We start from the raw sequence: 144,179 nt of genomic DNA on the forward strand, positions 1-144,179 counted from the left end.
AGTTTCAAAAGACACTGAAAAACCACAAAACCCTGGGTATTTTATTTTTTAATTTAAACTCCCAGCAAAGCCTGAGAAGACATTAAAGCTCCTGACAAAATGTAAGCAGACTGTTTCTCCACATTCAAGAGACATACCAGTAGCACACTGAATTTCTTTTTCACTTGGGTCAAGTAAATTATATTGGCTCCAGTTCTCTATTAAATAGGATCCTAGCCTGAACACACTGAAGCTTGAATACTACAGGGTTGAAAGTCAATAGATCCTACCACATGGCTTGATGGTCCTGGTGTAAGTTTTGTGTAACTTATGCCCTGGCTGAGATGGTAACATGGTGCTGTACCCCTGTGGAAGACCAGATCTAGCAAAGTTGAGATCTCCCTTTTCTTCCCACCTCTCTTCAAAAGGCCCCCTCACCTCCCCGAAGCACAGAAGGTGAGCAATCAGCAAACCTCACTGCCAGCCACAGTCCCTGTTTCAGGGAAGCAGCTAGAAATCCTCCTCACTGTCATCAATCTTCTACATTGCTCCATGCAGGGCAACCTCACTGGACAATATCTACAGCTGTCTATTTTCCCATTTCATCTTGCTGAACTCTGGTGGTGAGAATACTTAAATATCCAGACAGAGAATACTTCTGTTTGCCTGCCTCTTAGCACTATTCTTTTATGCCTGCCTCCAAAACTGGAAACATGGGAATCGAACATCTGTTGTGCTTTCAGCAGGGCGAGGGATCAGAGTGAGGTACAACTACTATAATTTTGTTTCTGGCTTGGATTTTTTCATAATTGCCAAGAGTTTTAACACAATGATCTTACACACAATATAAAAGAACTTATATTTAAATAGGCTTACAATTGTTTTCACTATATATTAATAATTTGGATGACACATGCCTTACTCTTTCATGAGCTGCCAAGGCAAAAAAAATCCCATCTAGCTCAGCATACTTTTCTCTGCATGGCTTCACACCAGTGAACAAGAAAAGAACGGTCCCCAAATATCCAAGCTTCACCTAAAGCCACCTAGTGACTTTGCCATGTCTACAAGTGGTCCCATGTATCAGGGTTTAAGACAGATGTTTGCTGCGCTGCAGCTGTTAGGAGAATTCATGTTCAAACTTGTAAAGGAGTCAGGCCACTGCATCTGAAATATACATGCACCCAGTCAACTGAGTTCATGTGTGGCTGAAAGCATGCCAAGTATTTAGGAGAAAATACCTATGGGGATTATTGTTCTTACAAAAACTAAAGGTATGTAAATGGATTTGTTCATTTCAGGCAGAATTCTCTTTATCAGTTGTGTTTGCTTTTAGAGTGATTTGATTTTTAGACAGATTTCTGGTGTGCTGTAAACTGGATCACACTTATGGGAAATTTAGATAAATAGTTGTTTCTGTCTCCTCATCAATATCTTCTAATATTGCTAAAGCTATCAAGCTTTCTTATGAAAACATCATAAAAACTTTTCTTTATAATTAAGTACTAGGATATGTATAAGGAAAAGGATACGTATATGCATGACATTAACTGTCCTTTTTAACTTGCCCTGATTAAGATGTGGTACCCAGCACTTTGCTGTATGTCATCATGCAGCTCTGCCTTAGAGAAAACATGTCATTCTGTATCACTGTATAACTTTAAAAAAATGAGAAAAATAAATTAATCTCTTTGTATGCTTGGAACTCACTGCCTGTGCTCCTGACAAACTTTACAGGATACAAATTTCCTTCCAGTGATGTAAGGGGGATCCTTCTGATCTTTCTGCATGGTCCAGCCAGTCTTCAACAGTTTACTTTTGGGAAAGAGCTTCTGCAAACCTGCCAGAAGTTTTGCCCACTGACTCCAACTGCTGAATTGCTATAAAGTATGGGAAAATCTCAAAGATGAGATGAACCCTTTTCTACCCTCAGCAGCATCTTTCTGTGGTCTAAGCATCTCTCCACCTTGCACTACCATCATCTGATAGAAGATCTAGAGAGAATAAAAATACTGGTAAATAAAAATAGGTTTATGTGGCAACAGAAAATAGCCTCAGAAGAACATTAGTGTTCTGAGGCTGTCATTGCAAGATGGCATAGAACAATGTATGTAGCACAGTGCAGAGCAATAATAAGAAGGAAGTGTTGGGCAAGAAGGAACCTCTGTTGACAGTATATGTATACATTAATACTTGATGGAGGAGGTGAAGGAGAGGAGGATTCAGAGAAGATTTCCTTCAGCTGGTGTTATACTTCTGATGAAACAAGACCCCCGCAAACTCAGTAGGAAAGCAGGATGTCAGAAAACTTAAGTGATCAAATAGGTGTTAACAAATTTAATATTCTCAGAAGATTCCCCCCCTTGGGTCATATATTACAAAGGATACCGCACTCCAACCCTGCCATAGAATTTTTTTTTATGTAAAATTATCTTGGATTTGTGGCTGACAATCAAACTTGGAAGCTAACCCTGTATACACACAAAAGAGGACTGTACACTTTCCCATTAATGTGTCCTACAACAGAAAAGCCATGCTGAGGGGTGAATAAGTGATTCAGTCCTCCTTCGATTTTCCTCTTTTGAACATCAATGCAGGTTCCACCTGAATGGCAGATTCTTGTTCTGTGGGAAGTAGATGGCATTATTTCACTTTATACTCAGGTTATCAGACAGACGCTGACTGCATTTTAATGAATATATACTTTATGTACTAAAATAAGCTGTTTGCCACTTAGGAAAATGCAATTTCTAAAAAAAAAAACAACAGTGACAGAACATTTCTACTTTCTGATCTACTTTGCAATTATTCAACAGTTTGCTTCCATGTCTCTCAGTTTTCAGCAAAACCTGTGCTAGAAAACGTAAGTTTACAGATTGGAAATAAAGACTGTATTCCTTCTTCTTATTTCTATTTTTATTTAACCTACTGGCACTGATGGTTCAGTCTTTCAGTCCTGATTTTTCCTTCCATTTTTCTTGTTAGTGGCAGACATAGGACAAACAGACTGACTCAGCAGTCATGTCAGTGGATGCATCTTTTTCTTCTTTGTTGCTTCTTTCTCTTTTGTTCCCTTAGAAATACTTTGCTTGACCCAGCTCTTCATTTGTTGACTAGCTTGTCTCCAACAAGCTCCCATTCCTTCAGGTACAGTGCCCTGGCCTTCTTCTGTCCCTTGTTCTCTGACTCTGAGAACAGTTCAAGAGATGAAGAGTCCAAGTCTCCACATGAGAAGAGGATCTCCTTTCTGTTGCCAATTCTGGCAACAATGTCCTGGCAGTGGAGTAAAAATTCTCAAGCAGCTGACTTAAGCTTCTTTTAATTATCCACATCTAATGTGATGTTTATTTGTTACAACCTCCACCTTTCTTTTATTTCTAAGGCGATTTTTGATAAATACTGAAGGTTTCCAGAGGTTTTCATAACCCGTTCATTGCTCCATCATACCTATACAAGGTACCACACAACACTGCTGTGTCAGTCAAAGGGCTCTTTATTGCAAGATTCAGATCTTATTAATTCCTGCACAGCACAAGAAGCCATGAGTATCTCTTTTCAGTGGAGATATAGTTAAAAGATACATAATTACTGCCAGAAAATATTTCAAGGAAACATTACTGTTTCGGCATGTGACGCTTGTTTACAGGTAATATTCTGAGCAGTCTTCTAGGCTCCCCTAAGATTAATATCAAAACAGTTCACCAGTGCAATGATGCCTCTATTTTTCAGCAGAGCATCTGATAACTTTGCACTTTAACACAGCATTGAAAACTTTTTCACTAATGCTTTAAACCTAATCACAGGTTTGAATATAAATAATTTCTATGCATTGAGGTCAGTACAAATCTGATAAAATCCTCACTAAAGGGAAGAACATCTGATTAAATCATATTGAACCTGCTTATTGTGGGCATTGCAAAGCGTTCACTCAGCAAAAAAACTTTCTATTTCTGTAAGTTTTCTAATGGAAAGGTTTTTGCTCTTACAGCCTTATCAATAAACCTCTCTGGATACACTAGAACAGCTCTTTGAGAGGACAAACTTAGACTGGAACGAGACACTTTTCTTATTTATTCTGACAGAAAGAATTTTTGTCCCCAGAACATAAGGATTGTCATGACCAGCAATAGCTGCCAAAATTCATGCCTAGTGTAACAATGGTATTATTGCAAATGGAGAAATATTAAGTTTCTATGCTAATGCAGTTCTTTTGTAATGCATTGGAGAGATAGTTGATGAAGTATAAAGGACAACCCAGCCTATGACTGTGTGGTACCTTTTGCAGGAATACATCCACTAGCCCCAGCATCACAGCCATACCACTTGCATAACAACATTCTGACTATCCAAATTCATACTTCTATGACAATTATATAAGAGGGATTCTTAGTATTATTTTTTTTCTTCTGCTAAACAGCCACCACATTTCAGTGTTGAACTATTTGTTCTACATATCATTCTCTTTCTTTTTTTTTTTTTAAATGAAAGTGCTTTGGTATCTCTCTTGCTGAAAAATGGCATAGAAGTGCAAATTATCCTTAGCTATGTAATTCAGAATTACCTTTGCATTTTATTCTTGATCTTTATATAAAGCAATCCTGAAAAACAGAGGCATTAACTTTGCACATATAACTGACATGTTTTTGGGGAAAATGAACAGATAGAACTGCCAACTGCTACATGAATGTGATCCCATGAATGCTCATGCTGAACTCCTGATTCTCCTTTTTTTAACAAAACAGTTTAATTACAATTATAAATTTAGAAAACAAAACCCAGCAAATTCCTACCCTGAAGTTTGAGTGAATGTATTTCTTTCAATTTTCTTCCCTTCCCCCCCCCCCCCCCCCCCCAGTTTTTTTAACACAGACATTTACGGCACTGTTAGCAGTTTGCTCCCCATCCCCATTCATGTGGCTGCTACCATTAGGAAACTTTCAAACAGCAATCAGACAAGATCTGAACAAAACCAAAACTCTGAATTGAAATGGCAAGAATAAAGGTCTTACCATGCTTTTGTTATTTAGCCATGACCAGCAATACTGTCACCAATACTTACAGATCCCCCATCTTGCGGTCACTACTCAAATGTCAGAAAGGATTTTGATAAATACTCTCTCATTTACACACTGCTTAGCACTATGGCAAAACCACTGCTAAGACTGGTTGCCTGCTACTAGAACTATGATACTGGTCAGCACAACTAGGTCACCACCTTTCCTGTGGCAGCAAACACTTGATCAGATGTAGATGTTTAAATGGACAGATATTTTGATAAAGATTTAAAAGTAATGCCCTTAACTATAGTATAGCTAAGGATCTCACAGTTTCTGCTTGTGCTTCTCATTGAAAAGGAACTCAGGAGGGACTGCAGGGCAGAGGCACCAGCAAACCAAACCACTTTAGGGTTTGCCCACCTGAAAATGGAGAGAGGATGTAGATGGGTGGAATGTATAAGTACAATTCAAATGTAAATACTAGTTTAAATACCTCTCATCTTGCAATAAATGTATCATGACATCCCCAGTACCCACAGTTGCTCAAGCCTCTCGTCTCAGCACTAAAGATAGCTCTGCTGTTAACATGAGACAAAATACTGGTGGAATTGTTTTACTCCAGAAGAGGCTGGGTACTGAAGAACAAGCTTTACGTCCTCCCACCATCAGCTCCTTTGGGAAGATCCTTTACCATGAGCATTATCTCATATTCTTACTATGAGATTCAATGGGACCTCAGCATCTCTGTGGCAGTTCTGTAAATACAGCACTGCCTCTGGGGTATGACCACTATGGCCTGTACTCTGTGTGCTGCTAATGCAAGTCAAGCAAGCCTAGGTTTATGTATTTAGAAACAGCAGACTTCTATTTTAATGACAAAAGTTGAAAGATTCAAATATCTGAAGTCTCTTTACAGCTTTACAGCTGAGCAAATAAGCTTTTTAGCATTGTAAAGACTTGCTCAGTTTTCTGTCAGGCCAGACCTGACTGATGCTCACCTCCCTTCCACCCCACTCTCCTTTGAACCAGGATTGCTATTGCTTTGTCAAGAGACAACAGTATTTCTGCTGAATTTCTAACCCTTAAGATCATTTGTGTTGCTTATAGTATGCAAATGAGCTTCATGGGACTGTGATGTCTTCATAGAATCATAGAATGGTTTGGGCTGGAAGGGATCTTAAAGATCATCCAGTTCCAACCCCCTGCCATGGGCAGGGACACCTTCCACTAGGTTGCTCCAAGCCCCGTTCAGCCTGGCCTTGAAATCTTGCCAGTGTTCCAGGCATTGACAGAATCCCAAGGTATGCTGCACAGGATCTGAAAGAAATCATAATTCTGCTCCTAATGCAAAGAAAAAAAAATTAGGAAAAAGCCCGAAATAAGTGTCTGCTCTTGATATGAACACTAGCAGGCAAAGATTCACACCTTTCCACTGTTTCTAGAAAAGCTCTTTTATGCAGCTACACAGTGCAAAAGGGCTGGATATGCATCCTTGTCAAAGACCATGCAGTTTAGTGACAGTCTCAGCTGATGAGACACTTCAAGACCTGATCTAGTGCATTGGAGAAACATGGAAAAGGATGCAGAAGCAGCAGGTAGTTACCTAACACTACCAAGTCTCAATAAAAAAAATGACAAGCTGAGACATTTTGGCAGGCTTTCTGAATACCTAATAGGCAATGCTTGTGTAAACCGACCTGTAAGCGAGGTTAGTAAACCCACAGCAGAAAAAAAGGCACCCACCAAACTTTAGAAGCAGCAATCTTAGCTCAAAGCCCCTCAGACCACATCTGACTATAGGGTGCCATAATTAGTCCTACTGATTGTGTCCATTCACGTCCAGTATTTTATATATAGCAACTAAACAGAAGTGCTCGTGCCTGAGCCAGAATAACTAAATATTTAACTTATTGGAAGAGTGACTGCGTGAGAGTGTTTGTACCTATGGAGTTGCTATGACACTTAAATAAACACGTACTGCTTCCTCACAGCTGCAGAAACTAGAGGGAGCAAAACCCCAGGAAGGTCTGGCTGGCCCGCTTTACCACGGGATCACATTCTCGTATGTTTCCTCAAATCACTAGACCACGCTGACTGCAAAGGCAAATGCGGGAGCGTTTTCACACACCAGACAGACGCGTTTGTGCTCAAGGGCTACAGGCAGCAGCACCATCGGCGACTGTGGGAGAAGCGGTGCGCTGTCCTCCTCCCTCTCCCTGCGGAACGCACCGCTCCGGCCTCCCCCGGGATTGTTACTTCTCCATCCCCGCTTGTCGTTATTTCGCTATTAACCTCCCCCGTCCCCTCTCCCGCCCGTCCGAAGGGGCGGAAGCGGCAGACGGAGGGAGGGAACGCAGGGCGGGCGCAAAGCAGAGAGCGCGGCGCGAAGGACGGGCCGCCCCCGGCCCCCGTGTGCGCGGCCGGGCGGCAGGTCCCGGCGTGCCGCCCGCCGGAGCGGAGTCAGCACCAGGAGCCGGGGGTGATCGGGCCGGGGGCGGCGGTGAGGGGCAGCCACCGCCCCAACGGCCAGCGAGACCGTTCCGACCACCGCAGCGCCGGGGCAGTTACTGGAGGCGCCTTTCGGCAGTGTCCTCTCTGCGCTGCGCTGCTGCGGCCGGCGGAGAGCGGGGCTAAGGCGCCGGGACCCGGCGGGCCAAGGGCGAGCGCCCCAGCCTCGCCGCCACCGCCACCGCCACCACCACTACAGGTGGGCTCCCGGCTGCCGCCTCAGTAGCTCCCCCTGCCCGCCGCTCTGGTTCCCCACCTCAGCGGCGGCAGGAGGGGCCGCAGCACGTCCCGCCCTGCCGTGCCGGTGGCGGGCGGCGCTGCAGAGGGCGGGGCGGCCGGCGGGCGGCGCGGGCTGGCTCCCGGCGGGCGGCGCTGCTGCGTTGCCCTGGGAGGCGCCGCGGGCCGGGCGCGGAGCTGCGGGCTCGGGGGTGTGAGCGGCCGGGCAGGGCGCCCCCAGGATGCTGCGGTTCCTGCGCAGGACCTTTGGCCGGCGGTCGATGCAGCGCTACGGGCGAGGAGCCGGGCGCGGAGGGCTCGGCGGAGAGGGGGACGAGCGGGACGGAGGGCTCCGGGGAGCAGCCGCCGTCGGCTCGGGAGGCTTCCCCTCCTCGCCGCACCCCGGAGGGGTCACGCACAGCGCCGGAGCCCCCGTCCACATCCCAGCGGCCGGCGGCAGTAAGCCGGTGCTGCAGTGCCGCGTCCTTCTCCTGGACGGGACCGAAGTCAGCGTGGAGCTGCCGGTGAGTAACGTGCGCTCTCCTCCCCTGCCTGCGGAACGGCGCTTGCATCTCCCCTCTCCCCACCTCCGCATCGTCACCCCCTTCCTGGTGACAGGCACCTGCGAGTGCCCCCCGCCGGCTGCACAACATGCGCCGTTCTCCGAGCAAGCCCCTCCAGTTTCTTCTTCCCCTCCGCGGGCGTCCTCGCCCGCCCGCCTGCTTGCACCTGCTGCCAGGTGCTCGCCGTGCCTCCCGCCATGACCGCCGCTCCGCTCGCCCCCCGCTTCCTGCCGGCTACAGCTGCCTGCCTCCCTCTTCCTTTTCCCCAGAGCGAGCGTGGAGGTGGGCACCTGCTCTCCTCCCCCTCCGCAGCCAGTAAACAGCCCCCTGCGGCGATGCCTTCGGCGGCGCCGCTTCGGGGGGGCTCTTGTGGTGCGGGCACTACCTGTGTGTGTCCCTGACGGGGGGGAGAGGGGATTGCCCGCATATCCCGCTCGGCGGCACCGCCGGCCTTGAGGGGTACGGGAGTGGGGAACGGGAACTGGAGCGCTCTGAGAAGGAGCGGTGCCTTCAGCCTCCGCAGCCGGACCCAGCCCCACAGCACTTGTGGCGCCGGCGGGGAGAGCGCAGCGGGGCGAGGCCGGCTGTGAGGCGAGACCGCTGTGCGCCCACCGCGGCGGGGGGCGGCCGGGGCGCCGCCTCCTCGTCTCTTGTTTCTCTCCAGCTCCTCTGCCGGCGGCAGGAGAGCGGGGCTGGCCGGGGGGGCTGCGGCGAAGACCCGCATTGCCTGCGGGGTGTCCGGGGTGCTGCCCCTGTCCCGGGCAGGTGTCCGCTCCGTGAGGGGAGGGTCCCCCGTGTGCAGCGCCGCGGTCCCGGGTAACCCCTGCTACTCCGGGGCGGCCGGACCGTCAGCGCCTCAGGCGGCAGGGGGACGGGTGCGCGAATGGTGCCGGTGCTGAACTTTTCCCCCTCCTGCTGCCCTGCTGGAGGAATGAGGAAGGGCCGGTGTCGGCCTGCTTGGTGAACTTGGGCCGCATTTGTAGGTGTGTTGGCATCCCCGGAGCCCGTTGTGTATCCTTCTGTCTCTCTTAAAGGAAGTTGCGCGGTGTATATTACTAATATGCAAGAGTTTGCGTTGTGCCAGACATTCATTCCCCACAGCTGCTAAATACTTGATACGCGTCCTTTCTTGCCGACTTTTGCTCTCCCTCTTGAAAACCAAGCTTCCCGTGAAATAGGATGGAAGTTTATCATAATTGAAAAACGTGTAATCTTCTTTCTATTCCAGCCCAAATAATCACCAGCCATTAAGGCTGGTCTACAAAAACAGGTGGAGAAACTTACTAATAATGAGCGTCACAGTCTAATAAATTCCAAGTTAATTTATTCTCCAGTAGTGTAAAGGAGATAGTTGGGTTTTTTTTCATAGCACTTTTTGAATCTTGTTAGGTGCCTTTTATATTAATAATTATCTGTGTATATTGGCATAATTTCACTAAAACGTGGGGTTTGGCAACCCTGTGATTTCTGTTTAAAAGAAACTGAAAAGATGGAATAAGACTCTTACAAGTGAATGTAGAAGTATGTGAATAGAGCCATCTAGAGATGCTTGCTGTAGAATTGTCTGGCCTCCCTTACCTTACAGACTAAATTGTGCATCTCCAGATATTGGAGATGCTAGTATGTTTCCTCTCATCACATCTCCTTCATAACTTGCTGCAGTCCTACTAGCATCCTGTCATAAATCTTTTCTTAAAATGACATGATGATGTTATCAGCATGCTAAGGATTTACTTATAGAGGTCTTTGTAGGTAAGTTCAGTAAATATTTTGCTTGAGATTATACTCCTTCTGATTTATCAAGAGTTCAGCTTTTGTTGTAGAGCATGTTTAAGATGATCTGTGGGTTTGAAGAACCAGAAAATGAGGTGATGGCAGTCTTTGTAGTCCTTGAGGGTTGAAAGTAGGTGGGAGCATCTGCATGGTCTTGCTTGAATTTGACCTCCAAACGAAGCCTAAGCTGCCAGTGTTTGCAGAATGTGAGCTGCACATGTGCTGGCTGTAGTTCATTTGTCTGAAGATGGGGTAAGAAGTTGGTATTTTTTTTTCCACTGAAATATCTAGACTGGTGGAAGGCTCTGGAGCACGTAATAGCTGTTAATATTTTCAGGATTAAATACTGTTCTGTTGAATTACATATCTGTTCTTCATGCTTTTTCCCTTTCTTTCACAGAAAGTAACACCCACACTGAGAGTTAGAAAAACTGAAAGAGGCGTTGCACCATTTATAGCAGTTCATCAGTAAAGTTTCTCTGAGCTTTGCAGCTCTAGATTTTATGGCCTGGAACAGAACGTGCTTCAAATGCTCTGAAGTGGTGTTACAGGACCAGTTAAGCTGAATGAATCAAGTAGTATCTTTTCCATAAAAAAGTAAATAGTGTATGATGGTTTCTCTCAATTTCAGCTCAAATCTTATGGAAAGGGAGGGAATGTGAGCTTCATCAGCAGTGAGCAGCTTATGCATAAAGTCAAGTATGGAGATAATTGCAGAGGACTTTACTGTGCTGCTGATTGTGTCTGCAAGCACTTTTCAGGAGATAACTGGCATCTGTAAAATGTGCTCTTTTTACTACCGACTAACATTACACCCAGGTTGTCTTACCAGTGGAAAAAGGAACTTGTTGATACTAGGACATGATACTCTTGAAACTGCAACTTTTTAGGCTGCTATCTAGGGCTTCATTTAGTAGTCATTGAAAGGTTTATTAGATTTTAAAGACTACAGGGTCTGTTTGTTTGGAAGAGTGACAGAAAAGATGAGACTGATGGAAAAACATGTAAAAAAATGGTTTAGGCATTTTTGTTATCCTTTTCTTTTTAAAAAAATATTCAAGTAAAGCTAAATCCTTGAAATTTTTGCCCAGGTTAAATGTAGCTTGCCCAGCCACAGTGTTTTCTTATATGTGGGGGCTGATGGAGTTGGAAAAATAAATCCTACATCAGTAAGTTAGTAACTGTGTTTGGGGCTAACATTTTCATTTGTGAGATAGTGTCTGTGTTGGAAACTGCACATCTAGTATGCTCTTGTCTGCTCATGCTGATAACAGAAATAAAGATCTACCCTTCTATCTTCCCTTCTAAGGAATCCTTCCTTAGCTTGTTCTTCTTTAGGCTGCATAGCAATATTGTGACCACTGTCACTTTTCTTCTCTATTTGCCTTTCCATGCCCACTTCCTTCTGGGGCATGTGTACTTCATTCGTTTTACTGTACGTCCTCTGCCCCCAGACTACCTCATCTGCTAGCCTGCTGTCCTGCGAAGCTTTCACTTGTAGGTGTTCTCTGGTTTCCCTAAACTTGTTTTCCACCCAGCTGTCCCTTTACAAATGTCAGCATAAAATTACTCTGAGCACTGTAGATACCACTGGACAGTGGTTTCTATACTCAGCTTCTTGCATGAAATTTCAAGGATTGCTTAATGAAGGATGCTTTTTTTGTTCACTCGTAAGGCAAGAATTGTGTACTTTGAAAGTATCCTTTCTAAAAAGGATAATGCACTGGGTGGCTTTGTAAACCCATGAGCTCCTCAGGGCCCTGTTATTGAATGTGAGATGCTATTAAGGTTGGATCTGTTGTACAGGAGTGAGTGGCAGTTGACCAGTTCTGTTGCTGTGGGGTGATTTCCCATGGGAAGGGGAGCATAAATGGTGCCATTACTTCCTCTTGACCTGATGTCACATGTCTGCACATTTGAAATCTGATTATAAAAATTGATGCAAGGAGAAAAATACTTGCATTGCAAGCCATCCTTTCCTGCCTCTCACACAGATATCTGTGTATTTCTTTTTACCATTGAGAACCTATTCAGTATCTTCTATGTTGCATCTTCACTCACATAGGAGACTGTTACTTGTTCAGGGTTTGTAACTCAGCTGTAGGTAGATGGAAGGCCACTTGCTCACTGCTGTCAAAGTGATTCTGCCTCTGTTTTCTGAAGGATTCATAACTTTAATGAAAGATAACCTGGTTATGGGCAATGTTGTATTCTTATATAAAGAATGGAGGGTAAGATCATTGACATTTACGAAGCAGTGATGATGCCTACTACTTAATACGTAAACAGAACAGACTGTAGATGGCTTTCAGATGAGACCCAAAAGTCGAATCTTTGTTGATTTTCAGGCATGGCTGTTGGCATTTCTAAATCTGGAGTCTCTGATTTTTAATTCAGTGCATCTTATGAAAGCTTAAAGGAAGGGTATGAAAGATGGCTATTCAGTGGGAGTGTCCAGAGGAGCAGGAATTAATGTCCCTTTTCTTAATGCCACTGAAAACAGTATTCTGTGCTAAGGTGGGGGAAGGCAGGAGGGGAATGAACACAGGTAAGGTGTTCCTGGGCTTGTGTAATGTAAGTGGGATAAAAAGGAGCAATGATAAGCTTACTCTATTTGGAAATCCTCATCCTGCAAAGCAGATACAGATTACCTTACATTTCCTGTGACATGAAGCTACAGCAGTCAATGTGTTGTTATAAATACTCCTTTCTAAAAATCTTGCTCTGATAAATTTCTGTGCTGTTATGAATGTCATTGCAAAGAACTGTGTGATGTATTCAAAGAGTGATGTTTAATGATTAAACTAATGAACAAGTAAACTATAACTGTTCAAATCTGTGAATTGTTTTCAGATGGATAGCTTTTGTGCTGTTTCTTTGCCTTCCTTTTGATGTATCTTTTTTTTTTTTTAATAATTGTTTCAGCTGCTATGGAAACACTTCAGGATAGTAAATATTCTTCCCTACTCTTTTCTCATCTCTGGTCTTCTATTTGTTGTATTTTTTTCTTGCTGGAGTAACATGACAATAAATCTGTTATCTGGCCTCTATGCTTACATCAAAGGTAAATGTAAAATTAACTCTTGAGTAGTCATCCCCATCTTGCAATTATTGGTTAGTCTATTTTATTTGATAAAATTATAAATACTGGGAGAGAAGTACAACTCATTTTTTTCTCTCTTTTGCATCACATGTGATTTCCTAATAGCATTTCAGGTATATTGACTCTAGAGAACTGCACTAGTACGCATGTAGACACTGGGATTCAGGTAATTCTCTGGAGCCTCCTAATTGAGGAGTTGCCTTCCACCCAGATAGATAAATTACATGAGATGGGGAACAGGACTTTTTATTAATTTTTAAAGCTTTTGTCACTTACAAAATTGATAATACACCTTCTTTATGCAGAAACTACCTTTCAACAACATAAAATTAGAGTTGTTGCTGGAAGGCATTAAAAGCATATTTGCAGCAATGGAAATGCCTCTTAAGCCGATGAAGTCCTGTGGGCACTAGCACCTGTAGTCCACTTCATAACAGATCAAGCCCCCTTTTTTAGAAGAGGTTGGGTATTTTGCTTCTGCAGCTCGTGTTGAAATGCTTTTTCATTACCTTGCAGCTCAGATCAAGTAACTGTAGCTGCAACTCAATGTATTATCTTCTGGCAGTAGCCTTTAATTATGTTATCTGTGTAGAGTATTCATAGTAGAATCACGTACAGAATCAGGGACATACACAGCCCCAGAGAAATAGGAGTGAGATAGGGTATGAACATGTGACCGCAGCTGTGCTTCAGAAATGCAGTGTTAGGTTCCGAAGACAGAAAAGGGAATTTTAGTCCCTTCATGTACTCACCAATCATCCCAAATAAATATACAGCAGATAAAAGACATTTCAACACTACATTGTAGAAGAGTGAGACAATGGACAGCGTTTTGTTTTGGCATGTTAGTTCCATTAGTTATTTATGGAAACCAAAACCATTTCTTAGTGCAATACAGATTGACAGGATAACAGGATTGCTGCTATAGAGAGTTGACAACCAGTGAGGGGGAGAAAGCCAATGATGGCAGTAGTATATAGCAAAACCAAAAGTATCAGCACCTGGTACTAATTCTCTGATGGAGAGCTTATGTGTCTGAAGAGATGAGAAGATAAGGTTGTTGGATGCATTCTTTCAGAAGCCTTTTCACAATGGACTAGAATGCAGCTATGCTTAGGAAAGTAATCATGTGCAACCTCAGTGTGGCTGGGCATCTTGTCAGCACAGAAATTCAGTTTGGTAGCAGCTGTTTGCAGTAGGTGTAACTATGTGATCATAAATGCCAGAGAAACCCTGAAGACCACCATGGATTTGAATGGAGATGCTCTATAAGCAGGAAACTTTCAGAATAGTTAGAAAATAACTATTTTATTTTTTTTTTTTATCAACAGTGAACACCTATTGTGTTGGGTTTTGTTTTGTTTTTTTCCCAGTGGTTGTGTTCTACAGCAAAACTGTAGTTTTGGGCTCATAATAGTGGTCCTGAAAAGGAAGAAGAATGGGTATGTAAAAAGATCCTACAAGATGGGAAATAGGAGCAAAGAGACTTTGGAAATGCAGCCCCTATAGAAGGGCAAACAGAGGACAAGTACTTTTGGATAGCAGGAGGTATATTGTCTATCCATTCTTTCTGAAATTATGAGGAGACACATGTCTCTTGCTTCTCTCTGCATGCTTTTCTTCATGTGCTTCCTTGTGCTTCTACTTGTGGTACCTCTTTAAATATCTTTTTGTCCTGTAACTTTCTCCAAGAATCTGGTTTCATTTAGTGTCTCTTCTTGTCCAAGCATAGGTCCATTTCCCAGTTCAGGGCTTCTGTTTTTTAAATACCCAACCATTTCCACTTACCCTTCTCCTTTGCAGTCTTCTCCCTAAGCAATTTTCTATACTTTTTCTGTGTGGGTATGGTCTGTATTATTACTAGCATGATACCTACTGATTTGGGTTTTTATTATTATATTTATTTTTATATGTAAATGAGAACAGATTTCGTTTAGTTTTGTGGGGTTCTTTTACCCTACTCTGTTTTTCCCAGTCTATAAAAGCAGTTTTCTTTGCCTGCCAGAAGCAGCTACATAAGCTGTGAAGCAGTTCACCATGAAGGATCTTTTCTGGGAAACACTTCAAAGAGCACTAGAGGTCTGCTTCCTTCTGGATTGGGCTTCAAGCATAGTTCTCTGTCCCATTCCCTCCTATCAGTTTAGGTAATTTCTGTGGTTCTCTGACGTCCTGTTCCTTCCCAGTTCAATTACATTTCCCAGATGTGGTCAGGGGTCTATGGCTAGTTCAGCAGCTCATTTAGTGAGCTCAACTAGCCAAGTGCCCTGTCTGTCAGGGCACAAATAGTGCAGGTGACCACTTGTCCTGACCATTCCCAGTTGCAGGGCAGATATTAGGGGAACATTGGTAGTGATTGGTGGAAAAGTTCATTCAAAGGTTAAACCTCCTTGCCTTAAAATTGGATGTTTTCATATGAGACAACAAAACTGGACCTGAAAACTCAGATGGTGTGGAAAGGAGGTTGAGTGAAGAAGGGAGAACATACTTGTATTTGAATTTGTAGACCCTGTGCAAAGTAAAATGTAAGGATAAGTACAAATAATTTATTTTTTGCTAGAAGGATGAAGTTGACAGCTGTTAACTGTACATACAGTGTTGCTGGGTCACTTAAGAAGCACATGGGTTTTTTTAAGTATTTGTTTTCTGATGTAGACTGTGGTTCTTCTATTCTTTTATTAGATGTTCTTTTCTTTCCGCATTAGAAATAAAAGGTTTGGAGTGTATCGAAGTGTTTAGAATGACCATCTGCTCTTCATTTGACTTGCTATTTCCATTTATTCCTATGCATCAATTTAAGTATGTCCCAGACCATTAGGTGTATAGCAGTGAGATTATTTTGAATAGTTGTTGAAGTTCCAAAGTCAGACTCCAGCTATGAAGCATGAAAAAATACTAAGGATTAATTTATATTATCTGTTTTTGATTTGTATAGATTCAGGTTATTTCCCTTCCTTGCTGTTATGGAACCACAGTTAGTTTATCCAAACAAAAGACCAGATGCTGTCTTTTTTTTAGTATACCGATAAGCACATTGAATTGAGATGCTACTGCATGTCATTATTTTAATAGATGTGGTACAGTTTATATGATAGACTGGAAATCCTAATAGATTCAATTAAATGTTTGTGAAGTACAACAAGTAACTCTACACAAATATGTACAGAGTATAGGTCTTTAGAAGAACTCATATGAACATACTAGTGTCAAATATATGATTAGAAAAACATGGTGCTATAACTTAAGAATTGTAACCTGTAATTAAATTATTGTAGACTGCAACATTATTTCACGGAATAGCTTATCCAAGGATGAATTGTGTTGTAGCTGATTGAAAATAATGCTTTTCACAGTAGTTATTTGTAGTACTAGTAATTGATCTTGCTTGTTGTTTTTGTTGGTGGTTTTTATATATATACATATTTTTATATACTTTTAAAATATACATATTTTTATATATACATATTTTATTTATATACATATATATGTGTATATATGTGTGTATATATATATTTATATAAATTAATGTAGACTTGAGAGGAATTTTGTAGTTTAGCAGTCCTGGTTGGGAAAACAATTTATTTTTCTGCCTAAATTGAGACTAAGCAAAAAAATCACTTCCCATTTTTATGTCCAGAGTTTCTTACTGTGTAGGTTTCACTATGTGAGGTCTTGTAGGTTAGATGATAAGGAATTTCAGTTGACTGTGTTAAGCTTTAGCATTATTCTAGGGTGTGAACAAATCCTCATTACTGATGGAGAAAATAAAACACTCTAACTGCATCACATCTTTTTTGTTGGTGTTGAATGAAATTGTTGAATGTTCTAATGTTACCTGCTTTAACTGTGCAAGTGAAGGCTTTCCTCATTTTTGGAAACAAGGAGCAGTTCTATTAAGTTTTTCCTTCTCCCTTGCTCTCACCCAGAATTGATTGAGACTGTCATTTAAATAAATCTCTTTCATACCTTGTTAGTGGTTCCCAGAGCTGTGATATGGTATGATTTTAAATTGAGGGCTTACATTTATTTAAAAAGACCAAACCCAAACACTTCAGTTTTTATAAGCAGATCTGAAAACACCAGTACTCTGTACAATCGTTGTGTTGCAACAAAGATCACTATTCAGCAGAGATGCAAATCCTCAGTATGTAGGTTTTATATTCAGGCTACTTACTGAGTAGAAATTCTTCCCGAATAATGAACCTTCCATGAGTGCTTTGCTTTGAGAGATGATGAATGATGAGTCTGTTATCTCTCTGAATTAAGCAAATAAGTGAAGAGTGGTGTTATTCTTCAAAATAGGTCATATCACAGGCAACACCCTGGAAGTGTAAAGACCAGTGGGCAGTATCCACTCATGTGTACAGCATCTCATGTTGCGATCTTTGGATGCAGATGTATACCTATGTGAATTAAAGCATCCTGCTATAGCTCTGTGGAGGAAAGAACTGGTTTAATAAAGCAGCAGTGAAAAGACTTTTTTTCTTCTCCTCCTTCTTCTTTTTAATTCATGTATTGGGCTTGATTTAGATATTTTCTTTTTCTTTCCCTGCTGTTCAACAATGACGAGAAGATGGCAGGATACTTTCTTCTTTGTTACCAAAATGCCCTTTCCCTGAGGAGTAGTGTTCCCAGGGCTGCTCCATGACAGCTCCTGAGCCTGAGTCTCATCTGACAAGGCCACATTGTGAGCTGTGGTTTGGAACCGTAGGTGTAAGGTTCACTCTGCGTGTGCTTAAGGTCAGTCTTACAAAATTCATTCTGTGCACAGCTCTCAGTGGCATGTTGGAGTTCTGCTCTTGACTTCTAGTTAATTAGAATATGTTAGTTTTGATGAGTTTTCTTTACTGCTTACTAAGACAGCTGGGATTGCTGATTCCTTTTACAGAGGCCAGTGAAGCCATTAAAAGTTAACTGTAGCACTTTTCTCCTTCCTCTAAGCTCATTGCTTAACCTATCGTCTGTCTGCTCTGTTTCCACTTCTCTCCTAAGGTGATATTTCACAGTTGGCATTTGTCTATTGAATCATAGAATAGTTAGGGTTGGAAAGGACCTTAAAATCATCTAGTTGAAAAACTTGTAAAATAGGGAATGAAACCCTTATTTTCAGGTGTGAAAATAGGGGAACCTTTGGACCATCAAAACACTTGCCACAGTACTCAGATTGTTGCAAACAGTAGGCACTTGGAGGGGAAACTTTTTTTTTAACTGATGGATTTTGGTAGTTCAGGAAAGGTACTTTAAATATTTTAGGAGGTCAGTCTATGAAGAAATAATCTGCACAGCAAATATTTGTGTAGTAATCTTAAATTTAGAATTGGAATCAAGGTTGCTCTCTGTCTTCACTTTTTCCCCTTGAATTCTCAGAGCCATCCCCTCTTTTTTTGGCATTGTTAACAGTTGCTTCATCCCCCCCCCCCCAGCATGTCGATGTGCAATTCGCATTATAAATTTATCTGATAGTAAAGCCTTTCTGATGCATCAGAAGTTTACAAAGTATGAGTTTGAGCATTTGTCTGTAAATTAGCAAAAAATGGACTGGAGTTGATGACTGTGTTTGCTTCAGGGAGTGGAAAATAGAAAAAGTCAGTGCTGAGAAACAAAACCAATTGGGTTTTGTTTGCTGCTATTGAAATTTGCTGGCAGATATTCTCTTTTTACAGTTTGCATGCTTGGATTTTGATGTATTTTCACATTAAACACCCAGCATATTTTTGTTTATAGTTTGAACACAAAGTGTATTTATTTATTTATTTAAAGTTCAGCTGTTTTGATAAAGATTTTGCTGTAAGACTGTGGTTATGGTGAGGAAATGGGATCTTGATTTCTTCCCCCCACATTATGGTATTAGCTAGTGATAGAAGTATTTATTCTAGAAGAATTTCATCTTTGACAGAAAGGGATTGTCTGATAACATTTCCAGCATGATCATAATCTGAAAAATTGTCAAAGCAAAAAGATGGGGTCTTTCATAAATACAAAATATTGTTAATCAGAAGTTTGTTTCAGAAAGCAGATTTTTCTGTTACAGCTGTCAGTTTCTTGCCATTTGTGTAACCACAGGAGTGGAGAACTTTCCCAGCTATTTCAGTAAGCTGAGTGCTGCAAGCTTTCTAGGAAGAGAAATTAATTTGAAGAACCTCTATGACTTCATTGTGACTTTCAGAGCTGTTGAAAGTGGGCAAACCGAAGTGCAATGCTGTCTTGAAGGATAACCCTCAAAATGAACTGTTTCATTTGCTTTCAGGATTTCCAAGGCATCTTACTGTTTACTGGAATTAAAAGTTATTTCTTAATTTAAGGCAGATACAGTTTTAAAGTAATACCAAAATCTTCAGCAGGGTGTTTAGAAAAGATGGTTTTGGCAAGCTACAGGGCAAATGAGCCGTTTGGTTGCAAAGAAGGTAGGGCAATATTTTAAGAGTACAAATTCCTCTTTATTGCATATGTACTAACCTCATTAACAGGATAAGGCTGTCAAGACTAGGGCAGTGCTAAATGACTTGTGGGAGCTACTAAATATAGATCCCATGAAAAGTCCCAGGCCTGGGAGCTCTCGCTGCATAGAGCAGCTCTCTGAGCAGTGCTGCCTGCTTTCCTGCAGGACTTTTGGGTCAGACTCCAAGTCCCAGTACATTTCTGTGAATAAAGCTTTTCTCCCAGTTTTCCTTTCGTGAGTCTTACAAAGTGATATAAAAAGTTTGCAGTTTCCTAGGGTGGTGCAGTAGTCTGTCTGCATTGCAGAGCTGGTACAGGTGAGATGGAGAATGAAGATGTTCTTTTGTTTCTGTGGTCTTGTACAATAAAGTGAAAGCACTCATTTGGAAGCAAACAGCCAGCTACTTGTCTGATCCAGTGCAATCCAGCAGCAGTTTGTGGTGCTGAAAAAATGTCCCTGAAGGCAAAATATGAGTTCAGTGCAGTTCGAGAGAGGCAAGATGTGACCACTTAGTCTACTTCCAAGACTGTCACCTGCTTTGTTTGAGAAGTATGTTCTGTGAAATTCCAGACTTGGGTAACCTCTGCACAGGTGGAGTACAAGTAAGCTCTTTGATAGACAAACCATGGAGTGAAAGGCTGGGTGGAGGGCTGATGAGGAAACATGTGCTCTGGAAAATTCTGTTTCTGTCCTTTATGGGGACATCACCTGCAGTGCTAATAAACTTGGAGTGGTTTCATCACTAAAGGATGGGTTATAAGTGCAGAAACAGGCACCATAGTTAGTGCTAGGAGGCAAGCATGCAGCTTTGGTTTCAGAGCTAAATGAATTTATAGTGTTCTTCAAAGTGACTTTTGTTTCTCAAAAGCTCTTGTGAGGCTGTTGGTTCCTATGGCAGAAAGCAGTAGAATTGATGTTTGAGGTAGCTAGGATTTATGATTTTCTTTGTGTACTTCTGTGCTGGAGTAGGGTGGGAGTGAGTTTCCCTGTCATCTCTATTCATACAGACTTATTCATGCTAACAGGACTTCCTGTTGTTTTTTTTTTTACATGCAATTATTTTTCAGAGAGTATTGTTAGAATGAAGGATTTGTGAAAATCTCTAATGTGCCTCGTTACCTCTTTGTATCTTCCCTTCCTAAAGTCCTGGGAGCTTCATCACCACTTCCAATGCATTTACTATATAAGAAAATTTGATTTGGATAAACAGCTAGCAGAGGTTCCAGCTGTCTCTGTTCCCATTTGTTCCTCCTTTTAACATCTCATGTTAAGGCTGTTGTGATGATAAATGGAAGTCAACTGCCTATCCTCCATAGGTATCATTTGGACTATCACTCTTAAAGTCATAGGACTGGCTTATAAATGAATAGGTTCTGAACTGTAGATTTTTTCAGGTCAGAAAGGATCATTGTGAACACTTAATCTGTTTTACTTCCCTAGTCAGTCTCTAGAATTTCTTCTAGAACATGTTTTAAGCCTGTCACTTTTTAGCATCAGCTCTTTCCTTGGATCTTGTTATTTTGTCTGCCTTTAAGTGTCTTTAATGAGAAACAGTTGCTTACTCAGGTTCTATGTGGACTCTTCAGAATGATAACAGGTATTTTAATGTATCTGGTGTTTTTATGGTTCCTGGTATCCCCTGTCTTGGTTCTTGAGCAGGCATGTGATGAAAAGTCCTGAGATTATGAGAAAAACATTTTCTCTACATGAAGGTATGTGAAGTTCACATGCAAGCCACCTCTTAGTCTTATCTTTGATTGTCTAAAAAGATAAAAGCAGAACTTATTTCCAGATGCTTTTCAGACTAAAACTATTCTTTGTAGCTTTTCTTCTAACTTTGTGTGTAATGTGCATACTAAGCTGTGCACAGCAATGTTATAGTGGCTTGCTGAATGCTGTATGAAATGACTTTGCCCTTATTTGATTTTCCCTTGTTAAGTATTCATGGCTCACTTTCCTGGTGTAGCATTACACTAGGAGCTCAGGGTCAGTTGTTTTTCTGTGGTTACACCAGAGTGCTTAAAGTGCTGCTGAAATACAAGGCACTGTCTTGGGCCTGCTGAGTCGGAGTGAGCTTGCTCCTCTGTGTGTGACCTGTGATGTCACTGAATCCAGCTATAGCATATTGATGCAGTTCTCTGTCCCAGGAGATGAAAATCAGTGTGTGCAACCAACAAGACCCATCATCTCCTGCTACTGTGCAAGTTTTGTGACATTCAGCAGGGGGGACTTTACTAATTCCCCTCCAGGAAATACAAGAGTGACTGTGAGCGTAGCACTTCAGGATTGCATTGACAGTGCTGGTGGCTGCTTTTCTTCCTTCCCTTCCTGATTTTTTTCTTTTTTCGTTTAAATCTGTCTGTTCTGGACTACACACTTCTATTTTAGGAATACTTACCCTTGTTTTTGTTGAACTGTCTCATAGTCTGTGTTTCGAGAGTACAAGTATTTCATGATCAATAGGAGTTTAAAGAATTTTTGGCTTCCTGTTCCAGTCCTGGAGCTGCAGGCAGATACCTGCCCTTTCAGCTGTTTGTGGGACTGTGATGAAAGCCAGGTCAGGGATCAGATCCAGGGACGTTTCACTGTAAAAAAAAGGAAAAAAAATGCTTTTGCAGCATTGCATGTCAGAAATGTTAGAGGTATGGCGAAAGTAAGGGGCCAAGCAGTACGGAAAAACTTGATGGACAGCATGGGGGCTCTTTAAAGTGAAAGTGCTTTAAAAGCCCATGTGTTGTTGAGTTGGGCCTTGAGGGTATAAATAACCACTTTAGGAACGGTTTAATTCATTTACCTTGTGCTCTCATGTTTTGATCATGTGAGTGCTACTTGTCTGCTTCACTGAAGTCAGACAGATTAGTCTGAAGTGGAGAAGAAACGCTTAGTTGTTGCAGCAGCTACAGAAATTGTGGCAAGTAGCTCAAACTAGATCTGCAGGAGGTCATCTGTGCCAAACTCAAATATCATACAGAAACATATTCTAAGGTTCCTTATTGCACAATCAAATAAAAGCATAGTCTTATGGAGGAAGAAGTTAGACTTGTTTAGAAGACTTAATTTTCTTGAAATCATGATGAGTGGTGTAAGTTATACTGCTGTTCTTTAATTTATTGCTGATGAGACCCAGCCATCTCTCATTTATTTTTGTAATGTAACAAGGAGCCAGAACTGATAAGAACAACAAAGCTGATATTGAAATTAGAAAGATACTAGGAATTTTAGAGACAGGCACCTTTATCTAGGTTCCATCTGTGGGGATTCAAATAGAATCAGCACTGAAAAGTTCTTCTTATGGCTATTACTTAATACGAGTATCCTGCAAAGAAGTATTTCTACACTCATTTTTCCTTTGAGGCTGTTTGCAAGTGAGGTAAAAATCTATGCTGTTGAGTGGAAATTACATTGCATTGAGCAGAGTTTGGATTCCTAACCTGTCAGGGATCCATAAAATTCAAGTGGTTTAATTGTAAATCTTTATTTATAGATATTCCAGAATTGAGTCTTACTGCTAGTACAAATCTAGTAATTCTTCATTGTGAGTAAAATGGAAAGCTATAAATTGGATTGATGCTTGTAACTCTCACTTCTGTTTATTTGTTTCTGAGTGAGAGACTGTAACTGAGTTTGACTTCGTGTTGTCTTTTCCAAATTAACTTCACAAGCGTTAATGATGATTAAATCATCACTTTTATGGAAAGAAACTTTATTTAGGAACGTGGTCTAAACCAACATTTTTGAGAAGCAGTTGGAAGATTATTTATGTCTTGAAAGCACAAATGGACAGTTCTGAATAATGTTGAAAGAGTTTCAATGGAAAATATGCTTTTAGCTCCAAATCCACAAGTTACAATAGAAAGACAGGTTTCAACTAGAATGACAACTATTTTAAACATTTGAATTAACATACCTTTTTTTTTTAAGAAAAACAGTTTACAGTTTTGCTTCAGGATTTTCTTTCTTTTTACCAACTAGTTGTGTTCTTCTGATGGCTTGTGGAATAAATCCAATTTTCAAAATGCTTGAGAAAACGGAGTTCCTAGGCCATCTGGTGCTTCTTTGTGTACATGCATGCCTGCATCCATTTACAGTCAGGGATATTGCACTGCAGCTACAAGGTAAGTGAGATAACTTGGGTTCCTGGTCTGGGAAGCTAAAGGTTAAATGCATCCTGACTGGGTAGCTCTTAGGTGCTAGTTTGAGGGTTCATGGTTGAAGGTTTCCAGTTCAAGATTTGCTTCATTTTTGTTTATTATTATTTACTTATTTTAAGCTGAAGGCATTTGCCGCTCCTCTTGTGATGCTCCCAAAGCATCTTTGGAGGTGTTATACTGTCTGGGTAGTAAGGTGACAATGTAATCCCCATCTGGACAGAAAGACTTGAAGCTTTGATAAACTGCTGCAAAAAGATTACTGGAGATTGCCTAAGATATTACTGCCTTTAGCTGTCCTGCTTCGTGACTAAAGTGACAGAAGGCTGTGTGTGTGCCTGTATCTCAGCCTGTCTGTTGAATAACCAGATGTGAGTTTCAACCTTGAAATTCTGCAGTGCAGTGACCAAGATAAAAGTGTATGTTTTGTGTTGTGGAGGAAATGGTGATCTCTAGCTGAGTCATGGGAGCAGGAGGCTTTTAGAGGGTACTGATCTGTTCAAGTCCAACAGTAAGATTGCCCATTTTGGCTTCCACCTTAGTAAGGAAAGGGCCACTCTTCTAGCATGCTTCACCAGCAGAGTCACCAAATCCTTTGCACTCGTGTTACCATGAGCTTGCTGTTTCAGTTTACAGGCACACTATGGCTGTAGTATGGCAGATGTTATGGGAGTGGAGCATTTGTTGTGGTTCTCTGAGAAGCTGGGAGCAGCAGTTTCTTGCCCTAGGAGACTTCTTGGTATGATTCTGGACTGCTCTTTCTGCACTGACAGAATTCCACTGTAGGGATTTTTGTCTGGAAGACTCCCAGAAGCTACTATGAATGTACTTTGGCAGCAAACTGAGTTTTATCCTGGCCAAAATGGTGTATGAAACCCTGTTTGCAAGAGAAATTGAATTGATAAACTACAGAAACATAGTCTGTAGATGCAAAACCTTTTGACTACGTGAGATTGAGGAAATTAGTTTAGCTGTAGTGTCTTTTTATTTGGACTTTGTTCTGGAAGCACAGTTTCACCTTACACAAATACTGGAAGTTGACTAAGGGTATTGCAGTGTTACAGTACAAAGTTCCTTTTGCTTTGACATTCTTTATTGGATTGAGATGATTGTCTTGTGATAAGCTTGTAGGGTGGAAAAGATGAGCATTCCTTGTAGAGCACCCAGTAAGCCTGAATTAAAAACTTACAGCTTTTTACATGAAGCTGGCTGTGAATTTGGCTAAGAACAGTGCTAAAACATAGACAAAGCTGATAATTTACTAAAATACAATTCTGTCTGTGCTACAGCTAATCTAGACAGATTATAGGTATTCTAGGTATATATTAGTGACTTGTGACACACTTGTAATCACAGAAAAACAAACATTTGTCATAAACTTTTCAAACCAGTAGATAAAATTTGATTTGATATTCCCCAGCCCAGGTGCTTTAGGTTAGCTGGGTGGAGGTAGGGAGGCAATTCCAAACTAGTGCAGTTAAGCCCTCTGATCATCTGAGGCTTTTTTTAAACATTTCTGCTGATTCTGAGATGGGAAGGAAACAAAGTCCTCATGTGAATTTATATAGTTTATGACTTGTCTAAATACACGAATTACTAGTTCATTCTGTCAGTATACTATCAATAAAAATAGGCAAAATTTACATGCAGTACTCATATCTGCTGCATCACCTGCTTTAGTATACTTCATTTACAACTTTGCCAGCCTCAGTGAAGTGTGTACTTGAGACTTGGCAGATTTCTGTCAAATCGGTTTCACTCCAACTGCTGTCTCTAGAATGTGTAGTTCAGATAAACTAGCAGTATGAGGGCTATCTGCAGTTGTGATAGAGATGACAAATCAGTCTACTGTGCTATTTTTGTGTTTAAAATTTTGTTTATATATATATGTATATAAGCTTGTATGTGGTTTGTAATAACCATGTGTCCAATTATAAGGAGGATTTATCTCAATCTCAATGTACTTGTTTTTGGTCAAGCTGCATTGGCTCTATAAAGTTGCTAAAAACCTATAGCCTGGCTGCTTTTCCTCTAGAAAAAAAAAAGAGAAAAGCTTTCTCTACTTGCTGCTGATGCTGCTTTTAAGCTTCTGCATTTAAGTATGAAACTGTTGCCTTGAGTTGCGTGTGCTAGGTGCCAAGTGTAAAAGCTTTACTGTACTTCCTGGATTGGGTAACAAGCCACAGAGTAGAAAACAGTAACGTTAGTGTTGCTTGCAATATTTTAATTTACCAACTTTACATGCTTTCTCAAGGATGGTCTTGGTCTGAAACGTGAAATTCTTATAGTGCTGTGAAATTGAATATGGTTAATTGAACCTTATGTTAAGGAAGGCAAGGAGAGGAAAAAACACCTCTTCTTTTCCTTTCTTGTATTCCTTCTCTCCTTCTGCCTCTAAGCTGATCATCTTTCAGATTCAAGCTGGTATCTCATTCAAACTAGACCTTTTCCTTTTTTTGATACTTCCGGCATGAGGTTGTCACAGTAAATCATGATCAAGATTTCAGCTATTATTTAAGTCTTAAGTTGATTGTCAGCATGGCATGTGTAACCTGAATTGTAAGTGGATTCGTATGTGGGTAACAGACTGAACAAAACCTAGAGAATATGCTCAAAAGAAAGAGTTCAGGTCGTGTTCTTTCAAAGATACCATTTAAATAGAGCTGCTTTTCAGGCTGGTCTACCTGAAAAGTATTATTTGCCCTCACTGATAAAGATGGGGGACGGGTATCTGCTTTTTATTTGTCTTGGTGTCATCTCTAGTTTGTTCTTTTTCTGCGTGTTCCTGGGCAGTGTTTAAAAGCTGTGGATGTTCAATTCTTTTGATATGCATACCTCTGAGAATCTGCCAGGTGAACACTGCCGCTTTCTCAGGATTTCATGCTGCTGACACAGGAGACAACTATTTTACTGTGATAATCTGTTCCCATCAGGTTCAACTGCATTGGCCAATAAATTCAAGACTGTACATCAATGTGGTGCTGTAGCTGGATTTTCTTTTTTGTCCTAGTGTGCCTCTTAACATAGCTAACCTGTCTTCCCTAGTGATTGTCCTTCTCACACCGGTTCTGTGCGCTTTGAGTTTCATTCTCTAAACTTAAAATGATCTATGTGCCATGCCCATAGCATATTGCTTTCCAGCCTGGTGGACTAAATGTATACTTGCATAAGTACATGGGGAATGAGTCAGTCAAATGGTAGTTACCTTCCCCCATCTCCAGAAGCATACTCTTTTCTCGATATTTTGGGTTGAACTGCATCTTTTGTTAGGAAAATGTCAAGGCTAAAATTTGTATTTTTTATGATATGAAGCATGGTTTTGATACTTGATGACAGGGTGTTGAAGAAGTGTTTACTACTTATGCCTTAACTTTATCTGGGGTCTTGGTTTTGATGAATGTGGACCTTTCAAAAGCTAAACCCGTGGAGAAAATCTCATTTCTGCCGATGAAATTTCATTTCTGGGGAAGGCATACCTTATGACTATCATCTATAAAGTGTCTTTTAAGAACAATGACAGGAGAATGATGCTGCCAACCTCAGACTGCTAATGTGATTTTAGACAATACTTTAAGCGAAGTAGGACTATTGTGTTTGCTTTTATTAGATGAGGAGAAATGTTGTAAACTGGCTTCTGTGAAGACCTAGCAAATGAAGTATTATTCAGACATTCAGCTAGTAGAGATCTTTATGATGCTCTGGAGTTTGGTACCTTGGTGTACAGTTTGTTCAACCTGGGGGAAAAGATTTGACAAGTTATTCTGCTTCAGCCTTCTAGGTAGTAAGACCATGTGTTGAAGCTCGGTAACAAAATAAGTCAAAAGGTGGGTTAAACTGGGTTTTATGACCTTAGTGATAACTTGGATTTAGTTAAATGGAATGTTAAGCATTAACACATGAAAAGATTAATGGCAAAATACTGAAGTTAGAAAATGAACAGCTTATAGCAATCCATTCGATGTGCATTTTTCTAAACAAAGATGAGCTCATATATTTGTCTTAAAGGCAGAGATTGTATTAACTCTGCTCCAAGCCTGTGTAATTTGCTGTAATTTGTTTATAATAGTAAGAATGTTACAAGCCATGCAACTCACCATAGTTATCATTCTTTTTGACACACTGAATTTGTATGCTCATGCAGCAGTCTTGACAAAAAAAACGTGTCTTCAATTTGCTGCATGCTTTTAGGAAAAAAAATTAAATCAACCTGAGGCTGTCCAGTGTTGACACCCTTAAGAATTTGAAAGTGTTTGCTAACTTGCATAGAAATAGGTGCAAATATGAGATTATGTGAGTCGGGAAAGGCTTTTTAAAATACATAACTACTTGGTATTCTTGAATAAAATCTACTGCATTCCTCAGTGAGCTTACACTCAGAGAATGCAGTAACTTGGTGGTTTTGCTCTAACAATGCTAAAGTCCAGCTACTTGTTGTTCGATAAAACTTCATTATGTACGCTTTGTGACTATCAAATGATCTCTGTTTTGAGCTACCATGACTCATTTGGGGATGGGCTATGATGACAAACCAAACACATGACACTTAACTGTTTTTATTACCTATGTTCTCTTCCTGAAGTTGTACTCTTCACATGAATTTTTAGTGACTGGTTCCTGACTTCCTAACTTAGTTGTATGTTGGTGCATTCTGTATTTGCTTCGTGCAAAGGAAATTCCAACTACAGCTCTGGGACCTAAAGATCTACAGAGTGGTAAAACCTTGCTTCTAAATCAGTATATAAATAAACTGGCACAAGTACTTAGAACAGTGTTGTGAAAACTGTCTTTGGTGTAAAACCAAACTTGAACTTGGGAAGATAAATGATGAGTTTATTTATAAAAAAAGAAAAAAAAAGGTGCCTTTGTTATTCCAGTGTAGAGGTTGTACTTGTTCAGTCCGGGGGGAGAAGTGAAGCAAGAAAGAAAAGGTTTGTGGTCAAAGCTAGATTTACATTCCTGAAATAAAAAGGTTCTTTGGGGAAATCTTGACTGCTGTCATTAGTATAAATATCTTCTATGGTCAAGCAGTAGGCAGATAATTTCTGACTGCCTTTATTACAGAGCTTCTATTACAGACAGCCAGAAGATCTTTTCTTTATATAATTTGAACTGTCATGCTTGCATTTTCTAGTGTTGGATTTTTTCTTAACAATTTTACTCTATCATTAGTTTTTAAAATCAGGGTTGACAAAAGGTTTCTGGAAACTAACGAGCTTCTGCTGTGGAAGGTGTGGTGTAAAGGTTGGGAACCTTGTGTTTATTTAAAATGTCATGTGAATAAAAGAGCAATAAAAGGGAGAGGAAGGGCAAAGGCAGTAAGAATGTGACTTTGGTGGCTGACTGCAGTATGTGCACACCTTTAAAGGCTCCAACCACAAGCTCACTTTGTTGATAGTCATCACCTCAGTGAACTTCTATGCCAGTGGCATAGAATGAAGCAGGACTCCAGCTTTCCAACTAATTACACTGAATATTATCTTTGCTAATAACAAATTCAAGCAAGGTACACGTATGTAACATGCTTCAATTCCGATTCTTCTTCCTATCCCCTCCCTCTTGGCTTGCATCAATCATGATGTCTAGTAATAAAGGTTTTCACAAGCACTCTGTACAATTTAAAAGTCCAGAAAAGCTGAAATACAAATTATGATGTTATTTTGTTGAGAAACTGGGATGACTGTGCCATCTTTCTTCCAAAATGAAGGATTCTGGCAGCCCAAAATGAGCAAGAAGTAAAGCAGGAAGTAATATCTGAATAACATCATTACTTTAGAAAATACAATTCCAAAGTGATCTGGAAAAATAAATGCAGCTTATCCAGAAAACACCAATCATTAAATGCTGTAATTTATATTGTCCATTTAGCATGTGTCCATTTAGTATGAGTGCTAATTTTCAGATAAAGGAAGTTGATGGGAACAGATTCAGGTCAACAGAGTTGGTTTTATTTCTGATGTTTTGGGGATTATGTTCTTTTAGTTCATGTTGTTAGAAGCTTTTGCCAGGAAAATGCATCAAAGATGAAACAAATCAACAATAAGAATTCTGTTCAGTAGCTAAAACATCCTTCTTGATGGCAGTATCAATGTACTGAAGTTGAATGCTTGTCTACTTTGCACAGGTCTTCCAATGTAATCAGGATGTATATACTGTTATATAGTAATTAAAACACTGGCAATTTAAAAGGCTCTAAACTCCAAAAATGCCAGGCTTAAGGAAACCATGCATATGTGTGGTTTCTGGAGTAATTTGTCAAGTGATTTGGGAATGAAGCCCCTATTGGAAGCAAATGAGCTAGTAAAGAACTGATCTAGCCCAATTATAAATGAGCCTTAGAAATGAATTCATTCATACTAAAAATATAAGATAGCTGCTTGTGACAGTGGAAGGATATTTAACTGTTGCATGATGATTTTGTTTTCCAAAAGGGTGTGAGGTAAGGAGGTAGGAGGCAGGGGGAAAAAAGGCACTTAAGGAAAAATGGTAATGGCATACTGTCAGTCTTGGTACTAACTGTGAGTGGCCTTAGGAGTGCTATTAAAATAGGGGTATGTGGTGAAAGTATGTCATTGCTAATAGCAGTGAATTGTAGTAGTTCGTAATCGGGTATTTTTGCCTGCATGGATTCATTTTTTGATGATCTGCAGTAGGACATACCAAGATTGTGTTCTTTTTGTTCAGTAGCATAATGTATACAGCCTATATGCACTTGCATTCCCTTCCTTGAAACCGTGTTTTGTTCTAGTTCTTGGTCCCAGAGAGCTGTTTGACCTCACACCACTATGCATGAAACTTGGGAAGATAACCACTAAAAGTTCTGGACAGAACCAGAATAAGATTAGTATTTCTGAGTTTATTGTGGTGCCAGCAAGCTGGGACCTGCTTACTCCAGTGCTCCACCCTTGTCAGGAGGCAAGTAGGCAGCGCAAACAGTAATATGTCAATAGGCCTTTCACCTGGCCAGAACAAACACAGATCTGATGCACTATCTTGGCAGATGATATGTAGCCAGCATGATGAATTTCTATTCTGTAGTTCATATTTGATATAGATCTGTTTCTCTGTACAGAAAATACCATGCTTTGTGCTCTGAAGTAGGTGTCAAGCTGCAGACTGCCTTTATTGTCTTAGTCTTCTTTATGCTTATTTCTTTTTAAGTATGGTTTTGGGGAGTGGGGATTTGAAAAAGAAGAGAGTCAGTGCAAGTCGCAGTCAGCAGCATTTAGTTGCTCCTCAGATTCACCATTTTCCATTTTGGAAGTTGCTTTGTTAAAAGAGTAGAGCAAGACTGCTATACTGTGCAATAGAAACATTTTGCAAGATTGCATTACTGATAAAAGTAATTGCTTTTTTCAACTGAGCTCATCCCTTATATTCCACTATTTGGAATTTTCTAGGAGGGATGTTTTATGCTAGCTCTAGTTCTGCATCTTCAGCAATTTTTGTCTTGACAGTATTACAGCCTATAGTAAGCCATTTTTGAGCCCTGCTAATGTAATGTCTTCAGTTGCTCATTCTCAAAGTTTGCTCCCTGAAATCAATGCAGTATGAAGAGCTAAGTACACCACTGTCTGCTTGAGTTAGTGTGCTGCTGTGATCTTTCTGTCTCCTTTTCCTACACTGTCCACTGAGCATGTTGGGTTTGTTTCAGTTAAACTAGAATGTTAGTTGTACTCCAAGTTGTTCTCCAAGTCACTTTTATGCCTGGGAGATTTTTAGGTCCATTAGTTTTGTTGGATGAGCAAATGAGGACTTTGTTCCTGGTTTGTCCAAGGAGACTGCTAGCTATCAGAAGTGCTCTTTTCCACTTCAAAAAGAGGTCCTGTCAGGTTGTGTCAGCATAAAAAGTGTTTGTGTACTGGATGTCTGCAGGGCTGCTGCTTCAGCCTAGATGGTCCTTCCCCCAGAATAATTCAGCAGGAGCCCAGTTCTTTTGTTCTTATTTAGGTAGCTTTAAGGTACCTAAGACTCAACTGATTCTTATCGTGCAGACTTTGAGATTTGCTGTTTGTTGCCACAAGTGGGAAGAGAGTAGGAGAATGTGAGGGAACAGTTATTGCACAACCTGTGGTTATTTGGACTCTGCAGTAGTCTTACTTGGCTTGCATTCCTTCTCTGCCCCCATTTCTTTAGTGTGGTTGATGCGGAGATGAGGCATTAGCAAGGGAAACAGGACAGCAGAGATTAAGCCACCTTTGTATAGAAGCCGCACATACCTGGCGTGATTAGGAAGTTCTAGAACTCTGCACAGGTGAACAGTTTCCACAGACAGTGAATAGCAGGATACTGTGTGAGAAGGCTGAGATGCTTACCTGGGAGACAAGGAATCCTCACAGACATGTTTTCTTTATGGAGATCAGTTGCTGAAGAGAGGTAATGGTGGGAAAGCATTTTTCCTGTGTACAAGGCGGCACCATATCCTTCTCTTCCAAGAGTGAGAGAGAGCTGTGGTGAGCACAGGTACAGCACAAAGGAATGTTGCTGGGCATTGAAACCAAAATTAGGTTTTGATTGTCTTATCTCCCGCCTGGTTTCTGATAAACATGGAAACTGCAGCTGAATTTCGCAATTTGAACCTTTGGTATATGCCTCTTCATGTCAAATGTAATCTGTTGTATGGTAATTAGTCATCCAGGACATAACAGAAGCACATAATGATTTTTATGCTAATTGGGCTGCGGACTTCGTGGCTGAATGTTTGTGTATGGAAGGGGGGAAAAAATCACAGCAGTATCCACACAAAATTGATGTATTGGTTGCAGATATCTCTGTAACCTTGTCTGGTCATCATAAATGGCCTTTGGCTAGAAATTTTACAATTTGCATCATTACCATTCTTGCCAGTAATAACGAGATGTAGAGATGCAGTACATAACTGCATGTGTGCTTAGAGGATAGATTTTGCTACATTTCAAGTGAAGGCACAGATTTCTAGTGGTGGTCTGTTGTACCTTGGCAGATTTGCAGCATATTTGCTGTTCACTTCTGCTCCAATCTGCTGCAAAGGAGCTAGTCATACAAACACATCCATCTCTCTTTAATCTACTACCGTATAAATAAAATTTTGCTGAAAGCATCCAAAAATAGTTTTATTTTTTGGAATGCATGCCTCAATCCTGTTATGTAATACAGGTATGTATGACTTGTTGTTCAGCTGCTAAATGAAAAGATAGAGGAATTAACATTCCCTTAGGAAGATAAACAGTTTTCTTGGAATAGCTGCTTAAATAAATGAGAGATCCTGTTTTACCCCTCCTCCCGTCAAAAAAGACTGAATTAATGGATGCTTTCATACCAGCCCTTAGGTATTCTGAATCTTAATTTAAACTTGAATGAGGCTGGAATGTTGTTTGCTCTTGTGAGTGTGTGCGCAATTTGAAAGAGACATTTACGCTGCAGCTCTTACTAGTGACACCTGCTTTGATTCCTGATTGTTCTCTTTCTCTGCTGCTAAATGACGCACATGCCAGTAGGAGTTTCTTTTTTTATGTAATTTAAAAGAAAACTCATTTTGGTGAGTTTCTTGAAGTACTCTCTTAGAATAAAGGACCCTTACTCCTATTCCCTGTAAATATTTACATGTCAGTTTGACTTTCTGAATGCAGTAAATCTGTTCCTGAAAGCTGATAGCATTTAAGAAAACCAACAGTGTAATGACTTTTGGTGGGTCTTTCATGTATGAGAACAAATTACTGAGACAATTAGAACCTTAGGAACAATGACATAGCTAGAACAGATAATTTATATTTTTTTTTCCCCAAAAATAAATTGGAAGGATATGGAACAGTTCTGTGCAAGTAAAGATGCTAAAATCCCAGACAGCAGGGAAGTTAGAAGTTTCAGTAAATTAGAGCATTTTGAGTATGTAGAAAGTGGCCTGATTGCTCATAATAAAGCAGCAGTGCTTCAGGTGAAAGCTGAACCCACATTCCAGGATTATCTGATGTGTATTATCAAGAAATGTTCCTCATGTTGGAGGAAATATAAACTAATGCTATTAAATAACCTGGAATAGAGCAGGCTTCTGCCAGTCATAGCTTGCTTGTAGCAGAGTGTAATACACAGGAGAAACTAATGTGGAAAGAATTATTGCAAACCCAAATCTCTCCATCTGAGTTTTGGATGTTGAAACAGCAGAGTGATAACTGAGAATTTGCTTCCGTGCTTGGAAGCTGGCAGACATGCAAAGTGACCCAGAATAAAGAACGCTATTACTAGGAATAGCATTGGGAACAAATACAGCTGTTTATAAACTATGAAATTATTTGGACTTTGTGCAGGCTTAATTGAAAGCAGTCTAGACCTCTGCCTGTGCTCTACATTGTTTTCATCTCAGAACTTCACAGACAGCTGCTTAATAAAATGGAAAAATAAGGGACTGAAACAATAGCAAAATTTAGGGTTTAAAATCGGAAATCTGCTTTCAGCACTGAGTTCTGTTTGTTGTTGTGTGGATTTTTTTCTTTGCGTTGTTTATTTGTTCTTCATTTGAACCTGAAGTCTAGCTGAAGGTTATGTGCCTTGGAGGGTGGTGGTGTGTGCCCAGATTTTTCACTTCATTTCAGTTGGGTGCACGTTCCTTTGGGTTGCCTTGTAAATACCAACCTCTCTGTATGTGTGTTTCTTTTTAATCTTGATAGAATTTGTTTTGATTTTGGCATGCATATATATTAGCCCCCGGTAGAGATGAGTCACAGCTGAGACACTGTACAAGTGCAGTGCTGTTTATCAAGTAGTAATTTCAGACTTCATTTAAATATATTTCGTTTAGCTTGAAGGTGTGTGTGCCTTGAAGAACAGGCTTGACAGGATCTTGAGGTGTAAGTTGTAGCAAGGCAAATTTGATCTGTAAGGAGTTTATAGCTCTGAAGAGCAATATTAAGAGTTGTTGAAATGGTGCAGTGAACAGAAGAAAGATTGGGTACAAGATGAAAAATACAGAAGAAAATAGAGAATGGATAATGTATAAAATCAGACAGTTGGGAAACAGATTGCTGAAGTCAGTCTCTTGGAAAGAAGAATACAACTTACAGAAGGAAAGTTCTATTTACCATAAAGCTAAGCTACTAAAAAGGATGAAAAAGAACAAAAAATATGAAGTAGAAATTGAAAAGAGGAATAAACAAGAGGAAAAGAGTATTTCAGTCTTTTATCCTTTTAAAATATGCCTATATGCTGTGCAGCAGTGTCCATTCCCAGGTGTGTATGTGTGAGACTTCAGTGGTTCAGTGTCAGAACTTTTCTTGCATTTCATGACTTCTCATTCTTGCACTAAAGCATGGAGGGAGTGTATGTCCCTTCTCTCAGGTTCCTCTTACAACAGTGATAGGGAAACAGAATCTAGAAACCATTTAATCTTTTATCTTTGCTAAGAGTCATAGCCTGGCTTACTATTTGGTTAGAAGTCTTACCTGCCTGTTCCTCAGCAAAGGCAAGGGCCAAGTCCTGCTTCTAGGGAGGAACAACCCCAGGCAGCTGTACATGCCAGGGGGAGGTGTGGGGGGTGGTGGCAGTGTGGAGCATCTTATCGATGAGGGTGCAAGGAGGATGGAGCCAGGCTCTTTGCACTGGTGCCCAGTGGCAGGACCAGAGGCAGTGCTCACAAGCTGAAGCACAGGAAGATCTGCCTGAACATCAGGAAGAGGTTTTATACTGGGGGTGACCAAGCACTGGAGCAGGTTTTTCAGGGAAATGGAATACTTGGAAGTAATTTGCACAGTCTTGGACAAACTGCTGAAGTTGGCCCTACTTGAGCAGGGGGGTTGGACCAGTTGACCTCCAGAGGTCCATTCCAACTTCAATCATTCTGATTCTGTTCTTAACATGGGCAGTTATAAATTACAGAACAAACCCGCTCTAAAGATACCAGGGACTTAATACTGCAAAGGCATTTTGCACCACAGAAATGCAAGTGGTGGTGTTTGTTTGCCCAAGATACTGGGGCAGAATCACATCTCTTTGAACTATTTGTCAGTCTTGTTTTTGCAAATCGTCAAAGGCAAAAGATCCCAAAACATTCTTTGGTATCTTATTTTTTTGGGTTTTTTTAATGTTTTAACTATGAAAAGTTGAGTCTAATCCAGGTAATTTCAGATGCAAGTTTAAACTTTATTGTTCCATGCAAAACATTGCTGACTGCTGTCTTTTTCCTAACACACTTGTGTGTGTTGAGAGAGTGTACATATAGACTGTTGTGTTTGGGCTCTGGGTTCTTGGGTGGTAGGCAGAGTAGCCTTTTGCCTTTTTGAGATAAGCATCCAGAACAGCCTTGTTACTTGTTCTTTATAAGCTGTATTTGCTAAAACCATTATTCCTGCAGTTCTCTCTTGGGTGCTTTATCTTTCTCTGTCAGCAGTTTAAAACATGAAGCCCCAGACTGAGTATGGGATTCTGGTTGTGATTTTTTTTTTATTAGCACCAAGGAACTATAATTGCTTTCCAGACTTCACTGTCCAGGTTAACAATCATCCTAGAAGTGGGGCTTAATTCTTTAAGCAATGGTCTAGTATTGACTGTATGCAGTTTCTAATCCACTGTGATCACCTCATTTTCCTCAGCTTCATTGATTTGTTTCCTTTGTGTAGTATCTTATATTTGATGGGGGGGGGGGGTTTGTGTTTAAACCTCTTTTGGTTGGTACTTTACTAGCACCCCTTTGACTTTTTAATGCAATCTTTTAAAAATAGCTTGGTGCTGAATTGTTTAGTTTGGACGCTTTTGCCTAAGTTACCTGAGCTGCGATCTTAATGCTGTCTCTAAATGTTTAAAAGCATACCCATTCTGTCATCCAAACCACTAATTAAAACTGTTGGAAATAATCAGATCCGGGAAGTAACTAAAAATGCTCTTCTGCTGATTATTTAGCTGCTGTCTTGTGAGTGCAGTTGGTCAACCACATGAGTCCCCGCATTGTTGTGTATTGGATCATGTATCTCCAAGTTGTTTATGAGAGCATTTAGGGAAATTTATGTTTGGAACCTATTGGGCTAGAATTATACTTTACCTGTGACTTTCCTTTCAACCTCTAGGTTAATTGCTCTGTTGGAATGGAAAGAACAGGGTTTACTAGGAAGTGACATCAATCTTAATCTTCCCTTCAGATGTATCTTCTGTATTGGGGTCATTTGGACTCTTCAGTGGGAAACCTGGATACCTGTGGAAACCTTCAAAATAGTATGTCTTGTGGAAATACTTGAAATGCCCTTAGTGGGAGGGGAGGAAATAATGTAACATCTATTATGTACTTCTGTAAAGAGAAGCCAAGTATTTTACTTGTGTAAACCTCAAATACTGAGAATTTGTGGAAAGAACCCATCCCGACTATGGAAGGAGGACAGTGCTCTCCTATTCCGATAGGGGCCGCAAGTTAGAGAAACTAGCAGTTAAGAGTTTCTGACTTTTTATTTAAGTAGTAGGATGGAAGAAATAGCCTATCAATAGGCTCCTAGCTTGTAAATACTTGTCTTCATACTGTTTGCCATAACATTTCCTAGACAAATCAACCTCCCTTTAACATATACTGAGAATAAATAAATAATTCAAGAAGTGTTTGACCAGGACCTTTGTTCTAAGGGAACGTGGCACCTGGTTTGTATATCAGAGGGATTTTTTTCTTTGCTCTTTTTAGTGGGGATTTGCTTGCTAGTCATGAGTACAGATAGGATCCATTACTGTGGAAGGACTTACTCAAACTGCCTTATTGGAGGGGATCAGTTTGTTTTGGGAGGTTTTCTCTTTGTATTTATCTTGCTGAAGTGCTATTGTGTTATTACAAGGATTTTCTTTGGATGTTGCTCTTTTCCACTTCAGTGATAACTTGTCTTGTAGAAGAATTGGTTATAGAAGCAGCTTTGCTTTTCTGGTATCCTAGGTTGATAAAGGAAAAGAAATACATTATTTTTTTCCCCTCTCCATAGTAGAAATTCCTGAAAAAAAAAAAGGAAAAAAAAAAGGTGTATGGAAGGTTAGTTGGGATTAACAGTACAAAGCTTCTAACTGCTTCCTTCCCCACAGTGGGGCTGTACGAATGCAGGGTCCAGGAGCCCTCTGCACCTCTGGAAGATGCAAGCCAGCAGACATTTTTGAGGTGCATGCTGCTGAGGTACAGTTGCATGTGCATCCCTCCATCTGTAATAGAGCAGAAAGATGCACACCTTGGTTCATTCTGAACTGAACTTCCTGGGGTGTCTGCAAACCAAGAAATACCTCATGACGTGTTAATTTTTATTTTCAAATTAATTATTTTAGCTTTCTGTAGAAAATCCACTTTTTCTTGGGCACCAGAAAATACTGTCTACTGCAGACATCTCAGAGCATTGTGCTGTTGGCTGCTAGTCAGTGCAGTATTTTTATTAGCCATTCTACTCTTCTGAGAAAGGACTGGGAATTCCCAATTGGGAATTTCTTCATAGGGAAAGTACTGAAGGTCTTCACTTAGGTTCCATTTCTTAATACATGGTCAAGAAATTACTACTTAATAGCATGCATTTAACAAGAGTGCGCTTACCCAATCTCATTGCCTTCTGTGGCAAAATAGCTGGCCATATGAATGATAGAAGAATAGTGAATAATATTACCTTTTGAGTTAACTGAAGTTTTGGAAACTGTCTGCAATTGCATTCACATTTAGAAGTTGAGAGTAGTATGGGCTGGCTGAACAATTTGCTTAGTGGGTTGAAAATCAGCCAGACTATTACCAATTGTTTGACATCCAGCTGGCAGCTGACATGGGTGCAGTGTGACAAGGGTTGATTCTGCGGTCTGTATTTTTCAATATCTAGTGATTTGGATATGACATATTTGCAAATGACACTAAATTAGTGGGAATGGCTGACATGGAGTATGGCAAAGCAGAAATCCCAAGAAATCTTGAGAGGTTTAAGGATTTATAGGACATCAGAGGCTTCATGAAAAAAGGCTAGTGCTGCACTCATCTGCAAGAAAGTCAGGGAAAACTCTTAAAGATACAGGCTTGTTGTGCAAAGCTGTGCACCTGAGGCATAACAATACTGTCAATCAGTACAGGCTGGGAAATGATGGGCTGAGTGGCACCTTTACTCTAAAGGGCTGGAGGCTACGGTTGAAACCAAGTTGAATATGAACCGGTAGTGTGCTGTCACTGTCAGTAAATCTTGTATTGTGCTGTATCAGGAGTTTGGGAAGCAGATCAAGAGAAACTATTGGGTGATACAGTTTAGTGTTAGGTGTCCCTGCCCATGGCAGGGGGGTTGGAACCTGATGATCTTAAGGTCTTTTCCAACCCTAACTATTGTATGATTCTGTACTTGGCACTGATAAGCCTACACCAGGAACATTCCCTTTGGGCCCACTAATTTAAAATAAATGTCAAGAAACTGCAGATGTTTCAGTGAGTGATGACCACGGTGGTCTGCGTGACCTGCAAGTAGAGGCTAAGGGGAGTAAGTTTTGTCTGGCGTAGGGTGAGCTAAGGGGTGATGAAGTACCAGCCTGCAGCTATTTGGAGAGCAGTTATAAAGGTGAGGAGGCAAGTGTGTCTGTATAGTGGCAGGTGGTATAGTTTTCAGCTTGAGAGGTTCACACTGGATGTTACAAAAAATTTCTTCCCTGAGAATATAGTGTTGCATTAGAGCAGGTTATTCAGAGAAGCTGTGAGATCTCTACCCTTAAAGGTTTTCAGGAGCTGGCTTGTCCGTCTATACATCCACCCTTATTGTGTCTGGATCTGCAAGACAAAGGATATATTGGAGCCTTGTGTCTTTTGATAATTTCACAATATCTTAGTTTGGTTTTTCTCTATTTTGCTTAGGAGTGTGTAAGTATAGATGTGAAACCTCTCTGAATTCAGTGGAGGTGCTTTGACATGCTCTAGCAGCATGCTTTGCAGTTAATTAATGTACTTTCAGTGTATAGAGAGGGAGAGGTGGGGAGAGAAAAAACAACACCGTTGTATCCCTTTGAACAAGAATGCTTTGTTCAGCATTGGCACCAGTAGTCTTTTGGGCTTTTCCTAGGGGAATGTGGTAATCTTTCTGGCTCCAGGATTGCAGTCTGGTTTTTCTTCCTACCAAGGGACTGGATTCCAGGCAGATCTACTAGGCAAGGGGCTTTTTGTTGTTGTTGTTTGGTTGGTTTTTTTTTTTTGTATGTTTTTCAGAGTGTTGGGGATTTTTGTATTATTGTCCTCATAATGATAAGAAATATCCTTCTATTAATGGAGTCCTTTGTATCCTTGTAGGCTTCCCTGCTTTAAATCAGCATCTTGACAGAAATGGGACTGAGAATGTGAGATCTAAGTGTTCTTAGGTGCCTTCACATGTGCACCTTTGCACATGTTTGACTACTCTGGAGAGCTGGGGATTCCTCAGAAGCAGTTCTGTCTTAAGCAACTTGTGTTTCACTAAATCAGCATCTCTGTCACAAGGGCTTTCTCTGTCAGTTATGGATGCCAATTCAAGTTCAGCATAATAGGAAGCAAGAAACTTGAAAACAGTAAAGAGCTTGTGAAATTCGTAAGAGTATATTTAGTAATTCCTGTCTGTGTCTTCAAGAATTAGGAAAGATTATGTATATTCACATGAGAAGATCAAGTTTATGAGTATAAACATTGGCTTGCTGCAGCAGTATAATAATCCAAATCTCTGTGCTTAGTATCTTTAATATGAAATAATCTTTTATTCTGAGTGGTACAAGATTGATTATCCCCCTACCTAAATCTTAGTTGCTGCTTAATTATTATCTTTCAGGCGTAATATACCATACCTCTACACCTGGTATTTTTTTTGTCTGGAACCATCAGTAATTTTGTACTAATCATTAAACCCAACTTTCCCATAATGGGCATGTGCTGTGATCGTGAAGCACAAAATCTTGAGTTACTTATGAATTTGTGTTTGAAAGCCATTGCAGGGTAGTGGGTTGTGTGAGAGCTCTGCTTGGTTCCTCTTACTTTGAGGCAGAGAACTTGTTACACGATTTTCTGGAGTTGTTCATCTGGGCAGTGTGTTGCTTGGACAATCCTTTGAGTATGGGCTGTTGATTCAGGGCCTTCTACCAACTGATTGCCCAGTTCATTTTCCTCTTGTACCTTAATTTTTGCCTTGCACTCTGTTCTCTAGTACAATTACATACACATGCAAGAATTTTGTTAGTTTTGGAAAACTTTCATCAGTTTTAATATATCTGTTCATGAATATCTTGTCTGCTTTGGTTTTTTACTGCCTTTTTCTCCCCCCCCTCCTCCCCCCCGAGGCCTCCAAATTGGGCTTTTACGTTTGGTTCTGTAATGAAAGAAGCTTCTAAGTAGCTTTAAATTACACCTGTGTTTAGGCAAAAGTTAGAATGGCTCCTCTCAAGTTTCACAGCGCTGCAGGGCCAACGGTATGAGATACTAGATCACACTAGTGGTGTCCAACCAGGCACCATGAAGGCATAGCTGTACTGGGCATTGCAGGATCGGGTGGCAAGATGAATTAGTTACCTTAAACAGATCTTGTAAGACTCAGTAAATTGTGTTTACCATCTAATCAAGAAAGGTGTTTGATGAATTAATACTAGCAGTAACCTACAGGTTCCAGGCTAGTAGAAGATGACCAGTTAGCTTCCTGTCTTTGTCCACATTGTCTCTTCCCCGGTTACATTCCTCAAATGTACCTCATATATGTCAAATTTACACCTGCTTCTGTGGTTGTTGTTCCCTTCTTCTCAGTTTTATTGCTGTCTTCTCTTGACTCTTACATGCTCCACAGTAGTTGTCAGCCTTCACTTCTTTCAGTTAAAGCCTTTCTCTTCTTCACAGCAGTGACTGATTCTTCAGTTTCTGTATCAGTGGCATGTGAGACGTTAGATATATATTCCTGGTATTGTATGCTTTCTTTGCCAGGTAGCTTATCTGCCTGCTATGCTTAATGCAGATAAAAATACTCCTTTTGTATTAATATTGTGACATTACATGAACAAAAGGTATTTGGCTCTTAGCCCCTACTCTGTCTGAAGACATCAAAGTAAGATTTAATTAGTTTATCAAGATGCTGGAAAAAGAATACAGGATCAATAGCTGAAAGTGCAAAAAATACAGATGCCATCTAGAGCTGTTAAAGAAAATTAAGATGTGGTTTTAGTGTATGATAAAAATCCAGTGTGATGATGTCTGTTCCAGTACATAGTGTTACATGTGTGCCAGCTTGTTCTGACATGTAAATAAGGCAGTTCTAGCTTCCTTATGAAGTTTTGTAAGTAGTGCAGCATAACTGCTGATAGCTTCCAAAATGAGGAAGTTGTTTGCGTAACTTCTCATCTCTATGATGTAAACAACTCTAGTGAAAAACACCTAGTGCTCTACTTTCCACACTCAGTTCTTAATCATTCTGATATGTTATATTCAGGGATTTCCTTATTTTGAGCAATGCCTTTGAATCTTTTTTGGTCTTTGAATCATTCTCATTGTGCAGCAGGAAATCATAGTGTTTAATCTGGGTTTTAGTATTAAGATTTAGCTGCATCAGGTACATAGCCATAGTAATTCTAGCAGAGTTGCTCTGCAGTGGTTACCTTGCAGACATTCTATTCTGAAAGGGGTGCTCAACTTACTGAGAACTTCCTCTTTCCAAGATGTAGAAGTTACTCCAGAATAAATTGCTTGTAGTACAGCCTCTCCATGGGGGAAGTGGAATGTCAGTTACCTTGGAGGGATGCTTTCCCAGCCTTTTTGGTTGGTATCCAAAAGGTAAACAATCTGTACTCAGTCCTTCATCCGTGTATCCCTTCCAGGCTCTTGAAGGTAACTGGCAGTTCTCTGGAAGATGGCGTTTTAAGCATTGACTGTGTTGGGTTAAAACAAATGTGTTAGACATGCACATTTCTGATCTTGTGACCATTGAACCAAGTGTATGGATTTCTTTATTTCTTTTTCAATGCTTGCTTCTTTCAAGGCTTCCACTTTCCATGCACTTGACTAGACATTATGAATTAGAATAACAGAGATGATTGTTTAAGCTGGAGTTTTATGTCTACCATTATCCTTGTGCTTCAGCAAATTCCTACAATTTAATACTCGCCCTAGTCCACGGTTTATCCTGAAAATTCAAAACAACCAGCAGCTTTAACGGTGATGAAAGGTAGAAGACAGCTGGAACATAACATGAGAAAATGCTTTGCTTCTAAATGCTGCATTGTAAACAAAACTGCATTAATTCAGTATGAGTTACACACAAAGTCAAGAAAGGCTTGTTAGCAACATGCTGTCAATCTTATGTCTGTTCTCTTCCAGGAAGCTTAAATTAGGGGGTGGGGGAAAGTGGAAAATTTATGACTCATGGATTGGGAGATAATAAATCTATATCTAAGTTTACATTTACAGTAACATAAAGCTTTAAAAATGCTCTTAAAGTGTTAAGTATTTGTCACATTGTGGTTTGTAAAATTTGTGTTTTTATGATTCACCAGGGTAAATGAATTCATTGGGAATGAGAGAATAACAGGCTGGACAGGGACAATTTCAGTTACATGAGATTGCACAGCCCCTGGATGTTGGGCAGATGAAGCTGGAAAGCATTTGGTGTTGTTTGCAGGCACGTGTGTGCTCTCCACTAGCACTGTGACTGATGCAGTCTTAGCACTTCACTTTGTGTAGAATCTCTGAGCAGGAAAGAAGGAGTGCTCTTGCATCAAAATAACCTATATTTTGGTGGGTTGATAGTGCTTATATCAGTAAATATATTATAAAAAAAAATCTTAATGGAATGCCCACAGTTACTGAATAACAGAGTAGAATTATTTCCTCCTCTGAGTGTTGGGGGTAGAGGGGGAGGATGAGAGACAAAGGAGCCATCCTGTTTCTCTGACTGAAAGAGGTTTTATTCATTGAGGACATGGGTTCAGTCATCTGTATTGTGAGTAGAGAGTATTGCCTTTCAGTAGCAATGAATATGTCAGATCTAAGATAACCTTCTTGAGCTAGGACAGTAAGAGTGACTGAAGTGACTTCCTTCCCTGCACCCTCCCCCTGAACACTGGCTATTTTGACTCTCCTGCTGAAGGCCTAGTAATGTGCATGTGATGTGTGAGAAGCCTAGACACTGAGCTCAAGGCTGCAGAGTCCGCAAGGGAGGGTATAGGCATTTGTATTGGGCTTACATGGCAAGGTTTTGGTATCAGGGGTGCTGCAGGGGTGGTTTTTGACAGAAAATGACAGAAACTGTCCTCATGTCGGATGGAGCCAGTTCCAGCTGGCCTAAAGATGCAGCTGCCACTGACTAAAGCTGAGCCCATCAGCAATTTTGGCACCATCTCTGTGATAACTTATTTTAGAGGGGGTAAAAACTGCATAATGGCAACTGAGAGAAAGCAGAATATGTGAGGGAAACAGCTCTGCAGACACCAAGGTCAGTGAAGAAGAAGGGAAGGAGATGCTCCACGTCCATGGTGGAGCAGATATCCCCCTGCAGTCCATGCAGGACTCCACACTGGAGCAGGGGGATGCTCAAAGTAGGCTGTGACCCAGTGGGAAGCCCATGCTGGAGCAGGCTCCTGTCAGGATGTGTGGCCCCATGGAGAGAGGAGCCCATGCTGGAGCAGTCTGTTCCTGAAGGAGAAGGGTCCCGTGCGGGAGCAGTTCATGAAGAACTGCAGGCCATGAGAAGGACCCACACTGGAGAAGTCCATGAAGAACTATATCCCATGGGAAGAGCCCCATGCTGGAGCAGGGGAGCAGCATGAGGAGGAAGGAGCAACAGAGAGGAAGCATTACAGACTGATTGCTACCTCTGTTCCCCAGTGCTGCTCAGGGAGGGAGAGAGTAGAAGAATGAGGAATGAGCTGAGCCCGGGAAGAAGGTGTGTGGGGAGGTGGTGGTGTTAGTTCTGATTTTATTTCTCACTATTCTACTGTTATTAATGGCAAGGAATTAAATTAATCTTCCCCAGGTTGAGCCTGTTTTGTCCATCATGGTAGTGATCTTCCTGTATTGTCTCAATCTAATGGGGCATATGGTCCAGCCTCATAACACCATTGCAGCCTTTTCCAGAACTTTGGTTTGCTGACATACTTGCATGTTACCTTCACACAAGTCACCAGTGTGTCCCAGCTTGGTGTCTTCCAGAAGGCCAATGAACATGTGTTCTATCTCTTCCTTTGTATAGGAGATGGTGTTAAATAAGACAGGTTCCAAAACAGATCCCTTTACATCTGGTGTCCAGGTAGGGTACAAAGTATGAATTGCTACCCTTTGAGCTCAGTGATATACCTATCTAATCTATAATGTCGCAGTGAGGATGAAAGGATGTTGTGCGAAACCATGTTGAAGCCCAATAGTTGAGATAAATAACTTTTGCTGGTCTTTCGTCCAGGACTTAAAAGGAGGGTATAATTTAAGATCTTCATTTGTGTGTGTCTGGCGAGTGACTGAGCATTCAGTTTTAGTTCCTTGTTTTCCTTCAACATATGGTATTTTCTATACAGTAAAACGAAGAGTTGAGTCTCTCTTAATCTGCACTCTCTGGCTGTATCAACAGTCATATGTGCTTTGCTGCTCAGCCTGAATAAACTTCATCACATGCTGTCTCTTTCTGAGTTGACACAGCTGAACAAGTGAGCTGACACTTGTTCTTCCTGTGTCATTGGTACAGTGTTGTATTCAGTCGCAGTTAAAGGCTCTGCTGGCTACATGTGTATGACTTTGAAGTCAGCTCAGTTGTCAGTGTCATTTAGAAGCCATTAGGCAGCAAAACTGCCACTATAGTCAGAGCTTGGCTTGCATAACTTTGCTTCAACAGAAGAACCGGAGTTTGCTTTTGACTCTGTCCAAGTCCACAAGTCTAGAAATGGGAAACTGTTTTCTATTAATAATCTCCCCAGGGAAGCAGGGTACTCCCCAGCATTGGACACTTTTAAGGTTGAGCTGGACAGAGTGCTGGGCCATGTTGTCTAGACGGTGCTTTTGCCAAGAAAAGTCAGACCAGATGATCCTTGAAGTCCCTTCCAACCTGGTATGCTATGATTCCATAATTAGTGATAGAATAGGGAATAAGGACAGCAAAATTGGGTCCTCCAGTGACTTAGTCACTTTTCTGTGGGTCAGTATGCTTGATATTCATGTGGGTGGTGTAAGCTTAATTGGATATACAGTTGAAGTATTGTGAGTTTGTGACTATTCTCAGCTCTTGTGTTCACTTTTATTGTGAAATAAAAATCTTCTGAGATGGAAAGCTCCTTGTTGATTTTGTTTGCTTTATACACAAAGGTTTTTGTTAATAGCTACATGGAGGCTGTCGTTCAACTGCAAAGAACTGGTGCTACAGCATTTGCTGGGGCTACCACAAGTAATTTCATTTTTAACTAGTTCATTATCTGTTCTACTAAAAGCTTCTCTGTGAGGTGGCTTCATGTTTCAGTGGCCTTTGGATATGGGCTTGACCATGCTGAGCATGATTTTCGTACTGTGATCAAAGAATTCTTGCCATTTGTTTCCCTGAATTAGAAAAAAAACAATGTTTGCCTAAAAGACCAAGTTACCATGTGAAACAACTGAGACGGTTGCAGTTTAGCCATGTGTGACTGGCCAATTTGGAGTGTTTGATCTGATATGTCTTGAAGTCCAAACTCTGAGAAAAAGACTTTTGCCAAAGATGTCAAGCGTAGCAAAACTTGTGTTGAGGTGAAATGTCCAGGTGGAAAGAGCCAGCCACAAGGAAGGCTCCATTAACCTTCCACAGTCAACTGGGATCTTCACCAGCTTAACAAGTTCTACTGAATCTCTGGCAATCACTGGGGCAGTAGCCTAGTTTTTCTGTGTTGTGTGGTGGTCTGAATCAACAGTGTAAGTTCCTGTTGAGTATCTGTTAATACACAGCTAAAATAAGTAAGCTGAAAGGCAGATATACTTTACCTCCTTTATTGTGCTTGGGGTTAATTTCCACTACAGTCTTTTATTTCCCTTGACATGTAAATGGCCGGAATCTGTTTAACGCCATGGAGACAGGCAGGGCAGCCAGACTTCAAAGTGAAAGACAAAACTGAAACCTTCCAGAAAATTACTGAAAGCTGCAGCAGATTTCAGATCAAACCATATGCAGGGTAGCCTTCTAACTATTGCTAACCTGTTTTTTTGGAAGGTATGGACATGTAGCATGTACCTTGGGTCTAGTATTTTGCTTTTCATCTTCAGTCTTCCAAAGTGCATCCAAAGGAAGTGCTGGCATACAATATTCCCTCCAAGCAGACAGCAAAAATCACAGCTTGCAGGGAACCTGATGAAGGAGAAGTCTGACACTTGTGCAGATTTGTGGTTCCTCTTACTTGTCTGTCTGTCTTTTTTGAAAATGTCACTCTTCTAGATTCTGATCAATACTGTGATTTTCTGCATACTAACAATGGGGTCAGAGGTTTGGTTAATAACCATTGCCTTCATCTTCTCAGCCTCTTCCTTTATCTTGATAGGATGATCTGTTGGTTGGCATGAAATATGAGTAATCAATTTTAGCTATAACCCAGTCTTTCTGCTTCTCATGTTGACACTCAGAACTTCTAACTTAAATGTGGGTTTTTTTTTCTTTAATAAAAAAACCAAACTCCAGACACATCAGTCCTTGTTCATTTTTCAGAACGAAGATAAACAGCATGTTATGCTCCCATGCCTATTTCATTGCTGTAAGGTGTCCATTTCCCCTTCAGAGATAAATATTTATAACGGAGCAAGAAGCTGGATTCTGCACGCATGATGAGAATTTGTCTTGGCTTGTATAATTCCTTTGTGGCAATGAGATTAGAGTGCTGGGCTTTTCAATACCATAAACCTAGGTCTGGCATTAGGGGCATTTTTAACTAAGCAGTGGCATCATCTGAGAGGGTTTATCTAAGCTTGAAATATGATTTATTTTAACTTTTTAAAACTTATACTAGTGAGGGATTGGTGGTTTGTGATTTTTTTTGGGGGGGGTTGTTTGTTTGTTTTCTTGGTTTGGGGGTTTTTTGTTTGTTTTTTATTTATTTTTTATAAATCCTCATCCACATGGCTGTTCTTGTATCTTCTGCCTTGCTAGAAATAAATGTAATTTGTAGTGATTTTCCTTAATTGCATCTACTTGGCTAATTATGTTTGTGTTGAAAAAGAATTATGTCTTCCTGGCTGCCCACTAAATAAAATATTTTTAGTGGCAAGCTTCCCTGGTCTTTCTCTGTTTTCTTTAAATTGCTGATTATAAACCTGCAGTAGGAGAGGTTTTTACTGACTTTTTTCAATCTCTGGATTTCTGGTTCTCTTCAGAGAGAAGCAAGTAATTGGAGTTGATTCTTTGGAGAGATCCTGTGACTTAGTGTATAAAAGAACAGAGTGGAGAGTGCTGAAGTCTGTTGGTTGCCTGAATAAATAGGTAACTTCTGACAGAGTTTGTCTTTGTGTTTAAAATACATAAAACTTCTGAGGAACTACCTCCTTAGAGCTTTGTCCTCAGCTTCTCCCTTTGTGGTCACTGCTTCTACATTTGAGATCTTTGAACTTTGTTTACTGGCTGTAACTGTCAGGGTGATCAATAATTAATATGATTTATATGGAAGGTTTAGCACTTTGTAAGACTTTGTGCCAGGTAAGGGAATAGGGAATTAATGCTAATGTTGGCATGCATGTGGAATTAATTTTCTGCCTTGAAAAGTGCTACAAATAGTATGTATTTAAGTAAAAAACAACCAAAAAACCCAACCAAATCAAAGAAACAAAAAAAAGACTACCCACCCATAGAAACAATTGACTGTGAATTATGTGAATGTAAGCAGTATGCATTATTATGCTGGAGGAGAGGAGTGGTTCTAAAGAACTCTTAGTTTTATCTAGACATAGGTAAATTTCCTGCAGCATACATGATGCGATTTTTCTAGGGGAGTCCGTACCCTTTTGGTTTTACAGATCAGCAGGTGGTGGTGGTGATGTGGATCTTGCTCTGTATGTTCAAAGTGATGATCTATAAGGCATAGTGTAAGATATCAGTTCTTAGAGCAGCCCTCCTAGGTTTTGCCCTCTGGCAACAACACAGTTCTGTGCCCTCTTTCTTGCCCCAGTATCCAACTTTTGAGAAACAGCTTTTGGCATGGCAGGCCACATACGAGACTGTACAGTGTGGCCTGAAAGGGTTTATGTTGTGAGGGAGTCTGAAAGAATTGTTACCTTAAATTAACAGTGATGTTACACTGCTGGAACTTACCCCTGTAGGCATTTCTTCACTAGGCATATAGCTGTACAGCTACACTGGCAAATCTCTTGGGTATGGGTCAGAAACAGAACCTGTGACTTGGTTGGCTGGGGAGGCAGGGAAAGGGCTTTCCTTTATATAAGCCAAAAGTTACTTCTAGCTTGTATGTTTGACTAGGCAATACTGCTGGTCTTAGAGAAGTCTATGCCAGAGGAAGGTTGCCAGTAGAGCCTTATCAATAAACTGTTTTGTTGTAGACAGTCATAGTGTCCTATTTAAAAACAAGTTAAAATTGGGATGAGTTGACTCAAGCACAGATATGTTCAAAATATATAAGAAAGACGTGTGTCCATATGGAAAATTCTGTTTATACAATTGCATCTAATTAAAACCTCTCTCAGGGAGCATTCAAATGCATGCATATTACAAAGCAAAAATATCCTTTGAAACTTTGGTCCTTCCATTAGCATAATATAGTGGAGAGTCTTTGCTAAACTCCCCTGTGAGTCTCTTCTGATGGCATTTGGCTCTTTTTCCTCATTCTCTTAGGTCAGCTTAGCTTATGCTGGTGTTCTGTGTTATTTCTCATATTTAAGGTCATTACCTAAAATCTTCTCTGTCTCTCCAGCAAAATGGCACCTATATCCCACTGTTACACAGGTGCAGGAAGGCCAAGTCACTTGGGGAAAGAGTAATGTTCTGTGTCATGTGTTTGATGGTATCATCCCTTAGGGGTGGCTGCCACTTCAGGAAACCTATAGCTTAGCTTTATGGCATTCTAACTCTTCCTCTGGGGATGCAGAACTGTAAATTATATTTTGAGTGAAATCATATAGGTTAAGAAGTCTTAACATAGGATTTTGTTCTCCTCATTCTAAGATACTTTTAAATTTCTTCAGCTGTGTGCTCGAACCTTAGGGGCATGTAGTATTCCAAGCAGGTCAGGAGAGGGAGCTGGCAGTCTAGGGGTGAAAAAGAATCTTTCCATACAAATAACCATTTCTTTTATTATGCCTCTGAGTATCAAAGTGTGATACTCAGAGATAACAAGAGTCTGGACACACTTCTAGAACATAAAATTACCAGTAAAGATTTTTTTACTACTTTGTTCTGTGGCTTATGGTCGTTTTTATCTGTTGCCTGAGGATCCCATTTAGATGTGTTGACAGTGCTTTTCTCTTGAAAGAGGTCTGTGTTGCCAGCAGTACATGTGGGTGATAGGGACAGTAAACAGAAACTCTCACCTTTATCCAATAAAACAAAAATGTCGGTGCTGATTGTAATGTTGCCAAGAGTAATTGCACTTATAGGGCACTCATCACAGTATCTGCTTGCCCTTCATGTGGCTTTTGGAGAGATTAAAGGCACTTCAAAACAGTGTGCCCTTCGGATGACCACTGACATGATAAAAATGTAAAACTGTCCTGCATAAGGATTTCCCTACTGTGGTGGGTTAGCCTTAGGCAACAGGCTCCCACCCAGCCCCTCATTCATCCTCCCCATCTGCAGGATGGGGAAAATATGGACGGAAAAAAGCAGGAATAAGAACACTGATGGGTCAAGATAAAGATAGTTCCTTCCCAGGCTGAAATCTATTCCCTTCACTCCTGACTTTTGTACCCGCTTTCTTCCCACCACCACCAGTGGGCAGTGAGTCTATTGTGGAGATGGCTGGAACCAGCTCCAGCCATGTCCATTGTGGAGATGGCTGGAACCAGCTCCAGCATCTTCCCTGAAAAACCCACGCAGTGGTGATATTCTCCTTTCCAGGTAACATAAGTCCTGAGACATGGTGGTTTATTGCTCCTCTTTTAACCAGCTAAATGGACTTCTGATGCTCTAGGTATGCTACTATAATTAGTTTTTGAAGGGCTGTACTGTAAGGCACAGTTAGTGAAAGTATGTATATTGAAAACAACTGCAAGAACAAATTTCAGTAAAAGTTAGCATTGTAAATACCATTTTACACAGTTGGTCCACTTGTATTTGCCCACTTGAGGGAGAATGTATTTTGGAGGTGGGGAAGGTGGGGAAGGAAGTGAGTGGAAGCAGGGATGAGTGAACTGGCAAAGAAAGCCTTATACTCCCCCTTCAAATCTCACCTGACTTTCTTGAATCTGTTTAAAATAGTGTACATATGACATCTTTCCAACAGTTTATTAGGCATGGTTTTGTGCTCTTTCATTATTGTTCTGCTTGTAAGGTAATTCCCTCTTTGCTATATTTTCTGTGTATTCTCTCTGATGCTGTGCTGCTCTTCCAATCTTTGATTCATCTCAATGAGTTTGTACTCTAAGAGTAACTAGAAATGTTTTTTTCATTCCTATTGCAGAGCTTGAAAATAGCATCCTGTTCTTCCCCACCCTTGAGTCTTTTTTTATATATATATATTCACAAGCCTCTGCCCTTACATAGCAGGCAGAAAGCTTAGGCTGACACAAGATACTTGGTTAATGTCATGCTAGCATGGTAATGATATCATGATCTGACTAGAAACCCAGTGCCATTTGGGTTTATGTAGTACTTTGGCTGGTGCATATAAAATATGGTGATCTATTTATTCTTGTTCAGGTTTCTCTTCCCTGCCAGTTCTGTAGACTTTCTACCTTCAGTCCTTGCTGTCCTGTGAAAAGAGGCAGAGGTACTAGTCTTTTGCAATCATTAATCACCATTTCCAGCTTCTTCTAGCAGGGAGTAAACAGTGATTCTTCTTGCCAGTAATTGATGAAGACATGAGAGTTTGAGTGCTGTTGGGAAATGCTGCTGTGCAGCAATAATGAGGTTTATTATACCCAGTGTTTGCTGATTACTTCTTTTTCTTATAATAATGTCTCTTTGCAAATTCTCATTGTCATCTTAGTTGCAGAAACCTAGCTCGCTTGCTTTATGTACCACTCAGAGAGACAGTGCACTTAAATAGTACTGTGCTGTTTCTTGAGGTTCCCCTATCTCCTTGATGGAATGTGACTGGTAAGAGTCCTAATATTTAAGAGTTATTTTTATCATAGACTTAGAGAGTGGTTTGGTTTGTTGGTTGGGGAGGTTTTTTGCTTTGGTATTTTGTCAGTTTTTGAGGGGCTCTTTAATTTTGCTTATAAGCTTCTTTGCTCAGGAAATCACAATTTTAGTTTAGGGACTTGACAAAAATGACTGGCAGTGAAATGTTTATGCTTTCAAGGTTATAATAAGTAAATGCCATTCAGTGGATTTTTTTTATCTTCTGATGAATGTCTGAGGGTTTGGTGCTGCATGTTTTTGGCATTTTCTGTTGTTTGGGTTTTTTTTGCAGGAGGAGGTTAAGGCGATTTTTTTCTCTCATTTTTAGCTAATTTCTCAAAAGTGTTAGAATGAATTTTGTTCTCCTTCAGCTAAAAGTTCATATGCATCATCAGTTGCATTTTCTTCTGGGCACGTTCAGGAATGCTGCTTGTTTCTGTGGTCTGTACTACATTTAAACATAATTTGCATGCAGTAGCAGGCTCTGAAGCAATCGTTATTTGAATAGTGTCACATTTTCAAGGGAGCTTGGAGCCAGAACTGAAAACTTGAGTCAATGGTTGACTGGTAAGAAAATAACCTAACATCTTTGCATAGCTTGAGCAAGCTAGCCAGCCTCGTAGAAGTATGGTATGGTAAGAAATAACTTGCTTTTCTTTCAGTCTAAACACTGATTTTATTTTGTATTGAAATAAAGCAATATTTGCATAATTTCAAGAAACACAACTGTCTCCACAATATTATGAATCTGTTCATTAGGTCCCCTGGGAGGAGGGTGGAATAGGCACCAAACATCATGGCTAGTTTGCAGAGAGCCGTGTGCCCTCTGTGAAGTGTCATCTCTGAATGGAGGCATGGAAACTGGAACTTGGAAAGTGTTACCATCTTTGTCAGTGCTGATGGGATGGACAGCACGCTTTTCAGTGCAGTTTTTCTAAGCCCAGCCATGGCCTCAAATACATGTAATTGGCTGAAGCTGTTGGATATCATAGCAACTGTGATGTATAATATGCATCTCTTTAGTTGTGCTGAGTCTAATGTGCCTACAAGTCATAATCCAAAGGATGATTTAGCTGTAGTCACATACCCCCTAATGACTGAGCTTAGAGCGTGCAGAGCGTGATGTCTGTACCACCTCTTCCCAAGGGTCCTAATGAACAGATTTGTAAGAATATAGAATTTTGTTGCATTTTTGTGCTTAAAATTTTGCAAATGCTGTTTTATTTCAGTACAGGTGGCTGTGTTTGAGACACTGACTAGAAGAAAGCAAGTTAAAGAGTTGAAGCATCATAGAAATGTTTTGGCTTGGAAGGGACTTTAAAGAGATCTAGTTCCAACACTGCTCTGTGGGCAGGGGTGCCTCACACTAGACCATGTCATCCAAGGCTCTGTCCAACCTGGCCTTGAACACTGCCAGGGATGGAGCATTCACAGCTTCTCTGGATAACCTGTGCCAGTGCCTCACCACCCTCATAGTGAAGAATTTCTTCCTAATATCTAGCCTAAATCTACCCTCCTTCAGCTTAGAGCAATTCCCCCTTGTCCTGTCACTCCATGCCCTTGTAAAAAGTCCCTCTCCAGGTTTCTTATAGGCCTCCTTTAGGTACTGGAAGGCTGCTTTAAGTTCTCCCCAGAACCTTTTCTTCTCTAGGCTGAACAGCCCCAACTCTCTCGGGCTGTCTGCAGGAGAGGTGCTCCAGCCACCTGATCATTTGAGTGGCTTCCTCTGGCCTTGATAGAGCAGGTCCACATCCTTCTTGTGTTGGGGGCCCCAGAGCTCAATGCAGTACTCCAGGTGGGGTCTCACCAGAGTGGAGTAGAGGGGGAAGAACACCTGCGTCAACCTGCTGGTTGCGCTCCTGTTGGTGCAGCCCAGGCTATAGTTGGCTTTCTGGGCTGTGAGCACACACTGCTGGCTCAGGTTGAGCTTTTCATCAGCCACCTCTGACTAGTCCTTCTTTTCAGGGCTGCTCTTAATCCATTTGTGCTTGGGATTGCCCCAGCCCAGGTGCACTTGGCCTTGTTGAGCTTCATGAGGTTCTCAAGTGTATCAGGGTCAACTGCACCACACATCTTGGTGTCGTTAGCAAACTTGCTGAGGGTGCACTGAATCCCTCTGTCCGTGTGGCTGACAAAGATGTTGAACAGCATCAATCCCAACACTGATCCCTGAGGGGACACCACTCATTGCTGGTCTCCAGCCAGATATCAAGCCATTAACAACAACTCTTTGGGTGAACCATCCAGCCAGTTTCTTACCCACAGAGTGGTTCATCCATCAAACCCATGTCTTTCCAGTTTAGAGACGAGGATGTCTCATAAGACAGTGTCAAATGCATTGCACCAGTCCAGGTAGATGATGTCAGTTGCTCTTCCTTTGTCTACCAGCTCTGCCTTCCTGTCATGGAAGGCCGCCAAATTTTTCCTTTTCACTAAGGGCATGATTTGCCATTAGTGAAGCCATGTTGGCTGTCACTGATCGCCTCCTGATTTTGCACATGCCTTAGCATAGTTTTAAGGACATACTCCATGATCTTGCCAGACACTGAGGGAAGAGATCAGCGTGTAGCTCCCTGCATCTGTTAAAAAATGGGGGTTTCCCTTCTTCCAGTCAGTGGGGACTCCACCGGACTGCCACAGCTTCTCAAATACAATGGATAGTGGCTTAACCACTTCATCTGCCAGTTCCCTGAGGACCCATGAGTGCATCTCATCAGGTCCCTTGGACCTGTGTACCTTCAAGTTCCTGATACAGTCTCAGACCTCATCTTTTACAGCAGGTGGTTCTTCATTCTCCCAGTCCCTGCTTTTGTGTTGTGGCTGGAGCAATGTGGCTGGAGCACTTGCTGCTGAAGACTGAGGCAAAAAAGTTGAGTACTTCAGCAAGGATAGCTGGTAACAAGCACCAGGAGTTGAGACTAGTTAGAAGCCCAGATGGCTTTAATCATGTTTAGCCTGTAGCATGTCTGAAATGCTGGGAAACAACTTTGCCGATGACTCCTAAAAAGCAGAGCAAATTCTCGCTACTAAGCAATATGGCCAGCACATAAAGCCTTAGTTATAGGTTTGAAATATGGGTTAATAACAGTTCAGGTTTACAAGGACTGAGCAGAATATACTTAGCTACCATGTTCCAGGAAATGCCTGGGGGAGGAAATGATGATGTGTCAGAGCAGTTGTGGAGCAGAGAATCACTCGCTACAAATCCTCCTTTAGTAACATACTAGAAGCTAAAACCTGGTGTTTGTGGCCATGAGATCATAGCAGCCCGCTCTGAAAAAGTATTGCATGTTTTGCAGAATACATGATCCCATGTTTTCTTTAGAAAAAGAATCTAAATCTACCCTACCTACTCATTCCTGCTACTATTCTCTGGTCACTTAGGGACACATTTTAATTGGCTTTGACCTTTTTCTTGGCAGTAGTTTATTTTCCTTTTTTTGCTATCATTTTGTCAACTTGCAGGCTATTTCATGTACCTCCTGGCGTATTTGACAGGTTGTTTTAACAAGCACAACTTCACCTATTTCTGAAATCTTCTAATAATCAGTTTGTAATACTGTGACCTCAGCTCTCTAGTATGACTCGATAAATACAGCCACTCCACTTGGGTTCATGTGATGCACTGTGCTTGGTTGCCACATATACTTCTGTTTGGGGAAAATGCACGGAGAAGCTCTCAGCTTTGCGGTGTGTGCTTTGAGAGTGGTCGATAGCATTCTTGAACTCTATCTGCTCTAAAGTGGGACATTTCTGGCTTGTACGTCTCCTTTTCATACCCTTTGGCAAAAAGCTGTCAATGCTGGAATAGCTAAAATCAACAATGATCAGCCTCTTTAGACAGAGCCAGTTGGTATAAGATGTCTCTGGCTAATGAATTTGCCCTTTCCTTCATGCCCACCAAAATCATGTTAAAACCTATTGCCTATTCACATGTCAAGTCTGGAAGAGTTTCTAATTAGAGAAGTTAATCTTTGTTTTGTCAGGTTTTAGCTGACAAGAATTTCCACAGATTCCCTGAGACTGGAAATCTTTGACAGCTAAAAATTTAGCCCACTTGAAATGTGGGCCATGCAGCTGTCACTGTGACTCTATGTGGTGCTTTATACTGATGCCGATTTGGGTCCTTGTTGGGGGATCCAGCAATAAGTTCTCCTTAAATGTAAGAATTTTCTTTGATGCTTCATGGTCCCAGAGAAAATATGATGGGGAAGAAGGGGTATTTAAGAAGGGTTTCCAGGTTACAGAGTGAAGGAAACTAGTACAACTATCAGACAGGACAGGGTGACTGATATGAAACACCTTTTCTTAGATTACAGATAGATTAAATACAAGAAGTTCTTTACTGTGAGGGTGGTGAGGCACTGGAACATGTTGCTCAGAGAAGTAGATGTATAATGTTTGTTGACATCTACTCCCTTTTTTTAATATCTAAGTTACACTTGTCATTTTCATCTGACAGTTCTGAACCATCTGTCTAGCAAGGTATGACTGTGAAATAGTTTAAAGCTGGGTATTTTCATCTGTCTCTTCAAAAACTATGCACAATTTGAAGGTCTGTAGAGAAACTGTTGTTTGTTAAATTCCAACAGATCAGACCTACTCAGAAAATTTTCTTGTATGAAATCAGTTTCACATTCTTTATATGGTACCAGGTTTTGAAAGAGTAAAGCATTTTTTTATCTTCTTTGTTATCTAGAAGGAGGGGAGGAGGAACAGACCGTGAAGATCAGAAGTTTCTTATAATAAGGACATTTTTTCTATTAGGGACCAGTTTTATTCATGCATATGCAATCCCTGAGGAAAAACCCTTCCATTTTTGCCTATTCCAGTTATATTGAATGCAATTACATAGCATTTAATTTGATGCACAGGTACCAAGTTATCATTTCGCAATTTGACTCCCTGGCTTGTCATGCAGTGAAGAGGCAAAATGAAGGAGAACAGGTCATCCCTTACTGTTAATGGAGGAAAGGCATTAGTCACTTTTATCTCCCCTTTAGTATAACGTCTCAAAGAAAGTTTTTTGTCAGCAGTTTGCTGGCTATAGGAGCTTTATCATCTAAGCAGTATGAGCTGCTGGGAAAGCTCATTTAGCGACAAGTTAAATGTTATAATCTCCTGTAAACTATGTATGTAATACTGCATTTTATGGCCTAGCCGTGCCGTACAGAGCTATTCTCTGTGTAACACACGTGTTGAACATTAACTATTATTTGGGTACAGAAGGTGGAGTGTGCTCTTTCTGGTTTCTATTGGGTGTGTGGCAGTCGAAAATAAACATACTGATAGTTAATGCCATAAAGCAAGCAACCAGAAGTAGAGAGATCGTAGGGCATCAAATCGGCTGTTCCTAGTTTTATGAATTTCTCATCTCTTGCTGTTTCTTTTTTATTGCTTTGAAGGGGTTTCTCCTCATTTGAGCAGAATGAGTTTAAATTCTGTTGTGTTTTGGTATGGCTTCTTTTAACAAGTGCTGAATTGACTGTATATCAGAAAATGTGTTCTGGATACTTTTTAGCAAACTTTGGTTTAGAGCAGTTACTGTACATCTAAAGATGATGGTTTCTTAGGAATTTATCACTATAAGGAGCTGTTGTATTCTCACATTCTTTAAGAATGTCTATTATTTGCCTCTTGCCCTCCCAGATAAATCAATCGGTACCTTACAATGATAAATTAGTGATTGATTTTAGGTTTTTGCAGCTTGTTTTAATGGAGCTCCTGATACTGCTCCTGAAATTTGATGATTTGACTTCTGTGCTGCTTCTTTGTTGGTTTAAAACAAACAAAATACCCAAACAAAAACCTGCCAAAACCCCCTCAGTCTTTTTTGAAAAGCAGAATAAGATTAAACTCTTCATCTTGCCTTTGCTGAAGAAGACAGATTTTAGACAGCTTGGAGTCCTGGACAGCAGTTCTGCACCTAATGGTTGATGATTGATGCTGCTTTTGTGCAGAAGACCAAACTAACGGGACTAAATGCTGCTCAGTTCTTCAGCTGAAATCAATGAATTTGGGGATGAAGTGTGAATGCTAATATGTTAGAACTTTAAAAAAAAAAAACCTCAAAGGTGTATGAGGGACAGCAGGCACAAAAGTGTTTGCAGATCTGTACTTTCCTGTATAAAGTATGCCTGTAGCTTTGGTCTCTTTACTGAGATTTATCATCATCTCAGGTATTTTTAGGGGTTTTGTGCTCAGGAACTTGAAAACTTGCTTCCCTAAGTAACTCAACAGGGTTTGCGTGAAAACTTGTGTTGTTATTCCCTCTTAATCATACCCACCTGTGACCTCCAAGCTTTGCCTCTTCTAGTGGTTGAAGTTGAAGCACTGGGTATCTAAATTCTTGGCTTAATCTCAGAACAAGTATATAGGCCAATGCAGGCTAGCTTTACGATCAGCTAGCTTTTCTACTGGCACTGTAGCCCATGACTAGGGTTAGTTTTGTTTCCATGCCTGTGTGTTTCAGGTGGCACGCCAAATAAGAATTGTGGACTTTTTTTTCCTTTTTTGTTTCTCCGTTTAAAGGATGTGAAAGTTATAGCAGTTAACAACATTACTGAAAGATTCTTACCAAATTCCATTAATTTTCCTCAAAGTGCTGCTCAAGTATTCAAGCTCTCCAGAATGTATGTTGCAGCTGGAGCGGTGGTGTGGCACTGCATGGCTACAGGTTTCGGGTAGATGTCAAGCAAGCTTTTCCTGGAGAATTTGGCTTTCTGAGGTTTAAAATGCTGGCTCTGTATATCTGTACAGGATATAAGCCTTTCTTTTCTGTACAATACTTTGAGTTACAGTGAACTTTGACAGTTTTCTTTGAGAGTGAAGTCTAATGCTGTTGGAATAGCTGCAGATAGGAACAATGCATCACTGTGTCTTTCTTGAAGAAAAAAAATGTCAAAACCTTTGGAATAATTAGTTCTATTTAGATACTGTTTTCTACTGTGCATCTCCCCTCCCCCTTTGAACTTAAAAGAAACCCAACCAACCAACCAAACCCACACCCACCCACAAGAAAGACCGAAACCTTTGTTTTCTGTTACAGAAAAATGCAAAAGGACAGGAGTTGTTTGACCAGATTGTATATCATTTGGACCTTGTGGAAACTGATTACTTTGGCCTACAATTCATGGATGCTTCCCAGGTTACAGTGAGTATAACTTCAGGTTATTTTTGTGTTGTGGTAGGTTATGTTGCCTGTTATAAATGTTTTACTGGTGCTGTTGCATGGAGAGATGTAGGCATTAGGGGATGTACTGTTGAAACAGCTGATACCATGTTTGTTTCTTGCACATAAAGCCAAATCCTCTAAATGAGTCATGTGGCACTGTATATGATATGCACATGACATGATTGCACATGGCATGACTGCACATAAGTGAAAAAACAATAATTGTGGGTAAAGAAAAATGTTTTATGTTTAGTTGGCTCATGATATAAAAAACGGTTTACATCTCTCTTGCAAGCAAGGCTTTCTTGTAACTCTTATTTTTGCTGTTCCATATAGAGATTATTTTATTTTGTAGAGTTTAGTTCATTTGGTTGTATTTGAAATAGAGAAAATGTTTCCTTCTTTTCTCCTGTCCAGTGACCTCCAGCATCTACAGGTAAATTGAGGAAAAGAAAGGACTGTATTTACAGATGCAGATAGATAGATATAGTAAGAAGATACGGTTGAGAGACTGCAACCTTGTGGTTAAACTTTGTTGCTGTATATTTAATCTTTTCCTTTCTTCTGCTTATGTGCTGAGGTATTGATATGACAGCAACCTGAGTTGTGAACAAAGAATATGCAGACTTGAAAAATAAGTGTTTGCTTGTAGGTTATCTGGTCAGTAAATAATTTGTTCCATAAAGCAACAGGTGACAGATGTATTTAATGCTATTAGAATAAGATAGTCAGAAAATATAGCCACTATATTGACATCTTGTTGCATGTAGGTAGGTTCTACCTTTATAATCTCAGAATTTTCAGCTTTATTTTCTAGCAAGCTTGGAGCAATGTGATCAGGTCAGATCAGTGTTTTATCAGCTTGTGTTATCACCTGGTTTACTAATGACTTTGGACAAGTCTTCTGTTTGTTGTTTAAATATAAAGATTTGCCTATTGAGAAAGGGAGTCTATGTTTTGGGGGAAAGCTGGTATTACCTATTTAAACATCCTGATATCCCAGTTAATTTAAGGGTATGTACTTATCATTGGAAACTGATGCTTGTAGTATGTTCATAATGGGATTGGGGTTTTTAGGTAGATAGTCTGTAAGTTGCTGATAAAATTTATTACATAAATTGTGTGTCTTTTTATGATGGACCTGATAATAAAAGACATAGTTAATAGAGCAGAGCTTCCTCAGAATAGCAAAATAGATTATATTATTACTGATTGTCAAATCACCTAAAACTTCATAGCTAAGAGAAGTTACCTAGCAAGGAGTTCTGTAATGTTTCAGAAGAACGGAAGCAGAAAGGCAGAGTGAAGCATTCTTTACTAGCAAGAAAGAGGGCAGATGAGAAGCAGAAGACCTGGCTGAGATAGCAGAGAATGCTCTTTTTCTTCTATATTTGCAAAACTGAAGTGCTCTTTTGAATAGTAAAAGATGAAGCAGAGATGTGAGCAAGTATGTTTTCCATAGGTAATTGTATTCCTGGTGTTCAGGGCAAAATGTGCCTTTATGTAGAAGTATTTTAGCTTGTATGCTATTTCTTTCCTCTACATTGGGTGGGGAGTAAAACATTTTGTCTACAGTTACAAGAGGGATCAGTGCTATGAACGTCATTGGGGGGGGAGGGCTAAAAAAGCCAGTGATGGTTGGAGAGCTTTAATGGTAGGGTTATGACTACCTGGAGTAAGAGGAGTGTTTAGGGCAGAGTTCTTCATCTCTGCTGGAGTGTGAGGCTGAAAGCTCTCATTTAGGCTGTGGGTTTGGTTTTTTTTTTTGTCTATCTCAAGCTGATCAGAGAGTAGAGCTTCAGGACCTTTAAGGCACAGGTTTTTATGTTCTCCAGCACCCTGTGCAAAAAGTTTCCATAATTTAGCATAATTTCCTTGGTCTGTTTTGAACTTGTGATCTACTTGTTTCATTTGCATAGCTATTAATGTATAGCTTCTGTGTGCTTCTGCTTAGTTGCCAGCCCAGCCATGAAGTAGACTGGGAGGTTAAAGTTCTGTAAACTCCTTGAGGCTCTGAGCCTTTCTCTTTGTTATATTTTGTTAAGTGCTAAACGTATTTAAGCCCCCATTATAAGCAGGAGAGCAGAAAGTAGTCTTTGAATAGTGGAAATTACTTCTGTGTGCTTCGAGGACAGCAGCCTTTGACTGCACTGTTTCCTGCAGTCCTGTAACTTTGTCAGAGATGGGACAAGTAGTGTTGATACCTGTGATTTAGAACAAAAAAAAATTCATTATTAAGGCTGGTCTGTTTCAAAAAAGAAAAAAAACTTTGAACGGCTTCTTTTTAATACCCCCTAAAAAAGTTTTTCAATACAACCAGAAGCCAGTTGTGAAAAGCAGGATTTCAGCAGCAAGGCAGAAAATGCTGTAAATCCTAATTCAGTGAACTGTGCAGCAGTTTGTATCTTGTGCTCTTTGAAGATATCCATGAATAGAAGAATGTAGACAGTCATTGAGTAGTTTATTCTAAAGCAAAGCTTTGTGTGCTGTTGTATTATAAGTTATGTGATACTAGCTCCAGAAGTAGAAATACTCCAGGTGATATGGATTGTTAAGTATTATTAGTGTGCAGAAGAATTGATCTAGTAGAAACCTTTTATTCATAAGTGCGGTTTAAAAAGCAACAGAGATATATTGCCTGCTGATGTTCAGCTTCTTGACTGATCACAATTTATAGCTTATAGTGAGGGATAAAACTGTACTGTAGTCGCATTAAAATAGCTTTGGACCAACTCTTTTTTCTAACAGACTCAGGCAAAACTGAGACTTGGTGCTCTGCAGCTGTTCTAGTGGTGGTTCTTTCACTGCATCCTTTTTTTACATTTCTATTTTTGTGTATGTTTTGTAATATCCATAATATAGTAGTACAGTGAGAACTAGAGTCCTGGATGTTTCAGCAGGTATTGATTGGGTCAGGGCCTTGTAGGGACTTGGTGCTTCATGACTGTGTCTGCTGCATCTGAATTTTCTTTTAAGGCTCATTGTCATTGTCGTGGTTTAAACCAAGTCCCCCAACTCCCTGAGAGTTAGGAAGGAAAAATCCAAAGAATGTAGCCCCCACGGATTGAGATAAGAACGGTTTAATAGCTAAGGCATAACACAGAATCACCACTGCCATTACCACTACAAATAATAATGATACAGCAAACAGCAAGTGAAAAGAATACAACACCCCACCAGCCACCGACCCATAACTCACTCCACCCTGCCTGGCCGAGCACCATGTGCTCCCTCCTCCATTTTCCTCCAGAGCTCTCTCTCCAGCCTTCTCTTTCCCAGTATGCATCCTGGGCATCACGTGCTATGGTATGGAATACCTCATTGACTAGCCTGGGTCAGGTGTCCTGTCTCTCCTTCCTCCCGGACTCCCCTCCTCCACCTGGCTGGAAAAAACCTTGAACAAAAACACCCTCAAAACATGCTCAAACCATGACAGTCATTCAGAACAAGAGTTTTTCATGTGGTTGCTTTTGATACTGCTGTTGTGACTTCTTAAGGGTGTGAGGGATATGGAAAAATGTGCAACTGAAACCAGTCGGCCTTAGTGTGATATCTGGGAGTCTTTTTGCTTATGTACTACTTAATATTGTAGCAAGAAGGGCTCACTAGGCAGAACAAAATAGGGACAAGCCTTGCTCTTCAGTACATTGAATGTTGGGAGAAAGCAATACTGGTTAATGTTTTGATAATGCAAATGGTTTCCTTTTCTGCTTCTAGTAGAAATATACCAGTCACAGCTGGAGAGTCCCAAGAGCTGTACAGGTAACAATATCCTGTGGCACTCGGTGCTTCTGTTACTGATAGTGGTAGTGATATGGATGCCAGTTCAGTAACTGGGCAGAAGCAATATGCCTGCCTCCACAGCAATGCAGAACACGTGATCAATGACTGCTTCCAGCTGTGGCTGTCCAAGGATGTACTGCAGTCTAGGAACACGTGGTGAGAGACTCCAATACACTAAGAATTCCCAGAGCATCGCCAGGTTTTCATCTTCCAGTAGCGCTTGTTGTTTCGGGGAGGATTGGAGTATTTCTCTGGCACAGACTTGAGAAGCAGTTGTGCAAGGCAGGCAGTTGCAATACTGTATCAGTGATTGCTTCTCCACCTCTCTTCCAAGTGTAAAGAAGTCAAGTCTTCAGTCTATCCAGTACAATAAAGAGCTTTTGGTATTTTCTTTTGTCTTTGTTCATGGCCAGAGCGTAAGCTGCAGTGAGGGCTGTGGAGGTTACTTTTGGCAGATGCCAGAATGTGCCCATGGTAGACAGAGCCAGCTGAAAAAGCTGCAAAAGAGACCCACTGCTGGCTAAAGCCAAGCCCATCACCAGTGTTGGCGATGCCTCCAGTGATAACAGATTTAAGAAAAGGGAAAAAACTGCTGTGTAACAGCAGCGAGAGAAAGCAGTGAGAATATGTGAGAGAAGCAGTTTGGCAGACACCAAGGTCAGTGCAGGAGGAGGGGAGAATCTCCAGGCACCAGAGCAGAGATTCCCCCTGTGGTGCAGACCATGGTGAGGCAGGCTGTGCCCCTGCAGCCCATGGAGGTCCATGGAGGAGCAGATACTCCCCTGCAACCATGGAGATGCATGATGGAGCAGATATCCCCCTGCAGTCCATGGAGGACCTCACACTAGAACAAGGGGATGCCCAAAGGAGGCTGTGACCCCATGGGAAGCTTGCGCTGAAGCAGGATCCTGTCAGAACCTGTGGTCTCATGGAGAGACAAGCTCGTGCTGGAGCAGGTTTGCTGGAGGACTTGTGACTCTGTGGGGAGCCCACACTGGAGCAGTATGTCCCTGAAGGACTGCACCCATGGAAGGGACCCACACTGGAGCCAGCTGTTCCTGAAGGACTGCACGCTGTGGAAGGAATCCACACTTGGAGCAGCCTGTTCCGGAAGGATTGCACCCATGGAAGGGACCCACACTGGAGCAGTTTGTGAAGAGCTGCACCCCATGGGAAGGATTCACGTTGGAGAAGTTGGTGGAAAACTGTCTCCCGTGGGAGAGACATGCTGGAGCAGGGGAAGAGCGTAAGGAGTCCTCCCTTGAGGAGGAGGGAGTGGTAGAAACAATGTATGATTAATTGATTACAGTCCCCGTTGCCTGGTGGAAGGAGGCAGAACAATTTGGAATGAAGTTGAGGCTGGGAAAAAAGGAAGGGTGGAAGGATTTGTACTTAGTTCTTTCTCATTATCCTACTCCAATTTGATTGGTAGTGTTAAATGAATTTCCCTGAGTTTAGTGTGTTTTGCCTGTGATGGTAATTGGTCAGAGTGATATGTCTGTCATCATGTTTACTCCCCCTGTCCAGTTGAGGAGGGGAATGATAGAGCAGCTTTGGTGGGCATCTGGTGGCCACCCAAAGTCAAACCACCACACCAAGGCAAAAGCTGTCTCAACTTCTTTGCTTGATCTGTTGGTATTCATTGTGTACTACCATGGAGAGTCTGACTTCATCTTTAGTACACCCCTTGGGTAGGCTTCTTGTCCTCAGGCTGAACACCCAACCTCCAGGTCCCGAGGACCTCGGTGGTGCTATGAGAGTCTCCTCCTGTCACCCTGGTGCAGCAGCCCAGTGGAACCCAGGTGGTGCTCTTCTCCCCTCTCCCTTGGGACTCAGCCTGTAATTTGGGAGCACTGTAGTTGTCCATGCTAATGTCATGGAATCTGTTTTTAAATAGTTCCTCCATCCAGTTTAAAAATGTCTTCCTTTGCCCTAGCACTCTCTTGCTCTCTCTCTGCAGTTATATTGTGTATGCAGTAACCCCATGCAGTTGTATTGTGCCCCATCATCCTGCGACCTATTGAGAATACTAGCCAGTATCACCCCTGGTGTTCATTACATCTTCAGCGGTACCTGAGCAATTTATCTAAAAGCAGTTCTTCTCTGCATCTACATTTTCAGGAGGGACGTAACTTTCCAGGAGGGATCAAAGAAACTTAGATGAGTGTAATGAACAATCTCCACATCGTTTTAAGCTGTGAACTCCTGGGAGCTTATACCATTTCTAAGTATATGCTTGTGTAGTCTCTGAGTTTCTACATGACCCCAATTCTCATTTGGTTTTCTGCTATGGTATAATATTACTTAAAAGGTGACCTTCAGAAGAAGAGGAAAGGGATTTTTCTCCTTTGTAACTTTATCAGAAACGTCCCAATCTGTGGTTGGTGGGTAGGGTTTTCATTGACTTTGTTTTGGTGATTCCTTCCTCTCACGCATTACATATGTTTTTATCCTTTCTGCTTTAGAAAGCCATGTGCCTAAGAGCAGGCAGCTTGGGAGGGCTCAGGTGCCTGGGAAATTAGACAGCAAGAAGACAGTTGAAGGGATAACTGACTTCTGGTTTTAAAGGTGCCAGCTTTTGTTTAGCACACCTTCTTTTCCAAACCTGAGCATTTAGCACGGTTCTCCCTCCTGTGCCTCCAGGTAAGGCTTGAGAAAGCATTTAAGCAATGTTTTTCAGAAAGCAAATGAAACTTCCAGTAAGAATGGGCATTCTTTTACTGAATGAGCATAAGGAAAAGAGTCTATACAGGACATTCTTTGTGCAGTTTAAGCTAGCAAAGCAAACCAACCAAAAAGGGTCAAACACGATTTTTTTCCTTTTCAGGTCACCTTTGAGGGCTGTATAGAGCAAGACAAGGATTTTTCATTCTTTTAGGAAGCAAGTAGAGAGACGATGGAATTTGCAAAGCTCAGGTGTGTGAAGGGTTTGTGTCAACCTGTGGTACTCCCCTTTTCAGTCTTCGTTTGGCAGTCACTCTGGTCCTTACATAGACCAGAAACTATAGTTTATCTGCTCTATCTTGACACAAATACATCTTTCCCTTGCTGTGTGACTATTTTGAGAAAATACTGGTTGCTATCACTTACGAAGTGTTGAGGTATTACGTTTTTCCCCTTCAGTTAGATAAAGTGAGTGATCAACAGAAGAGCGTGATGAGATACATACATCCTTCCACTATTTTAAGAAATCTTTTTTCTAAATGGCATTTCTCTCAGTGGAATTCATTGGGGTGTGTTTTCAACACATGAATCCCAACAAGTAACTACTGGTTTATGTCAGTTAATACCATAGGGAACTATTCATTTGTCAAAGGAAAGAAATTACACTGGCATTAAGCAGGAATAAATGGAATTTAATCCAGCATTTGAACTTCCTGTTTACCTGACAGAATTAAAGGAGTAACCTCATTGCTTTCTGCAGCTTCCTGAGGAGGGGAAGTGGAAAGGGAGGTGCTGAACTCTTCTCACTGGTATCCAGTGATAGGACACATGGGAATGGTTCAGAGCTGCATCAGGGAAAGTTCAGACTGAACATCAGGAAGCGTTTCTTTACTGAGAGGGTGGTCAAACACTGGAACAGGCTTCCTAGAGATGTCGATGCTCCAAGACTGTCTAAGAGGCATTTGGATACTGCCCTTGAATAACATAAAGTAGGCAGGCAATTGGACCAGATGATTGTTGTAGGTCCCTTCCAAATGAACTATTTGTACTGTCCTGTTCTGTTTTGTTCTATTATGTTCTAAAATAATTGCAGAATCTTTGTTACCTGCAGTTTGACTAGGGTTTGTTCTGGTTTGCTTTTTGTCCCCTTTGTGTGGTCCAAGTAGCTTAGATACTCTATCATAACACAGTCCTAAACCAGTTAATCATTTTCCTCTTTGGATACTTCTGAGTCCAGACTGGATATGGACAATATGGCATTGTATAGTTAAAATTACTGTGTCAGCCTCTGTCCTACTCTTTGAGATCCATAGTTAAGCTTCTTTGATGGGTTTGGATCTTGAAAGGGTGTACAGTTGCTTAGATAGAGCTACAGAGACAGACACTGGGAGAGAGAAAGTCCCCTCTTTTCAACTTCCTAGTGAGACTTCAGAATTCATTGCTTTCACTTTCCTATTCTTGAGTCAGCAAGCAGTATGTAGCCAAACCCAAACCTTTTTTTGGCTTTAGCTAGAATGCTGTTGCACACAATATCTGACTTTTTAAATTGGCAAATCTGCATGAAAACTGCCAGTACTGGTAACTCTGGGCCAATAATACTGCTGGTCCATGTCCTACCTCTATTTTTATTTTATCATCTGTGTGGTGGCCATATCACACACAGCTGTGATGTGCAGCGTGGGATGAGGGTAAAACGGCAGCTCATTTTTGCCTCTGAAGAGGGATGAGTTTAATGCTTCTTGTGCTTTATCTCCTGGAGCAGTCTGCCTCTGGCTGCTTGGGTGTGGGGAGTAAATGATAGTTCCCTGTCTTGGTTGTAGACTTGTTTAATGGTCTGCACAAGTAGTTCCTAGAGTCTTGTGAGCTATTTTTAAGTCTTTGAAGTATTTACACTTGCAAATAACCAGTTTGACACTTCCTGTATTTGAGTTTTAGTACACCTAGAATACCACATACCAAGATTGGGACTGTCAGCTGTTATTTCATTGGGAATTATTTTAGTTCAGGCTGTGTGGTGCTTATTTCTGAACATGGTAGTAATGAGCCGCAGATGGAAAAGTAACTGGAGGATTTTTGCCTGTAGTATAGATGTTATTTATGTTTGCCTTCATTTATTATGAAGCCAAACTTTTAATGGAATCAGTACATTTGTCTTTGTGAGTGGTTTATCTTTAGCCAAAATAAATACTGAGGTGAAAGACATTTTTGTAGCTAGGTGTTGGAAGCATGAAAGAGTAATCTGCCATGGAGGTATGAAAGTAACAGAAAGTATCATTTCAGTTAAAAAAAAATCCAAACAAAACGAAAACCCACCAAAAAAATCCACTGAAGTTTCAATGTTACTATCAAAAATCTGAAATTTCACAAAGTTTCTGTGAACTTCTGTGTTTTCTGGTGTAATTCTTCATAAAAGAGCAAAATAGAGTCCGAGTGTATTTGTATGAGCTGCTGTAATGTTTTATTTCCATTCTGGTAGAGATTTCTCAGATTATAAGGAATGGATTCCTTGGCAGCCTCACGTAAGGGAGTCTAGCAAGTCTCATGCAAATAAAAGCACCTTCAGAATAAGTGTTATTTCTTTTTCTCTTTCTCCTTTTTGTGAGATATATTTACCTCAGGGGTCATAAGTTATCAGACTTTTGATTTATACCCTTCTCTGTACCTGTGATAAGTAACTTTTTGCTTTGGCTTAGGACAGACTTGGTAAATAAATACCAGCATTACTATCCAACAAATACTTTTTCACATTTATTTAGCTGTGGTAGCGTGGTGTTAGTGGAATGATAAGTAGTCATTTACAGATTCTCCTTTTTCTGAAAGCATGAATGCTTTAATAGGGAGGCAGGGTTTTTCCCCTTAAGATTTTGTGCCATAGTACCTAGTTTATTATTTTAAAATTAATATAGCAAAATACTTATTTTGAGGAAATCCAAATACTGGTTTGTTACCTTACTGTTTATTACCTTAAATCAAATTGCAGCCTTGTGTAGGACATTGTGCAGAGACAGTCAAAGGCTTAAGCTAAGTTTGCACCAGAGATTGTTCATTGTTACTCTTCTGTAGATACAACTGGCACTGACAAGAGAGTGCATAAACTTTGCTGGGAAGCATACATTTTTGTCATCATAAATGCATCTATTAAAGATCTTCTGATTAGTTCAAAAAGAGGAGGTGGGTATGCATCAGTGTTTCCCAGACGCTTTTAGTGAGGGTTAAGTATTCATCTTGAAAAAACTTGGCCATGGAGCAGTGGAAGGCAGGACAGTGTAGGATCTGGAGGGTCTTCATCAAACAGGAGAGTTGAAAAGAGAATGAAACCCAGGGGTTTGGCCTGGTGTCCACAAGGGCACTTCCATAACAGATGTTAAACCTGGTATGAAAGGGTATTTTCTATACACCACTGCTTTGTGGTTTTGGTTTTTGATATTTCCTCTCTGGAAGAGTGAAACTTCCCTGGCAATACTGATGCATTTGTAAATCAAGCTTTCCCCTGTCAAAGAAAGTAAGTTGGTAAATGTAAAAATGAACACTTTTGCAAATGTGTAGAAGTTTAGGAAATAAATATAGCAATATTTCCTCCTAAAAGAGATTTTTATCTGTTAAATTTTGCTGTAATTAGTTTATCATGTCAACAAAATCTTTAAATGGAACTGCTTTTAAATGTGGACTTTCTTTTTTTAGCATTGGTTGGACCATTCAAAATTCATTAAGAAGCAAATAAAAAGTAAGTAGCATGCCTGTGCCTGTTTATTTTGTAACTTCCTTAAGAATATGAACTTAGAGTATTTGAACATGATTGTGAATGTTTAAACATGGCCTTTAATGGAATAAATATTTCTTAGGAAATAGATTTAATGGCTAGTTGGCTGACTATATCATGCTAAATGCAAGAGCACGTATAAGCGATAGACCAGCCTTCAGCAGCCCTTGTTAAACATGTGCTGTTCGTCTGAGACAGAGTAGGCTGTCAGGTAATTTCAGCCTGATCTGTGAAATCAGGTTGCCTGGACACAGATCATGGTTTCTGTCACTGCTACTGATCCGGAACAAACTTTCTGATTTTCATTTTATTACTTTTTTCAAAGACTGGGTAATGGAAAATATTTCATTGGGTAATGGTTAACCTCTTTTTTTATATCATGAATAAAGCCAGCAGAAATACCTGCTCTTTCAACAAGTGGGTGGTGGGGTTGGGTTTGGCCACTGAGTTCTTTGTGGAAGTTGGCTAAGGTGGGCAAGTTGCTTTTGGATCTCTAATAACCTGGTTACAGGTTTGGATACAATACAGCATCAGCACTAACATGTTTTGATAATATACTGCAGTTGGCCACAGGCATAGTTAATCTTATGTGAGATTAAAATATCATTTCTGTGAGATTAAAATACAACGTTTTGAAAGGAAATTGTTGACCCTCTTGCAGGATCTCACAGAAATGGGTCTTGATTGCTTCATTGGTGCTTTGCCTTGCTTTCGGATAAGTATCCAAATATCTAGATGATTTTTGTAAATGGTGGAGTTCTTCAAAGCCCTTTAGGACAGTTTGCTTTCAACCCACAGTGTGTGGCTATTATTCTGCTAGAATAAACGGTAAAGATAGCTGAGGGAAGGTTTTGGTGGTTGGCTTTCTCTCATCTTTTCATCACATCACAGCCTGCTTTGCCTGAAGTGACTAAGGGATTTACAGGTGCACTTTCTGTTACAGCTGTGTCCTTTTCTTGATCTGCCTTAAAATGTGTAAAATCAATGATTCTGTAACACCTTCAACCAGTTTAGTTGCACTGTTTCATCTGTTTAATCTGTGAAGGGCCTATTTTAAAAAGAAATTGGCCAAGCCATGCCCTGAGGAATGCTGAAGAGGGAAGCAATTTGATGGGTGTTGTAAAGGTCTGCTTCACAACAGGGTACTTTTCTTTACCTTGCATTCAGCAGGTGCTTTGGGAAGAGTTCCTCTTTCATGATGGATGTGCTCACTGCTCTTTTATTCCCAGCAGTGGGCAGGTAAGAGTCATTATCTCAATGATGCAGACCTTACCAGTAGTGCCCAACTGTCAGCTGAGGGTACTATAACCTCTCTTCTAGGAGCTATTGCTGGAGACAGCTCTAATAATTACAGGTTTAGCTGCACATGTTTTAGTAGAGTGGCTCATTGATATGCACATACATACTGTGTTGATGTGGTGTTACAGAAGACCTTAGAAAGGTGTGAAAGAAAGTTACTTTTCTAGCACTTAATGTACCAGCAGGCTGTTGGTCTGGAAGATGACGCTTAGGGAGATAAGGAAATATTGGTCATAGTCTCATGGTATCTGATTTTATTATCTGTGTTACATAGAAAGTCAGACCTAGCATTCGCCTTCTGGTATTAGAAAACAATTCTCCCAACACCACTTTGTGGAATCTGTTATCTTTCTGTGTTCATGGGTGGCTTTCAGAGCCCTCTCCAGCACTTTCCACAGTATTTATCCTACCTTTTCTCATTCACTTGGACCAGTCGAAATCTGATCTATTGGGTCAGGTGTTTTTTGGAGTTGTGTTTTTTCCTGATAAAAAGAAACATTACCCTCTTCCTTCCTCTTCCTTCAATCTCCCTCTGCCTCCAACAACAGACAGCGTACCTGGAACTTGCTGTGGGCACACCTCTTTGAGCAAAAATGTGTTTGCCAAATGTGCTGTTGCTGGATTACTCTAATTATTAGAGTATCAGAAAGTATGGTGCTAATCTAGTTTTTTTATTGCATGCATTTTACTATTTAAAACCATGAAATATTGGCTTCTTTGAAGAATGTGAAAAACACACCTCACTTTGGGTTTCTTGGGTTGTGGGGTGGTGGTTGTTGTCCTGTCTTAGGAGATGCGCAACTAGTGTAAACTTTTTGTTTTCCCCTGTTTAAAATCTCTGTGTACACAGTTGGACCTCCATACACGTTGCATTTTCGAATAAAGTACTATTCATCAGAACCAAACAACCTTCATGAGGAGTTTACAAGGTAGGAACTTTGTCCCCTTTGCTCTGAGAACTGGGGATGATTTAATAATGGTACAAAGGTCACAAAACTATGGGAATAGGCAGCTTGAGTTCTTGGTTAACAGTTGATTGACTGAACCTCTTCCACTTCTGACATGTTCTCTGTGGTGCAAAAGACTACAATTGTTTAAAGTAAACTTAGAATACCTGGAGGTCTTTTGTTTCAGTCTGATGAGCTATTTTCAGGGGTGTAAGAGCTACACCTTGCTGGGTTTATAGTACCCTGGTGTGATCTAGAGGATATTCTAAAAACTGGGAAAGGAGCAGCAGCAGGAAAAGAGTTTACTTACCTTTTTTATCTGCCAACTTTGTGTCTTCTTTGTATAGTAATTATCTATAGTAATGTTATTCTGTGGGGTTTTTTCTTCTGTCTGTTTCTCACCATAGGGCATTTTCTATGTCTTCTAATTTGCTTGGCAATAGTCAGTGTACTTCCAATCAGCCTAAGGTGCTTAAAGACTGTTGATTGTTGTAGTTCATGTGCATGTGATGTTTACATTAAACTTACACTTGCAGATGTAAGTTTGCTGTCTCCTGTCTGCTGTGTTAACCATGGTGGGGTTTTTTTCCACTGCCTGAGACAAGATGAAAGAGCTAATTGTCACTACCTTAGGATACTGACATGGAGGATTTAATATCCGCTATCAATTTAGTGCAGCAGTGTTAATTCGATAAAAGGACATATTCCTATACAATGTATAATTAACCTATAGAACTCCCTGCCACTTATGTGATTGAATACAAGATCTTAAGGGAATCAAAAAACCTGGATAATTTGAGGGCATCTGTAATGAGAAAATGTGGTTAAATTAGTAGGAATAATATATATTTTTCCGAAATTGATGTAAGTCTTCATACATCAGGGTGCATGTCTGACAAGTATTACATTTCCCCTGTGGTCAAATTATTCCATTACTGTCTACTGCAAGATTTCTTGCTTAATCCTCTGAAGCATATGATCCTAGTCACTGCAAGATGTGGGTTTCTGAACTATATGATCATTGCTGTGATCGAGTAAGACATTTCCTCTGAAAGTATTAACCTCTGATGCTTTGTGATCTAATTGTTGCTAAAATATGACATTTCAGAAGACTATTTTAATTAGAAAAACACTTTAGTCAACTAAATTTTCAGTGTTATGAACAATTTTACTTAATCATAAGCTTGACAGAAGATGTCTGAAACTAGGGAAGGAAAATGAAAATTAGCTAGAAATTGATTTTACAGTGAACAAATAGTTGTATTTTTCTTTTTTTGTAGGGGAGAGTAATTTTGAATGTTGCTGGGTTTTTTTTAAGAATCTTTACGCTGGCTGGATCATATTTTCCATGTAGCATGTTGAGTATAAAGTGAGGATTAAAAACGATATACTCAGAATACAAATGGGAGTAAGAAGAGGAAAAATTACCATTAACAGTAACCATGAACTGACCTGGTTGGGGACGGATGTTCACAATTCCTTGTGGAGACCTGTTTTGTAGTAGACTACAGTTTGTAGTGAAGATGTAAATGTCACATCCTCATAATAAGCACAGAGCCGAAACCCGTCATTCACTCTGTCTTTCAACAACACAGTTTATATCCAGTGCATTTTGGATATACATATACATTTTGGAAAACATCTTCTGTCACCTTTATGGGACCTATTTAGGTAGATTAGTTAGAAAAACAACAGAGGAATGTATCTGTACATGTGTGTCATGAAGAATTTGCTGATTTGGAATATCAGCAATTGGGATGCTGATGCTTGTCAGTCTGTGTGCAGAAAAGGAGCAAGAGTAAGCCATACCAACCAGAGCGGAGCCATGGTGCTGTACAGGCCAGCTGGCACAGGCAGAACTGCCCAGATTTTTCCTTCACATTTAGAAGAGTTCATGAGATTGTGAATCATCACAGGAAAACAATAGGAATGGGAAATACACTTGTCTACGTTTAATCTATGCATGCAAATACCCGAGTTTGATTGGCATGTCAGGTATTAGCCAGGTATGTGAATCAGAGCTGTGACACAGAGCTAACGTGGATAAATCTGATTCTGCTTCAGTGTGTCATGAGAAGTCTTTTTAATCTTCCTTTTCATTTCTTTCTGTCTGATCCCAACTATTCATCCTTCCTCACATTCACAGCACATCCTCTGTGATGAAAAACACTTTGTCTTTCTGGCTCCTTTGTAAAGGTAGCAGAGGTTTACTTACATTCACATTTACTGGGTTGACACTCAGTAGTGCTTTGTGCTTGCTTCTCTTGCATCACGCATCATGGCAAGCCTCACCACGCAGTGTCCAGAGCAGTGCAGAGCCTGCCTGTGCCACCTTGTCCTGAACAGAGCTCTTGCGTGACCTGGGGTGCCTCTGCATGCCTCAGACCATAACTCTGAGTGGCTGTAAAACATGAAATGTGCCTATAACTGAAAGTTAGCAACAGCTTAAACTACTGCTACAGTTTGAAGGCTAAAAATTCCTACTTGACCCCCTGAATAAATATGTGGACTCTACAGAGTTCAGGTTTCTTTCATTCAGAAGTTTTCTGCTATTTTAAATGCTAATTCAACCTGGGCATTTTCTTTTGCCAGTGTGGACTCTTTCCCAAGTTCTGTAATTGTGTTTGAGAAGGTAGACCTGAATTCTTCATGCCTTTGACTCCAGATCCTGTAGTTCAATTCTTCCTTGAATTGGGAAGGACTTAGATCAGGAGAAAGTCAGAATGTCAGTTACGTTTAGGTTGCTGTGGTGTAGGCTCAGACAGAGTACATCTCTAAACAACAGGGCTTTGGACAATGTCCTTAACATAGCCAGCAGATGAAAAATGCTTTCTTTCTTCTGATTTTAATGAAAGCTAGGGGAAGTTTGGAGGTTGCAGGGTGTATCTGGGTGATCCCAAAGGCCCTTAAGAGCCATCAGGGCTACAAAGATGACATTATACATATACTTCTGACTTTCTGAATTTTTATTTGTCAGGTACCTGTTTGTATTGCAGCTCCGGCAAGACATTCTTTCAGGGAAGTAAGTACCTCTTTGCTCTTGCAACTGTGATTTAACGTATTTATTACAGCTAATCGCTCGGTGATTTAAAATTTTACTTTAACTGAGTGATCTTTTTAATTCTCTATGGTCTTCATGCACAGATTATAAGCATGATTTACAGTTCCACATGCATGGGGTTTTTTTGCTTTAGAATACAGAGATAGATGACGTTGTGTGCATCATGATTATATTACTGACAAATAGAATGGGTAAAGACCTTCAATGGATCGACCAGGTGATAGAAACACATAAAGAGCAAAGACTGTCCTGGTTATTATTATGACTTGAAAACGTAACTTGCGCTTGCCTATTTTTCAGCATGGTAGTTAAAACACAGAGGAAAAGATTAAATGCAACACTTTCTCTACAGGTCAACCCTGAAAAAGTACTTTGTGTGTTTATAGTCTCACCCTGGCCAATAAATTCACACCTGCTCTACAAAATCAAAAAGTCTCAAAGCCATGTTCTAAAATACAGTGTGAAAGCAAAATTGGTCCCTTAGTCAGTTTAATGTTGTCTCTGTTAGTTCAAGCTTGTTTTATGGTGGAGTGTATCATGTGTTCAGTGCTAATTAGAATGTACCAAATTAGGAAGTAATCATATACAAGTAAAAATAATTTTAGATGTTTCATATCATTAGTAGTTCACGGAAGTTAATGTTTTCGTTTCTTATATCAAGCTACTTTTTAGCTTTATTGCATGAAGAAGTCACTGAGAAAGACAACATGATTTTTATACCTTGTTTTTTAATTTTCAAGACTGAAATGCCCATACGAAACTGCTGTTGAACTCGCAGCTCTGTGTCTTCAAGGTATGGTCTCTTTTCACTCTTTGTTACTAATGCTTTGTCATTCATCATATATAAATGCCATTCCTTTACCTGGGGAGAATGCTAGGAGATCACTTCTGTGCCTTCCCCCAGTTCATAACTTCTGAACTCCATTGGCCAACATTGGCACACTTGCCAAGGGGAAGAAACCTTAAAGGAATGGATAGGCAAAATGTTTCATGGCAACCAGGGACAGACCAAAGAAGAAAGACCTCAAATAGTTGCCCACTGAGTGAGAAGCTGTTGTGTATTCACAGTACTACTGGTTCAGCCTGAAGAGCCAGGTGGCCGTTCAGCCCATGATTCATAGAATCAACTAGATTGGAAAAGACCTTTAAGATTATCAAGTCCAACCATTACTCCAGGACTGCCATGTCTGCCACTAAACCGTGTCACTGAGAGCCTCATATATGTGGGTTTTGAACAGTGATTCCACTGCTTCCCTGGGCAGCTGGTTCCAATACCTGACCACCCTCTCTGTGAAGAAGTTTTTAATATCCAATCTAAACATCTGCTTGTGCAGCTTGAGGCTTTTACTGCTTGTCCTGTTGCTTGTTACTTGGGAAAAGAGATCAGCCACGTCCTTTCTTCATCCTCCTTTCAGGTAGTTGTAGAGCTTTGCACTAGGTGGGTCCCTGTGGGTGTAGCTTTGAACATCGCCTTCCTGCTGCTAACAGAAAGTATAGCTGGACCACTGTAGGCATAGCACCAGCAAAATTAATTGAAGTGAAGAACGCTCTTTCTCCTTCATCTGGTGGTTGGCAATGGTGCATGGAGTGCTTAGGCAGAGCCTCTTAATTTAATACGGCAATGGAAATAACTCAGTGATGCTAGGTGGACTTGACAATCAAAACTGGGAATTTAGTTCCAAGCAGTAACAGGTATAAATCTTAAGGCATGGGGTAATTTTTCTCCTCCAGTCTGGCACAGTTCTGATGGTTACATGTGCAAAGAACTACTGCAGGCAAACTGTGTGTCTTTTTGAGATGGAAAAAGTCTGGAGCTCATATTTAATTTGTTACTTCTGTTTTCCATTTTCACAGATAAAAACAGCAGTAACCCTTACCTCTGGTCTAAGCAAGTAGAACCAAGCAAAAGGCAATAGATTGATGCCTCTATATTTTAGATAGTAACCGACACCTGTGATTACTGTGTAAATGTAATACCACAGCTATCCATCATGTTTATAATGTCCCCAGCTAGGTACCAAAGCTAACTCTTCTTGACGTTCTCTGTGGGAACGTACTTTTATACTTTTCTGCCTTTTTTTTTTTCTGGTTTCCTGCAATTTTGACATCGTCACAGTAAGTTTCTCCAAAATTCTTTCATTACTGTAGCTAATTTCTCTGCTGACATACACTATAAGCAGCATTTGATATCCTGTGTTTCTATGATAGAACATTTAGTACATTTTACTGACATTGGGAATTTAATTAAGCAGAAGAGTTTTAAGAAATGTCAAATGATTACTCCCTCCTCAGCAGGTTACATTTACCCTGTAAAATCTAACCTTGTTCCTTAGTTAGCTTTTCCTAAGAGTGAGGAAAAAGTTACAAATGGCTACTTAGAAATTGCTACGCTAGGGCCTCTGAAAGAAAAACCTGTTCTCTTCACAGGACAGCTTTAAACTTTGTACATTTTCTTTATCAGCAAAGTTGGTACATTACAGTAATTCTTTCTTTGTTTCAAACAACAGTTTCCAAGGCTGGTGTTTGGTGTGAGTCATCTTTCAAACATAAATTGTTAGTTTGTTGCCAGGCCCATGAGGAAATTCTGTAGCAAGTAACATTGCTTTGCTGTAGGGGTAACTTGTGAAGCAGGTACTTAATCGTGTACTTCACCTAGGGTTTATCTGCAGAAAGCTTGTAATCAAACTTGAATTGTCACTCTTAGAATAACTCTTTGACTACCTCATTAGTCTTGCTTGGCTTTCCTATTCAGCCAGGTATACTTATGAAACTACTCATTAAACTCAAAACGAAAACATTCTCTCAGATCGCCAGTATTCAGTTCTAATTGTAAGCCATCTTCCTGGGATAGTGAAAACTCATTCTTCCGTGTAAAAGAATGGGCAATATAAACATGGTGATGAATGAACAATATAAACAGGCGTGTTTTTGTGGTTTTCAAAACTTTTCTCAGAAACTTCCTTTTAAATGTTTCCCCAATTTATGGAGTTATTCATTAAAGAACATGGATAATGTATATAAATGCATTACATAACAACCCATCACCACCTCCAAAAGGCAGCAGAGGAGGGCATGCCAAAGCATAATTACTTTGTCATAAAACCTAAAATGAAGAGATGGGTCCTCTGCTGTGCCCTGTGTTGTAAATGTTAGTGCTGCTGAGCCATTCAGGTAATATAATTCCACAAGCAGAGTCCCTAGTGAGAGCATCCTTGTACTGAGCCTGCGCTTTTCCCCTTCTTCCACTCTACAGGGAGCTGGTGAGGCTCTTGCTGGCTCTTAAGACCTATTTCTTGGAGATCAAAATGATGACATAGTTTGTTTGCCTGAAAGTGAATAAACAGTGACTGCAGCCTTTGGGAAACAAGGGTGATATTTTTCTTGTACCTAATACCTCTGCACTAGCTTCTATGTGTATCTTTTGTCCTACACACTCACGATTCTTCTCATCCTTACATATCCTCTTTATGGCACAGCTTTCATTCCCCGCCTTCTCTCTCAGTTAACTAGTAGAGAAATTTCCCATGTTTTTCCTAGGTGGTTGTCAACACATCCAACTTAAAATTCTTACTTTTTTTTTCCCCCCCGAAGTCCTCCTTGCTAATGTGTGTGTTGTGGCTCCCTCTTACAGTCTGGAGACCGGACTGCCAGTAATTCTTTACAACATGTGTTAAATAGGCTTCCCACTTAGATGAAACAGCAGCAGAGCTGAGCTAACTCTGTTAAAGAAGGCATATAGATAAGAATAATGTAACTCACGATGTAACATCTTGTGTTCTAATATATCCTGCTAGGTAGTTTTGAAGACTGACAGTGAATTAATTTTTTACTGTTATGTCTAATACTGCCCTGAAGCAATAAAACTGTTTTCTTCAAGGGAGTTTATTTCCCTCTATTATGCTTGCCCCTTTTTTTTCTTTTTCCCTTTTTTTTCTTTCCCTTTTTAATTTTTTCCTTTTTCTTTTTGCATTTTTCATCTTTATTTTCTTTTTTTTTTTTTTATTTTGGTGGCACTAGTAATAGTAGTCAAGAAACACTGACTGCCAAAGCCCTGGTTTGGAATCACATCATATGTCAGGGAGTGATAGGTGGTACTGCTGAATCATATATTACTGCTGATGTTTGTGTCTCCATGCTGAGGCAATGACATTGTAGCCTCTTTGTATGGCTAAAAGGTGCCAGGAGCAAAGCAGGTTGCAGGCATAAGACAGTCAGGGTTTTCAGTCACTGAGACACCCAATACATTCATCTTCTGCTGAGGTCAGTAGAGTCTGCAAGTGTCCTGTTCCTAGAAAAGAAGATACCAGGCCCTGAGCAGCTAAGTAGAAAGTGACACCTCAATTATGCTAGTGGTTTTCCTTAAAAACTGAGTATTATAGCACCTTTGTGGTTTTAAAAAGAACCCCACAACTTTAGCACTGGTTTCTTAAGACTAAGTTATTATCTTTGTGTTCTGACATGAGCAGTAACATAACTAAGCATGCAATGGAATGGGAAGTGTTTTGGAATGAAAAATACACAATGAGAGGAAATTTCAAAGTAACCTGTTTTGAAACAGTAGTACATTGATTTTTGCTTTTGATGGAAACTTCATTTCCTTTAAATGCTTCAAAACCCAAAGAAGCAGCTTTAATTAAGATGGTTTAGTTCTAGATTCTTGAGTGTCAGAATTCTTTACCATAACCTTACAGTGCTCCTGAAAATGCATTTGTCTGACTTGTGCTATAAAATCTGGTTTGAGTTTGCAGGGAGGAGGTTAACTTACAATATCAGCACAAGTGCATTCTCCTACAGGAAACTTACAAACATTGTCTGTGTGGAGGTTATGGACTTAAATGTTTCTGGCCATCTCATGATCTTTATGTTTTTAACTTTTCAATTGATTAATTGCAGCTGAGCTGGGAGAGTGTGAGCACCCAGAGCACACACCAGAACTCGTGTCTGAATTCAGGTTTGCACCAAACCAGACCGAAGCAATGGAATTTGACATTTTTCAGAAGTGGAAAGAGTGCAGGTAGGGTACCTCTGTCCGAGTGGAGTCTCTAGCAACAGGAGGTTTTCTTTTAAAGTCAGATATGTCCACAAGAATGCCTTCAATAGATGTCAAACAGTGATAATGTTTGTCAGTTGAAAAGTATTGCAAATAGACTTTGAGCCCTCCCCTCCCCTAGAAATGGCAAGTGGGAATTTAGGGAAAGCTGGTGGGTGAGCTTTAATTCTTTTCATTTCTCTTTAGATAATTTCCTAACAGGTTAAGCAGTCAGGTCTTTTTACTGTTCATGTTGGAAATTGTTCTCTTTCCTTCTCTCACACTTACGCACATAAAGTTTTGTATTCGGAGTAAAAGTAAATTCTTTTTCCTGTCTTTTGTTAGTAAATATAATAGATTTTGATGATTCTGTCTTACCTGAGCTTTCATCCTTATTGTCAACTTTAGACCTTTTTCAATTTTCATCCCTCTGATTTGCTTTTCATTTGGAGGGAAAGGGGTAAAAACATAAGCTAAGCTTGAAATATCGTTCAGTGTCATTAAGATTGGGGTCCCAAAGAAAAAGATTAGGGGAAAAAATGTAAAAAGATTTTAAATTGACAAAAATTTCCTACCATAAAGTATAAATAAATCTTATGTTCTTAGGGGAAAGAGTCCAGCACAGGCTGAATTGTGCTACTTGAACAAAGCTAAATGGCTAGAAATGTATGGTGTAGATATGCATGTAGTTAAGGTAAGATCCATGTGATTCTTTATTAATGTGGGGTCCTTCAGGTGTGGGTCAGCCCCTCAGGGATGTCCTTGTGGTGGTGTGGGTAGCCCCGTTGCCCATGGTCCCTCAGAAGCACCTCCCTCCTGCAGCGCTTCTCCCAGGAGTGCATCTGTAGCACATATGTCCCCCAGAGTGTCCCTTTTCCACATGCCTTTTCCCATGTCTCTTAATTTTTAGCTTTTGTGTGTCCTTCCCCTGGCAGCTACTGCTTGCTCTTAAACATAGGTGAGCTGAGGTGTGGGCTCCCCTGGGTGCAGTACCAGTGTGGGGCTGTTTCCATGAGTATTAAAGCCATCTGGGGCAGCACATAGCCCTCTCCCGTGCAGGTCACCCTGCAGCCTTTTATTGCCAAAACCTGCTAGATTGCACCCAATACAAATGTATATTCTCTGGCTCTGTAATGTTAAAAAAATACACAAACCTTATTGTTTAGTTTAGAACCTATTGATTTTGAGATACTACTCTAGTCAGATTTACTCTACTAATGGCATATTGATTATTGATTCTGTGCTTGCTTGCAGGGAAGAGATGGTTGTGAATACGCTCTTGGACTGACACCAACAGGCATATTGATCTTTGAAGGAGCCAACAAAATAGGCTTATTCTTTTGGTAATCTGTTTTTGTGTTACATTCCTTACTGCTAAAATGCTGCAATGTCTCTCCTTTGCATAGTGGCATCTTGACTATACTTTGTAATGTAGATTGAGTCTGCAAGGTTGAAACATCGAGGTTAAATCTGAAGGTAGATCGGCTTGGTTAGAAATACCACTTTCAAGTCACAGAGTCAGCTAGGTTGGAAAAGACCTTTAAGATCATCAAGTCCAGCCATTACCCCAGCACCTCCAAGTCCATCACTAAACTATGTTACTGAGCACCTAATCTACACAGTTTCTGAACACTCCCAGGAATGGTGATTCCACCACTTCCCTGGGCAGCCTGTTCCAATGCCTGATCACCCTGTCTGTGAAGAAATCGTTCCAGTCTAAACCTCCCTTGGCACAGCTTGAGGCTGTTACCTCTTGTCTTATCTCTTCTTACCTGGGAGAAAAGACCAGCCACCTTTTCTCTCCATCCTCCTTTTAGGCAGTTGTAGAGAGTGATAAGGTCCCCCTGAGCCTTCTCTTCTCCTGAATAAATGTGAAACATCTGTTGCAAAATAGTCACATTTCCAGGAAATCAAACCTTCACTGCAATTCCTGAAGTGTTCCAGAATTTCAAGTCCCTCATACATTTTTGGGAATGGTCCTAGATTATAGAATGACATTTTGCCATTAATTTTCTTTTTGCTTTTTGTGTTTAGGCCTAAAATCACAAAAATGGACTTTAAAAAGAGCAAGCTAACGCTTGTGGTTGTAGAAGATGATGAACAGGTAACTTTCTTCCCTTAATTAGGCCTGATCCAACAGAGTGGGGTGTGTGCTTAGGCTGGTAAGAGCAAAAGAAAGATTCAGCACACTGTTGGCCCAGGCTGTATTTCTCCTACCAAGGATAATAACTAATACCATGCATGCCAACTTCCGAAGCTTTTGTTTCTGCATTTAGGGCAGAGAGCAAGAGCACACATTTGTTTTCCGGTTAGACAGTGCCAAAACGTGCAAACATTTGTGGAAGTGTGCAGTGGAACACCATGCTTTCTTCAGATTGCGAGCCCCAGCAAATAGCAAATCTAATAGATCTGACTTCATAAGGCTGGGATCACGCTTCAGATTCAGGTATTTAGCAAAGTAACAGCAATATGTTTGGGTTTATACAAAGGAGCAAAAGGCAGTGGTAACCTTTGTTTCTTTCTGTATTTGCAGTGGGAGGACAGAGTATCAAGCAACACATGGGACCAGGTTACGCAGAACTAGTACATTTGAAAGGAGGCCCAGCAAGCGATACCCTTCTCGAAGGCATTCAACTTTTAAGGGTAAGTGTCTGTACATGTGCTCACTGAACTGGTCATGCCGGTGTCCTGTGAACTTGTATAAATGTCATATTAAAGCAGTAAAATCGTACAGATACCAGACACCTAAAAGAAAGAACATGTCAGATTACCTAAAAAAAAATCAGGATGTACATGTGTGGTTTTTTTCTCTGAAGTAGAGTCCATCGTTCATATTTTCTGGTTTTAATCTCTGTTTACACTTAATTCTTCCATCCCAGATCTATGGAGAGGGAGGTACCTGTGGTTTCTTTTGTTGCTCCAATGAGCAGGAAAGAAAAGTTGCATCACACTTAATGAAGGAAAGCATGTAACATTTTCTTTGAAGAAGCGCATTTGTTCTGTAGAGTGGAGCAGCATCCAAAAGCCTTGCTGACTTCCTTACCTAGCTAAACAGCAGTCTCATGCAGTTTTTGCTGCTTTCCTGACTGTGATGGCTTGTTATTCACCTATCCAGACTCTGACCTTTTAAATAGCTTTCTCTGGGAGTTGATATATGCTGAATTTGAATGGAATAACAAGGAATTGATTTCCCTTGTGGTTTCTGTCATTTTTCCTTCAAAACTGAAGCTGAGGTTTTCATTCCTTGTAGAAAAACTGAGGAAAGAGCAGTGCAAGACAACTCCTCCTGAATTCTGTATTACTTGAGATTGAAGCTGTAGTTGCTGTAGGATGCAGAGTGACCTACATTCTCTTAGGATGTCTTTGCATTCCTTTGTGTTCCTAGAATATGAACCTCACTGCCATGAGAAGTCCTTGTGGTATTATGGGGGGGGGCACTTTTATTTCGCATGTACAGCGGGGAAAGGGTAGCAAGCAGGCATGCTTCCTAGACAGGCGTTCCTCCTCCTCCCACCTTTAGTGCCCGCAGTTTTTTATGGCAATGCAAATTCATTAAATTTGTGAGATACTGTTTGTGATACATTAAAGACAGTTATATGGTAGGTGGGGGTGATTTCATAAGTGGAAATATGGATTATTATAATTTTATTTTTACAATAACATCTGTCAGACCTACAGGTTATACCTTGTGTCTCAGTGCTTGTGCACTTATGTCTGGGAGGTGGAGGGCGAAGAGTGAAAGTATAGCTTATTCTTGGTTTAGTTCTCTGTGCCTAGCAGCCAGGCAGAGCTGTCTTTGTCAGAAGGCAAACCCAGATGATTTCCCTCCAGAGTGCTCAGTGGTATGTTTTAAGTTAATGCAAAAACTGCCTTTAGATGACTGAGTCCTTACCTATTAGCAACCCACAAGTGTTGAATTCTGTCCTAGCTCAGTCTCTTTGAGACTTCTACAGTGTCTCATGAAGTTTGTCATCCACTTTCTGTATTCAGCAGCAACTTGTATTTTCAGCTGTATCATTCAACAGTTTTTCAGTGCTCTTGAAATATATGCTGTTTGTCAGGAAAAAAATTATGTATCCCAGTTACTCAGCTGCCTTCTTCATTGTTCTTTCGAGCCTGTCCAAAGCACAAGCCAAGACCTTGTTGCTCAAGATTGCTCGGTGTTTTCCCATATTCCCAACTGATGGGCTTTTTTTGGATACTGTCATTCACTGTAATAAGACACAGGCTATAACCAGCTTCAGGAATACTCTGGCTTCAATAAGATGCAAAATTCCTGTGAGGAGTAGCTTCATATTTTCAAGGGCTCAGTGTTACTGACATGGCAGCTACAGCAAAGTGGAGAAGTAGTGTCCTAGTTGTGCAGAATTTGATCTGCACATTTTTTTATGGCCTTTACCTCTTGCAGAAACAGAGGCTTGTGCCTGCCTCATACTCTGTGTACTCACACAGGAATGGTGCAAAGCACAGGGCTGTACTTCTGATTGATGCATTTGTGCAAATATGTCTGTATGAGGATTGGCTTAAACTGTAGTATGACATCTCAATCACAATAGCTGCAGAATGACTGATACTTCCCATGTCTTAAGTTTTTTTGTTTTATTTCTTTTTAAGCAAACAATCCTGTGAAAGCAGCACAACTGTGGTGAGTGCTCAAGTTCTCTCTGTTGCTGTTGTCAGGCAAAAAGGATTCTGAAGACCATGTCTGCATTAGGATTTGTCAAAACAAATTCTCTGGTGTGGGATGAATGAATTGCTTTGGGATCTCTCATTATGCAGCACCAGATTCTTCTTGGGGACTGCCTGTGAGACTTTAAGTGCTTTCATTTTTTAGTTTTCTTTTGGTGTTTGAGATCAGACTAAAGTAAAACATACTTCCTTTCTGCTCTTTGCTGTTGAGCTAACTTATCTAGCATTGTTTGTTCCTGCTTCACAACGTAAAATGAAGAAAAAAAAATTGCACCCCTTTTTCTTGCACTCTGATTCCTATAGTGTGTATTAGAATAAAAAATTGGTGTCCTTAAGAATACAAAGTTTACTTCACTGTAACACCTCCCTGAAGAATAGGACCCTGAACTATAGGAAATGTTGGCATTGATGTATTGATTATATAAAAGCTAATTGTCTTTCTCCCTTAGTGCTAAAAATACTCCTGAAGTCCATAACTACCAGGTAAGAGCATAACAATTGTTGAGAATATTGTTATTTTGTTATTTAGAAGTATATCTTTTTGCTCTCTATAATTACCACAGCTGTTTTGCTTCCCTTTCCTTACTCTGGGGTGGGATTCTCTGAGGAGGTTCAGAAATTAACAGCATCACACTGGGAGTTACAGTGAAAGTGGAAGGACTCTTCTCTATTCCCCTGTGTTCTTGGATGCTCTGCAAGCTGAATATGCTCCATTTGCCACACTCTTTCCCTTCCCTTTCTGTGAAATCACAGGTTAAAGCCCTTGGGACAGTGAATATAATAGACCCCAGGAGACTGCTCTGTGAGCCAGCTTTTGTCTAGAGCAGCCTCTCACACTGGATGATCCCTGCCAACAAGCTCAAGGTTTCAATTATCTGCCCCATCACAACACTTAGGAGTTCATTGCTTGTCAAATGCTTGTTTGTTGGTTTGTTGTTTGTTTTTTTAACAAGCTCCTTTATACACTTCAGGGAAAAACCTTATCATTTTTTCATTTATGATGCTAGCAGTCATTGCTACCCAGAAAGCAAGCTGTGCTTTCATCCAAACTGAGTGTGTGCATCAGAACTTAGTCTTTATACTCGTTTTTATTAAAAGCCTCACTAGTGATTTTGTTTCACTGTTTCTCAAGATCCCATGGATATGAGAGAGTAATGCTGTCACCAAAGATAACTGACCTTCTGAAGACTGCTATTATTCTTGTAACCTTTCTCACTCTTCACCTTTTATTAAAGCTGGCATTCTTTTAATGTGCTTTCTATGAGAAGCACTAGATGTGCCAGGCTGTCTCTCAAATAGAAAGGCAATTTTCTTTGCATTTTCCCATGAGTGTGGCCTAACAAGAAAGCTCATCACCAAGAAGTCTCATGTATATGTTTAATGTCATGGGAGAAGATCTGCAACAGGGGGTTTCTAGGGCCCTCAGGGAGCATATTCCTCATGGCCCCAGGAAAATAAAAAGTAAATGTTAATAGGGTAGCTTTTATATGATTTCATTAACCGGGTTCAATGTTTTCACTTGCAGCCCCCTTATCATCCTAATATACTTCCTGCTCAGCCACACTGGCATCCACATACCCCTGTGAATGTAAGGTAAGCAATCTTCACTTTGTGAATGAGATGATTACTTCTTTTGTTATCTTAATCTGTTGGCATGAAACTTTGGTGGATGTACTGGGCAGTTTTCTGCACATGAAAAGCAAACAGAAGTTAAGACTTACGTGACAAAGAGGCATTATTAAATAACGTCTATTTAGATTTTGCTTTGGAGTGGCTGAAGCTCCTTGATGAATTCATTTTTGAAATATAACTTCAGTGTATTTCTGTAGAGAGTATGTATATTGGATGGGAAGATGCTCAGTAGCATCAATAAAACTAATTGTAATTTGATCAGTATTTAACCTTCTAAGACAAAAAAGAAACTAATTTTAGAGTAAGATGAAGTTATGCAGCACTTTTTCTCATCTTTTACAGAAATGTATGTGGAAAAATAGCATGTATGTGGAGCAATGTATCAAGCACTTTCCAGATAATTAGCATTAGTGAAATGACATTATGGAGTTTTGAGAACTGTTTCACAAAAATACTCCTATATGTGGTTTGTGCTGTCCTCTTGCATACTTTTTATTTTGTAACTAATAAGGAGAAAAAATGTGTGAAAATAAATTTTGGAAGAAATTCAGTCTGAGTTAGAAGCAGCTTGGTGGAATGCACAGTGGAGGCATGTACCTGCTGGTAGATACTTTTCTGTTCATGTACATGTGATAAAAATCAGCTGCTATTTCATCCTAATGCAAGTTAACCTTTTTAGGCTACTCAGTGTTTTAGACAAATAATCACTGTCTTGACTGAAAAATACCAATACCCTAATCTTCATTCCTATTCATTTTACATTTTTATCTCTATTTTGTTTAACCTCGGGACAGGTAGACTTCATTCTTAGTGTAGGCAAGCTCTGGAGACGAGGCTGAGCTTAAAATGGCTGAAAAGACAATTTGGTCCAAGTTTGAGTCTGAGATTGCAGGAAAAGGCAAATATGTTATTAGAAATACTTACTAGGCAGAGAAGCAGACATACTCGTTTTCATCTCAAAATTCCTAGCATAGAGCAGTAAAGCAGCTATGAAATTTTTGCTGCAAACAGAAGACTTTAAATTGGGTGATTACCTTTGCCTGTGCTTCATGTTCAGGATTCTTCTTGTTTAGGGTTTATTTGTCCTTCTAATTGTGCATGGTTTAAAATGTACAATTTCGCATTACAGAAGAGTGATTGCTTAGAGGTTAATGGTTTTATAAATCATTTGAGGTTTTGCTGAAATTTTTCTAAAGATTTCTTCACTTACAAGTCAGTAACATTTTATAGCCAAATAGTTCGCCCTGGAGCAGAGTGATATTGAAATAAGCACAGTTATGTATTGTAATGTGTGTAGACATTTTCCCCTTCAGCCCCTCCACTGCCTGCGCAAAAATAAAGGTCAGTGAAATATGAACAATGGCTTTATTATAGCTAGGCTTGTTAGGCTAGAAAACATACTTAAGAGCTCAGTCATGCAAGCTTGGTAGAAAAGGTGCTCAGTTTTTTTGTCCCAGTCAGGTAGAAGCATTTAAACATGTGGTTAAAGTGGAAGCTTCAAGTTATTCTAACTTGAGGTCAAAGTGGAAGGGTTGGATGTTTAGCATTCTGGATAGCTGGATTTGAGAAAGCTTAATCCATTCAACTATGAACTTGAGATCAAACCACAGATTCATGAAATTCTTTCTTTCTGCTGGGCATGCAAATCTAGAATGGGCCAATGGCTGAAATGGAATTACCTGTGCAATACATGTTGTTATATACGGGGTTTTTTGTTGATTGATTTGTGAAATAATATGTGGAATTGTGTCTGTCGTCTTAGTAAGATCCTTTCAGTGAAATTATTTGTTTGCCATTAACTTAATGTTCAGTCTTCTGAGAAAATTCATTCCAGTTAACATTTGTCATTATATAATATTAGGATATCTCAAAAAGGTAGACTCTAAACCTGCGTGTATATCTGCTATCATAACAAACAAAAAACATTACCAGAATAGGAAGTGCAACTGCAGTTTGGTAATAAGGGAATCCCAAGTACTGTGGCTTCCTACATACTGTTCAGAATTTGTTTTAGTTAGTTATTTATCCCAACACATACACACGCACACAAATGATTAGGAGACACTGTAGGAGTGGTTGAGGTTGATATCTCCAAGCAGCAACAAATAATGAACAAATAAGGAAAAAAATACTTTTCCTCTTTAGTACTTCGTGCTAGTTTCACTACAATCACAGACAAATACTGGTACTAACTATGGACCCTGAACAAAATGCGACTGTGTAACTCACAGGCTGCTTCAGTGTGATTAACTGCATCAGTGCTGAGTGAAGAACAATATCTACAAAAGAACAATTTTAATTTTTAATAGAATGGGTTTTTTAGTTTTTTAGACCTTAAGGAAATATTTTCCTGAGCTCAGCTTTTTGTGTGATAAGGTTTATTTTACTAGATTGTTGTTAACATTCAGTTTTCCTATAGCCTCCTCCTCCCTCCCCACCATCCCTCTGGGATTCAGAAGCAGTGATGCACGACACTTGTCTGTAAGACTTGAAAATAAAGAGGGTTTTTAAGGACTGAGCTCTGATTCAAAGCCTTTTGAAATCAGCTAAAAGATTGCCATTGCTTCCGTGGCTTCTGCATCAGGTCTGCAGGTCTGTCAGCAATTCCCTCCCTTACCAGTAGCTGCCCATCCCACTGTATGCATGCTTAGCACTTGCTGGATGAACTCATGTTGCTGTGTAGCACTCATAAGTTTACTTCCATCTCTCACTAACCAATAACTGTGCAAATGGTACAGGCCACCCTATCATGATGACAGGCCATATTGGAAACCCCCCACAAGTGGAGAGGACAGCAATTTACGATATATCCAGGAACAGAACCAGAAGAATTTAGGAGGCGTCCAAAGCATGATGTACCAAGATAAACTCATGACAACACTCTGAAAAACAGCCATCTTCATTTCACCTGCCATCTCAGACGATCATTGCATTCCATGGTCCTTGTCTGTCTGCAGTACGTTCAAAGTGTATTGTGCATAATGTGTGTGTCTTTGTATGTACATCCATCCTTGTTTAGTGTTCATGGACATTCTTGGGAAAAGTATTTTCCATATCTTTGTAAAAAAAATCTTGAAAAACCTTTTGTGAAAGCTGGTGAGAATTTCCAGTGCCCCGAGACCAGAAATATTTCTGGGGATTTACATTCCACCATACTTTGGAACCTGTGACCCTCTGCCTGCTGGTGAAGATCAGCCATTTGTGCCTTAGTTATTTTTTATCACCTTGGGTTTTTTTGGGTCAAATTAATAGATGAAGTTTGAGAAACTTTGCAGTTGACATGCAAATAGGAATTTGGAGGGAGGGAAAAACAGAATTCGCACTAGCAATCAAACTGGCTTGTGGACCACCAACAAAGGGAGCCTACTGAGGTAGTCATGGGTTTGGGTGTCTTTCGCTTTTAATCTTCTGTGTTCTGCAGCAAAAATAGAGGTGCTTGCATAACTTAAAAACAAGTATGGAGAAAGAACACTATCATAAACTTCATGGAGTATGTGTATTCCTTTTTTGACTTACTGATCATATTGATAGCATTCCCCAAAACCATACCTGCTGCTATAAAGGCAAGAATGTTAAAAATGGATCCTTGCTGAAAGGGTGCTGCTGCCTTCTTATTTGTAATGTGATTATGGAAATGAACTATACAATCGCATTAAACTACCTACTGATAACTTCTCTGAGTGGATTAAAAAACACAGCTCATAATGGTACACTTCAAGATGAGGACAATCTGGTGAAATAGCTCTATTTTTATAAAGTTAGGTGTTTGCAAAGGTGAATGTACATTTTACAAACCTAGGTCTTTAAATAGGCTTGGCTGGTATTTTGATCACTTGCCGATTATTTTTTATCATATTTTTAAACTGGAAATCATAGTGCCATGTTCACTTGTGCATCTGTTCTAATTAGGCCTTGCCTCTGTGGTCTGTCTGAAGTTGTTGGAATAAATCTTCATTTGGGATATTTTCAAAATGAAGTAGTTTTTTACTTGATTTTGATAAGTACACGTTTATAAATGGCTATAACTGAATTTTTTTCACAGCAGATTTCATAGTGTTTAACTGTTTGTGAAATATATTTGTTTACAAATACTGTCTTTTAATATTTGTTTTGATCTTTCCTGTTTGTGCTAAGTACAAATAAAATTTTTCAACCTTGTTCTGATTATGATGCATTATTTAATTTTGAAGGATATGGGGGGAGGGTGGGTAGATCTGATAGAGCTTATGCTTATACCTGTTTTGCCCTGGAATCAGTAATGTTGTGCTGGATCAACATTTTCAGTGCAGTCTGTAGAGGGGGAAAAAATGAAGCAATTGTGCCAGTAAGATGTGTTGATGCCAGGGTAAAGCCTGAGGTGGGTAATCACAGAGGCTGACTTCAGTTTCCCTAGTCTGCTTCTCCTGTGTTTCAGCAGTGGTTTATGTGGGGAAGGAAGGAAGGCAGAGAAACTTTGCTGGAGCTGTTGGAGCCTAGCTTAGCTGCCACTCTGAATGCCCTCTGGAGGAGGCTTTTTTTTTCCCTTGAATACTCACATTAAAGTGGAGCATTGTTGCTTCGTGATTCACACTCCTACGTTCATAATACAGTATTGTTCTTGTCATATAACTGCATTGGCTTCTCTGTGGTTTGTTGTCAGTGTTTCTCCTTATCATGTGCTGTTATCTGTGGTTTGGTTTATTGTTGAAGGTGAACTGAATGAGAGATCACCCTGACAGATGTCAAGAAAAGACAGCACAAGGCCTAGCTGATACTTAAGTATTAAAATGCTGCATGCAGGAGGTCTGCCCACTGGTAAAGAACAACCTGCAGGACTCGTGTGTTCTGCAGTTTGTGTCACCTTGAGGGAAGCACTTGTCACTCTGCTTCTCTGGAAGAGGAGTTCATACACTCTGCACTGTCAATTTTCATCCCACATCTTACTTGCTGTGTGCAGAAGTCTCTGTACCAGCAAAATCACTGAGCAGTCAGATACGTAAGAAGAGATCAATTTCTCTGTCCTTCCTTGCTCTAGTCTTAGTTGGCTTCTTGAAGCAAATGGGCTGGGATACAGTTGGGAAGAGGAGGAGTATATCTACCTGCTTCCTCTCTGATGCCAGCACTGCTATGACCAGCCTGTGCAGCTTACCTTACCTGAGCAAAGGTGGATATGGATAGTATCCATCTGAACAGAGTAATACAAATAAGTTGTTTTAAATTTGAAAGCACACTAGGTTTTCTAAAATTAGCACACTCATTACTGACAAAGTATTGTTTTAACAGGTGACTAATACAGGCTTTGTGGTGTTAGGAATTCAGTTTTGTGTTTGAAGCAATGCAGAGCACTGCAGGTGAAAACCAAATTACATGGGGAGAGAGGAGAAAGGTGGAAAATGTTTGGTTAACTCCACTGTTAAATGTAGTAGCACCTTTTGTTTAAAAATCAAAACACTGGGAAAGTTCTGGCAATGTAAATTGATACTGCATCCTAAATTCATGCTGCTACAGGGAGGCATTGGTGTTTATAGATGCACAAACTCAATAGAGGGACTTGAGAGCCCTGGTATGTGAGTGTTTATATGTTATGTTGAGTGATTTTTAACTGGGAATTACTCATGAGGAAGTGCCACACCGTTTACCAACGAGCATGTCATGCTGGATACAGGAAACTCAACACACCTGTTCTAAATACACAGGGAAGTTGGTTTTGTTTTAAAAAAAGCCCTTCAGACTGCTTGTACCAACTTCTGAAATCAAAGGAAGCACATATTCAGTATACATGTTGAACCCTATGTGCAAACTTTCTCCATCCAATTCTGAGGTGTGTTCATTGTGCATGGTTGATATTGTCTTTTTACAAGTCCAGCACACACTTGGAAACTCCTCTGTAATCTGATTACAAGTGATAAACACTATCCTTGCTTTGGGATGGAGGGCCCTATTAGTCATCTGGGTAATACACTGATCTGAAGTCCAGTGTGTAATCAGCGCCATTCTTCCACTCGCTGGAGAATTGCTTCGTACCTTTTGGTTGAGGGTGTCTTCTGATGATCTCTCTGCATACCTTCCTCCTGCATTCAGTGAAGCTGGAAACCAATTCTGCGCCAGCAGAGCTCAGGCCTAGCTCTCCACTATGTAGATTCAGATTTGCTGGGAGTTACTTTTCCCTGTAATAACTCTGTAATCCTGTGTCCTATCCCCCAAATCTGGTAGGGGAATCAAAAAGCTAGCGATACCACTATTGTAACTTGGGCTGAAATACGTTGCTCTTCAGCCCCAACCAGGTTCTGGCATGCAAACTGATGACTAGTATTAAATACTGCAATACAACACTGAAAGTGATGGCACTTTTGGTTAATTGTTTTAGTGTGGGCTTTTTCTTTAATTTTCAGCTAGTTTTCTCTCACTGATGTGAGTCACAAGCTAAGTGAACCAAGGGATTAGGTTTTATAATGCATTTCCAAAGCTGGCAGCAGGGGGGTTGCACGCTTCAGGAGAAGAATTGACAAGTCCTTCCAGACCCCTTAATCAGTGAACCCACATGCGGATTGACCAAAAGGAGGATTGCTTTCTCACGTTGTGGATGGAAACAAAGCGTATATTACAGCCTTTTAATGTAAAATGCCTTCCTTCTGGATGAGTGTTGCAGAAGATGCCTTCAGCCTGCAAGAGAAAGAGTGTTAGAGCTTGCAAGTAATTTTGAGAATGGAACTTGAGCTTCTGGCAAAGAATGAGCTGGGAAATGTCTAAGGGGGAAGAGTGAAACTGAGTATGTCACTTGCTCCTCAGGCATTGAAGTTGGCTAGATGGAGCCCTCTGAGGGGGAAGAGGAAGACAATTCTGCACTGCAATCATCTGTTTTCAGAGAAGGTTTTCCACAAGTCATTCCGGTTTGGGTATCTAAGCAGCTGACTAGCTCAAAGAAGAGAAGTTTTGACACGCATCCATCCAACCTGACACACCAGATCTCTGGAAAGACTGTTGGTGATGAGTGGTTTTCCTCATGCTAGGTGAAGGAGAACCAAGGACAGCAGACTTGGGGGATACTGTCATTATAGCATTGCTAATGGTAGCCAAAGAGACTGTTTGAGACAGAGTTGCTGTAGATCAGGTAGCATTAATGGACATAAAGCAGGAACTATATATTTTCTAAACTGATCTCAGGTTGTGTGCTGAGGGCTGACCCACCATGACCTTGCCTTGTTTTTGTCAAGACTGTGCTAGTCCTGACAAAATCTGCTTTGAGAGCCAGCTTGAACTAGCATTTTGTTGGTCAAGCCTCTGCACCCTAGCCAAACTTGTGCTACAGTGTGAGAATCAAGGTTTTGAGCTGTTTCAGAATAAACACTTTTCTCTATAGACATATTGCAATGCTTAGAAAAATACCATGCCCTTGTGCGTGCTCCCTAGTTTTAGTGTCAAGCAGCCTGCAGGAAAACCAGTCGTCCTTGCTCAGCTGGGACCAGCCATGTAGAAAGATGAGGCTTTTGGACAAAACCAATGCTAGTCAAAGCAGATAAGAGAAAATGTCTAAAGGGATGGATCCCAGTTTTCTACCTGCCTCTTGCAGGACTTTGCAAAGCAGCCTGTGGAAATGATGAAGACCTTGTTTGCCTTCACTTGTTTTCCATGTACTGTTTGTTGTTCCTTGAAGTGCCTGGCCAAATCAGCTTCCTTTCTGATTATATGTGCTGTTGCTTTTGTTGCTGCCACGTCGCAAAGAACAGGTGAAAACTTGATTCAGCTGGAGACCTCCCTTGATATGAGTCACTTCCAGTAATAAAGCTTCTGCAGACTAAATGCTGCTCTCAACTGCTAATGACTGTTTCATGACTCCTTTAAAGCAAAACAACTTACTTTCAAACAGTCGGTTTCACAAGTGTTAATCTAGATTTAGTTTGTGAAGCTCACAAGTCAAGCCTCTCTGTACACTGCGTGTATTAGTAGGTGCATGATACAGAAAATGCAAGCATGTCTGTAATAGTTTGCATATTGCTTTTAATTTCTGAGTGCATTATACCTCCAATTTTGAACAGGAGGAAAAGTATTGGATTTTTATTTATTTTTTCTTTTTTACTACTGTATTTCCCATCCACGTTTCCTAAAGATGGTGGTGGTGTTTTAATTGTTTTTTTCAGATACAATCTTGGCAGTCTTGGCACACAGATTGATGAAGATGAGAAGTTCCACCAGCCTGATATCTTAGACCCAGTGTTACTTCTTTGGTTTGTGTTTCTGGAATACTGGCTTTCTCTTAACTCTGTGGGGCTGCTTTTGGTTTGGTGGCATCTTCTCTTCCATGATCTGTTGCATGTGTCTTTCAGAAGAGATCTAGTTCGTTTTCTCTTTAGCAGAAGCAGCATTCATGATGACTGTCTTAGTCATTACACCTTCTGAGAACTGAGAAATATGCCAATTTAAAACTAAGATAGATGTTGAGCTAAGGCTATTGGGGAACCAGTGGAAATGCCCTTCGGGTTCTGTTTTCAAGTTGCCACCACAATTACATTTCCATTGTGGATTTTTTTTTTGTACTTTCTGTCTTTTTAGTTTGTAATAGGTTTGGTTTTTCCTTTCCCCCTTTCTTTTTCTTCTTCCTACTTTCTAGCACTAGTGATACGACCTTCAACTTTCAACTATCAAACAGCAAAACCTGCAGCTCATCATATCAAAGGTGAAGATGTATTGGATTAAGCAAGAAAAGATGTTTCATTACAGGAACAGTTCAGAAAAACATGGAGTTCCTGCCTTACTGATGTCATATGTTGGTGGATTATAGAAAAAAGAGACTTTTTTTTAATGAGGCAGTGAAAAATATCTTTTACTTTCTGTGCCCTGAAGAAAACGAAAGCAGCAGCCATACTTAATTAGTAGTAGGAAGCACTGATCTAATACAATTAAACTCCATATAAAAAGCTAATTATTTATAAATCTTTTTTTTCCCCCTCACTAAACCTATAACAGTCTGTGCTGGAATTATGACCACAGTGGTTTCCTTGTCATTATTGATTTCTGCAGTTTTGAGAACCTTAGACAAGTAGAAATACAAAGCACTAATAAATCTCCAGTGCTCTCTAAATTGTATGTTGAGGTAGCAATGAGCTGAGTATGATGCAGTGGCTGTGTTTCATTTCATCTTCAGGGGCCAAGCCCCTGAGTTTTGAGGCCTCACTGGCAGACAGCAGGGCCAGCATGGTTGTGTCCTCGAGCCAAGTGTTTCTCATTAGTAGGTGTGCAGGAATCAGGAAGGAAAAGCTCAGGATAGAAATGGCCCAGGGAGACAAAAGGGTTTATGAGAAGCAGAGTTTTACAGTGGAATGTGCAATGGGAGGAACTGGAAGAGAAAAAGCAATGAAGTCTGCTAGAGACCGTGGGAATGGAGAAGAGGAATGAAGGAAGCAAGGGAGCTTTGAGACTTCAGCATCTATGTCTTCAGCACCTGAAGCTCATTGAATCAATAAGCAAGGCTGATCTGAAGCAAGGCTTCAAGGAACTTGAATGTAAAACTGGATGATGCTTCTCTGTCAAAAGTTTGAGCTCAGGAGGGAGCTGTTTCTTATCCTTCATTCTCAGATTCTACTCATGTATTTAATGTGTCTCTCTCATTCTCCATTTCTGACTTTAAAAAATGTCTGAAAATCACTTTTAAGATGTGAATGGTTTCTTGCTATAACTCAGGTGAGTTGCCCAAGTGTTGCAGTGAGAGCAGAGATGGGACAAGTTGCAGATTTGTAAATAAGAAACACTTTGCTATGCTGAATGATTGATATTTATCTTTTGCCTGTTAATGCTGCCTTCTGAGCAGCTAACTGGCTTCACTGGTAGCATGTTAAAAGGGCAAAAACCTATAACCTATGCTGAAGTTACTGATGTGTCAGGTATGTTCAGGTATGCATGCTGGACTTTAAAGTTACAGCCAGTTACTGAAATACAGAAGACCATGTATTTCTTTGTAGGGTATTAGCAGTATTCAGAATCTAGATAATTTAGAAGTATGAAACTTCTACAGTTTGATTAATTTCTTTAAAAATGGGGGGGGGGGGGGGGGGGGGGGGCAATGTTCCAGGTATTTTAGTTTTGCAGGGACAAAGACAGAAAAGAGATTTTGTAAAGATGAGAGCTTATTGTTAAGGGAAGCCAAATCCAGTGAACTGGCTCTAAAGCTAACCTTCCTGATCTGCAAGATGTGAGGCAGCTGTAGTTCCTGGTTCCTAAGCTCAGCCTGTAGAGATAGTTAGCATGTATTCCAGAGATGTAAATGCACATAGAGCACACATTGATCCAGCCACACAGACAAAAGGGGTGGAGAATAGTGCCTTTACCAGCAGCCACTGACATATAGCAGCAGACAAGCCTAGAACAGCACTGAGAGCTCAATCCTGTCTGCATACACCCCCAGAGAAAATTGGAGTATAGTTAAGAAGATGGCTTAGACTACAGTTGAACCCAGCTTGACCAGCCAACCATACTGACCAGCAGCTTGCTTATGGGTAGCTTGTTCTTCCCTGATGCAGACAGGGAAGAACATTCCCTTCCTTTATCTCCTCAGAGTTATCCCTTCTTTTCCCCTGCATTGCTCCCCATTCTGTAAGTTCAAGCCCAAATTTCCTAAGGCTACGTAGGTAGTTTGGCCCTCATGGGGTGTTACTGTTATGGGTTACTGTTATGGGTTCCAAGTGCTGGCCTTGGATGGTTGTTCTCACCAAAAATGTCCTTGATACTCCCCTTTAGTGCTCTTTGTCCATTTCTCATGTAGCTCTCCTGTGAAATCAGGCAATCCTTCAGGGGATGCTCTGTAACATTTATTAGGTGCTTATGCTTTCATCTGTTATATCCAGCAGCAACCTCTATCATATCCCATGGTTTCTCATGTTCTCCTTTTATTAGCTAAGCCTCAGGCCCATGCCTGCATCTCTGTCTACATGCTTTGGCAAGTATGTGATACTGAGGAAAGGGGAAAGATAGGGATGTGCTTAGCTCACAGTACCTGAGTTACCTGATGGGTTAAGTGGTACAAAAGACTGTAGCATGGTTAACAACCCAAGATCAGCTACAGGCTGTCTCAGTGCCCTCGCTTGGTTTGCTCCTATTTAACCTGAGCTATATTTCTTGGATTAGCTTCTCCAAGCTGTTTTGTTTCCCAAAGACAGGCATACATTGTCTGCCTGTGACTGAAAAGGGAAAGCAGCACTGACTTGGGGGAGGATTTCATCTGTTTCAGGAAATTTTCTATCTGCTCTTCAGAGTTTTTCTCATCTGCAAGGACATCGGGGACAATGGAATTTTTTGACAGGTGATTAAATATAATTAGCTAGCGTTATGATTAATTAAAACCATTTGTAAACGAAGAAAGGCAAGTTTAGTTCCTCCTGGGCATATTTTGTGTGACCGTTTTGCAAGGCAGCATGTTTTTAATGATCTTTGTGTCGAGAAGGTGAAATCTGTGAGGACAATGGCTTTGTTGAGCCAGGATTTGTTTCTCAGTGTTTTATTAGAGCATGCTTTGCCGCAGGCTCTTTTCTTGTGGAGAATTCCAGACTCTTCCTACTTCAAAACTTAGCACCCTGTACTGCAGGAAGCTGCTGCTTTTGCTTCCTACCTGAGAAACTCTCCCTGTCTCTGTCACCATTTCTGAACACTTATTTCTGCATGGCCATTTCCTCTTTCCTTCCAAGGTTAGGTTGTCTGTCTGGGGGAAGGCTGCTGGCTGCCCACTCTGCTTTCTTGAGGTATCCCTAGGAATTGATGGGAACTAATTATCCTTGGCAGCAGGGAGAGGCAGCTGAAACATATTCCCATGCCTTCTCTAAAGGAAGCAAATGGGCCAGTTCTCTGGTCATCTGGTGGCGTCAGAGCATGGAAACGTAACAGCTCAGCTTCAGTTACACTTCTCACAGTTTAGGAAGCCAATTCTGGCCAGCAGAGGGGTCTTGGCTACATGGTGTGGGGAGAAAAAATGGCAGAGATTTGCATTTAGTGATCCCAGTCCTCCTTAGGAGCTCATTGCTTTTATGTGTCCCAGTCCTTGGCTGCAAAAATGAAACTTCATCCTCTCTTTTCTAAGAGGATGTCCTGCATTCCCTTCTTATATAAGCGAACTGACTGCTGGCTCTTTTCAAAGTCTTTTGCCTCAATCCAATGGTTCTGGCTGTTAATTAATACACAGAATACCACCCTCCTATCCCCTTGTTTCCTCTTCATTCCTCTCCCCAGGGAAATGCCCCAAGTATGTGAATTCCTGGGCTCTCTGTGCTACCTTATGTGCTTTAGCAACACAAAGGTGTGTGAGAGATTCTAAACACATTTAAAGCAAGGCTGGAGAAAAGTTCAGTTGGGATTGTTTGGGTGATTTAAACTTCTTTTGAAGTATGGGAATAAACCCAGAATCTTCCCTCCCTTAAAGGGTGAGACTAAGCACAAAAAATGAATGTTTGACTTAACACAGCTGTTAAATCTCATCCCCAAGCTGCCATATTGAAGCTTCACATGCAGTTGTTACTTTCTTTAGACTTCTGAGAGTCTCTCCATGCTCACACATTGATGCATACACATATATATATTAACATATACCTTAGGTGTTTCACTGATGATCATTTGGGAGCACACCTAATGCCCATTTTGATGTTGGCAAAGGTATTGTTACGATATGGTGGTGAGTGAAATATCTCCTGTTAGGGAATGATATGGTTGGAAGGAGCTTCCTAGTGCATTCAGCAGGTAGCCTGTTGTGTGGATTTGAGCTGCCGAAAGCAGCACAAATCACCACGAGGCTTGCTCTGAGCTGCGGATGGGGGAGGATGGAGAGGGGCTGTGAAGATGTTTGTGTAAAGCTTGAGGGTTTCTAAATATCAGAAAATCACAGTGGTTTGGTGCAGAAGCAGTGTTCAAAGCAAAGAACAGAGGTGGGTGTGGTGATTGTTGGAGGTTATTTATCACAACCAGACCTAGAATCCTGGGACGTTTTTAAACCACTGTTCAGCTACAGCAGGGAGGGTCTAAACTCAATGCAGACTCATCCAAGAGGCACAGCAGTCTGAGCCTGCTTTCTGCTGTTGCCCCACCAGAAGGGGAGAGAAGGGAGCCACACCATTTGCTCTCCAAGTGTATCTTCAGGCAGGTGGGAAGTGCTGCAGGAAGTGTTCAAGAAGGGGACACAGACAGGGTGCAGGAGTGAGCCATCACTGGGATGCAGGTGTAAGATGTTTATGCAGGACTACATGGTTATGTTCTACAGGACAGGAGAAAGAGAATGGCATGGGAGGATGGCATGGAAAGGCAATTACTTTGTTTAAAAAATCTCTTGTCACTCACAGGTTACACCAAAATGGGAAGTCTTTTCACCCCAGGCCTGTTGTGGATGAGAGAAAAGTCCTGAATGGGTTATGGTCTTAGCAGATGAGAACATTTAGAACACAGCTCAGGAGGGTTTATATGTTTGTGCTGGTAGGGGTAATCTGCTTCACAGCTGAGGTTGTGGGCAGTGAAAACCTGGCCAGTTTAGGAAGGGATTGGGTTTTCTTCAGGATCAGAAGATGAACATGAATCCATGACCGCAGGCTATTTAGGAAACAGTAAATATCAAAGTTCCAGTGCATAAACAGGATCAGGTCCCGTAGGACATGAGAAGCAGTCCTTCCTCTCCTCAATGTACTTACAAAGCCCCAGCTGAAATGGGGTACCTGCCTCTGAGCACCACATACTGGAGCAGAGCAGGAGCCAGTTGGGCAGATGGGGCTGACAAGATGTATCAGAGCTGTAGGAAATGTGTGACCTGTGAGGGATGATTGAAGAAATCAGAGCTCTTCAGACTCTGAAGCAAGATGTGAAGAGCCTTTTTCAAAAACACAGGTCTATAGCAACAAATAACCTGTTCACTGTCTGTGATGGATGAGAGAAGAAACAGCAGGTTTAAATTGCAGTAAAGGAGACAGGATAAACAAAGCAAGAAAGTGTAGGCATGGCGAGACACTGAAATTGACTGCACAGGGAGGTCATGGAGTCTCTGCTAGGGAAGGTGTTGAAGGCTCAGTTCAGCCAATCACTTAGGGTAACATTGGCCTGCTTAGTTTGGCTTTCAGGTGAAAGGTGGATCATTCAGACCTTCAAACACCTTTCTGTTCCCCATTTTTCTATGATCTCTTAACACTTGTACACTAGACGTGGTCTGGGGAGGCCGTAGATGGCTGGAGCACGTGAAATACAAGAATGTCAATTGAAAATAGCTATTAAAGCAAAGGGCGAGGAGTATAAAATTAGGGTAAAGGACTAGTAATGTAAGATGAATGTAATGAAATGTAAAAGAACATGGAAAAGGTAATCAGAAAATACATATTATTTGCCCTGTTCCTCAATATGCTGTGGTTTTGGTCAGAAGAAAGTAATTACGGGAGGTTGAGGCTAAAGGCAATACCAAGTGTCTTGTGAACTTTCAGTGGCTTTTTGAAGGTTCAGCCTCTGGTAACAGAATCCTAAGGAGTGCTTTGCCAGAGGGAGGAACAGAGAAAGAAGAAATGTTTTCTTCCTTTACATAATAGCCTGTGGAGCCATGCCTCATATTCCTTGAAGGACAGGAGTTGGTTGTACAGGGAGTAGCTGGAGCTTGTTGGGAAAACTACACAGGTTAAGGATAGAGGAAAAAGAGGAAACCTGCAGGACAGCCAATTGCTATTAAAAGGTAAAACAAAGGTATAGCACTGACATACTAAGAGGACCAAAAGACAAATACAAGAGGTAGGATGAAAAGCGATACCTATCCATGTATTCATATAGTTTGAGAGCATCACTTAGTATCTAGGGAGCAAGTATGAAAACTTAGAGGATTTAGGATGCAGTCAGAAAGTTAGTTCATTGAAAGTTGTGATTTATTTGCATCAGTGGTTGGAGAGTGCACAAGCATGTTACGTTTTCAGGTAAGTCAGACAGAAACAAGCAACAGAAAGAAAAGTTAATGTCAAAAAGATGCTTTGAGGGGAAAACCTCAAGTCTCTAGATTTAAGACAGTGGAAGCACAGAAAAATAAGTGAAAACCAGGTACGATGTATGATGATAATGATTTAGCAAGAAATAACCCTTGTAGAAACTGCACTAAGATGTCCAATGTGCCCCTACATTATATCATCCATCTGAAGTGCAAGATTTCACTGCCTGCTAAGGTGAGTTTGCCTCAATATCTGTTAGCTGCTCTCAGCTGTGGAAGAGTACAGATGACTGCATCCTTTTAAATGGGCCAGAAGTTTCCATATGGGATTTCACATCAGAGTGCACTGCCTGGGTATTGACGGCCTGACTGGAGCTTTGCAACTTACTGTCCTTAAGGATTTCAGTGTATACTGGAACATACGCTTTGCTTGGCTAGCTCTTTACTTCACTGAAGTAATGGTTTCCCTGGATTTTATATGGTGTGTGTGCTTCTCTCTGAACAGTCAAGAAATACATCTAGGGAATTCAGTGCATGTCTGACCTCATGCCAAAGGGGTTTTGTCTCTTTCCGTTGCTCAGCTAATATCCATTTTAGCATGGAAGCTACCTCATGCCCATAGCAATATGAGGACTCAGTGTAAGGATTTGGTGTGGTCTCCTTCATTTTGAAAAGACCAGTTGAAAATCTGCTAAATCAGCCTGCCAGTGGGTAAAAGGAAAGCAACCCCCAAGCATATGGAGGTCTTGGTCTTGAAAGATGTTTAATCATAGGCTGAAAAAAGGATGAGCTGAGGCTCTGACTCAAAACTGGTCCTATTTCCAGTGGGGGTTTTAACTGTGTGAACAAAACCAGCTATCCTCTCAGTCAAAAAATATCTCAAGGTGCTCAGAGGGAGAGCGCAAGAGACCTGCTACAATTAGTGTGCGATCTCATTAGCCTGTGCCATTTTCCTCCAGTAGTCACTTGCTTGTTTTGATTATAACAGTGAAGATCTAGTGCAGTTCCAAAGACAGAGCAGTCCTGGATTATCTGAGCTCACCAAAGCTGTCCCCTGTGGATCAGACACCTATTTGTATTGTTTCCTTAAGGCAAATAAGGCATCAGAATTGCCGTTGTTGGCAGTTGTTGCTACGTGCAGGGAACCTGCCAAGATTAATATACCCAACGTTCCCTTCCCCACCTCCTGCTTTCAAAAAGTAGCCAGCATAAAAGTGTTATTCAATTACTACCCAGTCAGAAGCCTCATGTCAGAAGCTGTTACTAAGAAGACAGCCGTTATTAATGATGTACCAAGTTTCATGCTTCAGCATATCTTTGGGAAATATACAGATGTGTTTGTTTGCAGATGACTGGTTAATTTTGCTTTGAATCAGTAAGTAATCTTCAGAGAACATATGTAACAAGTAGCTAGGTATAATTTATTCATTGTTTCCTTAATTATTCTGTTTGGGTTTATTCCATACCATCAGGTTTTCAGCTGCTGTCAGTAATAAAAGCTGAAGATGTAATTTCTTTAGAAGTTTTTGAATGGGCAGGAGATCCATCTTTTCTTGGAATGAATTGATTTACTGCAACTACCATCTAATGTAATACTATAGGATAAGTTAAAACCTTATAAAAATGTAAGCATTCCTCTGAGAAAAAGCAATCAAGTAATTTGCAGTATCTGGATAGAGTTATCTCAGTCTTTTTTGTTTGCTGGTATGGAGACAAAATGTAATTTCTGGAAATTCATCATCATTTCAAACAAGAAGTTGAAACAGCAACAGTTAAAACCATGGAGGAAAATCAAGTGTCATTTGACACTTCTGAGTTAGATATGATGAGTTAAGATTTCAGCATGTCTCCATTTCTCTGTATGTTGTAGACTGACAACAGTTTGTCTGGCTAAACATATGCAAAAAAAAACCACCCTCTTAGGTTGCCAGAACACGTATAAATCCTTTTTGACCATGCACTACTTTGCATGTTGTTACCTCTAAAACCTGTTATTTCCAATGGGAACTTTCTACATTTTTCCCAAGTCACAGATTTTTCATACAGTTATTTTGCGCCATGAATTTGGAGGCCTGAACTTTCTCAGGAATGTAATGTTATTCTGGGACAGTTCCTTGATCTGCTCTTCTGTCAATTTCACTTTAAAGAAACTATTTGCTGCCTGTCCACTTTCCTATCCCACTTTCCTAAAGTTACCCATTCCAGCAGGACAAATTCTGATGTTTTTGAGGATCGTATTCCATCAGCCATATGGCTCAGCATAGGAGTGTAGCAGAGGTTGTATAGTGTGTAAAATCAAAACTGTTTCTTATAAAATCGTACCAAAAAAGAAGAGGCATCATTTTTCCTCACCTTATGAGTCCCCTGTTAACAGAAAGCTGAGGATTTGGGTTATAAGTCATTAAAAATTTTATTTACAACAAATCTAAGCATTTTTTACCCAAGAAAGTTTGCACACTGTCCAAAAGTACCATTTGTCCTACTGCTTACCGCTCTAATCTGAACTGAATTTACTTTGTAGCTATCCCTTGAACAACAGTGATCTGCATCAGTTCAACATTGAGGAGAACGGAGGAACACCGTACACTGCAAAAATGCCTGCAAGGCACCACCACCACCACCGTCATCACCACCACCTCGCCAACTATGGAGCCCTTGCTCCAGAGAGCAAAGACATAGTTTCTGCTGTTCCAAACCCAAACAGTAAGTCCACTGCAGTAAATGTCCTTTCAGTAACTGTGCTGCTGTGATTTGTCTCTGGCAAGGAGGCAAAGGAAACGAAAGGAAAACGACACAGTGTTTCAGTTTTCCTTCTTGAAGAATATGCTTCTTGTTATTATTTGCTAGCTTTGTAAGTGTGTGCAAATGAGACAGGAGTTTTGCAGTTTCCTGGCTTTGCTACAGGGCTGTGGGATTGGTGTTAGTTTGGTGTTCCATAGCTGAACAAACACCCAATTAGTCACAGATACTGAGTCTCTAGCCACTTGGCACAGGCTATCTTTTCATTGTTGCTATTTATTTGTATAGTTTCTCAAACCTACCCTCATCTGCCATTGTGTTTTGCTGATCTGCCCAGCTGTCCCTCAGCCCTCATTATCTGGATCTGACTTTTGCTTTCGTGTCTGGGCACAAACAGAAACTTTGGAGAGCTGGGCGATCAGCATCTTGGTCTTAGTTTGTGTAATGGGAGCAATTCCAGCTCAGCCTCACCTACCATGACTGCAGTGTGCTTGCTTGTTTGGTGGAGGAAGTCTTGGCTTGCAGCAAGCAAAGAGGAGAAAAGCTTTTCTGTGCCTGATGTAACCTTGGACAGTTTGGTTGTAAGTCTCCGTAGCTAAACATGTACAGGCTTTTTTAAGGGTGCATAGCTTGTCCAAATAGTCATAGGTTTAGACAGGAAAAGAAACAGCCCTGCCATTAAGCAATTCTACCTCTTGCTCTCCAAATTTATAATCTCTGCACTCTGCAGTGTGTGAGATGCTGAAGCTGTGTAAGAATTCAGATGAGCAAAACAAGGTATGAGCTATTATTTTCCTTGCTTCACAGGCATGATAAATTCTTTCTTTGCCCAGTTACTGCCTTTGTAATTGCAAATCACCCTGAGACAGGCATCTGTTATGGAAACTTTCAGCCTGGGTTGTTACTCTGACAGCTTCCAAATGCCTGAAACCAGGATCTTGTAATGGACAGTGCTGGCTGACAGTGACTTTAGTCTGTCCTACCTCTTTCATTGATTGAACACTCACTGCTGGCATACATTCATGCCGAGGGCTGGTGTGGCACCCCCACTTGGTGCTGCCACAGAGGCCCTGGCCAGGCAACTGGGTGCTCCAGCACTGCCAATGGGTATCTTGGCCATGGTCTGCAGTGACCCAACTGCAGAGGGTGGCACAGGCCATCCTGCCTGGTGTCTGCTGGGCCTCAGCCAGCCTCTCGTGGGGTGCTCTGAGGTGTGTCTGAGTGCTGGTGATCTGGACAGCCTTGCCAGGCTGTCAGCCAGTGCAGTGGGAGGCGGTGACCTTTCTGCGGGGTCTGCCAGCCCATGTTTTTCTTTCCCAGATTAGAGTGAAGCACAGCAGGAAACTGGGTCAGAGCCAGCTCTGCTGCTGCTGAGTGTTCCAGCCCTGAGGACACTGCAGACCCCAGCACCCTGTCCCCCTCCCATGGGCTCCCCCATCCTGCCTATGGCCCACAACCCCCTGTCAGCCCCTGGGGACTCAGCTTCTGCCCCAGCAGTGCTGCAGCAGGGCCAGGCTCCACCACCCCACTGCCCTGCCAAGCTGGGCTCACCTGTAGAGCAGAAGGTGATTTGAAACAACACCAAAACCACATCACAAGGTATTTATTCCAGGTCTGTTGCCTCCTTTTAGGCTGCACTGCTTTCCTACTCCTCCTTATTGCTGATATAACCTTAGAAACAGCTTAGAAAAGTGTAAGAGCAAAACATCAGGAGCAGGTTTGCCCAGGAACATGTTGTCCAGCGAAGCTGTGGCTGCCCATCCCTGACAGTGTTCAAGGCCAGGCTGGATGTGGCTTTGATCAGCCTGGTCTAGTGGAAGGTGTCCCTGCCCATGGCAGGGGATTGGAATTAAATGAGCTTTAAGGTCCCTTCCAGCCCAAACCATTCTAGGATTCTCTGATTCTCTTTGTGCCTAGTGAGTGTTACCTTCAAGATGAGGTGTGGGGCTGAGGAGGCTGTGTCCCCCAGGCATGGGAAGGACAAGCTGTCTGCTCCAAATCCCATGGCTCTCCTGGGACACAGCCTCTCCAGCCTGTCCAGCAGCTGCAGTGTTCTGAATGGGATTTCAACAACCAAGACAAGACTTCCATGGAACACCTATTCCTGGAGATAGATTTACTTTTCTCTTTGTTTTGTCAGCTTAAGGCTGTTTCATGCTAGCTATTTGATTAGAGAAAAGGGAATCAGTGCTGGTTCCCGACATGGCCTAATGCCACTAGCACCAAATGCCAATTCCTGGTTTCTCTAAGGGAGCAGAAAACGGGGCACCTCCAAGGGGAATCTGGAGCAGGCATGCTGGCTGTGTCCAGCTGAGCTCTTCAGGCAGCTGTACATACCACACACTGGCTTGTCTTAATGCAGGCATGCTGCCCCACAGCAACCCATTACTGATCCCCTGAGGAGACCCAGCCGGAGGCACAAACATGATTTTCCTTGAAAGGCCAGTCTGCAGTTAGACCTGGCATGTTTACTCTGTTCGAGCGGTGGCAGTGTGGGCAGGAACGCTTCCCTTACAACACAGTCAAAGTTACTCATTTGCAGCTTGAGGTGAGAGGTCTGGGTGCCTTTTCAAGGTTGGTGCTCAGGGGGCTTGCTTTGGTTCGGTTTGTTTTTAATGGAGTCATTAAAATGCTGCTCATGCTACTTCAACTGAGAAAACCGTCTTGTAGAGAGCATGTGGAAAAGGCTTGTGGTCTATGTGCTGAGACAGCTAGGAGCATGCTGTCTGTCAGCCTGTTATCTAGGGCAGCACATGGGGCAGAGTGTGGGACAAGAGCTCAGGCAGAGAGGAGGCACTATCAGGGGTCTGTGTCAGGGACATGGGGGGCTGATGTCTGGCTTCAGGCTGTGCAGAAAGGCCACTGCTGTAAAAGCATTTCTAGGAAGTAAATGGTCACTAACCTGGGAACAGTCTCGGCGAAGAAGGTGCTTGTGACCAAAATATCTCAAGTGGAAATGCTTGGAGAGCATGGGGAAATACGCTATCCTAGTGGAAACTTACTCATGAGGCTGACAGAGGAGGGGCCATACACACCAGCACTTTGGTTTGCCTTCCTTGTGGTTTGCCAAGGGATCAGAGACAGTTTGTGACTTCTTCCAGTTCCTACAGACTGGACTCGTCTCTGAGGTGGCTTTAAATTCTCAGGTGGACCATGGAGCAACCCGTCAATATGTACCTGGCATCGTGTCAACAGAGGGAGAGAGCATGTGCCTTTACTCCCCTTACTCTGATAAATGCCAAAATTCCAGCGCAATTCACAGAACATGGGCAGGAGAGAGAGAAACGACAGCATGCCCAGCCAAGGTTCCCTTTAAACACTGGTGCTTGTTTCTCAGCAAACACACAGCCTGGGATTTTGTTACAAAAAACAAACCCCGGCCAGACCTGCCCAATTTTTCACATTCCAAGTAATTTGTCTGCTTCAATTACTGGAGGAAGTGAAACCCAGTGAAACAAATCTGACGTGTGTGTTTATGAAGGCAGTTCAGCAGATGATGTTGTTTTCCTGCATTCAGCCTGATGATTGTATTTGCATGCTGCCCTTCACCTCAAAGCTAATATACAGAGATCATGTCTTTTATGCAGCAGATCTTGCCCTGGTGTATTCACAGAATGCTGTATTCAGCAGCACTTAGCCTTACAGCGCCATCACCACCGCACACAGGGGTTGAGCTGCTTGCTAAGCCTAATCGGCATGGCAACGTCGTGCATGGGTTACCAAACGCACATGAGCAGATCCACTGGCAGCAGCTGGGGCTATCACTGAAAGCAGATGCCAACAAGTATGCAATGTAGCTTGCTGAATCTTCATGATGGAAAGTGATGAGCGAGAAGAGGGAGCCCAGCTTGCCTCTGGAACTCTGGGCTGAGCTTGCAGGTTATCACTTAAAAATAAGCATCCTTTACTCCTGAGCTTCCCACTACAAAAGTCCTCATGTAACCCTGAGCAGAGAATGATGTAATACAGACTGAATTTCAGGCTGAAAACAGTGATTTAAAGGACCCCGGTGCTGCCAGATCCGTTCTTGAAATGAAAGCCTGGTTTTGCCAAGACTTAATGCTGACTCAGGAAATGTGTGCCTTTTTTTCTTTTTCAATCTGTTTTCAAGGTTGCATTGAAAGGCTGCAGTGGCTGCCTTTTTTTCCAGAGCTCTCCCTTCAAACAAAAATACAGTTTAAAAATCAGTTTTAAATCATAGCAAACGTGAATAAAATAATTTAAATAAGGCACTTTTTCCCTTCTATGCTCTTTCTTGACAGGAAAATTGAATGACTGTTTCTAAAAAAACCTCATCCAAACAAAAAGCAAACCCAAACCACTCAAACACACACACACAAAAAACCCAAATAGCACATATTCATGTCTTATTTTATGGCTGTGGTGATTTATTCCCAGATACCATTGGGCAGTTTCACAGTGTGATATCCGCAGAAGCAGCTGTGATGTGAGAAATGCCAAGCTCTTGCATCGCTAACTTGTGATGAGAGACCACCAATGGGAGGTCAATGCTGATACTGTAACCCTTTCTAGGATTTTATTACCTCAGGGTCTGATAATGTTTCATAATGCCAAAACCGGCATTTTTCTTATGTTCCTATAATCTGGTTTTAGCAGTTTGTCTTTAGTCAGCAAAGCTCTTAATGTATATTTAAACAGCTGTAGAATTAGATCTTGAATAGGTAATATTTAATATTCTTAGGACAGCTTGAGAACCTGATCCAGCCTAAACTGCAGTCAGTGCAAGGTTTTTATTGATTTCAGTGGGCTTTGAATAAGACTCCAGAGATTCCATCGTTCCCAGCTGTTATTACCTTGAATCCATGGTAAAAGAAGTACAGGAGGATGCAGAAATCAATCAAATCATTGCATGCTGAAGCTAATTTTTCTCGGAATACTTGCAGATATACAGATATACAGATGCCACACCATCCCTGAGATGCTGGCAGAGACCTTTCAGGGCTGTCTCAAGAAATATTTTTCCTTGTCTTTCTGTGTCGGTGGCTTGCTCAAAATCTCTGTTGACAAAGTACAGCAAATTCCTGACAACAGTCTTAAAGAGGCTGGCGTATAAATAAAGATGTCTGAGAGAAGCCAAAAGCTATACTCTGATCTCTTTACACATCACATGTTCCGAGAGTGGCACCTTGGCTGCATAAATAATCCCTCTGGTGTCAACTGAGTTTTAGAATACGGGGGGTGGTGAGGGGGAGGTAAGGAGAGAAGTGTCTAGCCCAAAGCTGGCAAAAGCCCTGCTGAAATGAAGGGATGGGCGAGAAGGAGGAGGGGGAGGAATTGTTTGCTAAATAGAAAAAGCAAAATGACCCAACAGGCATAATTCTGAAGCATTTTAGAGGGTCTTAGAGAGCATGGTTTGGTGACTGCTGTCTCTTCAAATGCAGTTGAGTGTCTTGCTCTGCAGTTCTTCTGTAGCTTCCCTTCAGACTGTTTCTTTTGTTTTCTTTCCTTTGGCCATCTTTTTAGAACTGAGCTCAGGACTTCCCCTTTTTTATGATGAAACCTCTCATCTGAAGAAAATAGAAACGGAGAGTGTGAAGGTAGTTGGACCATGGCCAGCCCTGCACGTCAGCATGAACAAGGTATAGCACTTACATACGTACTTTTACATCTATATGCCAGAGAGCCCTGTTGTCACTTCATACTCAAAAGCTGCTGCTTTTTCACCTTCAACTCAAATCAACATTAATCTGCAACTGGCTTGCTTTTCAATCACCTCTTACCATCTCCTGATTGGATTGGGGTTTGGATTTTAGACTGAGCATTTCCTTGCCTTTGCCTTTTAAAATTTCAGAAGCTGCTGCAACAATGTTATTGGTGTAGTTTTAGTTCAGTTGTGAAGAGTTAGTCATCTAGACAGCCCAGAGGTGTAAAGAAGAAACAACACTTTAAGTGATAGAAAAAAAAAACTCTGAAAACCTTGTTTTTCTACATGAGGAGCCCATATTATGCTTTAAACACCCCCTGGCATCTGATGGTAGTGGGTGTTTTGTGAGTGAGTTTTTGAAGGGGTGGAAAAACAGCCATGTCCCACTGCCTCTGCCAGAGATCAGAGGCCAGCAGGTCAATGGCTCCTTGTATCCACGTGAGGCAAAATCTACTGTGCCTCTGTTGTGGGGTGTGCCTCGAGCTGAATCTCAATAGAGTCACAGAAGCCTGGACCTTTGGTTTGCAACCACATCAGTCCTGGCCTGGGCCCAGTGAGGTCAATGGGAGCATTACCTCTGGCTTTAAATTAGGTGGGTTTGGGCCCCCAGTGACTGTGCAAATGTGTTGAAAGAAATGTGTTGAGTTTTGTGTCAGTTCAAGGAAGAACTCAGGTTACTTTACCTTGGTTTTACAAACAGCCGTTTGTTATTGATATTATTTCAATGAGCATTAGGAAATTAAAAAATCAAATAGGATGTGGAAAAGTGTATCAAAAATACATACACAAAGGGACTGTATATCTATATAGCATAATTTTTCTTTCTCTGCATGAGAGAACCCAGGAGATAGAAGTCAAGGCTGAAAAGCAGTGAGTCAGGTGTTTCTAATAAAAACCCCAAAATCTTAACCTTTTTTTTCAACATTTTAGTTAATTGAAGTTAATCCATACAGACTTTCTGTCATGAGCATTTGCTTGAAGAACCATGTTCAGGATTGTCAGGGGGTGGTATGGTACTTCAGCTAAGGACTGCGGTCCTTATACCTTATGAATGTGGTCACGAGGCAATGACCTATGTCATGACTTTTGGAGATGTCTGAATCAACAGATGAAGGTGGAATACTTCAGACATTATCCAAAATCTGTTTGCTTATCAGCTGTGAGGAGCTGTCACTTTGTCTGACTGGTTGGTCTGAGTGGGGATAAAAAGCTAAATCATAAAATAGACAAACTGAGGTGAAATGGAAAGGAAGCCATCATTTTCCCATGGACATTTCTCAAGTTTTTCTTCTAGAAATACTCTTATCTGGTAATAGGTACAGTTTTTTATAGGCCAGGCTAATTAAGCATTGACATAGTTTGCCAAAGGGAAATTCTCCATCTCACAGACTCATCCAGTGAATATCCAGGTCTTATGAGAGAAACGCTGTAGTTCAGGTATAATTACTAATACTCTATCTGAACCCCAGCTGAGAGCATTCACTTAGGTACAGTGCCCAAAACATGCCTTAAAGGACAGTCCTACACTGTTGAGCTTCTTGACAGCTCAGTCTGGCATATTGAAAGGGCTAAAGTGAAGTGAGGTCTCTCCCCATGTTGACCACAGTGCACAAGTGGTTAAACCAGTCTGACCAGTATTGCACAAAAGATCTCAACAGGTGATCTCAGTGGTACTCTTGTGATCTCATAATGAGTAGATTTATGGTCTCTTTTTTCTATAAATGAAAACTTAAAACTCTTTGGTCCTGTATTCCACCCCACTGTGCAAGTAGTACCAATAGAGCCCCTGTGACTTCTGCCTGGCAAAGCCTGACCTCTGATCCTCTCACTCTCCTTCTCTCAAAATCTGTAGAGGGAGAGCTCAGCTCTTCTATAATTAATGGTTTTCTTTGGCTTGTCCTGACAGCTCTAGCATCTTGTCCACAATCAAATAGACTATTTATATAAGGACTAATTAGCAGAACCCAGTATCGTAGCAAGTCTGTACTTCACAATAAGCGCAGCTGCACACTAAACACAGCCTGTGTCTGCTGCAGCCATCAGTCAAAGTTTAGCTGGTGAAAAGCTCTTGCAATGAGCACCAGGAGCTGCTAAATGCTTCTGTTTCTGGCAGAAGCTCAGCAGAAGGCAAGTGTAGAGACACGGTCTGTCTAATGAAAATATCTCTTACGGCAGTCATAGCGGGTTTGGGTTTAAAAGCTGGACAGCAATCCCATGCATAGAGGTTATCAAGTGAGCACAAAGGAGGCCAGTCTCTCGACATTTATTAAAATTGCCAGTTTGAGCCATCTGAAAATCGTATATGCTCTTGAAACAGGCCCAGAATCTCCACCCAAAATCATCTCAGCAATAAAGTGCTCACATTACAGGTTGTGGGTTGTGACCAACAAATAATTCTCAAGTTCTTTTGGCTCCTTGCTTGTGGTTTCTTCTTCAGGCACCATTTTCTAACCTAGATCCTAGTGAGATGTGGACACAGAGCTCATAAAGCTAAAACAAACAAACAGCAGGGCTTTGAGCAGAGACTCCATGGAGTTGCCTCAGCAGATGGCTGCTCCAATGAAAGAGGGACATGCTGTAAATATTGGGCTGACCCTGAGCTGAAACACTGTGGAGCATCACGCAGCACAAAGGCAATGGGGCAGGTTAAACATGATTGAACAGCCCTGATCTGGGACAAGCATTTTTCACTGGCCTTTAAAGCTCCTTTGGTTATGATAGTTAACTGGCTACTCAGTCAAGCAGTGAACAGATTTTAATGTGTGGTCTGGGTGTCTAGTTTCTGGCAAAAAAATTAAACATTACTAACTCTCCTGCCCCCTCCATTGATTTCTATTCTACTAAGTGCTTTTTATTCCCTAGTTTTACATCTGGAATATTATGCCTAAGCAAAACCAGTGAACCAGTTCCAAAGCTGCTTCATTTGCTCTATTTCTGAAAATAAAGCAATGGTTTGCACATCTATTTTGGAGACCCAACTTTCACTCCCTCTCTTCCTGTTGCTAATTATTATTTTTTCAAGCAGAGTGCTTTGGGGCTGGAATTTGTCAGGCTTAATAATCAACCCATAGGAGAATTAGCAAGAAATTGGGTAAATTAGATTCAGCAGTTAATTAATTTGATTGTCTGCTACAGCAAACTTCATCTCATGGGAATGATGAATAGATGTGTCCAATCTCCTTTCCAGAGCTGTTTGGTACAGTGTCTGTCCACCTACTGAATGATAAAAGTCAGTTGCAACATGCATTTCATATCCTTTGGTGCTAGCAGATGTCTTCATCTCCAGGAGAGACAAGCCTAAGTGTTGTAGCTGTGAATGTATTTCTGATTTTCTTTCTTGCAAGCCTTTCATTAGAAACATATGTTCACCCACCCGCTTTGCTCCATGTGTGTATGCATAGCCACAAACTTATTGTTCGCATTTCTGAAATCTGGGGAGTCTAGTAGTTAGTCCAGACGTAATTATTACATAAAAAGAAAGAATACTAATACAGTTCAGATTTTTCTTCCCATTTTCCTGATGTTATGCTCACCCTTCTCATATACCCTTGGGTTTTAAAGTTGGTGATTTCATTCTGGTGAGGTCTCAGGGGGTGTTATGACGGTAACAGACTTAAAATCATTTAGGTTGGAAAAGACCTTTAAGATTATCAAGCCCAAACATTAATCTAGCACTGCCAAGTTCACCACTAAACCATATCCCTAAGTGCTACATCTACACACCTTTGAAATACCTCCAGGGAAGGTGACTCATCAACTCTTTCCCTGGGCAGTCAGTTCCAATGTTCCATCAAGTCATGTTCATGGTTTCTTCTTTGTCACCCTAGGGTCCATTTTGGGTCCTTTTGTATGTTTGCTAACAGCTTTTATATCTTCTTGTTGAATGTAGACATTCAAGGCCAGGCTGGATGTGGTTCTGGGCAACCTGATCTAGCTGAAGATGTCCTTGCTCATTACAGAAAGGTTGCAATTGGATTTGAAGTTCCCCTCCAACCCAAACTGTTCTATGATTCTTCATTGATCTGCATCTTCACATTGCACCCAAACACGTTATACATAGTGGCTTTTACATAATTATGCTAGATACTATGTCTTTGCTCTCTTCATTGCTCCTAAAACCAGTTTTGTCCAGGTTCAGGTCTGCACTTCTTTACCTGGCCATTGGCAAGTTATTTACTGCTGTGGGGTCTTCAGTGCCAGCCTGTACCCCTTGTGCTGTCACCCCATGCCTGCACTCCTCTACACCACCTCCTGTGTCTCCACCTCTTAACACTCATGTTATAGGAGCTTTGTGTAGCTTTATACTACATCGTGTTACAGTTATAAATATTTATTCTACAAAAAATAACTGCTTGTGTTACTGTTTTCTATATAAAATTATTGCTGTTGCAGCTAACTCTAGTAAAACAAAGCTGCAGGCAGATCAAGAAAGGTTCAGAGTGAGCCTGATGAGCCTCAATGACTTTGCAAGCTCTGTTCAAAGCTTACGGCCTTTTGCTGGCATGGTAGTAACATGTTACAGGGCTAACCAGTTACATTACTGACTGCTTGCAAATGAAGCCACTGTCAAAAAAGCTGTGGAACTACCTGCCCCATGCACACCTGCAAAGCCTAAAGCTGCTGCTGCAGCTCCAAAAGTCATTTGTGGTTTGAAAAACCCCCACAAAACCAACTCACTTTGTTTATATATTTGAGGCTCTTTTGTGCTATATGCTGATCAGAGGGGAAACATGGCTACCATGACTGAGCAAGGCTATTATGAAGCTTGGCATTGACAGATGCAAGATCTAATAATATTGAGCAATAGCATTTTATAAAATAAATTTGATACCAGGCATTAAAGATGTTTGCTGCAAGGATAGAAGCATAGCAAGATTTATTGGGAGTTATATCGTTCATTAGACCAACTGATAGCTGACCGGAGGAAGGTCTTGTGTGTCTGACAGCTTAATGAGAGGTTCTTTTACTTCTTTGTTTATTTCCAAATGTATTTTTCTAATAAAAGATGCAGCTCCCGCTTGCACGCCTTGCCTCAAATAACATAATCATACAGGCCTTGCCATTGCAATGTCTGTTTGTAATTTGTGTTAGCTATTGCATGGGGAAAGAAAAAAATCAATAAAGTTACTGATGGGAAGGGGGCAAAGGAGTCTGTAGATTTGCATGCACATTTGCAGATGTAGTTGTATCCCAGGAAACCAAAGGGTTAGACCTCACAGAGCTAATGCGCATTCAGGACCTATACATCTGGGTTGTCTTCATTAAAATTTTACCTCCTACTAGTAGTGATGACTAACAACAAAGAGTAGACCAGCATTCCTAAACAAAGCATCAATTTTATTCTTCAGATTTCCCCAGCTAAATGTATATTCTACACATACTGTTTGACTGAGAAGAAACTATTGATAAATTCACAGAGGCAAAAGATCATGCATCTTGCTCTTGGTATAAAGTGTGATGTGGAACAAAGCACAAATCCTTAAAAGCAGAGGGAATTAAAATGTTAAGTACAGGAGTAGTTTTGCTGTGTTTCTTCCAACTATTTTTATATTCTGTATGTGTACTTAATATTCAGTTAGCTTTGCAAACCAAAGCCAGTGTCATCATTATCTAAGACTCTACAAATCTGCCTTCTGTTCTCGTAACAGCAGATGTAATTGAATTTGAAGTAAATGTTTGAGAGGAGAAAAGCAAACCTAAGACCTCAATTATAGAAAGAAAAAAAGACATCTAGTTTTATGCATGTGTATATCTGAGCTTGTTCAAACCACTTCTATCAAACCCAGGTAAGTGCAATTCTTCAGTGTTCTCCTTCTCTAGAAGAATAAAGTTCTCCATCAGTGGTGAAAGTGATGTGAATACATTGCTATTTTTTAGCACCAGCTGACGTGTAGATGGAAAATTGAACTGTTATCAAATATCTTAATGGGGTTTTTGCATTTTTAGACTGTTTCAGATGGGTTTAGATTGCAGTTTTAAGCAAGAAGATGGCTTCTTTTCATTTGACTCTCAAGCACTCACTTGAAAAAAAAATCTCAGATTCTTTGGAATTACATAATAAGAAATGATATAATTGGAAGTTTCAATAATATTATGCCATGTTTAGTTTTCTAATGACTTCCACTAATGACTAAGAATGCTCTTCGTTTATAAATGAAAATGAAATTTTAATAACTGCAGACCTGGTACAGCATTTGAATACCCAGCTGCTATCTTTATGCTTCACTTATCACCGCAAGCAATAAGGGTTCTAGAAATATAAGATCTCTTTATTATACAACAAAATAAAGTAGATTACAGCTTTCATTCTTGCAGGATTAGTATATAGAAATTCCTAATGCAGGTAGGGTTTAGATCTTTGATTTTCTTATAAACCAGTGAAATGAGCCATAGAAGGTGACGTATGGTTTTTCTTTTATCTTTTGCCTTCTTGCTTGCAGTTATACTTGAGGAGTTAAACCTGGGGATGAACAGACTTCTATGTAAAGATTAGTGGCATTAAGGATAATAGAAACTGATATAGATGCTTACAAGTACTGATAGTCTGCACTACAAAGGTGCTACTTTCTTCTTTTTGTAGTCTGTGGTTTGAGTTTTTACTTTTAGTCTGGATTTTCAGTGCCACTGGCTATTACACACTGTATGTGTAATTGCACATATTACACACTGTATGTGTACTAGTCTCAGCTAATCAGCTACGTGAAAGCAGAATTCAGTAATGATTCAGGATGTGCTGCACTGTGGCAGAAAAGTGCCGGTGCCAAGGCAGGCTGGCAAAGAAGCCTTTCACAGATGTTTAGAAGCTAGAGGAGGTCTGGATCCCCCATATTGTGTGCAATCAGCATTTCCACTGAGGCAAGGGAGCTGGTGGCCTTCAGCTGCTGGTTCAGCATCTGGTGAACAGTGCGAGGCCAAGCAGCGGCTACAGCAATGTAAGTTCTTCATGTGTGATCAGTCACTAGGGTGCTACTGATCCTCATGGGCTGCGAGCAAAGCAATTCTTGCTTGCTTGAAGGTAAAACCTTCAAAGTGTGACCCAAAGAAGAGCTAAAGCAGAACTGAATGGCTAGGAATGGTTCCCAAGAAGTCTGCAACCACTAGCAGCAGCAGCTTTCCCTTCTCAGCCAGGTCAGTGAGCATCAGTGTTTGGATATCTCAGGTTCTGAGAATCTCAGTTGGAAACTTGCACATCAGATCCCACACTGGGGACAGTCTCCATTACATGGACTCATTTGGTGTAGTCCTGAATACAGCAGGACACTGAGACCTTTTGAGGGTTTCCAGTTGCAGAGCACACCCAAGGGCTTTTATCTTGATCTTGGTCAATGTGGGGAAGTTAGGGAAGGAAAAACTGAAAATATCCACATCCATCTGAATAACAGATGTATGGGACTTTAGAACATTGTGTTACACAACAAGCTTGTGTCCTAAACAAGCACCAGTTGTCTTGATTTAGCTGGTAAAATACAGTTTGCTTAATCTTGATTGACTGAAATGATATTTAATTAGCATCCAGTGTAAAACAAAGGTGGAATTTTGCAATGGCCTTTTGAAATGCCACCTCTTAGTATGTTGTTCCTTGTGGTGTTAAAAATCAATGCACTTAAAAGTCAACAGTAATGGAAGCCCTTTAATAGTACGTAATAGTGTACTGTGGCTACCAAGACTATGGGTGAAGGAAAAGTTGTGCTTTCTTTACAGTTAATTTTGTCCTTCTGAGTATCTCCACTTCTCAGCTTCATGAGTACTGCAGTAAAGACACTTATGGCAAACAAGTATTTCATGTTGGGGTTTTTTTATATGCTTGCCATTCAAGACTGAATAGATGACTACAGTTCCATAAGTTGCTCCAGCTAGATGCTGTCACTTTTAAAGTATTTACTTCTTCACTTAGGAGGAAGGTGGGGAGAATGAAAAGTCCAAAAATATCTCCCACTAAAACCGGTAAAAGTAGCTCGGCAAATAAATATGTAACAATTGTTAGGAATTTGCTAGAGAAAAAAAAATCCCATGATGAGCAGGCATTTAACAGTTGTTTGGTTGTTCAAAATCATACCTGCCAGCTGTGGCGTTTTGGATGCAGAAGCCTGCTAGGCCAACTTTGCTTATATGTGAGAAATACCATGCAGTCTCAATAGAGCTCCACAGAGGTATGGCTCTTTCCCTCCCCAGTGTTTGCAGGTTTTGAAGTTAAAGGGCCAATCCTATGGTAATTTCAGTGGCTAAAAAATTGCCATTTCTGTCTTGAAATACTTTGTCAGAGGTGAACTTCAGGGATGTGCTGGACCTGTTTACTGATGGCTTGTACCCATTTTGTACAAAATCTGAATGACAGCATTACATATCTGTTCTATCTGGGTGTATACGACCACTCAATCTTTGCAGCAATGGGAGTGGAAAATGAATGTGTAATCTAGGCTGCTACTTGGTTTTGATCCATGTCTCATTTCCAGGAAGAATAGGGAAGTCTGCAATGGCTGCTATGCCATTGCCCAACTCATCTTTAAAAATACATGATATTACAGTTTTGATTGTTTAACAGTTCCCATTTACAGTCCTGATCTCATTCATACCCAATTTGTTTATATGTCCTTTTTTCCCCCCCTTTATTTTTGTGTTCTTTTCTTCTGCATGGGAAGTTTATTCATGCTGACATTGCTGCTGGATGTAGTTTGTTGTAGGCACAAAACCTTTAAGTCATGTTTGAACAGGTCACTAAACCAGCCATCCTGAGGGCTTAGATTTCTGATCTGGATCGCTGCATATGTAAAGGGTTGACATCAAGTGGAAACAGCAGCAACAGTGTTTAAATTCCTTGGATTTTTCTTTCCTTTCTGATGAAGGACATTTTGCTTGGCTTGCAGTTACATGGAGATCCCTTCAGATCCCTCTGGTTAAATTTGCAAAGCCCCTTCACATTCTTAGGGTAGTATAACAAACCAGCACTCACTAGAGTTGGGTGTTGTGAACCTCTCCTTCTTCTGCCTGCTGTGGGATATTTTGAGACAGTGTTTTGCTTCCGCAGTGTCACCACAGGTTTGGAGAGCTAATGCCTGACTGGGCTTTTTCCATGTATTTGCACATCTCTTCCTTACTTTTATTGCTCAGGTTTCCCCGAGACTTCTCATGCCTTAAAAATACTATAAAGTCATTAGATATTTTGAAAACATTTTCTTCTAAGGCACATCCGGGTATGAACACGGAAGTTTTAACCAACATTGCTGAATCAAGTTGTTACAAGTAAAAAATTTGACCTTTGACCATTTTCTTATCTCTCGATTATATGTCACTGTGCTTGTCTTTTATATTAAATACAGGGTGAAGACAAGAAAGTACCTGAAAAGACTCTTCATGCCCCTGTTTCACCTTCATCTGTACCTGACCATATGAAATGCAACATCCTTAAAGCTCAAGTGGAAGCTGCTTTTAGAGTAGGCACCCAGGTAATCTGTGTTTAATGTTTTTCCTTTCTAGTTTTGGCATAGTTTACACTAATTTTCCAAAATCCCATAATTCCTGAGGAAGCACCTTATTTTATCTCATTTTATCTCATTGATATCTACATTGACCTAGCTCTCTCTAGCTGCTCTTCAGTTTTTTCAGGGCACTCAAATTGACTGATATGATGGAAGTAGGAAATTTGTCCTAGCTGACATGATTAACACAGTTGAGAGAGGCTGAGAAAATAGGAGAGAAAGCCTCAGGATATGTTCATGTTTTGATTTTGTCACTGTAGCTTTTATTTACTCTGTAGCTGAGAAACAATAATCTCTGGAGTTTTCTGAGGCTACCCACCACTCATGGAAACTGTGGTTAAGGGTGTTCTAAAGATAGTATCTATGCATCCAGATGCAACCTTTATTTCAGGGGTTTAATTTTAGCTGTCTGAATGTGAAATGTTAGCTAGTCTATTGTTTTCTTACTTGGTTTTGTGCATTTGACTAAATTTTAGGCTGCTATTTTCACTATTTGGTCAGAGGTTACATCAAATGCATCCTGTTTCAAAAACACCACTAGTCTTGTGGTGGTGTCATGCAGCTTAAAACTGATGGCATGACTGTAAAAAGTTAATTTTCCAACCAGAGGTAAATCCAAGTGAAACCTAAAATATGTGATTCTTTTCAAATGTTATTTGTGGACGAAAGATAATGCCGTTGATGCCAAAAATAAAGCCAAATAGAATGCTTTAGGAACAAAAGGAGAAGTAGAAAGACTGGTATGACTCCTATTCAAAGCTCCTGTTGTATTCTTGTGCATGCTGTTCTCTTCGAATGCAAACTGTGTTGGTATTTCCATCACTTTGTTTCTTTTCATAACAACAGAACAGGTCAACTTGCCCTGCAAAGGATTTTGTTAACAATCATCTTTGTGTATTTGTTGTTCCCTAGCAGATCTTTCATCTGAGAGCCAGATTACATCTGGTCTAGCTAGACCTAGGGAAGTATCAAAATTTGTTATCCTGACTGCCCTAGATTTCAAGAACAGAAACCATAAATCTGACAGCATGTGGGGGAAGGAGGTTGGGGTTTTCTTTCAGTTTTTGCTTAAAGCAGTTCTCTCACCTCTCTGAATTCTGTGTTGTTTCAACTATGGTTTATGCAGCATGTTTCTTATTTGATTGCTCTTGGGTTTGCCCTCTGTTTTTTCCTGTGTCTTTTCTACAGGATGTCATGGTATATTTCTCACATTTATATTTTCTACTGAATATGCTTAATGGTCATGTTTGACTGGATAGTTAAAGACTGGAAGCAGTGTGTGCTGCTGCATGCAGAATACAGCATTACTAAGGCAAGATAGGAAATGTGCTTAACATATGCATCTCTCAGTTCACCTGCCTGCCTCAATTTTAACCTCTGAGGCTTTCCAAGGGAGAAAATCTTGGGTTGCTTTTTCATGTATGCCATAACTGTATTCTTTAACTGCTGCTCTGTTGTAAATAAGTTTCAGAGTAAGCTGAACATACCCTTTTTCCTTTTTATCTGTATCGTTTTGCACAAGGCTTTAGGAGTCAGATTGGATTGAGTAGGTGTCTGTAGGATTGGCATCAATGAGAAAAGTCCTATGAGTTCAGGGTGAAGGAGAGGAAAAAAAAAGACTATTGCAGGGTAGTATGTATTGTGCTAAAACAATGGCATACAGTTCAGTTTGAAATCCCTGAAGCTTTCAGTGCTATAACAAAGTACGGCTTAAGAATTACAGCCAGTAAATAAGGTTGTCACCTTAATCTTGGAAATCCTCATTCAGCTCCCTGCATAGCCACAAAATTGCCTGTGCAACTAGAGCTCTTCTGCGCTTGAGCTCCCCTCCTGTCAGCTATGAGATTACCCATTGCAAAAATAAGTAGACTGAAACAGGCAATGGTCAGCCTTTACCATAAGAAGCTGTCGCTACACAAGCACTGGTAAGGGTAGGCAAAATGTTCATGGTGAAGGAATGAGTAGAAATACACCATCTGTCATCTAGAATATGGGAGGAGAGAAAGGGGCTACAAGAAGCCCTAATAAACGACCGTACCAGCATACTATAAAATCACACCCCCCAAACTCCCAAACATCAACCCGAACTAGCTGAATATCAGTAGCTAAGCTATTTCCCAGTGGAAATTCAGTCATCTTCTGGGAAAAGCGGGCTGGGATGGCATTACACTGCCCAGAGACACTTACAGCATCCTTTGAGGGAGCAGATAAGAAATAGTTGCTTTGTAGAAGACAACCATTTAACTCCACGTATTCCTCCAGGGCTGTGATCCTGCCCCTCTTTGACCCTATCTGACATATGCTGCTGCCCAGTATACCTGGAGGTCTAACTGTGCTATCCTCTGCCCAATTCTATCCTTTGATGCCGGCTCCATATTAAATTCCAGAGAAGTCCTGCCTCTGGCCTTATTCTTAAGACTCCAATTTCTCATTTCTCATTTTCTGCACTGTTATATTTCAACTTACAAGGCAGCCAGGACAAGAAGCATATCTACGTTCTGTAAGGCACAGCCTATATTCCTTGAGCTGTAAAGCAAGACAGACTGATTTTCCTCATGTGCAGCATATATCTTTCTTTATTTCATGGTATCATAAAAAAAGATGGGGATTTGCTCCTCTTTGTTTTGTAAAGGAAGAAGAAAGAACAAGATTCTGTCTTATGCACACACTATTTGAAATTAAATTTTCTTTTAAAGGCCCCCAAAATCTACAGTCTTAAGCCATCCTTTATGAAACTTCATGGAGCATCTTCATTATACAGCTGGGTGTAAAAGCATGAGAAAAATACTGGTGCACTGTAGAATTGCATCCAAACTTAACAAACTATTGCTTGAAATGTTTGTAACAGCTCTATATTCCTAAGCAGTAAGAATATTTTCAATACCATATGCTACTAACATCAGGATGTGACAAATTTATGAAGGCACCTCCTGCGTGTAGTAGAAGAAGAAGCTGTTCCTCATTAATTCTGAGAATGAAGTGAACGTTTGCAAGTGGAAAATACAAACTGGGACAGAAATTTTCTGTAGCTTTATCTTTATGGCAGCTAGACACCAACACAAGAGAGACTTACAGAAATCAATGATTCCAGTGCTTATGAGTTGAAAAGTAAAAAAAACAGGGGAAATTATGCAATCCTGTTAAAAATATATTCTGGAAGATAGTCTCTGCACTGCTTCATTTCAGAATTAAGCTGAAGAGCTGTTTATTGCGTTCCTAGGGGGCAATACACTGTCTCCCATGGCTATAGTCCTGATTTAGAGACCGAAAACTTGTAAGTTTATGGTGCCGATCACTGAGCCCTGCATGTGGTTGAGAGTTATAGAGCAGCAGGAAACTAACATGAGTGAGTTTGTTTATTTGGTGAAGATGGAAATATTTATGTGCCGTTCTGCTAGATGGAGAATCAAACTCCAGTGTGCATGGGGGTGCTGGAAGCTGAATCCAGGAGCACGCTGCCACAGATACCAGAGGTGAGAAACATGAAGGACCCATACAGAACTGTGGGAACCTGTGGTTTGCACAGGGCATGCCATACAATTCCTGTAGGCCTGGAGCAAACAAGTAGTGTTTCACAACACACCTTTCAAACTGTGCCAGAGAGATCTGCCACCTTCTAGCTGACAGACTGCATATCACAGTTCCCACATAATTAAGCTCCAGGGGAGCACTAAACACTGGGAAGCAACTGACATCTTTTCTTCTTCTTTTTTTCTCTTAATTCTTTTCTCTTTTTTTTTTTTTCTTTTGCATTTATTCCAGACTCTTCATATGAGAGGGAGTGGTATAAAGCAGCAGTGAGGAGCTGACAGAATACAAAAGACCAGCTCTGCCTGGCATTTAAAACCCCTTTGCAGCTTGCATGAGTCAGTGCTGATATGCTGTGATTGAGCAGACGACTTGTTAGTATCACAAAGAGTCCTTTTTGCCAAACAGTTCATGGTCCAACTGATGGAGAAGAAATGCTAGCAGGTTTTGGTTGCTATTTATATCCACTTTGGCTAGGGCAGATTCTAATTATCTTTAGAATTAAACACAGGCTCCTGAGCAAATGTACAGCTATCTCGACAGGGCCGTGTGTCTTGTTGGCGGGCAGTGTGTGCTGTGTTCGAGAAGTTTGTCTTCTGTTAAGTGGTGTTTGTGTTCTCCACCTGTTACTGAAAATTTCCTTAGATTAATTTAAGTTTAACAGGTTAGCACAGGCAAGAAACTAAGATCCTGTTTCTCACAGATTTCTTCTATAGCTGATTTTTGCACTACTCATATCTTTTCAGACAAGGGAAGGCCAAGCTCATTTTAAGATACCTTTCTGCAGTGTGGTTTATGGAAGACAAATAGAGGTAACATTACCACCCGAGCTGTTCCTTGACGAACATTATGGGTGGTTAAAGGTAGTTTGGAGATCTGGAGTTATTTACAAAGAGCATACAACTTCATCAACCCCAAGGGATATTCTTGGGTATCTTCTATCAGCCAGGCTTGGGTTCTTGAACAATCGATTCCTCTGCCTTGATTCTGAGTTAACAAAGTGACATTCTGCTGAACAAAGGAGCATTCAGTCATCTAGCTCCTTTCACATACTAACTTTCTTCACAGGCTTATACACATGTAAATTTTTAGGCCAGGTCGATAGCCATCTCTCTTTTTTTCCTCCCTGTCCTAGAAACAAGTACAGATCCTGATCATGTAATTTTGCTTCAAGTATTGCAATGTCTCAGAACATGCAAGGGTACAGGTGTCATCCTGCCACCCATGCTCTCTACATGGATGCAAGCCATGGCTGCAAATGCAAATGAGACTGAGATCTATTCATTATTTATGGTAGAAAGGGTGCATAAGTGAGGTGACTCACAGTGCTGGTCTGTCTTATCTACGTTTTTCATGATTCTTTGCCTTTTTCATTGTGCTGTCTCCTTTAAGGAGAAATTCAAGTGTGAGGACTTGTCAGCTTCAAAGTCCAGGTGCTTTTGTCATGTATTTCTGGAAGAAAATCACCTTAGATGAGCTCAATCTTTGGAGCTTTATTCACTTATGGGGATCTGGATTCAAACTTCAATCAGGTCATGAATGAAAATAGAGTAGGTGAGGGGAAGGCACTTGAGGATTTATAATCTTATGCCATCTTTCTTATAATAGGACTTAAACAAATCCTTCTGGATGCCCAGAGGAGTTCTTAGCTTTCACTAGATGTTGGCTTAAGCAGCTTGACAGGATCAGTTTTTCCAACGTTTGAACATCTTCCCATCATGAATTAGATGCTGTTTGCTTCCCTCTCCTTCTCATTTTCTGTCTCCCTCCACCCGTGCTTATTCACAGCACAATTTGACAGTCTTTGCACAGAGATCAGAATTACGTGAGTATAACAGGTCACAGCTGAGGTGTTCAGGTTGTGGGCGAAGCTTGCACAGCTCCTTATGTACATGATGCCTTCCTAGCTAAAGCTGTTGCTGTTAGTCACCCACTTGGATGAGCAATAAACTCACTGGCAAATTTCAGGCTAAGTAAAAAGAAGCAATTGCGCTGGAACTCTCAACTGGAACAGCAGCGTCAGTTATAATTGCTCATAACAATGGAATCTGAAAACAGCTCAGCTTTGGATTCTCTGTGTTCAGTTGCCACAGGGAAACAGGTTTTCTGTGAGGCTACAGGAAATGAAGGGTGTCAGAGGTATAAAACCACAAGATTTTGAATGTGCGTGATCAACATACAATACATGGCAGCTCATTAGAAGTGTGTCAGCAAGGATACCTTCGACTCAGGCAAGGAGCTGAGGAGATGATGCAGCAGTCTTCCTGAGGTAGAGAAGCGGAGGGAGAGGATTTCAATAAACAGAACGTGGGAAAAGGGAAATCTTTAATTTATTCCCGAGGATACTGGAGGCAAATGTGGCAGTGGTGTCACAAGACTGTGACAGTGCATTGTGGATATGTCAGCTATGTCTGCTAGCTGGCATGTCTGTAAGTGCTAGTACATGATAAGACAAGTACTGTTAATTGTGGCGATGTGTAGGAACCCCACCACAGCCCAGGAGACACATGGTGCCAGGCCCCATTCAGAGGGAGAAAAACAGAGTAGTCTGTTTCCAAGAGACTTAACCATGATGCTTTTCTGCCTGAAAGGATACATTTGACATATTAAATCATCAAGGTAGGTTTATCTTGGCAGGGCGTTCTTCCTGATGATGTGTTGCTTAGCCTGTATTATCTAATGGGATCAGCCAACAATCTGCTTGGCTGACAAATGACCAAAACATTGGTGAAGAGCTGAAAAATCTGGTATGCTTCAGGCCTCCTTAGCATCCAGAAACAGCCAGGATAGAGAAGTATTTAGAGGCCACTGCAGTGAGAGCCATTGCTCCCTTACCTTTAAAGATCTCCAAACAGAGACTGTAGCAACAGGACAAGGGGTAACGAGTTCATACAGGGGAAGTTCAGGTTAGATCTAAGGAAGAAGTTCTTTTATGTGAGGGTCATAGGCACTGGAACAGGTTGCCCAAAGATGTGGTGAATGGTCCATCCCCAGCAGTGTTCAAGGCCAGGTGGGACAGACAAATCCAGCCACCAGGGCTTATGAATTCATGCATGGAGTTCCTCCTACAGGCCAGAAGGTGTTCCCACCCCTGCTAGAAAGCTCAGCAGGGTCTAATGCACAGTCCCTGGAGCATCCGCCTCCTCTCTAAGGCTCCAAAGGACCAGGCTGCCAGGAGAGCAGCCAGGTGGGTTATGGGTGCTTAGGAGTCAACTGAAAAGCAGGCTGAAAACTGTCAGGATCAGCCTGGCAGCCCAAAGGTAGGTCTTTTAGGCAGCTGTGCATACAATTTGGTATTAAGTGCTTTTCTCCTCTTTTCATCTTTTGGTGAAAGTACTGTTTCTTAGCAGTCATCTATGAAGAGAGCCTGTTCAATGGCATTTCTGTCCAGGCATGTTTCTTGTCTCTAGTATGATAAAGTAATGCTTTACCTGTGTTTCTGACACCATCCAGAAAGCTAATGGCATATGAAATCAGAATGTTAATAATTTTTCTTCTGCTCTGAGCCCAGTGCAGATAAGAAAAGAGAATGATATTGTGTGGATGGATTATATGGATCAACCTTTAATTTTGTTTGGTTTGCACTCTGGTAGCCAGCTTGTTTCTCTGTGGGTAATTATTAAATGAATTTGCTTCTGTACAAATGAAGTTTCCAGGTCTGCTATGCCCTCAAATATCTCCCTCTCAAGCAGCATCCTCTGGATGAGAGAAGAGTCTGCTTTAGGTAAGGAGATCTGAACAGCTCCATGCTGTTGTCCTTACACAGCTCATTGCTGGGCTTTCTGTGGGTGACAGAGCCTCTGTTCAGCTCTCCATGTACGTTCCCCACCAAGTATCTCCTGCTAGCCTTGGCTAAACTCCCCTGTGCCACTGATGGAGGGCACCCTGCAGTAGGAACCCAAATTCTGGCCCTAGCATGTGTGCTTTTTTTCAAATGAAGGCAAACCATCTGGGAATCATATTGTGAGAGCTGCGTGCAAGTATAACTCTTGGTTTACAGTCACATAGAATCATAGAATGGTTTAGGTTGGAAAGTCCTTAAGATCATCCAGTTTCAACCTCCCTGCCGTGGGCAGGGGGGCCTCACACTAGACCACATCACCAAAGGCTCTGTCCAGCCTGGCCTTGAACACTGCCAGGGATGGAGCATTCACTTCTTTGGGCAGCCTCTTCCAGGACTTCACTGCCCTCACAGTAAAGAACTTCTTCCTTATGTCTAACCTGTTTCAGTTTTAACCCATTGCCCCTTGTCCTATCACTACAGTCCCTCATGAATAGTCCCTCCCCAGCATCCCTGTAGGCCCCCTTCAGATACTGGAAGGCTGCTATGAGGTCTCCATGCAGCCTTCTCCAGGCTGAACAGCCCCAACTTTCTCAGCCTGTCTTCATATGGGAGGTGCTCCAGTTCCCTGATCATCCTCGTGGCCCTCCTCTGGACTTGTTCCAACAGTTCCATGTCCTTTTATGTTGAGGACACCAGAACTGCAGACAATACTCCAAGTGAGGTCTCACAAGAGCAGAGTAGAGGGGCAGGATCACCTCCTTCAAACTGCTGGTCATGCTCCTTTTGATGCAGCCCAGGATGCATCTTTTCAGTAAGGCTGAGGAAGTCCCTGTGTAGTTAGTGAGTGTGATTTACAGTTAGGAGGAAAACAAAAGAAACATGTTGTCACCTGATGATTTACTGACTTCCTTCTGAAAACAAACCAAAAGCCAACAAGTTAAGGAAGGGCAGTACAGTTCCTGGTAGATGAAGCCCTTTGTAGAAGTGTTTGCAGGTACATTTTCCTGTGTTTGTTCATTCATAGACATGGAAGAGAGGCATAGGGTGAAGAGAATTAGCCCATCCTTATTAATATGTATCTGCCAATGCACAGCTATGTCACCTGGTGTACACACCTCATCACCCAAGGCTGTTCAGGCCACTCCATTTTTTTGTATGCTTTCTCTCCCTCCTGTCAGTTTAGAGTGGGATTGCTTGTTCACTGATGTGCAGCACTTGTGTGTACAAGAGTCCTTCATGTTGTCTAAAGTGTGAGTATTAATGGAGAAAATTAATCCTAAGAGAAGCTCGTGAGGATGCTGATCATGCCGTTTAGGAATACACCACTACTTGAGATGAAAGCTTAGACTTCCAATGCAGAGAAGGAAAAAGAGAATGGTAATGTAGTCATGGAGCTGAGAGAAACCAAGGGTCAGCTATTAGGGAGTAATAAAGCAAAGCCCTCTCAGTTGGCTAATAAGGTCCATGGCTTATAGTGTTTAAGTAGGTTGAATTCTAATAATTTCATTCCTGGTCACAGCTCCTGCACTACATCCTTGATCTCAATATTCTTTTTTCTATTGTTGTGTTCAAGTGCATCCTAAAATGCAGCTCAATTAATTCAGTGGAAATTGGAATAAAGTAAAATTTATGGTATTAAAAAGTAGCCCATTTGACACATAGTAAGCAGCTAGCTTGTCAGGCTTAACAATAAAATATTGTTAAGACATCAACATGGAAGAAGAGACTGTGTATTAAGGTTCTGACAGCCAGATTCATGTTTACAGCTTTCAGAAACCCAGAAGCTTTATAGAAAGCCTTATAATTTCTGTAGAACAAAGGAAGATTACTTCAGTGCTCATCTATGCCAACAAAGAATGATTTTCTATGCTTTCTCTCAATTCCTTAAAACCCATTTTTCCTTTCAAGAAAGCACTCGATTTGGAATAAACAAAATGCTAGACAAAGCTACTAGAGCGGAGTTAAATTTCTTAAAGTTGTTAATTTATTAACATTTGAAAAATTGCCCTCCTGGTGCTGACATTATTCATGGTGTGATGCTAGTTCACTGATAACCTTAGCTGCAAAACATTTGGTGGCTGAGTTACAATAGTGGTGCTGCTGTGATCATGTCTGCTTTTATCTGACTCATTAATGCATTTGCCCAGGACTAAAGAAAACTCTGGCTCATGGAGATTAAACACAGACATATAAAAGCACAGTGTTGGGGTGGAGCTCCCCCAGTGCCTACTGCTGATGCTGTTCTCTAAGCTAGCTCTAAACTAGCTTCCTCTGTGTAAACCAGCTCCCTAGGAGAAGGACAAACCTGCTGATGATGTTCGGAGGGTTTGCTCTTTGCTGCTGCTGGTTTTGGCATCAATATATAAGATGCAACAACTCTAACAGGAAGGGTTACAGAGGGACTTATTTCAAAATGCTCCCTAACCTGTACCCCAGGTAGGTGCCTGGGCTGGAGCAGACCCAGGACACAGTTCACTCACTGCTAAGCTCCCAGTGGTTCCAGTTTAATTGCCCATACAGTTAATTGTGCCTACAAGCTGTAACATCCTGTTCCCACAGTGGCTGAAGATCTGGTAAATAATGACCTGGGAAGTGGCAATGAGGGTTTTGTTCTCTCTGGCTTAAGGGGGAAATGAACCTAAAACTATCACAACTTGGGAAGTTTTCCCAAGCGCTGAGTATTCCTACTGATAGTTTGTAGTTCTTTGCTAAGATATAGAAGAAACTCAGCTTTGATTTTGTTTCTTTTTCTTATAAGCACCCTCAAAAGGAATATATCATTGTTTATTGAATGGAAGGTCTCACATCAAATTTACATTTTTTTTACATGCCTGTAAAATTCTTTGCCTTTGATTTGATGGATTTGAAGGAACCTGTCTCATCTTATTTGAAGAGGGACTGACACATTTAATTTGATGTGATCTGGACCAATGGACCCAAATTATTATAGTTCAGATATTCAACATTGAAAAATCACTCTGTTGTAGGACCATTTAGCAGAATGGAAATGTCAGAGCCTGCCAAATACATTACCGATTTGGAGATACTCATGTGTCTTCAGACAGTATTTTCTGTAGAGGAGTGCATTGTTGCACTGACACTGGCATTTACACATAGATTGTGGAACCCTGCATCTCAGTTGAAGAGTATAATCTACCAACACCTGCCTTAGTTGGGTGTTTTCTGTGTAATCAAGTAATTTTCATGTAAGTCATTTTGCAATACGAGTATTTTCAAATCTATAGACAAATGCTATGTGAGAGACAGGACTCTGTAATTTAGCAGAAAGCAATAAAGGGTGAGATTTTCTGTGATTTGTATGTACAGTGTGATTATATGTAGGGGATCCCATTTTTCAATTAATTTTTGAAGTCTGTATGAAAAGTTGGCATCATGATTTTGATTAGACTACATAAATATTTATTCTACTCCAATTAAAAGAACAAATTGACTACACTATATTTGCCTGGGCTGATTTTTATTACTTCTGCTCAAATGCTTTCTGGAGGAACCAATGCTTTTTTTTCTTCTTCTTTATCCCTATCCGATCTTTCTAATACTATTGCTCTGCACATTGTACATTGTAACTCATTGCAGTGAATCTCACAGTAAAAATCAAGTTGAGATGAATTCAAAAAACATTGCTGTGCCTTCTAAATGTGGGCAGAGTAGTAATTTGGGGTATTGCAGTTTTCTGGGGTGCTTACAGGGGTATATTTTTAATAAACAGTTGTATTATCCTAAGTATATGGATGTCATACTAAACTTTGGCTCCTTCTTTTAACAGGCTGTGAAAGAAGAGTCCTCTTTTGTAAATCCCAGTAAGACCTCCAGCCTGCAGGACCCTAATGTAAGGTCTGTTGTTTCTTGTCCATAGGGAAAACATCAAATAAATGCACGATGCAGTGAGGCATTTTCCACACAGTATATCCAATAGATGTTACAGGTCAATTTGCTCCTCCCCAAGTTCACCAAGCAGTGGCCTATCAGAAGGGTGTTTATTTGATATGCATATACCACATATAGTCGAAGAATTAATAAAAGCTCAGCTTTAAAAATTAGATGGAGTGTGTATACTTAAGCAATTGATAAATGCTGAAGGTAAAAAACAGGTCCAGTGACAAACTTAAAAACCTTCTGTAAAAATAAGCCAATTTTCATAACTTCTGTATCAGAAGCATGCTAGATACTCCAAACTGGAATATCCTTGTGTTTGTGTTTTTCTGACGGCTCATTTGCAGGCAGTAGTGACTAGTTTGGATTGTACTTTTATTCTGATGATTGTGGATAGAAGCCTTCCTCTTTGGAAATGGCCATTTTAAAGAAGCGTATTAATTGTAAGCATCATTCGAATGGCATAGTGTGCTGTCTCTCATCAGATCACTAGAGAGGAGGTTACAGCATGAGTATTTGGAAATTGCCTGTCTCTGTATATGTGGTAGCACCACCACTTTGGACATCTTAAGTATCCAGATCTGAGAGGAGGGTTGATTGAAAGAGAACTATGAATTCAAAGCAATTACACTGGCTGTTAATCAGCTAATATGCAAGTGCATATGCTATGTATATGCATATTCCATATATACATGTATATGTTATATATACGTATGTACTAGAACCCTAGATATCCCATTATTTTATAACTTTCTGGTGTTGACTCTTGCAGTTGTAAGCAGACATTTAAGTATCTTATAGAAAAGTCTGTATGAGGGGTGTAATGAATTACATTTGACAGATCCTTCTGAACACAAAAAAGTTAAAGTTGTGAAAGTTTGTCCACCCTTTCTTCCAATATGTATCTTTCCTATAATGTGAAAAATCACCAACAGTCTTCAAAAACTATTTCATTGAAATATTCCTTTTAGATCAGATTGGACTAGCAGAACTGCTATGTTTGCGTAGTGAAAGCACCTACCTAGAGAGTAATGGTGAGGATGGCTGGTGGTGCTGAGGCAGGAGGAGATGTGAGAGACAATGATATTCCTTTCCATGGCAGTCCCTGTCTTGCCTGCAGTACAGCTGTGATTCCCAGTTCCCCACATCCCCACAGTCTGTCATCTCGGAACACCCTACAGAGCTGTAACTTCTAGCCTGGCAGGCTGTGATTTTCTCATTTGCCCAAGGGGCTGCGAAGTCTACTTGATATTTAGAATCACCCATTTTTCTCCTGTGCAATTGCCCTTCCTAGACCTCTACAACACTTTCTTATGTCCACTGAGAAAATTCATCACATACATTGCACAGTGATCTATTTCTTTGTTTAATAGGAATGGGTTTCATATATTGCCTGTGCCACAACAGCCTTTGTTGGGTTGCTGTCACTTCCAGAAGCAGTTCAGGAGGACCTGGATTGTAAAGCCCTGTGTGATTTGGAAAGCTGCTACAGACTTATTTTCCTTACCTTCCAAAATTCTTATGCTGAACCTCTGTATAACATATGTAGAATAGGCTTTCTATTTCACATTTGGTAATGGATTCTCTCCTGCTTCATCGTGCTGAGCTGTAAATGAATTGTGTGCTTTGTGAAGTGAAATCCTATTCAGCACGAGTAAGGATGGCAACCTGGCTGCAAAGCTGATGTTACTGTTTTCTTTTGCATGCATCCAAGCTTATAAACTCATAAAAGCCACTTTGGAGTTCTCAGTATGCAGCAGACTGGTGTATATTTGTCTAATATTTGTTTTTATCTGGTTTATGTCAAGCATTGTTTCCTCTACTGTCAGTTCTGCCAAATGATACGGTATTGTTTTATTGCTTTGTGTCTGTGTCCTGGAGGTACAAATATACAAGTAATCAGTGCTCAGGGATAGACCGATTTTAACAGCTTGCATTCAAAAGTCAGAGAATAATGCAAAGGAAATTCAGTGTCTAACCAATTCTTTCTCCTTCAAGTGACTTTCCTTTCTGCAGGGACATATGCACTCTTGCAGACAGCCAGCATGTGACCTTTTTGCTAATAACATCCTCTATAACCTCTATTTTGTGGACTTGGATGGACACAAATAAGTCTTTGCTCTGCTAGGAATTGAATCTGAGTAGAGCTAAGGGTTAGTTCATACTGATCAGACAAGTCATCTGGGATTATTTTCTCTTCTTTAGTTGAGAAATACACAAATATCCTTTGTACAAAAGCCCTCCCTGTGGAATATAGTTTTTATTCCTGCAAGAACCCATGCAGACATTCCTGTGGACAACACCTGTATGAACATTTAAGGATGTTTGATTGCTGAAATATCTTGCCAGTTGAAACCAGTGTCTGTTGCAGCTATTTAACAATAAATACCCTTTTTATGCAAGGGATTTACAGCAGGGACAATGAGTTCATGTGTTTCATTACTGATGACTGTACAATGCATTAGCAAAATGCTCTGTTTTTTCCAACCCCATTCCATTGGGAAGTTTGTTCAAGCTACCTAGTACGCAAACATACGCAGTTTTGATCATTAACTGAAGTATGAATTGTTCATACGAATAGGGAAATAGAAGGTGAGAAAGAAGGGCAGTAGTGCTTGTTTGATTAAAGAACTGTGCTCTCTTTGCTACCATTTTGTCTGCTCATGCATTGCTACTCTGAAGATTACACTTCTAATGAATTAACTACTTGGATATGGCCTGTAATCCCCCTGAGCAATTATTTTAGCATCTGCCATGGCAGGCTCAATTTGGCTAACAATTGCTATAGCTCTTTGTAGAATTAGTTCTGGTTCAACTAGTAATTACTCATATATATGTGTGGTACAGCCACTTTCACTGCAAGCAGGTCCCCAGTCATTTTGTTGGGCATGGCCTCAGAATTATGTTGTGTTTATGCAAAGTTGCCATGTGTCAGTCAGTTTATTCACCTGTTTTCTGTCTCTGTTGGCAAACTGCAGATACTTCTGTATCTAAGTCAGTTTAAATATGGGAAAAAAACCCACAGCTGAAGCTGAAATTACACTATTTTGTCAGCTTTCAGGAGGGAAAAGCTTGTGAAATTTGCTCTGCCTTTTGGTGCAAAGGCTGGAAGTGTAAGGTTGTCTTCTGATCTTTCTGTTAATAGCTCGCCTATACATGCCAGTTTAGGCTGTGGGAGCATGTGCGACCACAGAAGAGCCTAGTCCTCCCTCCTCCCTGCTTTTGGAGAGCAGTGCTGTATGTTTCTTTATGTAGCTTTATCTTCTCTGGATAGGGTTCTTTTAACCCAAAGTTACTTCCTTGCTTAGTGAGGCATGCTTTGCTAAGACATGTAGTAAAAATGTGTTTGTGTGGACATTGGTCTCATTTGGAATTTACAATGTCAGTCATTTTGCAGTGATTTTTAATGGTACTTATTTTGGGATGTAAGGCCCAAGTCTGCAAGGGAAGCAATGATCACATCAGTCCTTTTTGTGACCAGTGAGAGGAATTTGTCTTCCACTAGAGCTAGAAGAGCCTTTCTAACAGAACATTTTCTTCTTTAGAGTTGTAAGAGAAGAATCTGTCATGGTGCTGAATGGGCCAGAAGGGATTATGAGGATTTAACAGAGGTATCTCCATGTCTGTTAGAAACTTCCTTACACCCAAGTATCTGAGTTGGTGTCCAGATGGAAGTGTTGAGGGAGAAGTGTTCGGGGAGAATTCACTGATCAGATATCTAATTTAATTTAGGTTTGAGATTACTGCATGTTCTTATGTATAATTTTGGTAAGGATCTCATCACCTGCCTCCAGATGGGATTTTTTTATTTGGTTCTTTTAGCCTTGAGAGATCAGGGTTCAGGCTGCCTGCCAGAACATTTGTATAATGAAGGAAGTATAAAATACTGTAGGAAATATAAAAATAACAGTTGTGGTTGCCCAGTTTTGTATCACCTCAGGTCGCAGTCTGCTGTGAGCACGAGATCCAGCCTGTCTACTGATTAGGGATGGAAAGGTTTCTCTCCTGCAGCGTATCAAGCAAATGTGAATCATGTAGTCACCTCCTCACCTTTTCATAAACCTCACCCATTTCTTAGTAAAGGGGTGGGCTGCTGGAAAGATAACCTTTTAAACTTTCTTTCCAGAAATTTACCACTTAACTGTGAACCTGCTTCATTTGTTAAATGTAGTATATGGCTCATCACAGAACCCCATCAAGATAATTCCTTCTATTATTCCTCAACGCTTCTCCAGACAGAAGCACCATCTGTATAACTTTCCCACTGCCTATACACAAACTTCTCCTGAAGACTCTTTGAAGTGTCTGTTTTCCCTCTGGCTATGACCATCTGGGTAAGCCTAAAGCATGTATATGCGTGTGCACACAGAATCACACACGCAGAGTTTGACTATATTTAATACAAAGTCTACACTTTCCTATTTTGTTCTTTTCTTCAAATATATCTGAATGTAATCCCCGGATTAACACTGCTGTGCCTTCTTCAGGGATTCCAGTGAGTGAAGTATTAGACCAAAATAGTCTAGATGCCAGCAACTGCTAATACTTTTGAACCAGGCAAAATAGTGTCTGTCCCTGGGCATAGCCTGTTTGCCAAGCCAAGTGTTCATCTTGGGACAACTCAGAAAGTGGAAATGTTATCAAAAATGCCGAAAGTTAAACACAGTTTGGTAAGGAACAGAAGTTAAGCTGGTAAAACAGGAATTACCTGGAAACAGGATTTGTTCGTAATGTGTTTTTTAATTCATGGTCATTTGAAGCTCGGAAAAGCTTAGATATGATGTATGTCTGATTCAGGTGAGCCAGCTGAAGGTCTTCAAGTGATGGTACATGTAAATAATAGCACCTTCTTTGTCTGCTAAATGTTAGTCTTCATTTTGTGAGTAGTTATTTACTGTTGCATACACAAGACTATCCAGATGTTAAAATAGATACACTCTTCTGAGGTTGTGTTTTGGAAATTAAATAGTAATTGACATTGTTTCTGTGAAATTTTAGTTATTTATTTTAGTATTGTAGAACTGTTGACTGGAAGGGACATCTGGAGGTCATCTAGTCCAGCCTTCTGCTCAAAGCAGGACTTTCACCAACACAAGATCACATCAGCCATGGCTTTGTGTATCTGGATTTTGAAAACCTCCAAGGATGAAGGTCATATAGCCTCTTATGCAGAATACTGATCAAATGTGCAAACACAAGTTCCTGCATTTCTGAAGCAGGTGCCCAGTAGTTTTCAGTCAAGTGCCCTCTTCAACTGAAGCCCTCAAGTTGGTTGGTCAGTTATTACTGTTCTTGTTGCTGTTGCCACTTGCTGTTTTGTGCCATGTGGTACATTTATGGACTGCAATATTTATTTTCCCCTATAGCACGCTTCTGGATTGCTACCAACTTTGGCGTGCTTTACATCCCACATGGCTCAGGATTTGTCTGTGGATTTCTTTCTGTTTCAACCAACTGCTGCATCACCCTTTGTTGATCCTTGTTATCCAAATTATCTCATCTTTCATAGGATTGCAAATATCAATATTCTTCTTCTGTGGGAGTAGGTGTAAGCACCAGCTGGAGCTTTGTGCATTCATTTATTCTAATTTTCTTTGTAAATCTTCCCATCCAAAACCAAATTACACTATTACATTAAGACTAATTATATTAGGAGCTGCTCAACACGTAATGTAAAATTAAATGTTATCTCACAGAGCTTGATGATGCTGCACACCAGAAAAGAAGGGTGGAAAGTATTATATCAAGTTATACAGGGTACAGATGAATCAGAATTAATAGCAGGCACTCTTCTGAATGCCCAATGCAGAGTAAGCTTTGCTCATACAAATTGTCATAATGTGATTCCCTTGCTGAGGCTCATGCATCTGCTGTACACCAGGCTTTGAATTTGGCTGCCTTTCAGTTTATGTGAATACATCCTACACCTTTCCTGATCAAAGTGATGATTCTTCTTACATGTGTCTTCTATATATCACAAAGGGAGGAGTGTCATTCAAAGTAATGTCTGTATTCTTATGCTTTTCCCTTTCATTTCTCACCTGCACATATTAAATTGCCATTTGAATTATCATCTTTCGGTTTGCCTAATCTAGACACATTTTGGATCTGAAACTAACCCTCAGTATCTGTCCTTATACATATGCTTCCACTGAAACTCAGGGTAGCTTTTCAGCAGCATTTAAGTGTGTGCATAGGGAGTTTTTTCTACATTATCCAGCAGTATGTACTGTGTGCACTGACTTTTTCTATCAATCAGTGACACTGATTTAGGGCTCTTTGGAATCATAAGAGTCCTCAAGACAACATTTTTTAAGGAAAGAAAAACCCAACTTTCCCGGTTTTTTTTGTACGGAAAAGTAGAATCCTGAGGTGGTAGCAGATCTCTCAGAGAAGTGGAATTTATTGTACAGCTGCTTATCAGCTGCTCAAGACTTCAAGGAACATGAACTGGATCTTAATTGGAAATTTCAGTTGACAGAGATGGCTGTGTCCCACAAAGCTCTGTTGGACATGGTATCTGACAGCAAACCTTACAAAGACTGAAACTGACACCAGGTCTTTGAGTCTGTGGCCTTAACCACAGTTTCCAGGTAGGTAGCTTCTAAGAATCATAGAGCTGAAGTTTTTGTACTATCCAGTAAGAGCTGTAGAAGGAGATGTCCACGTTGACGATTGGAGGTTAAGAATAAGCATGTCACCTGCATGATTCTGGACAGCTTGTTTCCTCAAGTCAAAGACTTCAATTCCCTAGAAGAACAGATATATGCAAAAGAACTTTTAGGCAGGTCAGAATTGATGCAGATCAAAAAATCATGTGCTTAGTTTTACCTGACATTAACTTGAGTGAATCCAAGCAGGTTGTGTTTTCTTAGGATCAGAATGGACTTAACTCTATGAGGCAGAGTCTGAAACATAACATTTAAATGTCTCCTTCTAAATGGATCGTGAAATATTCTAGGAAAACTTAAAACAGTATGTAAGTTGGCTTCTTCCTAACAAATATTGACTGCTTTTAAAAAGTTGCTTTTTCATTTAATTTTTACCCTAGAAAATAAAAACCATTAATTCTCCAACTGAAAAACTTCAGCCAGCATTTCCAAAACATAAGTGAATAGCTAAATATACATCAGCCTGGCCTCAATCCAGTAGAAAGGCTAATGGATCTGCTACTCGGGCTTTTACAGGAACTTCATCCAGTAATTTCTGCATCAAAATCATAACTTCAAGCCGAATTCTTGCATACCCTTTGCATGCCAGTTTGCATTAAAGATTGCAGATAAGACACCTAGTTATGTTCTTTGACTTCATTCCAAGTACTGAAGACTTCTTTGACCTGTTGCCTGAAGTCAGATGCTGACAAATTGTTTGTAATTGTACTATTAATCTCTGAACTACAGAGCAAGGAGCAATATTCAGATCTTTCAGACGAGGTTAAACTGATGAAATACCCCACTTGAGGTGCATTTCTTTGTGTCCTGTAAACTGCACCTAGGTTCTTTGGAAGCCACAGCATTTACAGTGGCTGTCCTGATTGCTGTATGGAGAGGTAGGATTTGTAGCTCAGTTTGACCTTAGATACCTGGTGTTGACCTTCAACATATTCTGAGTTAGGGGAGAAGAACATTTTACGTATCATCGTTATCTGTCTGTTGACAGGAACATCACATTTTCATCTAGACTGCAGATGCATTTTCATTATAAGGACAAAGCAGAAGAGGGAATTTTTTGCTTTGAAAGAAACAGAACTCAAGTGAGGAGGGTATGGGAAGTGCACAAGGGGATTTTGGATTAGGCTGCTGCTCTGTAGCAAGGAGCTTTGATGTACAGCTGCAATCTATATTAAAAAAAAAGGTAAAAAGAAAAAAACCCTTTCTTCAGAAAGTTTGATGATGACAATAGCTTTCAAATGGTCAGGTAACCTTTTGGAGAGCTAACCTGTCTTCTGAGAAAAGCTACTTTATCAAAGTGAAAAAGCACAAATTACTGTGTCTTAACTTCAGATGGCCATAACTTTGGAAAAGGAAGTGTGAAATCCTTAGAGCACAGACTTAGAAAAACTGTGTGTGTTTCCTTAGCACGTTAGGCTGTGTCTTTGATGCATAAGACAACGAATCTACCAGATACTCTTAGTCTTCCTTCTTCCCAAGATTTCACTACCATATTCCCGCTCAAAGGAAGTTCTGAAGCAAAAAATCAGCCAGTATTTTTTTGTGGGCATTTTTGTTTGTTTGTTTGTTTTTTCCCCATAAACAGCACCTGAAGGTCAGCCTTCATGCAGATGGCTGTATTCTTATAAATCATGGGGCTTTTAGTCTCTATCCCTTTGCCTTAGTCTGGGAGGGTGGAGGGAGCGATTGTTCCAGGTGGCAAAATAGGCACAAACAGAAGCAAAGAGGATAAAACCTGTTAAAGACAAACGCAGAAAATGGGTTCACCCAGGAGACGTTAGTGGTTTTAAAATTCTGAACTGGATTCTCCAGGGAAAGAGAAGTTATTTTATCCCTTTCAGATTATTAGGTGTACAGTTGTTTGCTCCCAGATCATTCACTTACTGCATTTCAGACAAGTACAGAGGTCTGCCCAGAGCCAGCTTAGCAGGGGACAAGGAGGCATGTCAGTCTACAGAAGCCACAGTACACAAAGAAGTGGTGCAGGCAGCAGCATAGCACCCAGTCTCCCCATTACAGCTGAGTTGAGGGTGGGGTGCGGCACCAGAAGCCCCTTGGCACAAGCATATACATCATGTCCCCGAGGAAGATTCAAGCTAAAGCAGTGGACATCTGTGGTCACTTGAAATGTCCCACAGTGTATGCTTTTTGTGAGCAGTTTTGGTTTCAGTAGCCCTGTTGGCTGCTACTCTTGAGAAAAAGACCTAGATTCCTTGGGTTTGGGGGGATCTCCCTCTAGGACTTATGTTTCTGTGCAGGCTTGTGAAACAGGCTGAAGCAGGTGTGAGCAGAGTGTGCTGGCTGCTGCTCAGGTGTATGCTGAGGCTCTCAATGCCCAGGCAGTTTTTGATGACCTGGCACTGTATGCTGATGTTTGTGGTTGTTATTGTCATTCTCACCAGGAAGTGACAGATTTTTACATAAGGTGCCAGATCACAAAGTAACTCTGTCTTGGTTTGGTACCTTCATTTTTATGCTGTAGTGGTAGGATACCGTTATGGGAAAAAAGTTTGTTATGAACTAATGACAATGAAACAGAACCTTATAAAGGAAATGTAATATACTGCACATTTCATTTTCTTTTTAAGTCTGAGTCCCACTGATCTTTCAACACTTCAGGTTTTCTTCAAGCTATATAGTTTATATAGGACTATAAACTACAAATGGTGATATCTGCATGTAATGACTCTATTTAAATAGACAAAATAATTGCAAGGCTGCTCTTCAAGAAAAGAAACCTTTCCATATGTGATAATACATTCTGGCTGTGGAATTCAAAAGATAACAATGGAAGTTATTCTGCTTTATCGTTGCTTCTTTCTCAAAAATATCAATGAGATCTTTTTTAAGAGTTTGTGTGGTATTAAAAGTCTGCCATTTTTAAAGCACAGATCAGGCTCTGAGTTGATCAAGCTGAGCACTGCTTGCATCTGGTTGCTGATGTGAGAGTAGCAACAGTTTTGAACATGTTCAGACCGAGGAAGAGTGTTTACAGATGAAACAGGAGCCGTCACAGGATTTTTAGGCTGTTGGAAAGAGCTAACCTAGCAAGGTTTTAATGAGGATAAAAATCCAGCTCTGCAGTTGGTGGGACTAGTATAACTTTTCATCTCATGGTAATGGCCTCTTTGGATGGAGGCATCACCACTACTCCTTTTCATTCAATTTACACCCTAGCTAACCTGCAGCTTCTCAAAATGTGCAGTTAAATGGTGCTTGTGTCTCTCCCAGAGGCCTGATAAATACCAGAAGAAAGGTAGTTACAGCTTTGCTTTTCCACACTTTGCTGTTTCCTAACCCATTGATAGTGCATCATTTGATACCATTTTGAGGAAACGCTTCTCAACTTAGTTGAGTTTATACTACTAGTTTTGTTCCTGCTTTCACTGGGGTGATGAAAAAGTTTAAAACTTTTAAGTACCCTCTTACAAAGGTGCTGGAGGATCGTGAGGACTCCTCATTCAGAGCAAGAATTTCAGCTAATGCATTTCAGAAAACGTGAGCTGAAAGTAATGACATTACAACATTCACACCCCTTGAGGGTTTGATCATCAGATCCAATTGTTAAATGGCTTTTAACGTATTTATCCTGCTTATGTCAGAATGTGAACTGAAAATCACCTTGGGTAAATTGAACTAGGAATTTTTTTTCAGTTCTCAAAAACTACCTTTGGTAGAGTGAAAGTTGTCTAAGGAAACAATAGAGCCATCATCCATTCTGAAGCCTGACTTCATGAAATTACATTGCAAGCTTCCATCATGAAGTTGCTTCAGAGATTTCCAGATTAGACATACTGACTACAGGAATAAAACAAGATCGTTTGGTCTTTTTTCTTCTCTTATTCCCCCCTTATTTGTCAGCCTAACAAACTCAGCAAAAGGTCTCAAAATCTGACTTGATTGTTCTGCATTCATTTTATTGCAAATCTGAACTATAAATGACTGATCTTGAAACTGGAATTTGGGAAGGTGCAAAATATGAATCTTGCTGCTATCTTGCTGACTTTTGGAAATTAATGCTGTCAAGGTGCAGGAAAAAAAACAGCCAAAAATTGTTCCATGAGAAATGGAACTAGTGGAGTCACGTATATGATTTATGTATGTCCTTTCTACTCTCATATTCACCATTGCTCTACCTTATGTTCTGTGACCTCCCCAAAGACTGAAAAATATAACCTGAGGGGTATGCCATCCCAGTAGGTTCTGTTATAGCTGGACAGCAGGTTCAGAAGTTATCAGAGAGTTAATGAAGCTTAAAACCTGCAGGGGCATCAGAGGGAACTGCAACTATGAAGATTAAGTATGCTTATCTTGTTATGGTCTTAGAAGGCCAGTAAGATTCAAGTAGACTCAAAAAACTCAACCCAAGTTCATAATATTAGAGACAATGCTGTGCCACTTCTGGCAGCTGTGGAATGTCCCTCAGTGCACAAGCAGTCCCATCAGCAATCAGTATGGCTGCTTAAGTACCAATTTAGTATCTGACTTCAGATTAGATGGCAGAATACCATTTCACAAACGATTAATCAAAACTTTCAAGTTACTCCTTTAATGTTTGGAATATTTATTATGTTTATAGCATTTGTAATACATACACAGTGTATTTAATTATAACGTGTTGCTTCAAGTAGAAGTAGTATTTAAGACATTTAATGTGTCTTCATGCTACTCAAGTTTACAGTTGAAATGGTCATGAAGGTCTTGCATTTAGTATTCACGCAATTTGCATTCGAGCCCTAGTTAACTCTACTGATAAATGGTTAAAGAGAAGATCCTTTTATGTGGGTCTCCTCATTCCCATTTCTGTCCTTTGCTGGAGCTCTGCAAGTGTGTTTCACATTGATGAGCATCTGAAACACATCTGAGTTTTGCTATGTTTCTAGTAAGTATCCTTTTTTTGGATCAAACTGATTGGTTTATTTCTGTTGAGCTGCTCTTTCAAATGCAGAAGGATAATGTTCAATTTAATGTAAAAACTGTTTTAATCAGAACAGGTTTCACAATTCATTAAATAGTTCATACAAATGTTAAAGGCATTTTTTGGTAAAAACATTTCTAACATAACTGAATTGCTGGGCTGTCATTAAAATGTTGTATTCTGGAAACAGTGACATTTCCACGGGTCTCTTGCATAGGTTCTGTATTTGTAATCAGTTGCTGCTTGTATAAATGGAATGCAATGCACAGGAGGGTGAGTTCACACATCCTTTTCTGTTCATGCACACTGGCCTGTGAACTATAAATGGAACAAAAGGATGAACTTTACTGGGCACTTGTCACTCTTATGTGTTGATGAGTTAGAACTTTGTTGATATGCCTGAAGTAGTCTAAATAAAGACTGTGCCACATATATTTTTCTTGTTATTTTTAGAAGTCCAGCTCCAGTGCGACCTGAAACTACGCCATCAACTGCCCCTACAGAGAAGCAGGAAGTTAAAGTTTCTCGTGTGAGGAAGTTAACAAGGCAGTACAGTTTGTGAGTAACGCATAGCACAATCTTTGGGGTTTTGCCTACTACAGCTGAAAATGCAGGGGGATGCTAATTACTGTTCTAGCTATGCCTTCTGAAAGGCATGAGTGCAATTACATGATAATGATCTCATACTGATACCAATCCTTTCATCACTGAGAATCTTCAAACTATTAATATGAAATGCATTTGCTGTCCTTAAGCAGTTGCTACCCTCAGAATTGCAGGCCCCCTGCCTTTCTCTGAGTTTACAGGTTATGAATTGAAAAACTCTTTTCCACATGAAATGTCAAAGACCTCATGTGAGCTAAAGCAAGCTGCTCCGTCTGCCTCACTGCAACCCCATTTGCAAAATGAGGAAAACTGGTTTTGTTGGGTGGTCAAGATGTGCTGCCAAGCATTCGCTCCCAGAAAGTGCACCCTCTCTCCCTCTCTGTGTATTTGTCACATACAAAAATTGCTGAGCCTGCTACAGCTACAGTTAGTCCCGGCAAGAGCGATCTGTGCCTATAGGGCTTTGGCATCCCATTCACACGTAAGTCAACTGATTTTAGAGTCTCTAAAGGTGTGAAGTACTGAAGAGATGTGGACATCGGTTTGTTGTTTGGTCATTCATATAAAGGGACAGACAACACCACCAGAAACTAGGGTTTAAAAAAGGAATAATGTCAGCATAAACTTATTAGTACAAGAACACGAGTGCCATAACAAGGAAAAAAATGTGTGTGTGTTCTATGCAGAATAGCAACTGTTAGTCCCTCCAGCAATTTAATATTCTAGTGTCCCTAAATATATAGAAATATGACCAAACATTTTCCTTCTCTCCAGATGGATTCTAATAAATATCAATATGTGGTTATTTTCTGTCTCAATCTTAAGAACACTGGCTTTTGATATGGAAAAAAAAGAAGCTATCTACATCACCAAAACTAAAAAATTGTTTAGGAGAAGAAACAGAAAAATGAATCGATTTGAAACTAGAAGGAAAATGAACAATTAGACAAATTGGTATTTGTCAGAGAGACCAAGGCTGACATATGGGAACACCCAGCCACAGTTTGGTCTGCAGCCACATAGCATGCTCTCTCTTACAATGACACATCAGCCAGGATGGTTTGAAAATGAGATGGGAGTTGACAACTCAAGCTGGGAAGAGAACCCAGCTTGCCTTACTGCTTGCTAATCCTGAAGATAATGTGTGACAGGAACTTGACAGCATTTGGTAGGAGCAGTTTCCCAAGGCCTGAATGAAGCCGGCTCACTCACTCTGCCCAGCATAGCCCAGACAGCAGTATGCTTTTCTTGAATGAGACATCACTTCTACTGCCTCATTTTCTACAAGCCAGGGGAAGGAAATCTCCTATGTATTTCGAGATATTTTTTCAGATTTTCCTATAATGCAGGGACTTGTAGATAGCAGTCAGCAAAGGAAAAGGCTGTGACACTGTGAGAACCAATTATTTGGTGCTCATCATATGGCAGGCAACGAATAGGATGCAGTAGCTGATCCAATTCTTTGAGCACACTGGTGTGTAAGGAAATTCATGTCCTGTTGCAGCTATAGTCACAGGTTTTCTAGAAACATTTGGAGAAGTTTTTGATTTAAGTTTTAACCTAAGCACGTTTTTAAACTTGGTCCTCAAATACTACTACATGGAAAACAGAAAGAACAGGGTTATTCTAGACAGGTATGTGTATGTAGGGTACGTCAGGGCTGGAGATGGCATGTTTACTAATAAGTAACAACCAAAGGAGAGGTACAGGTAATAGGAGAGAATAGTGAAAATAAGTATCTCGAGGCATTATCCCTGAAGTAATAGCAGAATCAGCTATTACTAGATCATTCTTGTCTGAGAAAGTGTTTAGTCAATCTGTTCTTAAAGGGCAAAGAGAAACCGTTCAGACCAGATTGAGACCTTTCCTGTGCATGATCAGTCATCTGGTCCCCCAGAGCTGCTGGGGACATGCAGAATGGTACTGGGGAAAGGAGGAGAAGGTAAATGAAAATGAGTGAGAGTTTGTCCCAAAGAGAAGGGAAAAGATGCCAGGAGGCACTGGGAGTTACAGTACCACGGCGAATTCGGCAGTGTCTGGGAAAAACAGAACCCAGGAAGGCAAGACCTGAAGTGATGATCACTGTG

At 40.7% G+C, this 144,179-nt stretch overlaps 1 protein-coding gene across 1 annotated transcript; it reads left to right on the forward strand.

Annotated features, from left to right (window-relative positions):
- The first annotated feature begins 7,875 nt into the window (after positions 1–7,875).
- On the forward strand, positions 7,876–90,073 carry EPB41L4B (erythrocyte membrane protein band 4.1 like 4B). The gene is made up of 16 exons (XM_031052878.2): positions 7,876–8,224; positions 58,926–59,030; positions 69,180–69,222; positions 71,408–71,486; positions 74,482–74,526; positions 75,306–75,358; positions 79,459–79,579; positions 80,201–80,288; positions 80,849–80,937; positions 81,629–81,698; positions 81,871–82,040; positions 82,128–82,237; positions 84,209–84,239; positions 84,733–84,766; positions 85,809–85,876; positions 88,654–90,073. The coding sequence occupies exons 1-16, from the start codon at positions 7,943–7,945 to the stop codon at positions 88,799–88,801; spliced, it is 1,536 nt and encodes a 511-aa protein (XP_030908738.2). The 5' UTR covers positions 7,876–7,942; the 3' UTR covers positions 88,802–90,073.
- Positions 90,074–144,179: the final 54,106 nt, after the last annotated feature.

This window comes from Melopsittacus undulatus, chromosome 1 (assembly GCF_012275295.1).
Source record: "Melopsittacus undulatus isolate bMelUnd1 chromosome 1, bMelUnd1.mat.Z, whole genome shotgun sequence".
Taxonomy (NCBI): domain Eukaryota; kingdom Metazoa; phylum Chordata; class Aves; order Psittaciformes; family Psittaculidae; genus Melopsittacus; species Melopsittacus undulatus.

What these genes read in the sequence shown, in the direction of transcription:
- EPB41L4B (XM_031052878.2), top strand. Translation starts at nt 7,943, where the DNA reads ATGCTGCGGTTCCTGCGCAGGACCTTTGGCCGGCGGTCGATGCAGCGC. An exon ending in CATTAAGAAGCAAATAAAAA is followed by an intron (nt 69,223 to 71,407) that starts GTAAGTAGCATG and finishes CTGTGTACACAG; the next exon opens with TTGGACCTCCATACACGTTG. An exon ending in CGCAGCTCTGTGTCTTCAAG is followed by an intron (nt 75,359 to 79,458) that starts GTATGGTCTCTT and finishes GATTAATTGCAG; the next exon opens with CTGAGCTGGGAGAGTGTGAG.